The 144,152-nt window shown below is 40.0% G+C and overlaps 5 protein-coding genes, 1 long non-coding RNA gene and 2 pseudogenes across 6 annotated transcripts; 1 reads left to right on the top strand and 7 right to left on the bottom strand.

The window, feature by feature from the left end:
- Positions 1 to 22,485: 22,485 nt before the first annotated feature.
- Positions 22,486 to 49,766, bottom strand: Endod1 (endonuclease domain containing 1). Its single transcript, XM_005338029.4, has 2 exons — positions 49,330 to 49,766; positions 22,486 to 23,723 (listed from the first exon to the last, which is right to left on the bottom strand). The coding sequence occupies exons 1-2, from the start codon at positions 49,627 to 49,629 to the stop codon at positions 22,521 to 22,523; spliced, it is 1,503 nt and encodes a 500-aa protein (XP_005338086.2). The 5' UTR covers positions 49,630 to 49,766; the 3' UTR covers positions 22,486 to 22,520.
- A 1-nt stretch (position 49,767) lies between these two features.
- On the top strand, positions 49,768 to 59,878 carry LOC144377166 (uncharacterized). Its single transcript, XR_013437846.1, has 2 exons — positions 49,768 to 50,099; positions 59,774 to 59,878. It is a non-coding gene; the product is annotated as an uncharacterized LOC144377166 (long non-coding RNA).
- Positions 59,879 to 71,107: 11,229 nt separating this feature from the next.
- On the bottom strand, positions 71,108 to 72,094 carry LOC101964996 (lysine-specific demethylase 4D). The gene has a single exon (XM_005338031.2). It carries the CDS (start codon positions 72,092 to 72,094, stop codon positions 71,186 to 71,188), a length of 909 nt encoding a protein of 302 aa, XP_005338088.2. The 3' UTR covers positions 71,108 to 71,185.
- A 9,037-nt stretch (positions 72,095 to 81,131) lies between these two features.
- LOC101965292 (lysine-specific demethylase 4D) lies at positions 81,132 to 83,137 on the bottom strand. The gene has a single exon (XM_005338032.2). The coding sequence runs from the start codon at positions 83,070 to 83,072 to the stop codon at positions 81,132 to 81,134; it is 1,941 nt and encodes a 646-aa protein (XP_005338089.2). The 5' UTR covers positions 83,073 to 83,137.
- A 15,262-nt stretch (positions 83,138 to 98,399) lies between these two features.
- On the bottom strand, positions 98,400 to 100,340 carry LOC101965589 (lysine-specific demethylase 4D). Its single transcript, XM_005338033.2, has one exon. It carries the CDS (start codon positions 100,338 to 100,340, stop codon positions 98,400 to 98,402), a length of 1,941 nt encoding a protein of 646 aa, XP_005338090.1.
- Positions 100,341 to 114,157: 13,817 nt separating this feature from the next.
- Positions 114,158 to 116,168, bottom strand: LOC144376692 (lysine-specific demethylase 4D-like). The gene has a single exon (XM_078044953.1). The coding sequence runs from the start codon at positions 116,096 to 116,098 to the stop codon at positions 114,158 to 114,160; it is 1,941 nt and encodes a 646-aa protein (XP_077901079.1). The 5' UTR covers positions 116,099 to 116,168.
- A 20,456-nt stretch (positions 116,169 to 136,624) lies between these two features.
- LOC101967611 (lysine-specific demethylase 4D-like) lies at positions 136,625 to 137,554 on the bottom strand (annotated as a pseudogene).
- A 5,400-nt stretch (positions 137,555 to 142,954) lies between these two features.
- The window catches only part of LOC144376691 (lysine-specific demethylase 4D-like), a 1,713-nt pseudogene continuing 515 nt past the window's right edge, over positions 142,955 to 144,152 (bottom strand).

The raw sequence follows: 144,152 nt of genomic DNA, 5'->3' as shown, positions 1-144,152 counted from the left end.
CAGGGGGCGGGGGGTGGGGGTACAGTTGCTGACACTTTCCTGCATTCTTGAATTTTGATAAAACTATTGTTTGGGATTGGTCATCGGGGGTCAAGATGAAGGACTTCTCTCAAACGCCCACGCCCAATCCGGCAGCATGGCCCCCAGAAACAATGTTCTTTTGTCCTCAATTCTGCAGTGGCTGGTCCCGCCCCTCCAGTGCTGGGACTCCTTCCCCCTAGAGGATTCCAAAGATAGCCACAAGCCTGGCTCTTCTTTGAGGTCTCTCTTTCTAACCCCCTGAGGGAGGGGAAGAGAAGAGATGAACTTCTGCACTTTGATTTTGTGCCAGCACTCAAATCCTTCTGATAGCCCTCCCAGAAGGGACAGGCCCTCATTACATTATGTTACATTATGTATCTTGTGCAAGGTCCTGCAATCAGTGATTGACAGAGGGGGTTACAAAACCAGCACTGTCTGAATTGGAGAAGATGATGATAGATAGACAGATAGACAGACATTTTCCACCATTCAAAGTTGACACATTTAGACATTGTCCCCAACCCATCATTGTCCCCAATCCACCCTCCCAACACCACTACCCCTCCAAAAGCTGTAGCTGGCATTTCTTGGCTCCAGTTCTACCATGTGCCACGGTAAATAGCATCTTCCCAGCCAATGTGTCACCCACAACTTGGTTGCTTGGTAGCACTTGGGATCACAGTTGGAGTGTTTTGGGGCCAGATCCCATATACCCTTTTCCTCCATGCTCAGATTGGAAGGGATGTGCTTGTAGAATGGTCCCTTTATTTCAGGGTCTAGCTCACCTGCCTTCTGTCAATGCTCTGGCAAATCTTTCTGCCCTACTGCCAGGACTTGAGAAGGTCCAGACATTCCTATCTGTCCTGCAGAAATTTAGGGGTGCTATGATAATGGTACCAACTTTGAGGAACTATTAACATCTATAAATATCCATATAGGCAAGAGGTGGTCCCAGTGCAAGCATGACTGCTTAGGGCTCAGGGCAGTAGATGCTGGTTCTGAAATAACCAAGAAGTGACTGAATTACTTCTTGAGGGAATATCAGCATGAGGGTGTTGGTAATTTGGGATACTTGGACTCACAGCTTCATGTAACAAAATTCTTCTCCCTCTTCTCTCTTTTTCTGCGCTGCTCCTATTTGTTATGCCTGTGGGCTGCTACTGCTTGTGAAATGGCTCAATACAGGGAAGTTAATGTGAAGGAGGCCTGCATGATATATGGGTACCAACAACCACATACACAAACACATACACACACAAGTAAATAGAAACTAAATTCCCAGTACTGGCTAACTCAGCAATTGAGCAGAATTTGTAATTCCTGTTTGGCTTTGAATGTTCAGGTAAACCAAAAGCAAGGCCAGAGCAGTGTCTATGGGGCTCATAGACCTCAGTAGCCTTGAGGCCTGAGGAGCAAGTGAGAAGTATGTAGGCTACAACCTGGTTTAAATCAGTGTTCTGATACTGTGTGATTTAGGACCATACACTCTTCCTCTCTGACCTTCAGATTCATCTTCCACAAAACAGAAATATGTAAGTTCATGATGTATAAGAAGTGCTCAGTAAATGTTCATCTCAGTGCTGAAATTCTATTAGAAATGAAGGCAGGAATGACTTTTGTGATCATGTTATCTAGAAACCCCTGGAAAGACTGCCTGTCAAAGGTCTTTAGACACCTCATGCAGGATCTGGAAATATTTAGAGAGGAGAATGGGAAGGTAGAATGAGGGCTGAGTGTCCAGGGGCTCATTTCCCTCTGGGTTTCCCACATTCCGGGGCATGGTGTTATAGCAATATTTTAAAAGTTGTCCACTTTCTTGACCAATGTGCCCCCAACTCATCTACTTTCTACCATTTTTCTTCCCTTCCCTGTTTCTTCCCATACCCATGGGATTTCCATAAGTCCTTTTGAATCTCAGTTTCCTGGAAAACTTGCAATCACAGCAATTCATAGAGTTGTAATAAGGATTAGTGAGCCAACACATATTCAACAAATTAGTTCCATTTCCATTCCTTTTTTTTTCATTTTTCCTGCTTCCCCGTTGATTTCTAAATCTGCTATGCTTCCTCCTATTCTCCAGAGGCTGAAGGTAAGGGAGATCAGGCACAGATGTGAAGAATGGGGTCTGGAAAAGGTCTGTCTCCTTTCTTTTATTCCACTTACTTGGGACTCGACCTTTTGAAGGTAACTTCAGTGATTGGTTGTTACTGTCTTAATAGCCAGCAGGCTCCTACCACCTACCTCTATGAGTGAATAGCTCCTGAATTATTTACTTTTGGGAACTCATTGGGTGTCTGGTCACCATTTGGAATCTGAGAGTAAACAAATTCGATACTGTAAGTTGATTCAATTTGGTGCCCATGTTGGAATTCAACGCATTAAAAATGAACCAGCCTGTGCTGAGGACTCCTTGGGCCTGTTGCAAGGAGGCAGTTGTAGCATTTATCTTAGTTATTTATTAGGACTGAAAGACCTGACTTCACCTTTTGAGGATTGTCTGGGAGTTAGGGCTCTGACTATTTTAGTCTCCAGCAGGAAAGACTGTCCTTGGCCAGGGCTATGACTGGCTGCTTTTCATGTCATGGTGCCTCTTTTCTGTAATGCTGTATCCCTTTATAATCAACTTCCAGCAGCCACTTGATGCACTTGTTTATTCAGCAAGCATTTGCTGTGGCACCTGTCATGGGACAACTCTGAAGGGCTGCCCCAGCTTCAGAGCTTCCAAAAGTCTCCTGAGTACTTTGTTTGACTGCATCACAGCTTACTGTCTTAATAGCCAGCAGGCTCCTACAACTTACTGGTGTCTTTTTCTTGTCCACAGATGTTACTTACCCCTAAGCACTCTGTAAACTTCTACTAACTTCTCCTAATGTTAATCTCATTTCAGAGTGATTCCCAGGAATCCCCACCAGCAACATAGAGCTAGGTGTAAAGTGCACAGAATGGACTGAGACAGGCTTGGTTCAAATCCAAGCTCTGTTGCTTAGTGGCTATGTGATTTGATGCAAGTTACTTAATTCTTCTGAGTACCAATTTTCATCTGGGGTAAAAGGTTTTTGTGAGGATTAAACAAGTTTACATATAGTATATAAGTACCTGGACCACTGAAGCAGTGCTGGTTCCTCCTTCAGTAATATTTCTTGAACATGATCAGTGCTACTAAAATTTATATATCTACTTCACAATTTTTACCATAATTTATGGTTTTTACATTCTTGAAAATGTTGCACCTTTGGAAAGGGTGATTCCTTTGCTATCAAAGTTTTAGAATACAATCCTCCTACGTAAAGTATAATAGTTCCAACCATTAAGCAAATTAACCATATAACATAGCTAAGTCATTTTAAATTTTTCTCATCTGTAGAGATATTGATACTTGTGGCAGATGGCATTTTCCATAAATGCCTTTAGAATTCTTCCCATCTCAGCTGCTCTTCAGAAATAAACTTGCTACTTCTCCACCAATAGATGGAGTCCAGTTCTGCCCACCTTGTGTCTGGGTTAGCCCCAGTGACTTGCTTGACCATTGGTATGTGGCAGAAATAATGTTCTGGGTCTTCCAAGGCAAAGTAAGTGACCTTGTCTGGGTCTTTTAGGACATTACTTCCTGTAACCTAGCTACCATGCTCTGAGAATTCTAAGCACTCAGTGATACCATGTGTTAAGTGCTGTGGTTAATAGTGCTGATCGACAGCCAGCATCAATTGCCAGCCAAGCAAGTGAGCCCTCTTGAACATCAAACCCCTTATTGCCTTCAGATGACCTCAGCCAACATCTAACTGTAATACCACAAGACCCTAAATAAATGATCCAGATGAGCACATGGGCTCAAACCAAGACAGACAACAAACTGTTTTGAGCCATTAAGTTATAGGGTGGTTTGTTATATAAACCAAAACACCATCTCCACTGGTCACGGTGGTGCACACCTGTAATCCCAACAGCTCAGATGGCTGAGGCAGGAGGATTGCCAGTTCAGAGCCAGCCTCAGGAAAAAAAAAAAAAAAACTGAGGTGCTAAGCAACTCAGTGAGACCCTGTCTCTAAATAAAATACAAAATAGGGCTGGGGATGTGGCTTGGGGATAAAGTGCTCCTGAGTTTAATTCCCAGTACAAAAAAAAAAAAAAAGAAAAGAAAAAAACCTTGCCATCTCCTACGGTTGTTGTGAAAATTAAATGAGATAATAAATGCAAATTAATTAATAAAGTACTCTGTAAATTATTACTACCCTTGTTGAAAAAAGTAAACTATTTTTATAAGGAGAAAATAAAATACAGGTATAAAAATCCCTCAAATGAAGCATCTTCTAGTCAATATTTAATGGACACCTGCCTCATGTCAGATCTTTATTATAATTATAGAATCTCCAGGTAGGAAAAAATTTTGGAGCTCTTCTAGTTTAATCTTGCACCCAGTGATGACATTCCTTCTTGACTATTTCTTTAATCCCACAACTATTTACCAATATCTGTTCTGTGCCAGGAAGTATGGTAGATAACAATGCCAAGAAGTGGAATACAAAAATGAGTAAGATACAGGCCAGTGCCAAGGCAAACATATGGACAGCTACTGCACAGAGTTATATATGCAACAAGAGAGGAATGCAGAGAAGAGAGACACTTCCCTAGCATGGAATGGAGTGAGTCATTTTACTTTGGGCCAGCTGTGATTATTCAACTTATCTGTGCTCTGAAGACTACTGATTTATTTTCTGTGTATTAACCTGAATTTTGAGTGGCAGTTCTGGGGCTACTTGCTCCATATCCTGAAGTCACCTATTTATTCATCTCTGCACAAGTGCCAACCAGTTTCTGGTGTCCTCAGAGCTCTTCCCAGGACTTGTTAATTCATCATTGTTAATTCATTCACCAAGCCCCTCAGCACCTAGAACAACTCAAACAAAACAAGAAGAAGGAAAAGGACAAGAAAAAGAAAGAAAGAATACCACACACACAAACACAAAAATGCACTCTGATATATATGGGTTCAGAAAAATGCTAGAGATTCCTTTAATTCAACTTTATTTCAAACAACTACATCAAGGAAAATTAACAGCAGAAGCTTGTTTCTCGAGTTTCCCAGCTGACTCTACTTAAGTTTTAATAGGCTGGGGTTTTAAAAGGCTGGTGAAACCAGCTTTTTAAAAAACCCTGAAGAGTTCACTTTGAGTTCATTACAGCCAAGAGTTAACAGCTGCTACAGTTTATGGGCTATCACTGTTTCCCACACAGAGCCTTGTTTTATAGTTTCTTAAAATTATCTTTAAAATTGATTCACAGACCATGAGTTTCACACAAAAATAGGGGTTAGAATTTTAACTTTCAGTGATAATCCTAAACTCTGTGTTACATTTGAGAAAGTTCTTTGCTTCTTTTGAGAAACAGAGGATGTTACCCCAGAGCAGAGGGAGGAGCCATCTGAATGGGCCCTTTATTCTCAGCCTAACTGACCACTAAGGAGTTCCAGCTATCACTCACAAGGTGCTGCCAGCAGTCTAAGTTCACACCAATCAACAGAAGTTTGTTTCATTGTTCTATAGTTTTCCTTTAACTACAAGTCAGATCTCTTTTCCTTTTTAATGCCCTTCTTATTTGAAAATTTTCTCTCTTGTTTTTTTTTTTCAGTTCATGTTTTTCCGGGTACCTGTGATGATAGTTTATATGAAACAGTACAGGTCTTTTTCATTAAGCAATTTGTTATCATTTTCATTGTTACCGTATAGTCATACCATGAAGGAGGAGGGAGAATTTATTTGTTCACTTCTAGAGATAAAGAAGTCCCCTGTAGAAAATCAACAAAGCTTTTCTATGGAAGAAAGTATGGAAAATTAGAAAACAAACAAAGAAACTTGGCGGGGAAAGGACAGAGCTTTTTGTTTGGAAGAGGGAGGAATGTTTCCAGGAACTGCTGTAGAGGTTAAGTGGGGGCCTCTGAAGTTTCAGAACTCCTCACTGGGGAGATGAGAATTGGTATGCACTCTTGGGTAGGTGGGAATCTAAGAGGTTGCAGTGAATTCCAGAAGCTAAGGACCTGTGTGGTCTAAGGAGCACTGGTGGATGGACTTCTGGACCAGGATGTGAACACCAGCTGATGGAGTGTGAACCCCAGGAGCGAAGAGTAGACCTCAAGTAATCCCAGCAGCTTGTAAGGCTGAGACAGGAGGATCGCAGGTTCAAAGTCAGCCTCAGCAAAAGCTAAGCACTAAACAACTCAGTGAGACCCTGTCTCTAAATAAAATACAAAATACAGTTGGGGATGTGGCTCAGGGGTCCAATGCCTGGTACCCCCCACCCCCCCAAAAAAAGTAGACCTCAGAACTTGGTGGTAAATTCCTGGTGTCAGAAATAGACCTGGAGAACTGAAAAAGCAACAGAATTGGCCAGGGGCCTGAGAGTACAGGACCACCTGCCAAGATGAAGGTAAAATTCAGGGCAGTGCTGGCCAAGGGGGGAAACTATTTATGAGTAGGAGTGGAGCTGCTTCACACCAGGAAATCCGGCAGTAGCTCCTACCTCTTAAATGGAACTGGAGGAAAACTGTTCCAGCATGTCCCAAACTCCTCATCAGCCTCTCTGCTCCACACCTTCAAGATGATGATCTTGTAGGACTCTGTGGCCATTAGCGGGTTCTCTTAGCACCTATTCAGGGGTTCAATTCTCTTTTTCTATGCATATACAAAGCAATGGCAGTACCTGGTACCCATAGAAATCTCTAAATGACCTATCTGGAAGAAAAGTAAGCTCTGCACTTTGTCTCCAAATTTCTCTGCTTGGTTATTTTATAACCTAAAAGAGCTGATTTTCATTCACTTCTCCTTCTCTACCTTGACCTTGTTCAGTACTAGCTGGGCTGCAGTTATTTTGGCTTCTATCTGAGCCAAATTTGGTATTGTTTTTATAAACTTGCATTTGTATGAACCCAAGTTATTGTTCATAAACCATAAAAACTTGTTGATGTCAATGGTCTTTGCGGCCAACTGCCAGAGATGCAGTCTGTGCTGCTGGCTGCTCTCTAGGGAGGAAAACAATCCTCTCTCCCAGTGTGGTCTCACATCTACCCTCTTCTTAATGCTGGAAGTACAAGTTCAGGGACTTTTTGCTTTTCTGATAAATGTGGATATTTGATTATTTTTAAAAGTAAAAGAAATATCTTAAGCATAACAAATTCTAGATGTCCTAAGATTACTGAAAAATCAGTGTTTCCTTTATATTGGAATAGCTGAGAAATTCAGGTAGAAATTCCACCTCCAAATTCTTCTAGCATCAAAGACCAACAAGATGCTGCTGGTCTGGGTGAACCCCAAATGTTAGACAAGGCAGATGTGGCAGCTAAATGCCTAACCCTCTATGACCATACCCAAAGTCAACACCCCAGCATTTTCTTCCATTTCTTCTTGCCTGCAAGTCTGCAAAATGCTTTGGCTCAAATACACTAGATCTTTTTACTCCATCCTGGTGATAGGTCAGCCAGATATTGAGTCTGTTGGAAGGAGCTGCCAGGCCACTGCAAGGAGGCCTTACTTCATATCCCTCTTCTCCTTAGGCTTATTCTTCTTAACATATTCAATCACATGATCTCCCTCTCTCTCCCTCTCTAGTTCTCTGAGCATTCCATTCAGGTGTTCAATAGCACAGTAGCCTGGTAGCTTCTGCATCTCTACACTCTGTTGTTCTGACTGGTTCTCGTCCAGCCCCTTTCCCCACTGGACAGACTTCTCTACTTCTCTGCTTTTCTCTTTTGCTCCAAAAAAAAAATCGTATTCCAAGTTCCTTATATGACTAGATTTATATTAAAAATATGGTTTTGACATTTTTTTCTTTTGTCTCACTTAAGCTTCCAAGGTTCTCTCTACCTATTAAGTCTGGGCCCCAGAAGGCTTAAGATCAGCCTTATTTCCAGGAACTTGACCCACTTAGAGAGGGATAAGACTGGAATCAAAAGAGTTGGTCCTCTATTTTCAGAATCAGAGCTCCATGACCAAGGTATTTTCCTCAAAGAGATGGGTCTGAGTCAGAAACCTGCTCTCTGGTGGTAAGTAGAGTCCAAAGTATGAATCCTAGATGAAGAGCTTATCTGAAATTTCCTAAGGCTGGGGAAGAGCCTTTGAAGTCATGCTGAAGGTAGTCTTACCTCCATAATGGGATTTTGCTTACTTATTTTGCATTGGCAAAGACAGTCCAAATTATCTTTGCTTTCCTTTGGGAGTGACTAATGAGGGCATCGGGCGCTCTTCCATTGCTTTAAAGACTTGCTGGAGGCTCTTTCTAGTATCTCACTAGAAAAGTGTTAGATGTTGGAAGCTAAACTGAGAAATCATGACAGGTTCTCTTGGGTCACAAGAAGGTGTCTAAGGAGTTCTTCTAGTTCAAGATGTATCTAGAGAGTTTGAGGAGGTCCAGTGGACCCGGGACGCCGTGATCAGCTTTCTGAGGGAGAGGTGCATCTGTAAAGAGCTGATGTGCTCCCATACTTTGCACTGCTTCTAAACAGTCAGGAGCCCATTGGGATTAACATGTGTCTAGAGGATTGTGATCCACCTTTTGCAAGAAGATGGCTCTGAGGTGTTTTGCTGAGCACTCCTGGGAAACCATGACAGCCTTCCTAGAGAAAGAGGGATCCACAGAGCCCTGGGGAGAATGCCTGTGGAAGGACAGGCCTCCATTCTTTCTTCTATTGGCCTTGATCTGAAAGGAGTCCCACCCATTTTATAACCCATAGGCAAATACCCCATCATCTTCTGCTTCCTCCTTTGCCAGCTTAGTGGTTGAGGCAGTTCACACCAACATCAGCTCACATGGTGGTCCACAACCTTCATCCCCAGGCTGAGCTTCTGTTGCTTTTAGAGATATGTGTTACTGGATCCAAAGTACTCATTAGCACTAGTGACAAGCAATACTTCAGATGCAACATTGCTGAGAGCAGCAGAGTAGCCATCAGAACAGCATGTCAGGCTTCTGTGCTTTAATGGGCAGGGAGGAGAAACCACATCAAAAGTTCCAGTCAGCTTCTCAGGTCCCAGGTCAAAGCTTTGAGGTCAGAGCAGGAGGTCCACTCAGAAAATCACAGCTTTGGGAAATCATTTACTTAGGCCCTTAGGAGATCTCTATAATTTTATTCAAGCCATTTAATTAGTGAGTTTAAGTTTAGCCATGTTCACAGTATTTGCCTACACCCAGCTAACCCTAGGTGTTTGGACATTGTCCAAGTGATTGATTATGCTACTGGTTCGAGATAGAGGGTATTTGTCCGATGAAAGTCAGGGATAAAAGAGATTCCAGGTATAAGGTCTGGTTTTTTTTTTTTTTTTTTTTTTAGTAATTAGAAAAATCCAGATGGATCCTGAGTTTCATTTCATTGATCAATTATGTTTTCACTGTGTGCAAACGCTGTCTCTCTCAGTGAAGATGGACATATTTCTCATTATTTAATGGTTGATCAATTCTGTGCTCTTTTCACAAGACTCAACCTGAGCTAACATGGAAAACTGTTTTCCCTTTGCCTTGTGAAAATAATAATGCCATGTCCTTGCATAATATTATCATTTAGAGATAATACCTACAATATGAGGTATAGCATGAGTAATTCTGAGATTCAATCCTTTTGTAAATGCACTAGAGAGAAATGTGTGTTGGTGATCAGATCACCTTCCTTGTCTTCTTTGTCCAACCCAACAGCTTGGAGCTGGAGCAGTGTACAACTCTTCTCCAAGGGCTATGGGATATGAGCATTCATGACAGTGTCAGAGATCTGCAGCTGGACTTCACATCCCGCATGGACAGCCTGCCAGTGGAGTCAGGAAGGAGGGTGATGGTCACCAATAACTGCTGGCATGACATCAGCTATTTAGGAAGCACTTTTTATGTATCCAGTCATGAACCATGCACTTTTCATATATCCTCTCACTTCTCACCACATAATGAACTAACTAGTCATAAATGCACAATTCTCCGGGGTTGCATTGTTCTGGGAATGTGAGAGTAAGCAAGCTAAAATGCAGGGACAATAAACAAACTGACTCACCAGAGGGACCTGATCACAGGTTCCTCAAGGACGGCTGCCTCATCCAACTCAATTTTCTCTCTGCAGAACAACATATGGGTATGCTCAGCTGACAGGTTCTGGGCAGTTGGTTGAACTGCCTCAAGGCTGAAGTGAGCAAGAGGAGCTTCAGGAAGCAGTTCAGGCTGCCACCTGAGCCAAAGTTCTGGTCCTTCTTACAGGAAGATTAGATTTCTCCTGGGAACAGTCTCAACAAGAAACCGTACAGTTTCCCCAGACTGTTTTTCTGTCAAACTGCCAAGGCTATAAACCCCCCTGAGGCTACCTGGGCAAATCCTCTGTCAGAGGGCATCCAGATGCAGTATTTTCAGGATCTGCACAGTACTTGTGATGAGCATTATTCAATCTTCACTTTCCTGGAAACAACTCTTCACAGTCTTCTGAGATTGAACAACTCAAATGGGTACTGGAATACTCAGAGAAGCCGGGAGTTGAACACCTGTCTGCAACAAGGGGTGTTTCATGCCAGGGGATGCCTCAATGCCTTACTTTGTAAACTCAGTAAAATAGATGTTCACTTCAGTACAATATCTAGAACATAAGTGCTTAATACATTGTAGCCATTGTTGTTATTATCATTATCATTCTGATTGTTATTACCCCAGCAAGTCCAGTTTTCTAGAGACTGTGCAATGAAGGGACTCCTTAGGCCCCTGCAGACCCATGAGGCTCATCTAGTTTCCTACCAACCTAGTCTATGCCTTTCCATTTCCTTTCTACTAAACATTGGCATAATCTAGGTAAATAATAATGCCTTTCTATTTATAAATCATAATCACATCCATTTTTTTATTTGATCCTCACAATAACCTTGCTGCAGTAAGTAGAGATAATCTTGGTATCTCAATTTTATAGCTGGGGAAATGAAAGCAAAGAGAGATTGACTTTTTCAAAGTAGTAAGAGGCAGGGTGAAACTTGGAACAGAATCTTTTATGTCCCTGGGCTGAGTAGAAAGAGTTTTGGCAAAAAAGAGCAGCCTCCAATTGGAGTTCCTGACCACCATGGTCCCAGGTCAGTGACATCGGTCAGGTTTGTCTGGCATCGTAGGAAGAACTGGGCCTGGGAGTATTTCTCCTCTCACTCCAAGGATTGTGGATGGACAGTGTGCTGCCCTAGCTATGAAACCTGAACATCTGAAGTCAGCTTCTCATCGTGCCCAAGGTTATACTGACATCGCCTGAATGGATTAAGTCACGCTGTTTCTACATATGCGAGCCCTTCAACTGATGTCTTTAGATAAATATCATCAACATGCATGAAAGGCGGTTTTGAAATGACAGTGAAGTCTTAAGAAGGCGTCAGGCCTTCGGGAGTAGATGAATAGGTGTCAAGGGTGGAGGTTGCTTCTGTTTTATGAAAGGCCAAAAAGTAGCCCCAGCTTTCAGGCAGCCAGACCTAGCCACTGGACATGAGAGTGATGGATTTGAACATTTTACACACTTTTTCATTAAGACAAGTTGTTGTGGAGCCATTCCTTGCTGCTCTAATCTACAAACTAGGAAGGCTTTCCCAAACCACCCAGCCCAGGGCAACTGTAATGATCTACAAATCATAGAACTAACCCAGTGGATGTTTTTAATACACACTGATGCCAGGTCCCCATCCAGACCAATTAAATCAGAATCTTTGGGGCTGAGAAATCTCGGCATCAGTATTTCTTTATATCTGTATTGAGGTACACCTGTATGCATCAAACTCCATGTATTTAATAATCAATTTGATGAATGATAACAAAAGTATACATCCTACTTTACAACTGTAATCAAGCTACTGAATAAGATTTAAATTTTTAAAAATTTTCTAGGATAGAAATAGTTTCACTTTTTTTTCATAGGTTATTTTTAAAAAAAGATAATGAACATATAAAATACAGTCCTAAAAGTTTCCTTCTGCCCTTTTTAATCCTTTCCTACATCTTCCATCCCTACCACCAGGCAAACATTGATCTGATTTCTGAACTATAAATTAATTTACATTTTCTAGAATTTACGTATGTTTTTCTTTTGTCTAACTTCTTTATTATAGCATAATTGCTTTAAGATTTACCTGTGTAATTGTATGTGTCAATTCCTTTTTATTGCTGAATAGTATTCCATTGTGTGGATGTACCATAGTTTGCCTCCTTTTGCTGGACATTTGAGTTATTTCTATTTGGGAGCTATCACAAACAAAGCTGCTCTAAATATGCAAGTGTTTGTATGGATGCATGCTTTCTTTTCTTTGGAGTAAAAACCTAAAAGCAGAGTGCCAGTTTTTCAAAGGGTTGTGACATTTTACATTTTCACCAACAGTACATGAGAGATCCAGATCCTTGACACTCTTAGATGTATGAGAGAAATCTGTATTTCATAGTGACTTGAATTTGTAATTTCCTAATGACTAATGATACTAGCCATCTTTCCAGGTGTGTTTGTTTGTTTGTTTGTTTTGCTATGTGTATATCTTCTTTGGCAAAGTTTCTATTCAAAAAGCTGGAGATGAAGCCTAAACAGTAATTTAAAAATAAATCTCCCTGGTGGTTCAAATATGTAGCCAGGATTAAATATCACTGTCTTAACAGAAAAGCTGAAGACAAAACTCTCATTTTAATCATGGAAACTGAGAGATTAGGATTACTTGTGGAGCAAGGGCAAGTTCAAGACAATGAAATTACCACTACAATAATTGTGGCCATTAGAGAGTGAGTTATTTATCGCAGATTTAAATATATCTTGTTCATAAGTCAGGGGAAATATCTAGCCGTCTGGTAGGATTTACTGATATAATCACTGAGGTATTTTTCCAACTTGATCAACATTGCTTCATTTAATCATGAGCATTTTTCTACAGTAAATTTTGAAGGAATTGCATTATTTCAACCAAATTTGTGACCGCATTATAACTACAGTGAAATGCAAGGAAAAATTGCCTCAGGGATTCCAGGTACAGTGCTGATCAGACAACCCTGGAGGGCTCTGTTCACAAAGAAGACAGCATGAAACCTGTGCACGATCTGCACAGCCTTGTGCAGGGGGACACGACAGCCTCAGTCTCTAAGATCTGGCTTCTGAGTGTCACCTGGGATGTCAACCTAGGATGGTCAGTTGAATCTCTGAATCTTTGTTTAAAATGTAAAGTGGGACAATTAGTGACACATGTGAAAGGAATGAGATCATGTTGGGAATCAGCAAATCCAAATAGCCATAGGAATAAACTAAATGAGCAAAGTGGGTCAGTTCAGAGGAGTAACAGAGACATGATGGTGACTATGACAAACTGCAGAGTGCTCACTCTGCCCTCTCAGCTCCAGTGCATTATGGCCTTGTAGAAATGCTGGCCCAGAATTGCCAGAACTTGTGTGTGTGTGTGTGTGTGTGTGTGTGTGTGTGTGTGTGTGTGTATAAGATAATCCAGAAACTAAACATTATCTATGGTTCAAATGTGGTCCACTAAAAAATGCAAAGGAGTTTTATAAATCTTAAGGCACCTTACAGATTTAAAGGGCATTATTATATTTCTTAAATAATGCTGTAAGTGAATCTATGAGGGACTATTACAGATGTCTATCTTGCATCCTCTCTTTGTCCTTCTATGACAATGGCTACCACCATCACATGCACCCATAACCATGTCGGGATCAATCATTTTATTTCACCTTCTTGACCACTGCAAAAGGACCATCTAGTAAAAGGACCATCTAGTCTAAGGAAGAATGAAGATGACACTGGGTCAGGGTTGGGGAGAGGGTTCTGTGATCATTTGAGTCCCTGATATCAACAGGGCCTTTGCAAGCATTTGTTAAATGATCCAGTAAATGTCGAACTAGATTAGATGGAGATGGATTTCTATTGCATGCATCCAAAAGAATCTTGATTAATGCATTCTATTACCTTGAAATATAATGGCAGCAGAGTTTTTATGATATCTGATTCCCAGGAAGAAGTTCTGATTTGGGAGATAGAAATGTGGCAGTAGAGAAAGATAGATGGAAAAAGAGAAAGTTAGCCAAGGGTGTACAGAATTCTCTAATGATTTGGACACCATAACACAGTATTTTCTAGATTCAAAAGTTCAAATGTAAACTCTAATGAGCTTTCAAAGGAATGAGACTGCTCTGAGAAACAAATTCAGACTAAACCCATGAGAGATGGAAGGAAATGCTATAATGATATTAATTTAAATTGGAAAATATAACTGATATACAGAAAGGAACACTCTCATTAGCATCTTAAGTACATTACGTTCTTACACTCTGTGGGGAGCTGAAACACAATAAAAATCTACTTTGTTCAATTTTTCTGTAATAAAGCATTGTCAAGGAGGTTTAAAATTTGTGTGTTTAATGTACTCTCTCCATAGGAGCAAATCAACAGAGAAAGCCAGGTCATGGTTAAATGATTGGCTGGAATAGATTTTAAAAGAAGTGTTAGATAAATAGTGATTTAATGTCATTGAGCCAAAATAAATTGATGCATTCCTTTTATAGGAGAGCTGATGAAGCCTTCAGGTTTGAAAATATTCAAAACAAATTGCCCCAAACACCCCACTTCTGAATATTATTTTTCATTGGTGTGGCAAGGTTCTCAGTGATTTTCCTTCCTTTGCTATACTTTAGCTTTTCAACTCCTTTCTAATGGAAATTTTCGATATATCTATATCTAGATATACTCAATTGGATTATGAAGTCATGGTTGGGGAAGCCAGTTCCCAGGAATTCCCACCAGCTCAGGAACCCAGATTGCTCACAGATCATCCCAATTCTGCTTTCAGTGATTCCACACTGGAAGCTTGAAATCAGCCATGGTGGGAGCATTTACACAACAGAAAATGGCAAACATTACAAATTGAGGCTTTTCCCATCTCCCGGAAAGCTGGTTGTTCAATATTTACCAGCGCACTACTGTCTGTGACTCCGGCCTTGCTGTTTCTTTCAGGTGTGTCCATTAGAGGATGATCTTACATTTGACATTTAGAGGGCAATTTGGTGGCCTTATTTCTAAGATATTAGAAGGCCTCACACTTGGTTCCCAGCCCTCCTAATAAAAGGCTTGCCTTAGTAAGGAAGATTCCATGGACAATCATGGGATGCTGATCTAAGAGAGGCACCTCCCATCTTTCAGTGCAGTGTTCCCACCACACCTCTTACCTCTCAGAGCAATTGCTTATGTGTAGGAGTTGTTCCCAGCTAGTGGGAAGGATTTCATAATAAATCATTTACTCTAAGTGGCTAGTATTGACACAATATATTAACTCTCCTCATTCTATTTGTTTTCATAGCCTCCAGGAAGAGTGCCAAGTGGTGAGATTTCTGGCAACACTGCAGGCTGCTGGGGGAGTTATTGGGGAGTAAGGAGTATTACCAGAATTTCTGAAATAGCCTCAGGTTAAATGCTCACATTACCCTGCTAATTAATTCTGTAAGTCAGGAGAGAAGAAATACCCATAATAATAATAATGATGATGGTGATGATATTTCCAAAACTAATCTGTCATTGTCTTTCCCAATAATGTCCCAGGGGATTTCTCTGACTTTTGGTAAGCCTCAGATAGGAGATAAGTGGATAAAGCTCAATCAGAATCTCTGTGGCCCAATGATATGAAAATGTTTATTGAAAAATTCTTTATCTACAATTTTCCAAGGCCCTAGAGATGATCTTGCTTGATCCTCTCTTTTTGTTTTGTAAATATACCAATAGTGTTCCCTGGAAAAGGTGCAGTCATTCACAGAAAGCAAAATCAGGTATCCTGTTTCCCAACAGAACCCTCCCCTTTCCACCAGTCTGTTAATTACTCACTTTGGGGACTTATACTTTTCTGGAATTTTATTTCTGGATGCAGTGAACAGGTTATGCCTGAATAGGCCTAATCAGCAACTATCTTAGGGAAACACACACTTGCTACAACCTTCAGAACATACTCCCAGGAGTTACTGTATGGTATTCTCAGGGGCAGGCCTGCGCTAGCCTGCAGTTTATGGGTTGCTAGGAAGTCTGGTGGCTTCTGCCAGTTCTGAAAGTCACCTGTGACTTTGCATTCTCTGGCACTTGTTTCTTGTGCAGCTCTTATTATTATATGACTCATATGGTGTCTTTCATTTCAATTAAATGAAAGGGACTTGGGTGACTCATGCAGAGCAGCAAATGGGCATGAAGTGTGTGGAGTAGTTTACCACAGAGGGAAATGTTTTGAGTTTTAAGAAAGGAAGACTTAAGATAAGAGGCAGAATTCTCAGGATCTTAAGTTACAGCCTTCCCAAGGCATTAATATTCAACATTTATTGTTAAATCCAATGTTTGGCTAAGCCATTTTATGGTTTTGGGACAAATATTTTTCACTGGTATCTGACCACCTTTTAAAAAATGAACTTTGCATCAATTTTTAAATAAATAGGACCAATCCTGGAGTCTCCTAGAATATTGAACCTTTACATTTACGTGATATTTTATCATGTTTTAATGCAGATTATTTGATCTTTAAAAAACCCTATAGGTTGATATTTTTATTGGCCCTATTTTATAGATAAGTTTATAGAAATGTTGCAAAGGTTTAGAGATTCCCAAAGGTGTCTTAAGTGAACTAAAACTGCAGAATACAAAATATGGGCTCAAGAACAGACAGGCAGACAAAACAAAACCCCCAACTCTATACCATAGCTCTTTATATAAGCATCTTAGTATGGAACACATGTCAAATTTGATTTTGAGCTCTTTTTTTGCCCTACCAAAGATACCAGAAATTCTGGAAGGTTTTGTTGGGGGAATAGCCTCTCCTGATTTACAGGATGGTCTAAATAGTAATGTTCCAAATTGGAAGTGGTATTGATCAACAGAGGACTAGGCAGAACTTCTCTTTGCATTCATAAACTTTTTTTAGAAATCCATTTTTTTAATTGCACCTTGGTCTATCTTAGCAAGTGTGCCTTTTTCCTACACAAAAGAGAATCAAATTCTAGACTCCTACTGTCAAAGTCTGAATGGATATAAGTGCATTAGCCAATACTGCATTCTATGCAATGTTGGAAAAATCAGATAAACCCTGTAGGTAAAAGTACTTTTGCAAACTCTATGTGGATGAGACTGCCATCTTCAGATGACAAGGAAGTCAATATACTTTTGTAAATGAGCAAGGAATGTCCAAAATATGTTTATATTTAGGAAGGGCTCACAGACACATGAGAGAAGTAATGAGAGCTGATTCATGACATCAGACATCTTCTCAACCCCCATCAAATTATTGTATTCTCATAATTCCTCTCACTAAACATGACATGCATTTTCCTATACCTTTAAAACCATGTAAGTTTAACTTTAGGTGGTTGCATAGGTAAAGTCTTATTACTCTTGTAATTTTTTACCCTTGTCCAGAGCTTTCTGAGGGTTTAAGGTGCTCATGAGGTAAGACCATTCATGGATGGGGCTGCCTGAGCCACTTTCCCTAAGGAAAGGGGCTCAGGATTGAAAAAATGATCAAATGATCTTTTTAGGGAGTAGTAACTATATCAAGATACAATAGGCAAGACTAGTCTTGAAAGGTCAAGGCTTAGAAACCCCACTGCATGGTTCTTCTTTATCAAACAAAATAATTTCTTATTAAAAATGACATGTTATTATAAAATTTGCAGAGATCATGTAGTTTTGTATCAAACCCAGGCCTCCAATGTTCCAACATGTTGTTAGCATGTGCTGTGGATGTAGACACTGCGTGTGGAAAGACACAACACTGAGGAAGAGGAAGGGCCTTTTGGAGACTGTACCTGGTGAGTGCATATTGGTGTGGGGAAAGCACGTGATCATGCAAGTATAGGCCTAGGGGTCCCAATATGGGGGTCCAGAAATTCTCTGTTATGAATTTTTCAGGATCAATTAATCTTTGGGGATATAAATCATAATGCCTTAACTTAAAGAGACTAAAAAACAATGACTATTTATGATGAGAGCTACCATCCTTTTTTAGCAGCTAATATATATATATATATATATATATATATATATATATATATATATATATATATATATAGAATGTATAGTTCACTCCCTTGTAAGTAATAGGGTTCTGAGGAAGCCAGAACTTAGAAAAGTGTGGACTCAGTGCAGCAGGGGCCTGAAGGGAAAATGTCTCTCTACTCTGCAGTGCTAGAACCATGTTACACTCTTGTGTTCTGACACTCTTCTTCCCAGACTCCAGGGTCCAACACTCACCTGATCCTCCAAGTCACCCACACTCTGATGAGGCCCTGGCTTCCTTCATTTTCATCCATGACCTTGACTCCCAGACTGTACTTTGACCCTGGCCCTTCCAGCTTTGATCTAGAAAACCCTGGCCTTTATGGCAACTTCCAACCAATTTCACCCAAGCTATGTGGATGTTACTGCCATCAACAGCTAGACTATAACCATTGCCATGTGCTGATCAATTCCATGGACCAGGTGGAGTAATGAAAAGTTTCTATTCATTAACTCCTTTAATTTTCACAACAACCCTCCTGATACATTATTCATAATTAGTCCCATTTTATAGGTAAAGAAGCCAAGGTAAGTAACTATCCTAAGACCACAGTTATTAAGTTGGGAAGCCAGGATTCTAGCCTATGTAGTCTTGACTCTGGGACTTGGGCTCTTAACCATTAGGCAATACTGGCCTCTAGGAGTGACCTTCTGGGAAGTCCACGTCCTAAAAACAGCTCACTATGTACTCCCACTCGATAAGCCAAGGATCAATGACAAGTGGGCATGAGTGCTTTCTTTGTTGAAATTGAAGCTTGAAAATTGGTTTAGAGTGTAAACTGTTAGAGATCAAACAATGATCTAAGGAAAATACCTATAGAAAGAGCCAATGAGAAGCCTGAGAACTCACTTATGAAGGGCAAGCAGGTCATGCATTGCTTACAGTGTGCTGTTGGGAAAAACACACTTAGGTGGTGAACTTAGGCAAATGCTGAACACCACATGGCTCACACACATCTACCTGAAAGGCAGCCAAGAATTACTGCCATCTCCACCCAGAGGGGGCACCCCACTAAAAGCCACAAAGACAACCAGCCCTCTCTTCAGAGACTGCTTGTAATTTCTCACACTGTGGGAGATTTTTAATGGAAATACAATAAATTAGAGTGTTTCTATACTCTTCTATGTGATTCAGACTCAATGAAGCAATAAGCCTTTGGTCTTTATTTGTGAAAGACACCAATAACATTGAAAAGTAGCTCTAAGCCCTGTTTCACTGATTAAAACTTCTATTTCTCATGTATGACTCAATATTTTTTTAAAAATGAACAAAGCTAGATGTGACTAGGAATTGCTTGAGTTAATATGGATCAAAAATATTTGAAAATCAGTAGATAATCCCCAAACCTCATTTCAACCATTTAGATTCTCTTCTTTCAGAACTGCTAATGAGTTACCAATAGTTACTTTATTGAGCATCTGAAAGATGTACAGCATTGTACACAGCTTGAAAATGTCAGGTTACTTCTATCATACTCTCTGAAAAGTTCTCCTTAATTTTCATGGTTTTATAGTTTTCCTCCTGTGCTCTAGAGGGCATGCTGCTAGTAGCTTTAATGTAGCACTTACCAAGATGTTTCACAAATATGGTTTGTAGCATGCATTCTTCCCACCATATTTGAACTCCTTAATGATGTAACCCATGCATTATGAATCTCTACAGTCTTGATAACTAAATACAGGTTTGCTACACAAATGAATGATTGAAGAATGAAGAATGCTTCACTTTCACTCCTTCTCCCAACTCCCTAATCTACAATTTGCTGAAAGTACTGATGCTGAGTGAGAAGCCAACGTTCAAAAAGCACAATGGAAAAGAGGAGTCCAAAGGCATGACTGATCCATAGACCAAAAAAAAAAAAAAAAAAAATCAGGCTCCATAAATGAGTAAGAGTGGTGGACTTCCCCCAGGGCCTAAGAACAGAACAGAGCCACAGCAGAATCTTCAAGTCAGAAGTTCAGTAACCCAAAATCCTACCTCAAAGTTCCCAAAGTTTGGAACAAGCCAGCAGTCTAGTACCTGGTGGAGCTTCAAGACCAACACAACCAGGTCCAGTGAACTAGAGGTACAGTTAACACTATTGGTCCAGAGTAAAGGGCCTTAGCCACCTAACCTCATGAATATTTTTTCATTATTCCTTCTAAGGTCTCAAAAAATGTCATGAAAGTCTAAATAAATAGACAATAAAGAAATGACTGTGGAAAAAAAGAAGACATTTCCAAATGGTTCTCAAGAAGCGGTTTGGATGTTCTATTCTTTGCGTGATGCTAAGTGACTCAAACTGCCATAGATGCTTCTCAGTTTCCAAATTTGGACCTTCCGGTATGCAAATATGTACTATAAGGGAAAACAGGTTACATGAAATGCAGTAAGCACGATGTCCCATATGGATGAAATCATTTTCATTTATTTCATTTATTGAGCATCTGAAAGCATTGCACATGCTAAATTCAGGGCCTAGAGCCTGTTTGGTGGATGAGAAAATCCTGCTTATGGTTTGAGGAAATAGTTGAGTGACAGTACACTTTTCCATATCTGCCATCCTAGGTGTAATGGGGCAACACTGGCTCCTGCTTTGCTCTCAGCTAGTCATAAAACTGAGGACAAGCCTGTTGCCTCCCTGTGCCTCAAGCTCTTCATGAGTTCTGTCTCTCTGGTCACTTCTAAGATTCCCTTTCTTTCATCCAGCAGGATTCTTGACCTGATGTACTAAGGCAAATCTTAACCCTCCTCTTTACCCATAGAAAAGTGTAGGCAAATACTGCTTAGGACTCTTGGATAAATCAAGTGTCATCTGTCCCTAACATGTACCATTCTTGTGCTCACCCTCCTAACCTTGCATCAAAAATTGATCAGCTTGGCAGCCTGCTGGCCCCTGCTTCACTCTGGGTGCAACTCAACTCTTTTTCTACAAAGTGTACCTCTTGCTACACTCTTTCTCATCCAGATCTGTTACCTTTCTAGACTCCTAACTTTTGCATCTAACTTTCTGATGATTCATGGGCTATACCAAGTTCGGTATTTTACCACCGTGGCCCTTTCCTAGTCACAGAAACTCTTTAGAACACTCAGAAAAATCCAGATGACTATACTAGCTGTGGAAGGCAAAGCAAAATCTGATTCTTATTGTTACCATTTTTAGTGCAAGACTTAAAATGAAAAGTGCTTGATCAAAAAATGGGAATGGCTTTCAAATTTCACCTGCATTTCTAGCCTCAAACACACTATAAAAATAATTTCCTGGGGCTGGGGATGTGGCTCAAGCAGTAACGTGCTCGCCTGGCATGCGCGGGGTGCTGGGTTCCATCCTCAGCACCACATAAAAATAAAATAAAGATGTGTGTCTACCGAAAACTGAAAAATAAATATTAAAAAATTTTCTCTCTCTCTTCTCTCTCTCTCTCTTTAAAAAATGTAATTTCCTAAGAGATAAAGATTCTTAAGTATTTACATACATAAAATTTTCCCCAGGATGGCCAGAATATTCTTTTATTTTTGTATTTCAATATGGATATACCATAACAATTATTTAAGGAGAGAAGTCAAACAGTTTTTTTGTATTGATATATTAAAAAGATGTAGTATGTTGCAGAGTATAAATTTTCATATTATTTAACATGTAGACCTTTGAGCTCAGTCTTGTCAGCCAGCGATTTAATGTACATCAAATTAATCCAAGCTTGGCTGAGGATATCCTTGGTTCTGCAGCATCCACTTAAGAGCACACTGTTAGCCTTGTGTTCCCTTTTTTACACCTGAGGGGCTGTATTTACTCCATTCAAGGCTGCATCCAAAATTTGTTATGCCACAATTGGCATAAAATGCTTATCGTTATCTAAAATAAAAATGGAATCTTCAACTTTGGAAGAAAATAAAACTCTAAAGGTTCTTTAGAACCATGGAAAGCTAAGAGACATCACAGGTTTTATATCTCTAAAGAAGCTATTTCCCAAGGTCAGCTGAGTTGGGGAGAAGGACAAACAAAGGCTCAGAAATTGGCTGAGGATATTTAGATCGGTTCTGCCTTAAATCTCAAAGCGTAATGAGAAGAACAAAGTTTCTTCTTCCTTTTCTCAGAAAGCTTTTGGTTAAAAGTTATCCTAATGCTTCTTTTCCCTGTAATTTTTACTTATCATAAATGTACATCGGAATGTTTCAGGTGTTTTACTCTGTATTAGTGAATCACTGAAGTTATTAATGGCTTGGAAGTTTCACATATCTCTAGAGATACACTGCAGATTCCCATACCTAACCCCACCCTGAGCATTTCTCTTGGGTCATCTAAATTGCATCATATTTCTTTGCAAAAATAGTTGAACACCCTCATCAAGAGCCAAAATATAATGACAATTAACAGTGATAGAAACCCATTGTAAAAACAAAATATTCCAGCTTTCTCTATTAAAAAAAAAAGATCAAATTCACTCTGACTAGATACTATTTATTTTTTGAATTCTATAACTCCCCAGAATTGTCAAAAGTAACCTTGTAGCCAATTCGCTTGAAAACACTAAAAACAACCTGAAATAGGCCACCCATAGTGCCAAATGCAGTCTCAAACAGCAGAGCGATAGTGCCACCAATTCCCATGGCAATGTCCTTGCACACGACTGGAAGTGCACCCACAGTGTACACAGGGAAAGTGGCTACATCCACAAGGACTCGGAGAGGGATGCTCAGAACACGGCAAACGGTCTTCAGCAGACAACAAAGGATCCGAAGAATGGCTCTTACGACCTTGACCAGGACCTTGAGCACCTTCCAGGGTATGCTCACCAACTCTTCTCCAATAGCCAAGAAGTATGAGATGATAGCCGAGCCCAGGCTGTAAAGGCAACTTTCTATGCCATCAACCACCTGCTTGGTAACACACCACAGGAAATAGACAGTGTTCTTCAGGATTTCCACCACAAGATAATAAATTAATTGGAAAAACATTATGATTGGGGTAGCAATGAAACCTATGAGTTTTCCCAAAAAGCTACGACTTCCCTCAGGTGTCTCTGGAGGCAGCAGGGCAGACCTCTTGCTCTTGGTGCTGGGGAGGGGACTAGAGCTTTCTTGAGATTGCACCATTCGCTCCTCATCCTGGACTTGATTAACCATTTCGAGGATCTTTTTCATTTTCTCTGTGTCTTGCTCAGTCCCACCACAGTTGTTCTGGAAAAGCTGAGGGTTAAATGGAAGCAGTTTCTCGAGGTCTTTCACCATCACATCTTCGATGATGTCACTGTCCCTGGTATGCTTGACAAAGCCCATGGCCCAGCCTCCTCCAGGGGCAGCACAGCAGGCTGCCAGCCAGACAAACTCAGGGATAGTCACTTTGTCTTTAACTTTGCTGCCTGAGGGCACTGCACCTGTGATGATATACAGGTCCTCCCCGTTGCCACAGTGCGGGACTAAGGCCTGGTCCACCAGGCTGTTGAGATTCATGTACCATCGTTCTTGGAAGGACTGGGTCATGGGAACTGAATTTGTGAGAGTGAATGTGGCCATCTGGAGATCACTGCTGAGGGTGAAGGGGTACAGCTGTCCTCTTTGATAAACAGAATCAAGGTAATCTGTATTCAAGGCTTGCTTGCTTCCCAGATTGTTCACAGAGGTGATGGCCTCGGCCTCATTCATCACTTCCTCAAGGCTGCTGTGGGGGTCATCGATCTGCAAGAAGAAAACAGATGCTGAGATGCATCCCCATCCAGAGCAGAGGGTACACAGTTGGATCATTCCACTAAGACTCTGGGGAAGTCCCTATTACTCTAACATTTCTAAAGCTGAGTTTGGAAAGACTTGGTGCTCAGATATACATACATTGCATTCTAGTATTTCACAATCCTGGAATTTGAAAGCATCCTTCAAAAAGGTTGTTTTCTATTTTACTCCTTGTATGTCTCCCCATCCCTGATCTGCAGCTCCATGCCCTCACACACATAAACACACAAAGCTGTGGCATCTTTTTCCCCCCCCCTAGGAATGAACCCAGAGTCTTATACACATTAGCACATGCTCTACTACTAAGTTACAAGCCAGCCCATGGCATTCTTTTTGAATCTCCTCAACTTTTAGGAATTTCATAGTTCTTTTTTGGAATATTTCCCCATGAGATTCAAAGTAATTTTAAAAACAAAAAAAGAGGAGAATAGATCTCAATAGGCCCATAAAAATCAGAAATGCACTCAAGAATTATGTCAGTGCTGCCTGCAATTTAATGCACAGGTTCCTCACAAATACTTACGATTTTAGGATGTATAAAAACAACTGCTCTAATCAGACCATTTAAACCAAATGGGAGGAAAACATAATTTGTCGTCAGTTATTAGATATCAGACAAAGCTCAAATTCAAATTAGACTGACTGCTGTTTGAGATCAGGATTAACCAAGGACTATATTTTTATTTCCCAAATTAGACTGTAAATTACTTGACACCAGGGGCTCTGTACAGTTTCCATAGAATCCAGCTCAAGGCCTAACACACACAGTATCCAGCTCAAGGCCTATTCTTATTCATGTTCAGGCCTTGAGATGCTCATCATTGCAGTATTTAAAATAGCAGGAACAAATCCACATTTGCAAAAACAAGACAAGTTAAATAAATAATGTTATATTCATCAAACAAATATCTCAAATCCATTAAAAAGCATTTATAATTATGGTAAATTCACAGTGGTAGGAAAATATATGCTATGATGTTGAAAGCAAAATGCAAAATATAAAATTCAATGATCATAATTTTTTTTAAAAAAGCCAAAAATATGCAACAATAATCTTTGGAAGCAGACACAAGAAGCCAACAGTGGTTGTTTGCTTCTTGGGGATGCAAATGATGTTGTTGTTTTTTTTGTTTGTTTCCTCTTGATGTTCTTGTTTCCCTCTCTGTACTTCCCCTACCTACATCAAACCATAAATTATTTATAATATATGTAATTTTAAAAGTAAATCAACAAACAATTAAACTAATTAAAATAATGTAATGCACAGGTTCCTAGGGAATTGACTCCCTAGTACTGGTGTCACTCGCTAAATCCATCATACAACCCCCCAGTGTAATCAAAGCCACAGGAATTGTGTTGTACCTCCCATCTGGGCACAGCACAACCTCACATTTTTCCATCTCTGCAGTGGCAGGTGCAGGCCCTCCCTCTCATGCATGCTCATGTAGGGGTAGGGAGGGCAATGGATGAGTGATTTGTCTTGAAACAGGAATATCTGCTGAAGCCTAATGGAATAACCCACAGGTTGAGCTACTCACTCACTCCACTCTTCCCCCATTCTTAGATGGAGCAAGGATCCTAGACGCTCTCCACTCCCACCACCTCCCCTGTAAGACAGAGATAAGAAACTCATTCATTTTGCAAATCTCCTATCTCTGTCCAACTGAAAGATATACCCCAAGGAAATATTCACTTCATTCCTAAATCATGAGATCAAGATATGGCAGAGTTAAGATCCATGGGGCCTTGGGTATAAGATGGTTACTGGGGCATTCTGTCTGTATTTAGCCTGGTGTAATGTCTTCAGCTGTTCTAGGGGAACTCTGGAGATGGTTTCTGAATTGGCGCCCTGTGACAGAGCAGAGGCAGCATTGCCAAAGTGCCTTCATCACAAGGGCCACCCACTAGTGAAATGGTGCCCACAAGAAAGTTGGCAGAATAGTTGAATAGTTGCTGGGACCACAGCAAAGACAGGGATTCTTGGATGAGGAAAGGAAAAGAAGCAAAGTGAGGGAGGCAAGAGGAGAAAAGGGAAAAATAGAAAAGGGAAGAAAAATGGGTGGGGGGAGGAAGGCTGGCAGGCATGTAGTATCCTGTTCTTAGGCAGAAACTGGGATACTGGGTTGACTCCCAAACTGCAGAACATGATCTCTGGGTTGCTACAGTCAGAGGAGGCTGAGCTGGGTACTTTCTACATTCTCTCAGTTCACTTGGGTTCATGGGGCTACAGATTTCTTCTGCAGTCATGCACCCAGCAACCAGGTTAAGACTCTTGCCCAGGTGCCTGGGAAGGTCAGGGCCCAATTCCACACTGGGCCCTGTGTGCTCCTCTGAGCAGCCCTTCCTATGAATAATTAATGAAACTATATGTACTGGACATGTTGGAGGTAGAAAGCACATCTTCCCTCCCCTTCCCTCTGACTTTTTCAGAACCCCATATCCATGATCACTATATTGTTACAAACCCTAGATTTGACGATAATATCATGTCAAAAGTAGAAACAGAATGCCTGGATAGTCTACCTACATACTAATGTGGGAGGTGTTGGAGACTAATATTCTTTGAATTATACCTTAAATATTTTTAATATAATATACAGAAGGTGTTTTGAACTAACTTTTTAGATGAGGAAACTAAGACACAGAAAAATTAAGTAACTTTTTAGTCATCCAATAATGATCAGCAGGATTAGGATTTGAACTGGGGTTCTGCCTTAAGCATGTGTCTCTAAAGCCATACCATTTCCCATCATCTTCATGGACATAGCTCTACAGTTTCCTCTATCAGAAAGTAGGGAAAAATGGCCACACTGTCTGCAATTCCATCTTCTCTCTAGAAGTAGGCACTGTTCCTGTTAGCACCTCCCTTGACAGTTGCCCTTTCCTTCTTCACACCAGCAAAGGTAACACAGAAGAGCAAGCATCCGGGCACAGTAGACTTTCTGAGGAAAAATCAGAAAATCAGCCCCACCACAATCTCCTCCACTCCCACTCCACAGGGTGAATTAAACAGGAAAGGGACTCTATGTAACCAAGGTGACCCAGATAAATTGTATAGCTTAACGGACTCTGGTTGGTGTTCCTTAAGACCTTCTATTTTCAAGGAACAAAGACTCCTTATAGTTTCTCCCTATAATGATGGGTTCATTAGAAGGATAAAAGGCACAGAAACCCAAGAAAAGTTTAAATAACAGGGTCCACAAAGACCCAGGCATTGTGGTGTACCTCTACTGCTGGAAATAGAAATGGATTCCAGGCAGTGCAAGAGAATTTGGGCAGAAGGTGTGTGGTTGAGACTAATCAGATACTACTGCCTGCCTTTGAGAGACAGTCACACTTGACCTGTCAGCCGTCCTCTTTCCCTCCCACCTGGATTCGCCCCCTATTTCTTCCTGCACAGCTCTTCTCTTCTCCAGGGCTGCTTCTTACACTTGATCGCTGTTCCTTCATAATCCGAGCTTGCACGGGGACCACTGTGCACTCTCTAGCCACTTGACATATCGTTAACCTTCCATTTTAGCCTCTTCTGTTACTTAATTTCCTACTTAAATGCTAAAAAAGACAAGAGTCCGATTTCCTCAGCTCTTCTTTTCATACCAGGCCATGACAAACAGGCTGTCTTTGAGTCCAGTGCCCACCTCTGTCCATCAGCCCTGTGTTGGGTGTTGGGGAAAGAACTCTGGTGGTCTGCATAAGGCTGCTCCTCCATTGGGAACCCCGGCGGTGGCCACACTGTAGACTTGGCTTGTCTGCTCATGGCCCTAGTGCAACACACTGAAGTGGGCAAATTAATGTGTATATCACTACAAAATTAAAACACAAACTAAAAACTAGGGAGATTTCCCAAGGTTTATCTAATCCAGTATTACATCTCTGACAAAAATGACAGCAATGTTTTATAAGAAGATATGCTGATCTTTTATAAGCCTTCTATTCTCTCTTTGGAGAACCTTCTATCCTTTCTGTGTTGTATCCTCTTTTTCCCATTTTAATCTCATTATCTCTCCATAATGCATTCTAGGTGAGTTCCTCAGATCTGGCTTCCAATTCACTGGCTCTCTTTAGCTATGCCTAGTCTTTTTTTGTGTGTGTATGATGTTAGGGATTGAACCCAGGGCCTTGTGTATGCAAGGCAAGCACTCTCCCAACTGAACTATATTCTCCTCCCTATGTTTAGTCTTTTTGACCTGTTTATGTAGATTTTTTCCCATTTCAATAATATTTTTCTTGTCTAGAATTTCTATTTCAAACTATTTCTATCTAATTCTTTTTAACATTTCATTAGTTTAGACACAATTATTTTAAAGTCCCTTACAATATTTTCTATTTATTTGTTGTGGTTTTTTTTTTTTTTTTCAGTTTATTTTGTTGCTTCTAACCAACTGACTAACTTCAAGGTGGTGGGTATTTACAAGTGCTCTGCAGTTTTTGTTGCTGGACTTGACTTCACAAGAGGCCCAGGGTGTTCTGTTGGTGGTGGGTGGGTGGGACAATAAGATTACTTATTGCAGTTGACTCTGAGTTATCTTCCCAGTTCAGGGTTTCCACATGGAGAAGGCAGTGCAAATTTGAACCTACACAAAGGGAAGGTGCTGGCTTTAGGCTTAGGTCTGGAGGGTGCCATGTGTACACTCATGACATGGTGTAGGTAGCTGCCTTCTATAACAACCTGTGAGTCGAGTTTTCCTGCCTGGTTCACCAGTGCTGCAGCACCTTCCCAGCTCCCAGCTCCACCCGTGAACCCAGCTCCAGTTCCATGTCATGCACGTGGTATGTGGCTTTGACTTCTGTCCCCAGGCATATCAGAGACCTAGTTCCTAATATCTTTGTGATTTCCCACGCATAACTTTGGCTCTCTATTTCTTATATTTATGGCATCAAGAAGGAATTGCTTAAGTAGGAATTTAATTTTTTAAAATAATATATTTTATCCAGAATTTCTGTGTGTTTTCAGTGGGAGAAAAAGAATTCCACATCTGTTAGGCCACATGTCTTATCCATTGTCCCAGACTTAAGTGTCTCCTAAAGAATGCCTTTAAATTCACTGTAGATTTATTATCCCCAAATTTATCTACTTTGCTTAAATCTCTCTCTTTCTTTCTGTTTGTAGACTACCTCAGGATAAGTGTTTAGAATAAGCAGAGCAGCACTTCTCAGCACCTTTACTGATAGTGCCAAGAATGTTATAGGCTGAAGTCCTTCACCAAGGGTAGGGTACAGGGACTCCCAGACCTGCCATAAGCCACAATGGCCAGTCTATAAACAATTTGATTCTGTTTTCCTGCTAACTCATCTGCATTATCTACTACTTATAACTCTTTCATCTGTTCATGATGCTTTTCTGTTTTCTTGGAATTTATGTCCATTGATTTTACATTTTGTAACATGGAATCATCCACCAAAATTGGACACTACATTATGAAGCCACTTTTCCACATCACTTATAAAATGATATTAAATCCCAGGACCTTTAAATATCCTACTAACTAATCTCCATTGAGAGAAATGCCCGTTAAAGCTAAACTGCTCTCTGGTTTACAGCCAGTGTTTTAACATACGACAAAACTTTCTTCTGATGCCAAGATGACTGATATTCTAATGTAGCAGGAAATAAGGGTTGGGGCACCAAGATCTGGAAGCAACAATATTAATGGCGCCATGGCCCAGAGGAATAATTCCCAAATTCTGAGTCCCGAGGACAGCAAGGCTTTTACTTTTATAACTAAGCAAGTTTGGGGTACATCAAGGCAAAGGAGTTGGTGCAATTCTATTAGAGGTGCACTCTACATTTGTTACATGGGTATATGCTTGTCAACAAACCTAGGGTCTCTTACTTCATACAGCTTAGAGACTTTTACTGCAGTAAGCCTAAAGGTGTTCTGTCCCTGCTACATTGTTTCCTGCTTCTGCCACTGCAGTTATCTGTTATAGTTACCTGTTAGCAGCTGCTAGCCTCTATAGTTAAATGTCAGTAAGGAGAGCTGCTGTGTTTCAGCATGCAAAACTACAGCTTGTCAGCTCTTCAACTGCTTAAGTTTCCATTCTGTCCTACCACGCTAATGCCTATGTTAAAGAATCATGTGAAAAAAAAATCTAAATAAAATTAGTAAGCCAGCTCCCCATCATTAACATACTCACTACTTTCTACAAAGCAACCGAGTACATGTTGATAAGCTCTTGTTTTCTGAGGGATGCCCGTGTGTGCATGTGACTAAAATACCTCTCTAAGGTATGGAGACTTGATATTTAATGGGAATAGTACTTGACAAAAACAGTCAAGTATATTCTTTGCTACTGTCACTGAAAGGACAGATGTATTTTTTTCTATGCTTTCTACAGTCATAGTTTAATGATCTGGTTATTGCAATTACAGTAAATTACTGACAACTCTGCTCCATAAAGACAAAAATAGACCTATGATGTAAGAAGTAATTTCAGATTACAATTTCTAGATTATACCTGTCCTTTTGCAATCTTAACTCTTTGGCTTCCCAGTGGAACCTCTGGAGGTAGGGGAACATACAAAGCTCTCTCTGTCTGATCCACCTCTCGGTGACCCAGTCCCTCTGGGCTGCTGATGTAATTTGATAGAGTTGCTGTATTTAATGGAAATTTTTTTTCTAATCTCAACATGTTAAGTAGGTTTTAGAAGAATGCGCTGTCCCCATTCCACCAGCCTCATGCTCCATAAATAATCTTATAATAAATTCCTTTTCAAATTTAGTACCAAGAAAAACATTGCTTCTGTAAACAAGCTAGTCTGTTTTCTTATACCAAATAGTAAAAACTATTTAACCCCATGGGGTTTCTTTTTTGTTTCAGAATTAAATGAAGGGAGACATTCAATTTGGGGGATAATATAAATGTAATATTTAACAAATGGGATTGAAATTTGAAAAGGAATACTGGAGGGGAAATAGTCATCAATATTTATTAAGCCTATATTATATGTGCCTAGCACTATAGAAAGAAGCATTGGAATTGGTAATGATAATAAAAGCCAACATTAATGACTTCTATCTGCCAAATACTATGCTAAGAGCTTTACATGTATTGAATTAGAAAGTGACTGAGCTAACTCATTCCCTCATCTAAACATAACATAACAACATCTAAACATAACAACTATGTGTTTTTAGTATCGCCTTTTGATAGGTGAGGAAACTAAGGGTCATCAAGATTAAATAACTTGCCCAAGGTCACACAGTTAGTATGTGGTGGGATCAGAGTGTGAACTAGGGAGAAGGAGCATGGGAGGAATAGAGGAACTCTAAATAGGGGAGAAGAAAGGGGGGGAAGAGAGGGGGCATGAGGTTAGAAATGGTGGTGGAATGTGATGGACATTATTATCCAAAGTACATGTATGAAGACACAAATTGGTGTGAATATACTTTGTATACAACCGGAGATATGAAAAACTGTGCTCTATATGTGCAGTAAGAATTGTAATGCATTCTGCTGTCATATATAAATAAAAAATTAATTTAAAAAAGTAAACCCAATAGCTAATGTTTTATATTCCTACAAATACATCTTCATATCAAGAGTGTCACATTTATTTATGGAAAGAAGATACAGATACAAAGTTAAATAGAAATTCAAGAGAAAAACAACAGCATAATAAAGATTATATCCAACACTAAATAAATGATAGGGGAAAAAAGAATATAATTTCAGTGGAAGGAAGGACATAATGATTATATTATGAGAAGACTTCTTGGGAAGAAAAAAAAACCTGAAGGAAGGAAGACTTGGAGGATGTGCTAGACTTTGATAGATCTACTGAAATCAAAAGGTCAGTAACAGTTTAGTAGGATTTCTACACAAAGGCTTAGAGGCAGGAACAAGCAGCCTGAGAAAATAGGATTCACAGTAGGAAAAGTGCAAGGTTTAATTGGAAACAACTGAACAAAAATTCGGAAAATATTGTTGCATCCCATTTACTCTTCACATAATCCAGAAGGTAGACATTATGACCATGTGCTTTTCACACATGGGAAAAGAGAAACTCAGATAAGTCAGATAAGGGGACAGCAATGAAGTCATCCAAAAAGTACATGGAAAAGCCAAGACTCAAGCCTCACTTGTCTGATTCTAAAGCTTCTAACTGTATGCCTGTAGCAGCACCAGCCAAGGAATAAACTGAGAACCACATGTGGCCACCAAGAGAAGACAAGAAGAGGCAGGATGGAGCTGTGAGGATAGTAACCTGGTGTCATGTCAGAAGTAAAGACAGGAGAACACTTTGACCAGAGCCTGATCAATACTGTGTGCCACCTCCCACAGTGGGGCAACAGAAGGATGGAAATAAAGGCCACGACTTGGATGACTAGGGATCAGTATTGGCAGGGCTCAGCAGGTAGAAGTGAGTGGATTTTGGCAAAAGGAGGCTACAGAGTGGACCTCTTGTTTGGGAAGTCTTGGATAAGGGCAGGAGATCAACAGAAATGTGGCTTGAGAGACAAGGTTTTGCAGGGACAAATGAAAGGGCCATTGGGAGATTGAGGTTACTTGACTCTGTGCACAAAGGAGCATCTTAAAGCTGATTCTTGAGGCTCTAGAATCATTAGAGGGCAATGAACTGGAGGAGCAGGGAGCATGAAGTAGAGTGTTGTCCCCAAAGATTGCTGGGCTGCAAAATCCATACAAACCTCATGAGCCAGAGTCACACAGTGTAGATTTGCCATGGGGAGTTTGTCTCTGAGGAGGGAAAGGAGTTACTTTTTGATAATGATCCTCAGAAGCACAAAGATGGAGATTTGGGGCTTGTCAGCACCAACGCGGCTCACCAGCCTGCTCCACTCCTCTCTTCTTTCCGCCCACTCTTTCTAGCTCCTCTAAGGCTAGAATCACACCACCTTCAGAAGCATATTCTTTGACATACTTCAGAGACATGACAGATAAAAGGGAGCTCCTCTGAGGAGTTAGGAGTCCCAGCCAAGATCTCCAAGATCAGTCAGGTGACTGTACCATGGGGAAACAAAATAAGTGTAGCCCTGGGAATAGGCAGAGGATGACAGAATGTCCCAAACACAAGAAAGTTCTACAGAGGGCTAGGACGACTTGGGGGAAGAGAGGGGAGAGAAACTCTCAATGTGCTACTAAGGTCAGCTTTAAAGAACACACACACACACACACACACACACACACACACACACACGTACAATAGGGGGCTTGACAGTCAAGAGAAAAGAGCTATCAGAGAGTGGGGAAATGAGTGTGCTAGAGTGAGCTCCCGTGGGTTTGCTCCTTGTATTTTTACATACTGAAGCCTCCTCAAGGGTTGGGATCATCTCTTGTATTTTTCTGTCCTCCTAACAAGCTCTGCATGATGTAGGCTCTTGGAAGATGATGATCATAAAGGCAATAATGGAATAAGAGGAGCGGAGAATAAGGACAAGTATATGGGGAACACATTGAAAGGGGCCAGTGTAGGCTGAGTGGACTCTATTCTGAGACCATGGGAGGAGTAAAGGGTAAGTGAAGGGCTGGTATTGGCAAATTCCTCAGGATATGGTGGTCAGCATCTGCCATGGCAGCCAGGGGGCCTGAGCACAGGGAGATTAGGGAAGATTTTGAGCCTCCTGAGGTCACTGTGCCAGGAAATTTAGAGGCAAGAAGGGCTGCTGAGAAGAAAAGAGGCTCTGGGGAAGTCAGCAGAGACTGGTGGGGCAGGGCCAGCTCTGCCCAGGCCAAGGCTTCAGCTTTTGTACTTTTTGTGCCCCTGAAATGATTTGTAGCTCCGAGATAGTGGCAGAGGAAGAACTGGTCTAGGTGCTGTGGTGGGTATGCAATATGGGAACTTTGTCAAAGCAAACAGATTGAGGCTCCAGACCTAGGTGGACAGGGGCCGAGAGTTTCAGGTAATAACTAATAGCACTTCTGATGTGAAGGGACTGAGCAGGTGCAGCTGAAGAGCAAGACGGGTTCAGAGGAAAAGGAAGGGGAGAAGGTTGGGAAGAAGGAGAAGTGCATCAGCAGGAGGAGGGGCCAGGCATAACCCTGTGGGTGGTAGGCAGCTGGCATGAGTGCAGACAGAGCCCAGGAGCACAGGATGCAAGTGAGTGGGCAATGTCAGAAGGATGACTACCAAAGACAAAGGCCATGGTGGTCTGTCACTGCATACGTTTATCCATCTGTCTGTCCCACTGAATTCAAGGACTAGTGTCAGTTTGTTCTGCTCCTACACCTGGCAAGATGGCCCTGCACATTAGGAAGTAACTGGCATTTGTTAAAAGATGATCTCACTGGACTTCCACAACAATCTTCTGATGCACACAGGATTTCCTCCAATTTGCAGACAAGACTCTACTTCTGCCCCATGATCTACCACATGGAAAAGGTGGTCTTGATGAAGGATCATCAAAGCAGTTATTAAATTGGGCAATGAGTCACCATGGAGAGGGTGGAGTTTCCTTCCCCTGGAGAATTTTAAGCTGAGACTAGATAAGCACATGCAGGGGATGAGTCAGACAAGATCCTGTGGTCAGGAGAAGACCAAGTGAGCCCCTATCTAACGAACTCTGTGGGGGACAAAGAGGCTGTTTCCTTTGGGGGTTATTTTATTTTTCAAGAAGATAAACTGTTCATCTCAGATGAACTGAACAATGGATGTTCCAATTTTGTTTCTGTGTGAATTATGGTGTGTGTGGATGCACAGAGATATAAGAGATGCTATCACCTCTGCATCATTGGATAGACCTGAGAACCCCTCCTTCCAAGGAACCCTGAGTAAAGTGGATGATCAGAACATCAGATAATCTTATCAGAGATGGATGGGGGCATAAAGATCCTCTGAGGTCACATGGTATAACAAACTAGGCCTGAGATCTGGGGAAGTCCCAGGAGAACCTTCTCACCATGGAAAATACTCAACCCAGCTAGGGAAAGAGCTGCTTTTAAGAAAAAAAAAAAAAACACAAAAAATCAGCACAGCTGATTAAGACACTGGAGGAGGAATAAACCAGGAGGCCTTGCAGCTCTCAGGAAAGCATATCCTGACCCACCCATTTAAGAAAAAAAAAAAGTCATCTTCTTGGCATCTAAAATATTCTTTATCCTCTTGGGAACAGAAACAGCTTTAGACAAATTATAGACAAATTAGAAGGATACTGATCCCCCCACCACCTTTTTTTTAGGATACAGAAATGCAGAGCTTTTCATTTCCTGACTGGCCCTCTGGCTCTAAGGATTGGCACTAAGGACTTCGGGCTGGTGTCTCCACCTTCCTCCCAGTGAATCACCTTCCTCTGGGCTCCCAGGCCACACACACCTTCCTGCTTTGGGAAGAATGAAGCCTTTTCAGTGCTGGCCTGAGGGGTGCACATCCAGGGGAACCCAGTGGGTGAACTGTGCGGATGTAGACAGAGGAAGGGTATCCACTTCCATCTCAGACTTTTCTTTTTCTTGAAAATTTGAAATATTAAAATAAAAAATTCTTTTTTTTTTTTTAATGCACCAACTCTAATTTGGCAATAAAATTCACCAAGAAATCCCTGAGGGTAGGCCAAAGGGGGACACCAGGGAAAAGAGACTCCCCTCCAGGGGGACTCCTCTGGCTGCTCCTTTCACAGTGAGTTTCCAGTGCAGCCTAGGAAAAGGCCTTACTCCTTTAAGACCTTTCCAGAGGGCAGAACCTTCTCAGGTTACATCATCCTGGTCCTCTTGGGTTTCCTTCCTCATTACTCACAAGAAGCCTGTTTTCCACTCTGGATTCTGCTTTCTTTTCCAGAGCAATTATTCTCAGTATTTACTAGGTGGAACAGAATTTACAAAAGTCAGTTAAATTGAGAAGTCTCCATTTCTAATTTTTTCCACCTTCTGAGTTCAGACAAGACCAAAGGTTCTTATGCCTGGCTGCACATTAAAGCTACCTGGAAGCTTTAAAAATACCGTCAGGCTCACCCAAGCCTCTTAAATCAGAGTAATAAATAATAAAAAGAGCCCCACCAGGATGGTTTTCAAGTTACCCAGGTGGTTCTGATATGATTCCAAATTAGAAGCCACTGGGCTAGGCCTTTGTCAGATTCCCATTTATTGCTCTTTGATGGGATAAGTCGCTCCTTGACAGCCACTACAGAAAATTAGCAAGGTCTCCTTAAATCAATGATAATCAAAATTCAATTTGTATCAGAAGAATGCTGGCCCTTGTTAAACATGCAGATTCTTGTACGTCACAACAGAGATATGTATAGCAGACCTGGGGGTTTAATCTAATATGCATTCTAACCTCTACCCTAGGTGGCACTGATGAGGGGTTGGGGATCCATGAGCCCCACAATGAAAAACAAAAGTTGTAATCATCCTGGGGAGTGCCCTGGCTGAGCAGTATCCACAGACTGCAAGGGCTGTGACAATAATGCCACAGGAAGGAGAAAAATACTGTAGGCCATATGGATCATCCACCTATTAGATTAGCTAATAATTTGATCATATAATTTGTATAAGCTGGGCAAAGCGGCACACTCCTGTAATCTCAGTCACTCGGGAGGCTGAGGCAGGAGGCTCATGAGTTCAAAGCCAGCCTCAGCAACAGCGAGGAGCTAAAGCAACTCAGTGAGAGAGACCCTGTCGCTAAATAAAACACAAAATAGGGATGGGGATGTGGCTCAGTGGTTGAGTGCCCCAAGTTCAATTCCCAGTACCAAAAAAAAAAAAAAAAGTATAAATATGGATTTCCTGCCTTATTCATACATGGACTGAAAAGTCCATCTGTGCTATTTATACTCTTTTGAATTCTAACATCTTTAACAGTATCCTATAGTAATAGTCCCAGTTAATGATAAACTGGTACATTCATGACCCTTCCCCCAAATTCCTTCAACCTCATCTCTCAAACCTTCTTTTATATTCAATCAAAACAGGTCATTCCCAGCTGCCTGTCATGCCACTTCTGTGGGTGGAATGCCAACACTCCTGGTTCCCTCTGTGCAGTGGTTCTGCCACCACTGGCTGGGGGTGCCTTCCACATTTCTTCTCTGCTACCTAAATCCTCCCCTGGGTGTTCAGATGAGCTCCAGGCTCGCGGTTCCACTGCACTGTCTCTTTTGCTTTCAAGATCCAGACTCCTCAGCCTTGCTCTTAGTACTCGGAGGCTGACTTCCAGAACTGTATCATCTGAATTCTCTTAAAGGTAGGAAAAGAGAGAGAGTCTTGCTCATCCCTTCCCTGCCTGGCTGTGTGGTTTCTCTGCTGCCACAGTTCTCACCAAACTCCACCCCTCACAGCTTCCCGCCAGTGCTAGTCCCTAGGCACTTGACCATACCTTGCTGGCTCTTTCAGTTCTCTCTAAATAGTTTCTTCATTCAGTTCCATTTTTTAAACTATTTGAGTTCCATCTGCTTCTCTAGCCAGGATCCTGGCTGACATAAGCTCATTGAAATCTTTTCCATGGTCCCAACTCTCCCAGCCAGAGAAATCACATCGGCAGTGGAGTTTTTCTGACTTGATCTCTGAAGACACATGACCCCTCCTACCCACCTCCATGCCAGTCACAAGCAATGGCCACTCAATTGGTCAGCTACCATCAGCCTGGCTTTTCTCTAAGAAACTCAGAGATGAACAACAGTCAGTGAAGGGTGCACAGACTCCAAAGACAGCTCAGAGTTGGCAGCAAGGCTGACATGTGGGAAAGCAGAGCTGTTTAAAAGAAAAGAGACAGAAGGAGAGTGGGCACAGGACCCGGAACACTCTGTGACCATTTTTTTTTTTTCTAGAAGTTTTCTGGCTCTGCTTCCTTTGAGAACCATCTCTTTTCCCGTGCCTGTAAATTTTACAGGGCTATCTTAAGACAGCCCTGCCCTTCACCTGATTGGCTTGGGTACATGCATGATTCATGTATCAAGAAGCCTGAAATATGGGAGCCCTATTCTTATCAGAACCCAGTAAGCCCCTGAGAGAACTGGGACAAGGGACTACGAGGCAATGGAACCTTCTAGATAACAGGATTAAAACTGGCGAATAAATGAAGAGACAAGTTGTCTTGGTGCCAGAAGTCTGGAAGCAGATCAGCAAGACATCCCAGGGAACAGAGAAGGAATTTCTACCAAAATTTCCAAAAGAGAAGAGTTCAATGGATAACAATAACAGGATCATGCAGAGCAGCTGATTCCACAGAAAAGGCTTAAACCAGTCATTATCAAGGTGACGAGAGAACAGGAGTATGTGAAACTAAGGGCACTTCAGCAATGTCTATGGGTCAGCCCTGGGAGTTTGGCACACGCATCCTGGTTGTGTCTAAGGCACACATGGTGTGGGAAGAGAAGGTTACTTCTTTGTTCATTAAAGTTAACGTTACAATTGAGTGCTTCACACAGTGTAGAGTGATCTCTGCACACACTGCCTCACTGAATCTTCCTCGAGTCTCTCTAGGATAGGGACAATTTACTAGCCCCATGCCACAGATAGTGAATTGGGCTCCCTAGCAATCTGGTTTAGTACAGAACACCAGTTTAGAGATGTAGAGATCTGTCAACTCTACCACTTACTGGCCTTGTGACTTTGGACAGACCAGTGATTCCCTGGGTATCTGAGTTCTCTTTATAAGAGGAAAAGGATAATGCCTCTCTCTGCAATAACACAGAAAGGAGAAAGAGGGCTGCATCGTTTTGAGCCAACTGTAAGTTATATATGACATATTCTTGGAAGAAAAATGTGATGAAGTAGACTTTTCATTCAAAGTCCCCAGGTCTTCTATTTCTAAATTAAAATGCTTAATGAAATAAATTATTTATGTGCAAACCCATCCATTAATAGGGTCCCCACCCTCTCCAAGTCCATGAGTTGACAACTGTTTGAGGAGTTGGCTTATTGTGGTCTCACAGACTTTGATAACTAGAATAAAGAGTATGAAATAGTACATGTGTCTTTAGGTAGGTGGGATGAAAATTTCTGGAATGTTTTATATATACACACACACACTGAAGACTGGCTATCTGTGAGAAGTGGGATCTTTCATATACTTTAAAATGTTCAAAAATATTTTTACCATGAGGATGTTACTTTCATAATCATAAAAATATAAATATCATAAATAACAACCACCACCACTATAATAAAAAGTTTAGTTGAAAATTGTCCACAGTTCAACATCTAAGGTTATAATAGAAACAGGATTACTGTTTAGCTTTCAAATGTCACTTCTACTATTAAGTGCACATTTGCCAAGTGTCCAACAACATTCAATACTTGTTGACTGTTATTTACATTCTAAGCACTATTATGTAGCTAGTTGGCAAATGAAAGCTCATGAGCCAAATCCAACCTACCACCTCTTTTTCATACGTAAAGTTTTTTTCTTATGTTGACTGTGGCTGTTTTTGTGCTAAAACAGCATAGCTGAATAGTTGCAGAAGATTAAATAGCCTGCAAAGCCTAAAATGTTTGCTATTTGGCATTTACAGAAAAAGTTTGCCATGCCCTGTTAGATAAGGAGGATTCAATGATGAGCAATGAGAGTCCTGGCCCTATCTTGATGGAAGTTATGAGTCTATTCAATTGACACGCAATTAGCTACAGAAATAGATACGTAATTGCAACATACAGGCAAAGTGTTAGGTGCTACTGCAGAGTATTAGGGGCAGTTGACCTAGGTGGGAATAGCATGAAAAGCTACAAACAAACAAAACCCAGCAGGTACAAAGGCCCTGTGATGGGAGGGAACATGGACATTTAAAAAAGAAAAAGAGAGAGAGAGAGAGAGAGAGAGAGAGAGAGAGAGAGAGAGAGAGAGAGAGAGAGAGAGAAGCCACAGTGGCCAGAGTGAAAGGCCTGACAAGCTTTTTCTCCAGAAAAAGCTGGAGAGGGAATGGTGGATCATTCTGGGGGCAGACTCTGGGGGCCATGATAAGGAGACGTGTCTTTATCTGGAGAGAAACAGGGCATTCTAAAGGGTTTCCACAGAGGCACGGGAGACGCAAGGAGATGGATGTTAGGATTTCTCTAGCTTCAGAGTGGAGAACAGCCAGAGGACAACCAGGAGCGATAGGCTACATCAGCAGGCGGCTTTGCAGAGACTTGATAAGAGATGAGAGGAGCTTGGATTTGAGAGTAGAGAGAGCAAAGATTACAGAAGTGAATTTGGACCAACTTAGGTGCAGAAAGTAAGGTCATTAACTATCCGAAAGAGTCCACATGTTCAAAGGAGTTCACTGTTATAGTGGGTACCATGGTGCCATATAAACTCTGTTGAACTTCATGAACTCTGTTGTTCTTTTTCCATGCTTTTTGCATTCCAAAACTGTGGCCGTTTCCCTATGTGGTCCTTCTAATCATGCATCCTGGTCCATTCAATCAACAAATTTGATTTGGATCAATTCCTTTTCTTGTTATTAACATTAAGATAATGGCAAGCAGATTTCCAAAAACCAGACTGTCATTTCACAAACACGGGGAAGGCCTATTTGACAAGCTGCGCTGAAGTCTTCAGGATTAAGGACAAAGGTAAGAACTTACAAAGGTGGAGGACTTAGGTTACTGCAGTCATAAAAGAAGAAAGAATGTTGGCACTTTCACGGGGGCAGGGGGTGGGAGGATTTCTGAGTTGGAGCAAAGTCCCTCTACTGTTGTCCCAAAGTAGAACTCACTGCATCACTGGGTCATAAAGTTTCACAGTGGTTTTACTTCCCTGAGGAGCCTGTCTGGTGGCATCAAAGGGCTCCTGAACAGACTGAGGCTCAAGGGTGGATGAGTCCTGTGCCTCTGCTGAAGAGGGACAGCTCGGGAGGGTGTGGTTGGTCTGCACCCACCTCCCATGGCAGAGGGCATTCAGTCAGGAGCTGGGCTCTCCTCAGTCCTGTACCCCATGGCCAACCTAATAGCCTCTCCACACCCTTGTGGATACAACACGGCATCCCCACCCTTTCATCTCTGCCATTCTCTCTGAAACTAGAGAACAATACCTGTTGCTCACAGAGCATAGCTAACATAGTTTTTAAATGATCTATTCCCCCTTCCTGAATCTGATGCCTTATGCCTTAAGGGAAATGTCTGCATAGGAGAAATCATAGGAAGTGCCCAAGGTGGATAGAAGAGAACAAGATTGCACAAGCAGGCAGCAGGCCTCTTAGTCCAATGCAATATTTATTGAATCTGCAACCCTGCAGGCACAAAGGATGGGGTCTGTGAACCACTGTTGTTCTGTGGCATGTGGCTGAGGCACTGGGAACCTGCCCTGGCAGTAAATAAACAGATGAACTTTCAAAATAACTTTTCATTTAAGAGTTAAATAGGAATTAACCCAATGCATTAATAGGTTTGGTAACAGAGGCAACTCAGGGTATGCTGTTATCAGACAGCTCCTGTTCAAACCCCAACCCCTTCTTAGTTGTGTGAACATGGAATAATAACTTAACCTCTCTATGCCTCACTTGCCTCCTCTGTCTAGGGAGGATAGCCATACCCTCTATTTCCTATGGTTGATATGAGCATTACATGAAATTACACGTAGGAAAAAAAATCCTAGAAAAATTTCTGCTACACAGTGAGCTCAAGTCTCTTACCTGAAACCCCAGTTAATACCTGAGGGTGTCTCACATTTAGCCTGTCTGAAACTATACTCTCCTTCCACTTAAAGCTCTATTGAGGAATGACTGATATATAAAAACTGTACATATTTAATCTGTACAATTTGATGCTTTTTGGACATATGCAAACACCCTGATACCATCATCACCATCAAGTGACAGACACCTCCCGAGGTTTCCTTGTGTCTATCCTCCATTTCCTCTTTTGTGTGCATTCAGTACATTTAACATGAGAACTACCCTCTTGACAAATTCTGAAGTGTATAACACAAGCACAGTCAACCAGAGGCACGTGCTGTACTATAGATACCTAGAACTTATTTGTCCATTGTCACAGTGAGTGACAGTTCCCCATTTCCTCACCTTCCAACCTCTGGTAACCACTATTTTGTTCTTACTTCTATGATCAAAGGAGTTTTATGATCCTCCTTTATAAAGCCTCATCTTATTCACAGAAATTCCATTCTTTTGGCTATGTGAGCCCAACCCCTTGAGTCATCTGTGACACCTCCCTTTACCTCCCCTCAAAGATCCTTGGTTCTTTCAAAAGACATCCAGAACTACAGAGTCACCATCCTGCCAAACAGATTGCTACACCTTGGTCAAGCCACCACTGTCTCTTGCCAGATTACTGAATCCCCTAACTGGTCTCTCCACTTCTGTCCTCAACCCCATAAGTCTGTTCTTAATACCATAGCCAAAATGATTCTATTACAATCTAAGTTAGATCAGGTCAAAACCCTATGCTCAGAACCTTGCACAATGGCTTCCTGTTTCACAGAGGAGCAATCAAATTTCTTACAAATTGTCCTAGGAGGACCTGAATGATCCGCCATCCCTCTTCCCACCTTTCTGACCTCATTTCCTGCCACTCTTCTCTTTTATCATTCTCTAGCCACATTGACCTCTTAGTTCTTCCTCAAACACAAGGATCACACAGACTTCAGGGCCTTTGCCCTTACTTAGTCTTCCTTCTACCTGAATGTTCTTATCCCAGATATCTGCATGATTGGCTTTGTCACTTCTTTCAGATCCGTATCACAAAGTTGCCTCCTCAAAGATATCTTCCCAGGAAACATTTTTAAACTTCACCTTTGCCCTGATAGCTTGTATCCGCTTTCCTTACTTTATTTTTCTGTTTAGCATTTAAAACTATTCAACATGCTAGGTATGTTTTTTACTTGTTTATTTGTCATCTGTATCCTCTATGAATTACTAAACCTCATGATAATAGGTAATTTTTTGTCTGGTTCACTGATCTATTCCCATTGCTAAGTATAGTGCCTGACACACAGCAGAGGCTCAATAAACATCTGTTGTCTAAATGAGATAAACAACAGAGAACCCAGGGCTTTGTTAAGGCTGCTGATTGTCCCTGCTAACTGAAGGTCAATCAAACCTCAAGACAAGGACCTGCATGCAGTCTTCTGTTTGTTCTGCAAAATGAAAGGTACTCACGTTTTCAGTTTTGATTAAAAATATAAAATGCTCTCAGCTTGACTTGACTTATTTTGATTGAGTCACACTTCTTTCAGGCACTGGGTCAACAAAAACATGACTGGAATACTAAACAGTACTTCTGTTCTTGTTCAGCCTATGAATCAGTTTCTCTCTTTTATTTCTATAGCCACAGAGATACCAGCAGGCAATGCAATATTGCTATGATAGATGTAAAGTTTTGTGGAATATAAGGGCAAGTAACCACTCAAAGGATATGAAATGCATGGTGGAGAAGGAAAATAAAAAAACAGTATTCTTGGACAGAAATTCTAGGAACAAGACCAGACTACCAAAAATAAGAGCTACTGGCAAGTGGAAAGATTTGTGTGTGTGTGGTTTTTTTTTTTCATATTTTTACTTTTAGAGTTTAAAGTTGAGAGAGAGAGAGAGAGAGAGAGAGAGAGAGAGAGAGAGAGAGAGAGAGAAATTAGAAACCCAAAGAATAAAATCTACAGGCAACTAAGATAACTGCAATCTGAAGCTGGGATTTTCAGAATAGTATATAGGGATGAAGTCATAAATCATCCCAAGAACTGGATTAATTCAGGAAAATAAAAATAAAAGAACAAATCCAGTTCGTCAGTTTGGATTCAGGCATTTTAACTGCAAAGAAGCATGATGAAGAAGAAAGAGCTAAAACCTTTGCAATGGGTCAAAGCTCCAGTCTGGGCTCTGCCATCCAACAGCTGGGTGACCTTGGATACTCGACTGAACCTCCAAGAACTTCAGATTCCTAAACTACAGAGCATGGATCATGATACCTAAAGTCATTATGTAGATAAGTCAGGTTGTGTAAGACGTTTGCATATAGTAAAGGATCAATAAATGATATTTCCTTTCCTGGATTGTCAAAATTTGTTTGAACCCAAAGAATAGAGAATTATCAACACTGATCTTTTTTCCGAACAAAATGTCCCTAAAACATTCTGCCAATAGGAGGCAAAAACCTTAACTTGCTCCTGAGCATGATCTGTGAAACAAATGGGAGCGCCAAATTCAAAGACAACAAAGGACAAAAAAAAAAAAAAAAAAAAGGACAAAGCCAAGAAAGGAGGAAAAAAAGCAACGAAGGGCAGCAGGAGGGACTGTTCTCTGCATCACAGAACAAGGGGTGAGTGAGTGACTTTGAACCATCCTCTAGAGCCAGGTGCTTCCCAGTCTTACCCAGACTCAGCATAATAGACCAGAACGCCACTACTCACTGTTTCATGACAACACGCTCTTCATCGCTTGAGACAAAGGGGGCGAAGATATCTCTGGTAACTGGTTGTTGCTGTTTTTTCTTTTATATATATATATATATATTTTTTTTTTTTTTTTTTAGTTGTTGATAGACAACTATGTGTGGTGCTGAGAATCAAACCCAGTGCCTCACACATGCCAGGCAAGTGCACTATCGCTGAGTCACTGCCACAGCCCTGTTTGTTTGTTTGTTAATCACCTAATTCTGTCTACCTATCTGTTCATTCAAACTTTTGCTTAATCAAATCTCTCACCATGCATTTTCTGAGCACTTACAGGAATGAGGGACATAGGTCAAGCATCTGAGATGATACACAGATAAATGTTTTGCATTTTAGGAGCATTTTGTAGAATTGCAGCAGTCACCTATCTACTCCAACATTCTGTGTGCATGTCTATTTATCTGTCTGTATATGCCTACCATCTGTCAGAGTAAGATCTTTGAAAAGTATTCAGACTAATATTTATCAAGACCTCACTATATTCCAACTACTATGCTTACATGTGTTATTCTTGTTGAGTTGTCACAACCACTCTATAAGGTAAACATTGTTATTATCTTTAATAAACCAACTAGAAAAACAGGTATGAAAGAATTTAAGGTCACATATAGCCTGTAATGGCACAGCAGCAGTCTGAATCAAGTGTCTGAATAGGAAGTAAGAATCAGTATTGTCCTATTCACTGCTTCCTTACACAGAAATTTAAGTTGTGATGTCTTCTATGTATCTGTCCTCTGATGTAATGAAGAGATCTGAGGTTTAGAATTCATTAAAAAGTGTTTCTAAGTGTTTCAGGGTGTGTAAGCAAGAAACCATTGGTGGAAATTAGAGATCAGGGACTTAATCAAGATTCTAACTTGTGAAAACTTTATATGCATTTACTGAGACTTGAAATATGACCTTATTATGCTCTCTAGGAAAATGCTTTTTCAGTTGATCAAAATATCCTCTTCACTCTAGAAACACTGCAACTTGAATAATGTTTATGCTTTCAAATATGTGTTCCCATTTGACCTTTGATTTCTGAGAAACAGAAATGGAGTTGAGATTAGGATTCTCATTTAAAAGATGATAATTAAAGTCCTAACACCACCAATGCAGTGGATCCATTGTGAAATCGGAGAATACCCATGATGTATAAAAAGAGCAGAGGCCTAAGAGCAATTAGCCATGCATTCAAATCCAAGCTGCATGACCTTAGATACCACAACTAGCTTTCTGCACCAATTTCCTATCTACCTCACACATCTACCTTGCAGTATTTTGGTAAGACTGAATAAATGCACACTGTTATTACTGAATATAAGGCCAATTCCTTCTAGCATTCATATTTAGAAAATGATAAGGCCTTATATTTTGTTTTCTGGCCATGAATGTACTTAAGAAAGGCATCATGGAAAGGAGCTGAGCTGAATGGTTTAAAGTCCCATGCATTAATCAGATCCCAAGTCTCAGGTTCCTGGAGACCAGAATGAAAACCTTTCAGCCCATCTCCATCATGCCAGATGGGAATACATCTCCTATCTCTTTCACATCTTATCTATATTTTCAAATTAAAGGTGAAATTCCACATAAAACCACAACAGGCGCCTGTGGTTTTTATTTATTTATTTATTTATTTTGGTTTCTCTTTAAATTTCTGTTCCTCAGGTCTCTTTTTAAACTTCTACAGCGTGAGCAGACATGGGATCCTGTATCCAATGCCAAAGGACTGGTATGCAGAGAAGAGATCCAAATCATTTGGGATCACTCCAAAGGTCAGAGCAAGGACTGATGGGGTGGCCTTTGAGGATTGTTCCAGCTCTGCATATGGAACATGTCTGTAACAGGGGTGGCTGGCCAGTCACAGGGACAAGTTTCTGAAACAGGAAGCTCCTTGCTGAGAAAAGACAAGCAGAACATCTTACCACTGCTGCCTGATAGATTATCCTAACTACTTTATTCTAAACAAATTCTTTTATTTAACACTTATTAAGTGCTTTCTATGTGCTAGGCACTAGGAATACAATAAGCAATAAAATGCAGTTCTTAGCCTTCGCGGCTCCAGCTGCCAGGACAGATAGATAAGCAGGTAATTAATTATAAAATGCTATAAGTTCAAAATTGGAGAAATTATAAGAGAAGTGAAGAGTTGGGCCTGACTCAGGAGATGGATCCACAACAGGTGAGGAAATCTTTCTGGATGAGGAGACCCAATAGCAGAGTCATAAAGATTGGAGCAGGGAGAGGAAGTAAAGGCAGGATGGAGGAAGTATACAAAGAGCATTCAGGGCAAAGGGAATCAGCAGCAGCAAAGAAACAGACTGGCAACAGCATGGCTTAGGAGAGGAGCTCCAGGCATCTTGCTATAAATGTGAAGGTGAGGTGTGGTAAGAAACAGGGCTGGAGCCAGAGTCAGAAGCCAGGCTATGCAGGGCCTTGTAAAGGCGTTCTGCAGTTTGAACTTTGTCCTGATGATGTCAGGCAGCCAATACCTTAAAGGTTTTGAGCACGAGTAATAATTTTCTGTGATCTTTGATTTAGAAGCTTTTTTTTCAAAGGAGAACTGTAGGCCGGGCTTGAAAGCTGCTGAGGATCCCAGTGTTGGTGCAGCCCTGCCTGGCTCATCAGCACTGGGCTCCTTTGCCTGCCTCTTCCTCCCCTGTCTGCTGGGCCTCTTCGTAATGCTGACCTCAGAAGAAGATGATTTGGGAACAAGGCAACTTGGCACTATAAATTGCTTGGAAGCAGCTAGAAGTACATACTGAGCCCTGAGCTGCTCTCTGCAGTGGGGACCTTGGCTGACAGGCAGGTCTCAGGTTTGCTGCAATGCGCTCTGTAGTCCTCCTGAACCTCCTTATCGCCATCCTTCCCTCTCTTCTTTGCTCCCTCTCTGCCCGAATGACCTCAGGGTGGAGGATGGCACAGGGAGCCTATTTATCTTGCAGGAAAAAGCATCCTGCAGTTCTCAGCTCCCAGGCCATTCTGATCTCCCCAGCAGGGTGGGTACTCTGGTCTCCAGTACTTTTCAGAACCACTGTACATCTCATCTCTCAACTGCCATCTGGAACTATTTCCCCTCCTTCAGCATCCTCTTTCATCTTTCCAATCCCAATCCTCATTTCCACACCCAAGGTCTCTACTACCTCTGTGACAGTCCTCTCCACTTCTTCTCTGCCATATCATGTCCCTTATGACTCCTTCAAATACTTTATAAACTGCTCTGCCTCCCTAAGCCTTCCTTGATAATTCCTTCCTACCTGGCCCCTCCCTTCCATGATTTCCCTGTATTCTGAGCACCTGAGTGCAGTGTAATAACCTACTCACTTCTATGGTTTACCTGTTCCAACCACTCCCAATAAGCCCTGAATCTGCCTATGTTGCTCATGTTTCCTCAGTTTTAAAATGCATTCCTCCTCATCTCCCTTCTGAACTTTACCTTATCCTTCCAGGAATAGCACAAATGTCATCCTGACTCCAAGGCTTTGCACCCTATCACTTTAAAGACAGATTAAATCTAGTAGGACTTTGTTTACCTTTATTAAATTATGGCTTTTTGCTTATGTCACAGTAACATCTAATGCTTATGTATTAGACACCTCCCTGAGAACTTTATCATTTAATCCTCATAACTACTGCTAATAACTAGTGTTATTATCTCCAAGTTAACTTGCCCCAGTTTATAGCCACTCGAGGGAGGAAATAGGATTTGATCCCACACTGTGTGTCTAATCAGATGCTACATCACCTCTCTGTGCAGAAAAACCCACCTACAAACTAGGAAGCCCTTGAGTTCTGGAGTCATACATTGAATATATCTAGAGTTTCTCTGGTATACTAAATGTCTGGCATACAGCAAGTGCCTACTAAATGATTTTGAATTTAACTGATATTTGTTCAGCATGCATTCCCATGACTTCTTACTGTGTACATTGCATCTGCAAGAGATCCTCAAGAAGAAAGGATCAGGCCATCTATTTTCTTTCTAGGCCCACAATCACGGTACATAATAAGGAGCTGGAGGTCACATAGTATTCGAGCTCTAAGTGCATATGTGGGGGACACTAATTTTAAACTAAAATGTCTTAAGAATGTACACAGTCTTTTTCACATACCTGATTTCATAGGTCCTCAGATAAAATTGGTGAAAGGACATGGAGAAGGTAAGGAAACCAGATTGCAGATTGCTTGAGACCTGGCCAATATCTCAGCTCTAGAAACGTCTGAATGAGATTTCAACCCGAAGGCTCTGAATGAGGAATCTGAAAGCCAGTTGGCTGTTCAGCTGGTACTAGGCAGCTATGGCCATCAGGAACTGAGGGCTATGTGACAACTCTCCCCCTGGCAGCTCTGATGGGGTGAGAGGTCAAAGCCCAACAGGACTGAATGTTCTGGAGAGGAAGCCAACCGACAGAGGTGAACCAGGATGTGTTAGGCACAGGCCAGCAGGTACTGAGGGCCTCTAAGGGCCTCTTGGCATGTTTGGTCACTATCACCAGACAGAACCACATGAAAGGTTACATGATTCCCAAGTGGTCTGATAATATAGATGTAAAGAGTCAGGAAAAACTGGTTTCTCCTTCCCAGCATTAGAGATAATCAATGTTTCGCTACCATTTGTAACTATTCCATGGCATTTCTAAAAACTCATGCCTTTATTTTATTGTTCTAATTCAATACAACTTCAGATCTAATGTACTCACTGTTGCGTGTAGAGGGAAGCATTTCTACAGTAGGATGGGCTTTGGAGAAGCTTTCCTTAGAAGAAAAGGTAGTGACAGTCTAACCACAAGACCTGCCAGATCTTACCAGCTGGTAGGTTATCAGAAACTCTTCACCGGCCTGAGCATCTATCTTCTCTTCTGTAAAATGGGTATGAAAATGCTCACCCAACCCCAAATGAATTCTGAAGCAATGACATGAACTCAGGCCTGTGAGTGGCCCTCCTAAGCTTCCCGCGGATCTGCACGGTCTCCTAGGTCTTGGTCTCACACTCCACGCTACTCAGGAAACGAAGGAGACACTGCAGATGTCTGTAGCGGACATGTAAGGAGAACCACCTCCCCAGGGGACCTCCCTCCCCTGCGGCTCTAATGAAGGCTCGAAGATCGTCAGCTTTTATTGTAGCTTCGTCATGGGTGAGGCTAGCTGTAACTACGTGAGCGCAATGGGGTGGATCCGAAACCGGGGTCCAAGATATCAAAGGCGTGAAGGACTGCCTTTCCTGGCACTGCCCCTGGCAGTACGACAAAGGCCCCCCTTGGAGGCTGGCCCAGGCGCCCCGCCCGGCTCGGGAACCACCTCGCTTACCTGCGGCTCCACCAGCCAGCGCTGCTCCGCGCTGCCAGGCGCGGGACGCGCGGAACGGAATGCTGAGAACACTGGGATGCGATCGCGGGTGTTGTATAGGGTGGCAAAACGCTCGGAGCCCTGGAAGCGCTGACAGATCTTCACGTGGGAATCGGCAGCCAGCCCGGCAGGAGGGGTCTCGGCAAAGAAAAATTTGTCGCATTCGCCAAAACCAGCTTCTTCCTCGCCCACAAGCCGGCCTTCCAGCAGCCCCGCCAGGGCCAGGAGGCTGCCCAGCGCGAACCAGCGCGCGGTGCCCATGGCGGCCTCTGAGAGCGCGGCGGGGCGGCCGCGGAGCGGGCTCTGCGGGCTGGGCTGGGAGCGCGCGACGCAGCCGAGCAGAGCTGGGAGGGGAAGTCCAAACCCCGGCGCTGCGCACAGCAGAGACGGACAGGGCGGCTCCAGCGGTGGGGGCGGGCGGTACAAAGGCCCCGCCCCTTTTCTGCCTCCTCCTTTGCGTCCCAGAAGATGGCTGCAGAGGCTCCGTGGAAGCACCCCAACCTAGAGAGGCTGGTCACCTGCCGCCACTGCCTGGGTCCAGCATACCAGGGGTATGCGCACGGCGAAGAGTGGAAGGTCTGAACGGGCTGGCCTAGTCCGAGGGGCTGGAACGGGCTGGTCGCCTAGGCGTGATGCTTAGAAGAAGCCTCTGATTAAACGCGGCCCACGGGCCCCCAGGGATGCAGAAGGGCGGCGTGAGATGCTCTTGGAGCTCTGGCTCTCTGGATCGGGTGAGCAGATTCCTCCTGAAACCAGATGAAGATCGGTCTCCCCTTCCTCACTAACACCCAAGTTAAGGAATCCTGTTAAAGGAAGTTAGTTGCTAATCTAGGCTGACAGTACAGCCCAGCAGTGGTTTACTTAGTGCAAGCGCGAGAAACCAAACCAACGCTAAGAAAGAGCAGCCAGCATCCTTGACTGACAGGTTAGTCATTACTCCTCTGAATACCTAGGTGCCCTGGGGAGTTAGGCACTGGGTTACTACAATGCTAAACAAGAGCAGGGTCCCTGCAGCCTTGTAGACCCCAGCCTAATGGAAAAGATTGTCGCTAACCAACCAAAGAAGCGCGCTATTAAATAAATAATAATAATTTGAAAACGAACAGGAACTGTGGGAATCTGACCCTTATAAGGGTTCAAGATATAGTCTGGGAAAGTTTGCCTGAAAAAGTGGCACCTGAGTTGAGACCTGAAGGTTGCTGTGTACTAGAGAAGAGGAAAACAGCACATAAGGGGTCTTCCTGAAGAAGGAAGCATGATTTGTTGGAGGAACTTAAGGAAGATTGTTGTGGATAGAGCAAAGAACTGGGCAGAGATTAGAGGAAATGGAGCTAGGAGACAGAGATCATATCACTCAGTAGGCTTGGGCCCTCACGTTTTATTAAATAGTTCTTATGCTTATTGTTATGGTTTGGATCTGAAACACTCCCTGAAAAGCTTGGGGAAAGTGTTGGAAGCAGGGTCTCCAACACTGTTTCAGAAGTGGGGCTTTTAGGCAATGATTAGGGCTCTGACTTCATCAGCAGATTAATACATTTGCTAGATTAATTGATTGATAGCTGAATGGTCTACTGGGTAGTAATTATAGACAAATGGGACATGGCCATATCTGTCCTGGACCCTTTCTCTCTCTTTATCTCCCTCCCTCCCCTCCTCCCTCACTCCCTCCCCCTCTCCCCCTTCCCTTTTCCCCTGCCTGAGCAGAGCAGCTCTCTTCTGCCATGCCCTTCCACCAAAATGTTCTGCCTCACTCAGGCCCAGAGCAATGGAGTTCAAGGACCATGGACTGAACCTTGGAAACCATGAACCAAAATAATCTTTTTCTCCTCTGAATTGTTCTTCTCAGGTACTTTGGTCACTGTGGGGAAAAGCTGAGTAAAACACTCATCATTGCCACTGCATTCTTATATCTCTCCTCTACTTTATATATATATATATATATATATATATATATATATATATATATATATATATATTTTAAGTGCTGGTGATGACTCATGAAATTATTTCTATGATCCACTCATGGTTCATGATGTGTAGTTTGGAAAGAATATTATAAATCATGTGGAGGGTTTTGATCTTTTCAATGATGGTTATACAATCACATTTGCTTTCTAAGACTAGTAGATTAGAGTGATCCAGAATGAATGAAAAAACAATTGCAATAATCCAGATGAGAGATGGTAACTTGGACTAGGGTGCTGATGATAAAGATAGAGCCAGAGATAGTGCCAGCTTCCTCTACTGACATCTTATTATCTAATCTTACTGCTTGGGAAGCTGAGGACCAGAGTGTGTTGACACTTGCCTGGTGAGATAAATGTTGAGTCCTGAATAAATTTAGAGTAGGTCTCTGATTCCCAAGTATGGCCTTTCCTTTAAGTCTAATCTGGAGGTTGAGAACATTCTTTGAAATTTAACAAATTTGTTACAAATTCCAGGGCCTGGAAATGTTGATTAGATTTAGTCCCTGAAATGAAACCTAAATTTGTATATCAATTTAAGAAAAAAGACACATTTACTGTGTTGTCACAGAAAAGGCTAAAGTTAGTGCCTCTTTGATTTGGGGTGATGACCCTGGGTATCTGGTAGTAGTATCTCGGTCGAGTCATCTCATCCTTGTAGGCCTCAGTCAGATTCCTCTCATGGAAGTGATGCCTCTCCTGCAATGCTTGAAGGCTTATAGGTTTTACAGTATCAATCCTACAGAACTGTATAAAACAATTCAATAACTAGGAGTCAATTGCTGTCTTCTCTATGCTCTTTAACTGTGAGTCTATTGTGGTACTTATCATGTTAAGACAATAATGATTCCTATGTGTGTCTTTTCCACTAGATGTATACTCATGAGGGAAAGGCAGTGTCTCCTTAATATCTGGATCATAGAAGCTGCCACAAAGTCCCAAATAATAGAGGTCAAATACACGATTATATTGTACTTCAACTAACAGATACATTATAACACTATAATTGTTGGCCCATATGACTGAAGTATCTGTGGGACTTTAATTCACTATTTCTCAAAAATTTCTTGATTCCTGCCTCTTTATAATAAGCATAAGAATCTCTGTCCCTACCTGCCACCTTCTATGGCAGATTTGAGTTTCTCCAGTCCCCATCAGTGGCTGAACACATACACACAGAACATGTGCCCATCCCACTAATGAGTTTGCCTAGTTTATCTTCTAGTTTACAGTACAAGACAAAGAGATTCTTTTTGTGTAATTGCCTCCCAAGGATAAAATTATATTAAAATTTTTAACTTACTTTTGCAAATTACAAATATCTTAACCCCCAATATCTGGAACAAACTATGCAGGCGGACACCTTGATCTAATTAAAATATCTCCTGGCTGCTCATTCCAGGGGACCTTGTTCTTAGCAGCATCTTCATGTGTGATACACCTAATGACCATCATAAAGTCACTGCTATCTGTTGGGTCACCTAGAGTCCCTTTTCTTTTCTGATGATTCTTCCCACAAAGGAGGAAGTTTCAAACAGATCCTCTTAGGTCTCTACACTCACACCCAATCAATCCTTTGTTAATAGCCTTCAACAAAGGCCTAAAGAGGAAAAGTCATGGCTGCTGTGGAATAAAATGAGTTGGGTGTGTACTTCTGCGGTTTGGTTGGTTCTAAACACTTCTTGCCTCCTGCCCCAACATGATACCACATTGATGAAACCGTCCTCATCTCTCCTGCCTGGGTTTTATCCCATGATGCCTTCTACTCCATCCTCCAGCTGAGGTGACTTTCTAACATAAATCTGCCATATTATGCTTACACCTGCAGTCACTCTCCTTAGACTTGGGATGAGGTTAGTCCTCTCTGGCTGACCTCAAGACCACTGAGATCTGCCCCTCCTTCTGTTGGGCCTCATCTCTTCCCACCTTGTCCCAAACCCTAAGCAGCATTCAACTTCCTGCAGTTCCACAAACATGCAGTACTCTCTTGCTTTTGAGCCTTTGCATCATAAACTACTCCCCTTGGCCTTTCCTGACAAGCCTACCCTCACATCACACCCCTCCTGCCCTATGTTCCATTAAGAGCCCCTTCTAATTGTACCTATCTAGCCCAGTATTTTCCCTGTATCATAATGATTACCTTCTCCTTTGGCATAAATACTATGCCTCTATCAAAGCATGCTGCAGCAGAAAAAGAGAGAAAAGAATCCTTCCTCTATGAAACTTTATTTCTTCATTGCTCTAGTTGATTCATTCATTTTCAAAATGTTTTTTTAAATGTCTACCAAGAGCCAGCAACTGTGCTCAGTGTTGGGTCTTCAAGGGCAGCAAAGCTTAACCTGGCTCCTGTTCTCATGGCACTCATGCCAGCACATCTCAGTTCACAGAAGTTCAGTGATCCTCTGCAAGCTGCTCTGCCGTGGACCAGAGAAGTGCAATAGCAATGCAGGGGGACCTTCTCACAGCTGGCAAAGATTATATAACATTGACTTAATAATGCTCCATTCCACAGCAAGATTGATACACATCTTGGTCTCACAGAACTCGAGGTGTGGCAGAAAAGATAGACAAGCAATTGCAATACAGTGTGAGAAATGCTTTGATAAGGGAACACCAGGAAATAAAGCAATCCTGTTATGCTGCAGAGAAGGATCACCCTAGGCTAATCTGGGGAGGATCAGATCAGGAAAGACAATGGGAATCGTGGGAAATGATAATTGTGAGACATGTTGGAACATAGCTTGTAAACTAGAATAATAATTTCTAGGCCCCTGGGGCCATGTCTTTGACTCTTCTCTCAGTGGAGTCTCTGGCACTCATAAGGAATTCACAAACAATGAGGAAGTTAGCCCAATTTGGCTGAGGAGGAGAGGTGAGGAAGCTGAGTAGTAGTGCTTATTTGGATTAAAATTCCTGATATATTTTCCTAATAATGACCAAATCTAAGACCTGCGTGGTTCACCCCACAGGTGAAAGGCAGAATGTGGTTTACTGAGCCAAGAAGGTTCTCAATGTATGAGCAAGAGGAGGTTGTATCATGCTTTCCTGAAATTGACAGCAGAGCTGTCTTCATTCTAGCAAAATTAGACCTTAGATGATGTTTAAAAGTAACATACTAGTTGTTGTTTTATGAGTACAGAGATTCAGATTTGTAAGATGAAAAAGTTCTTGAGATACGTTTCACAATAATGTAAATGTATTTAACACTTAAAAATAATAAAGATGGTGAATTTATGTTAAGTGCTTTTTACCACACTTAGAATGGATGAAAAAAAAGAAAAATATTAGACAATTTCAGATCTCATGGAAGATGCACACATGAACACATACACACACATCAACCCCCACCACATAAGCCTTCAGTGAAAGACTGGCCTACAGACAACTGAGCCCATCTCTGATGGACAATTAACATTTTAAAAGGTAAATAATATTAAATTTGTTGCAGTTTGGAAACGGCTATAAATTTGCTAAGACAAACTCTCAGGAGGACTTCCTTTCACTGGCATCACCCATGTGCTTGTTCATTTTTCCCCAAAGTACAAAATGAGGTGGAGGTTCTGATGCAGCAAGATGACCCAAATTGCCACCTTCTCCAGATGTGGCTGGACTGCCTGGCTGGACTGACCTGCCTAATCCCTGTTAATATTATGCAGTATTTTTGAAGAAAGCAGTCTGCTCAGTAGGTGAAAGAGGCCCAGCCTCTGCCCCATCTTTAAAGCAGAAGATTTCCCCTCTCAGTGCTGATGGGGATAGAGGAGAAAACTGTTCATTCAACAAATATTGAGTGAACTCTTTTGGACCAGGCTTGGTGCTAATTATTATGGACACAGAGTGAATAAAACATGGTTTTAGGCCCCTTGGAATCCACAATATAAGCTTTCTACCAGGTCATTTCTGTTTTCAACACAGAACTATAAACATTTATTTCAGAAACCTATCAGCCTAAGTATCTATTTCATTCTAATTATGAGTTTAAAACAATTGCTGTTTTATTTTTATCTCTAAAATAAAAAGGAAAACATTCAGTCCTATCTCTAAATCTGTATGTGTCTATCTTATTCTGCACATGATAACATGAGAGAAATGCAAGGGAACTGTAAAAGCATAGACGAATGGGGGAAAAAAAAAGCGTATTTCTGGGTATTAGAAGGTATTGGTTTAAGTATGACCTCTGCCACTTACAAGCTTTTTAAGCTCTCCAGAGAGATAACCAGTGTGAAGCACCTGACTTACAGCAAAACTCAATAAATGCTAGTTCTTTCTTCCCCCTCTATAAGTAGATCACTAGACTTTTACTTAAGGTTGGGGGGAGGCGACAATGAAAAACTGGAACTTTGTAAGCCAAGTATTTTAGGGTTCTGGTTTTTATTTCCATAAAGGTTACACTCAGTTTGCAAAATGGCTGGCTGAGGGATTTAATCTGATGATTCAATTGCAAATCAAGAGAGAATTTTTATGGCATAGGATCTTTCTAATACAACCCCTTGAGACCAAAAGATTTTTGATCCATTGACTTTAGCCAAGTTTCAGGCAGTTTTCCAATGTGTTAGTGCTGGGATTGCCAAGGGCAGAAGGTACTCATTAAGAACCATATCTGCAGCATGTGGCTATGAGCAGAAAGCATCAGAGACAGACATTCTCTACTAAGGCAAGCAACCTTAACTTCTACAAGGGTTCAGGCAACTAAAATCTGAGGAAAAATAAAACACATTGGCAGAACTTAAGAAACAAATTACCTCTCAAACATAAGAGCATTCTGATAATAAGGGAAGAGGAAAGAAAGTCCCAGGTGTTGATAATGTACCCGAAAGGTTCATAGTTTGTAACTTCCCTCCTCTGATTTTTCCAAGAAGGCTATAGTGAGAAAAATGGAAAAGAACAGAAAGAACCCTGACATTGGCCTTGTCTGCCGAAGTATCCACTGATCCCCTAGGCTTGCTATGTGGTTTCCCTGGTCCTAACTTTGGCAACCAGTGGTGACTAGATGGCCTGGGTATTGTTGCTTATGTCCACATGAAGATGTCATCACTTGGTTCTGTGTACCCCTCATCCCTCCCCACAAGAGCTCTGCCTACATTTCCATGAGAGCTATACTATGTATTTAATTCTTGGGTCTCACGACCCAAACATGTAGCATGAACCAGACAGAGTCCCTTACAGCAAGTTCTCGATTTCTGCTATTAAAGTCACTGGAACTGAGGATGTAGCCTCGAGGTAGAGTGCTTGCTTTGCATGCATGAGGCCCTCGGTTCAATCCCTAACACCACAAAAAAAAAAAAAAAAAAAAGTAAGTCACTGGGCATTTGAGGCCTTTGTCTTTGGATTATTACTCTGTTCTGCATGTACCCTGGACCCAACAATGAGGGCATCTGTTCCAAATCTAATATTAGCAACACACACAAGTCACGTCATCTTGTATAAAGAGAATATTGAAGGAGAAACATTTAGTCACTTGCAGAGTCATGGCAGCATTAAACAAGGAGCTCTGTCAAATGCTGGGGCTGTTATGCAGGGGAGGGGAAGCTATAGGAGAGGGAGAAGATTGAATAATATAAACCTTCCTTTCTTTCCTTCTATTTTGCTATCCCAGGAAATTGTAACATATCTGCCTAACTCCTATAATGTCTGGCATCAGGTGAGGCAGAGAAGTCCACTGTGACCCTAGGGCACACAGAGGACTTAGATGGTATAGAGGAAACAGCCATATTTGGGCCTGTGTATATGGAAGATTTGCCTTTGGCCAAGAGTATATCAAAATAACAAATCCAGAGAAAGTCACTGGAATTAAAAACCTTTGGTTACATGACTCAGAAGACATGATACTCAGGTATCTTACCTTTTCTACCAATACCAAAGGTAAAGCAAGATCACTAAGCTTAGTCGCCATAACTCAAGAAACTTTTCCAACCCAAATGGGCAGTTTAGAATACCAGGCATGCCTCAGAGGTCCATAGTGTGCTCTGACCTCAGGAAATGTTTTATTTGGCCAGCAAAGCTGTTATGTTTTTTTTTTTAATTGACTGACAACATTGAAAAACATGAAGGGTCTTCATAAAATTCCAGATTTCCGGCTTCTCTTTAAAATGTAGAATGACCCTGCCTCCCACCCATGTCCCCAAGAGTCCTTAGCTTTATGACCTGGCATGAACAACTGTCTAGACAGCAGCATTCACTCAGATAACTTCCCTGAGCCTACTGGGAACATGAATTTTCTACCAGGGGTCAAGGGCTTGACATAAGAGGTCAGGGAGAGATCTCCCATCAGGTTTTCTCCAACAGCTTCTGGGTACCATGAACATGAACCATGGGTAGGAGAGGAAGAAGCAAGGAGAAGGACATCATTTCCAGGGAAACACAAATTTCCTTCACAGAAAAGACAAGTCCCTTCAGCACAGTAAATTCAGAGAGAGACACAAAGCCAACCAACACAGCCTGGATGCTGAGAACTGCAACAAAGAGAAACAGAAATGCTGGACAAAAAGCCTTGTCACGTATCCTGTTGGCTGGCAAGAAGACTGGGGAATGTTGGGGGTGGGTCAGGAAGAATGTGTCCTCCTTGTGTTCCTTCCTATTTCTACTTTCTTTGGGCCTTAAAAGAAGCAAAACAAACCAGAACTCTCACTGGCAGTTGCTGAAATAAATAAACTCCCATGCACCCCTAACTCCTCCCAGCCAAATGCTCTCTATGGGTGGCTCTCAGCCTTGACTGCACATTAGTGTCACCCAGGGACCTTTTAAGCTTTTGTGCTCCAGCCAATTAAGATGGAATTTCTGGGGCAGGGCAGGGTTGAGGAGCCCAGGCATTGTCTCCAAGCCAAGGCTGAGAACCAATGTTAGAAGTGCTTCTCAAATTTAAACTTACTCATGACTCACCTGGGGATCTAGTCTAAAAGGCAGATTCTGAGCCTTTTCATTCCAACAAGTTTTTGAAGTTGATGCCAGACAGAGGGATTCCAGCCCATGATTTGAATGACAAGGAGCCAGAGCCCTCTGCTTTGTCAATGTCTTTTCAAATTCTCCAGTAGGAAAGAAGGTAGGTCTGTTACCACCAAGTCTGAAAGTAAGAATGATAGTAATAATAACATTGATACTCAAACAGTAAAAATAAAAACTAATAATAATAATAAACCATCAATAATAGATAGACTTTGTTGTTTCTTTCCTGCCACACACTGTATTAAAGAACACTTTTTTAAAAAATGTTCAACAAGAAGATGCAAAATAACAGTTTGTCCTTGTTACTGAGGAAAAAAAATAAACCTTCTACTTTCACTTGCTCTTTGTTGACTTAAAAAATCACTAATTATGGAGATCATACATTACTAGTCTCCCACTAGCTTTGCTGTAGATAACACCTCTGCCATGTGGGTTATGATGATAGTGGTTGCCTAGGTTACTCTTCAGGGACCTGAAGGCCACTTTTACTGAAAAAACTGACTCTTCATTTAGACCTACAGATGTCTGATGGATGACTGGAATGGGATGAAAACACTTATCATCTCTGTTCTCATTTTGTGTCTGTCCACTTTGTTGCCTTAACCTTTGGGTCAGATGCCACTCGGCTCTGTATGTAGAGATGTTGATCATTTGAAGAAATGTTTTGTCCAAAACTATAGCATCTCTGTCTATCCAAAATTAGACATAAATATTTCTTATCTTTATTAGCCTGTCTCTATTCCTCATTATTTTTAGTGTGACTCTGGAAAGACCCTCAAAACCTTATGTGTTGAAGGCTTACTCCCCAATGCTGCTGTGTTCAGAAGTGGGGTTTTTGGGAAGTGATTGCATCAGGAGGGCTCTGACATCATCAGGGGATTAACCCATTGATGGGTTTGTAAATGATTGATTATTGGGAGATGATGGGAACTGTAGGAGGTAAGGCCTCGTTGGAAAAAGTATGTCACTGGGGGTGTTCCCTGGAAGGATACCTCTTGTGCCCAGCCGCCTCTTCTCTCTCTTTGCTTCCCAGCTGCCATGAGGTGACCATCTCTGCTTCACTACACCTCCCTGTCAAGAAGATCTTGGATCATGGTGGCAGTCCATGGCACACCCCCCCGATAGTGGTGGGGCCATGGACTGCCACTATGATCCAAGATAAATCTCCTCTTTCCCATCAAGTTCCAATTTTTAATTCTGTGAAATTGATACAGGTGCATTAAAATCATACTTTACAGCTGGAATCTAAAATTGGAAATCATGATCTAAAGCGTATATTATTGCCTTAATATTACATTAATGATTAAAATATTAATATTATTTTAATTATGTTGTTATTATATAATTATATTACACAATTATATAATATACTTAAATTGTTATAGGTGTTTTACATCTGAGACAATGGGGCACAATCAGTCGAGTTGGTTTTCTCAGGTATTTAGCCAAAATGATGGAAACTGACTAACCTCTCTTACATCTGTAATCTATTCCTTTCCTAGATCTACGTAACCTGTCAACCTTCTGGAATTGAAAAGCTGAAATGTGAACACCTCTTCCCACTTCTGCATTCTTTGGTCGTAAATAAAACCTTCCTTTCTCCCCAACTCTTGTATCTTGCACATTGGTTTTTCCATGGGATGAACTTCTAAACTCATGTTCAGATTATTGAGAATCTTTGGTAACATTCTTACCTTGAGCTGGTTATTGCTCAAAGTGCTTTACTTATATTAGCTTATTTAATCTTCATAACCACCCTTGTTGTGGACACTGCTATTTTAGTTCATTTCCACTTTTGGTAAAAGGAAGCTGAAACACACAGAGATGAAGCAGCTTGCCAAGACCACACATTTATAAGAACAGAACTGGGGTTTAAATAGAGAATATGTGCCAGTAACCACTCTGCTATAGTCTCTCCAGGAAGCTGGAGCCTCAGAGTTGTGAGTCAGTTGCCTGATAAGTGGTAGACCTGGGGTTCAGAATCTCCATTGGCCTTACTATATCGATGGAGCTCTTGGGAGAGAAAATGAGTGAGGTACAGAAAGTGTTAACCAGGCCCATTGTGGACACTCACAATGTAGTGACTGTGTTTCTTGATCCCTTTACCCTCCTTGTTTTTACCTGTCTCCAAGGGTATCTGGTATGAACTTTAGACAAATAGTTTGGAGAATGTCTTGATCAGCTCAGGCCTCAATCACAACTTACCATACACTGAATAACTTACACAGCATTCATTTTCCACAGTTCTGGAGGCTGGAAAGTTGGGATCAAGGTACCATCATGGTCAAGGTCTTAATAAAGGAAACTTAAGGACAAGTCATTCTCTTCCTGTAGCCTCAGGTAGCATAGAGATAAATTACTCTCCTGTCTCTTCTTTTAAGAGCATTAATGCCTTCATGACCTCCCCAAAGCCCCACCTGAAAATGTCATGACACTGGGAATGAGGGCTTCAACACAAGAATTTTGGTAGGAAAGGTTCAGTCCATGGAAGAGAAATGAGTAGAGACAAGAGAGAATGGAACACAGGAAATGGAATTTAAATGATGCCACTCACTAAAAGGAGCCCAGGAATGTCCACAGCACAGATGGAAGATTTGATAGTAAGTAGTACCCTATCCATTTCCTAGAGTAAATCATTCAATGCATCCAATCAAGGCCAACCCCCAGGTCCCTGGTGGCTTATCCTATGCCTGACATTACTCCTAAGAAAAGTGGGTCTATTTTCAGTCACGATTGGGAAAAAAGGGGACTGAGAGGGCTACCAAGAGCTCAGAAACAGATTGACAAAGGTCCAAGGGCCTGTGTGTCTTTGGCCTTAGGTTGAGGCTGACTGCTCCTGACAGAAGACACATTTCTGGTGAAACTGCCTAATTGCTTGTCTGTGACTCCATCCAAGGAGACTCTGAGCTCCATACTTAGCCTCTAGGGTACTGCCTGGCTTAACAGTAACTGTTGGGTGAATGAATGAAAGGCTGGTGTTGCAATGTGAGAAATGGTTTATTCTCTGGCTCTACAATTTATTTTAACCTCTTGCTTAGAACTGTATATCTTATTTCAAAAGATAGTTAATGTGGAAGCAATAATTTATTTGTCATAAGTGTTTCTTACAAAGCTGGCCCTTTTTTCCTTTGTGTTGATGATTTCAAGTCATTCATTCAATCAACAATACTCATTAAGCCCTCACTGTACAGAAAAAAGTAAGAAAAACAATAACCAGTTGTATTAATTAGATTTAATAAATGAGATCAACTGTAGATAAAATAAAGTACTAGAATGCCAGAGGGCCATATACAAGTCCCGTCAAGTTGCTGTCCTCCCAAGAGAAGCAAGATAAGGTTGCTTCGTTCCTAAGGAGTAAGTTTCAGATGGGAAACTTACTCATCCAATCCTTGACAATCACCAGGAATGCTCACTGAGATGATTTCCAATTTCTAATTCTAATACTTTCCCAAATTTTATCCTTATATGGAGCCTCAGTTTCCCTGTGTGTAGTTTTACCCTCCAAATCCATAGCCAGTTCTATTCTCGCACCTGATCGCTCTGTAGCTGTTTTTCCAGGCAATTTTTTTAACATTCTCTTTTTTTTGTTTTATGATTTAGCTTTTACATTTAGTCTGTGATCCACTTTTTACATAATGAATCAGCTTTATTGAGATATACTTCATATACCATAAATGTTACTCTTTTAAAATATAGAATTCAATTGTTTTAGTATGTTCACAAAGTATATGATCTAATTTTAGAACATTTTTATCATCCTAAAAGTAAACCCCTGAGGCTAGGATGTAGCTCATTGGTAGATCTCCTGTCTGGCATGACCAAGTCCCTTTTTCCAGGCAATTCTTGCCACCGGCTCCCTGGGGGATAAGTGTCTCCTTCCTTCCTTCACACTAGCTTCATAGCCCTCTATGGTCTTCAGATATGAAACTCGGTGAATTTCTGACATGTCAACTACATGTCCTTGATTTGGGGTTGCTCATAGGCAGCCTATGTGACTGCAAACATAGTGAAATCCTCTGTGTCTAGTAGAGTGCAGTCTAATGCAATGCCAGTATGAACTACCTACTGTGAATCCTGATACAGCAGGAAAACAACAACAACAACAACAACAACAACAGTTCTTAGCCAGGCACAATGGCACAGGCCTATAATCCCAGCAACTCAGGAGGCTGAGGTAGGAAGATCGCAATTCTGAGGTAAGATTCAGCAACTTAGCAAAACTCTATCTCAAAATTTAAAATAAAATAAAATAAAAAGGGCTAGGAGCTCAGTAGTAGATCATCTCTGGGTCAATCCTCAGTAATCTCTCCTCCAAACAGTGCTGCTATAGTAGGATTTATAACTGTCAAGAAAGACCGTCATTTCCAGGGTTAGTTGTATATTACATGTACTTTCAAAGACTCTGTGGCTCCCAAGTTCTTCCACTCCAGCTTACCTAAAACACCAACTACTCCAACCACTCAGTAATGTTCTGGAGAAGTTTGCCCAGAGCAAGATGTTTCTTCCTGTCTGGCCCTATCCAGACCTCTGCCTTGACTCCCAATCCCTCACCCTTCATGCCAGCCTCTTTGCTAATCTGCAAGCACATTGTTCCTACTTCAAGGCGTTTGTACCTGTCCTTCTTCCCATAAACATGCTCCACTTCCACATCCACATGGTTCACTTGAAGACCACATCCCAAAGATGTCATCCCTGACCACCCAACCAAATATGGCAGCCCCTGTCACTCTCTAACCTTTTACTGTGCTTTATTTTTTTCTCTTGACCTTTTTGATTACGTGGCATATTATTTTATGTCAATCTTCATGATGAGAATGTAGGCTCAAGAGAGTTTAAACTGTTGTCCTCGATTCCAAGAACAGTCCTTGGTACACAACAGGTTCTCAGTAAACATTCATTGAATGAATGAATGAATGAATGAATGAATATAAAGTATTTAGATAGACACAATGTGGGTATTTTAAGAACAGGCTGTGAGGAGTGGGAGAGGAGAAAAAAGCATTTATGAGTGCAGGAAAAGACACTCTGAGATCCACAGGTCTGGATACAGTTCTTTTGGGGGTGGAAGATACTAAGTATTTAGGATATTGGGATACTGGCATCCAGTATCCCAATATCCTAAATAGAGCCGAGGTAAGGAAATGTAGGAAGCCAGCACGCAAATCTTTTGGGAGGGTGGTACCTTCAGTAATGGCCCTCTTCCCCTATGTGCCCATCCTTTGTCCTGCCAGAAATGGCTTATCTCCATAATATCCAACCCTTGCTGAGTGTTTTAGTCAGCCTTTTTGTTGCTGTGACCAAAATAACTGAAAACAATTAGAGAAGCAGAAGTTTATTTTAGGGCTTGCAGTTTCAGAGGTCTCAGTCCATAGACAGTGGCTCCATTCTTCAGAGCTTGAGGAGAGGCAGAACATCATGGCAGAAGAGGATGGCAGAGGGAAGCAGCTGGGAACATGGCACCAGGAAGGAGACAGAGAGAGAGAGAGAGAGAGAGAGAGAGAGAGAGAGAGAGAGAGAGAGAGAGAGAGAGAGAGGGAGATTTGCTCAACAAGGACAAACTATAAACCCCAACATGGATCCACCTCCTCTAGCCATATCCTACCTGCCTGAAGTTACCACCAAGTTAATCCCCATCAGGGGATTAATGCACTGATTAGGTTAAAGCACTCCCAGCCCAATCATTTCACCTCTAAAACTTTCTTGTACTTTCTTACACATGAGCTTTTGGGGTACATTACACAACTAAACCACAACACTGAGGATTGGTGAAAGCATTCTCAAGGTATCATCCTGTTGGTCACTGCAGGCCACCGAAACAGGTCTCTGTGGCAATGAAGAGATAAGAGAGCATTGGGTATTTTATTCTGAGAAGCCAGTGAGCAGAGTGAGGACCCCAAGGCCACCAGAGTGAGGGGTTTTTCCTCACTGGGGTTCTGTTCAACTCAGATCTGTTTCCTTCCTGCTTCTCTCTGTAGTCAATTCCTAGTCACTCTTTGTGTGTTTCTATTTAAAGCAATGATAGGTAACACAAACATTGAAAGAAAAAAAATCTTTAAATACATGGCTACGACCCAATAAAATAAATATCATGGTGAAGTTATTTCTAAACATCTGGAAATGACTGTTTAAATATTAAAAAATAATTTAGCATAGGCTAATTTTTATGAAAAATTCAATGTAGTCAGGTAGTCACACATAATCTATAACTGACAAATTTTAAGAAATATCAGAGAACTCTTTAAAGTACAAAACCTCTACAAGTATGCTTTCAAGTACAGTTTCTAATGTACCTCTTATAAATTCGAGTTTATAAGTAACACTGATAATAGTCAATGATTAGTTAGCACAAGTACTATTCCCACTGGTCTGAACCTGTGTGCCAACTCCAGCACAGGTGTCATGTGGCTACGAGCTTCTTTTGCCTAAATAACGAAATGGAGACCCAGAGGACAGAGCTGATTTTTTTTTTTTTTAAAGATCATTCAAAAAAGCCAGTGTAGGAGTTCTGAAGAAAGGTCAAGTCTCTTGGCTCCTGACTATTTATGAAATCCTGACCTTGCCCTGGTAGCACTGCAACAAGGCCAAACATGACAAGGATTGGAATTTACAAATAAGCATGTGTGACCTTTTGTACAAATATGTGTTGGATCATGAGAAAACAGAACAGTAAGTGATGGATGGAAAATAATTTGGTTCTTTCCTACAAAACTAAACATATTCTTACCATATAATCCAGCAATTGAGTTTCTTGGTATTTAACCAAATAAATTGAAACCATTTATCCACCCCAAAACCTGCATATAGATGTCTTAGCATTTTTATTCATAATTGCCCAAACTTGAAAGTAACAAAAACATCCTTCAATATGTGAATGTTTAATCTGTGGTATGTCCATAAAAGGAATATTATTCAGTAATAAAAAGAAATAAGCTATCAAGCCACAAGACATGAAGGAGACTTCATTGCATATTATTAAGTAAAAGAAGCCAATCTGAAGCCAGGTGTGATGGCGTATGCTTGAAATCCTAGTGACTCGGGAGACTGAGGCAGGATTGCAAATTCAAAGCCAGCCTCAGGAACTTAGCCAGGCTCTAAACAACTTGGCAAGACCCTGTCTCAAATAAAAAGGGCTGGAGATGTAGTCAGTAATAAAGGGCCCCTGGGTTCAGTCCCCAGTAATGAAAAAAAAAAAAAAGGAGAAGGAGGAGGACGAGGAAGAAGAAGAACAACAAGTAGTAGAAGCAGCTAATCTGAGAAGGCTACATACATACTGTGGGATTCCATCTATATGATACCCTGGAAAAAGAAAAAGTTGTCATAAGATCCAGGATTGCCAGAGGCTAAGGAGGGATGAATAGGTGGAACACAGAGGATATTTAGGCAGTAGAGCTATTTTTCTAATATAATAAGAGCGGGTATATATATATCTATATACAGTTTTATAAATCTATAAAATATGCACCACAATTGATTCCTAAAATAAACCATGGCCTTGGGGCAATAACTATGTATAAATGTAGAGTCATTGGGTGTAACAAACATGCCACTGTGGTGGTGGATGTTGATAATGGGAGATTCTGTGCACGTGTTGAGGGACGGGGTATGTGATAACTCTACTTTCCAAAACATAATCTGTCAAAAAAATTCATGAGTCAGCCTGTGTGGGTGGGGAGGAGGGCAATAGTAGAACCGAGTCCCAGAATGAAAGCATTTGAAAGTTTGCCTTTGGTTTCGTGTATAGGAACACAGAAGCCATTTTTTATTTTTCAGATTCATTGAGTGCCTGTCACATGCCTGTCACATTTACACCACACTGCATCTTTTCACACACATAAAATTTACATTATAATTTGGGATCTAAGAAAATCAATGGTTTTTTTGTGAAAGTCACATTACTAGAAAGTAGCACAGCTCACATTCAACCTGACTCCACCCAGCTTTCCTCCCTAACTGCTGGAAAGGTGACAACAGTGACGGAGGGAAAGTTCTGCTCCACTAAACACATCACGCTGCAGGCTCAACTGTGCGCTCGTGATTCATACCTGACCTGAGAATGGGCTATTTGTGGAAAGGAAGGTATCACACCACATCGACGGTTCATCATTTATTTACGTCACCATTTAAAGAAAAATAAGAGGCTGTGGAGAAGGTGGTGGGGAAGGAATGGACTGAGAACCATTATTGCCACACGGAGATATTGCCCTCCTGGAATTTCTCATACCAATGATACAAGGTCACTGGTAATGGACAAGCAGTCAAACTTTCCTGGGAGTCACCACCTCTTTGGCGAGGAGGAAGGAAACCCTCTGCAGCTCTGAAGGCATGCCAGGGAAGGTTGCCTGACAGCCAGGTGACGATGCAGGGAGTGACCGAGGCCCTGGGGGAATCTGGCTCTGTACATCACAGCCACCACGTCTATCCAGAGCAGGCCTCTCAACACCATTTACTGATGGGAGGTTGCAGTGAGAATATGCCAAAATACAGAGTGACAGAGACAAAGCAGTGGAGAACTCAGGGTAGAAAGCTACACGATTTCAGGACTAGGGCTTAATCATGCTTCCATTTATGGCAGCAGTATGAAGTCTTTTCAGAGTGCCCTTCACTATGGTTATTTAAATCTTTTTAACGGGTTAATCTCAAATGCTATAAAAGGTTCATGTAACTCTGGTTACCACAGAGTTTTCTCCACTCCTTGATTACCACTGACAGAACTAATTGTCCTCCTAGATCAACAGCAAGTCTCAGGTCCCTAAATGATGTCCATCAATTGTCCTGAAGTCCATCTTACAGCAGAAGCCCCAGCAGGAGGCAGGCAGCACTATCTCCATGCAACCCCTATGATGGGCACCTCTGCAGACATCCAAAGCCTCACCTCAATGCTCTGCCTCTTCTGTAAAGCAAAGGCGGCACTCTCTGAACATCCTCTCCAGCACTCAATGAGGAACAGCACAGGGACTTTGTTATAGCAGAGTTACCAGGCCCCTCAGACCCAGGCAGGTTTCCCCAACTCTCATTTCTTCTCTGTCGTCTACCCAAGGAACTCAGTCAATGTTTTTCCTCTCGGTACCTACACTCATCCCATTCTGCTATCTTCATCCTGGTTGGAGAAGGACATAAACCTTACCCCCAATTTGTCAATCCAAACAGAACAATTTTAATTCCTCGTTGTTGCAAGAGAAGGCATTGCCAATTCTCTCTCTCTCTCTCTCTCTCTCTCTCTCACACACACACACACACACACACACACTTTATAAAACCCTTATTCTCCTTGACCTAACTTCTGACTCCCTCCTTAGGGGGAATGACAAATTGTCTTTTGACCTGCTCCTCTATTTTTATTCTCCTAAGGGTACTTACCTAAACTCTTCCTTATTCTGTCCCAGACTTTTCCAAAGGCCATGCAAAACCCATATTCCCTGGTGGTCTCTAAAATGACAAATAAGATAAAGGGGTAATTGAGCCCTTAGTATGTGGTAGGCACTGTTAAAAATGATTTACATGGATTAGCTAATATTGTCCTTATGTAGCCCCTGATGTGAGTGTATTGTTTGTATTTTAGAGATAAGAACACTGAGACTCAGAGATATTGAATGGATTTGCTCAATTTCCAATAACCATATAAGCTTTGATAAAGCTAGGATTTTTAACTTGGTCTGATGGCAAATCTAATTCTTTTCAGGCCCAAAATGCTCTATTCTTAGAGATCACTGCACAGTCTACACATGAATCTGCATAATATTTTTCTTTATTCTAATACACAAGGAACACTGATCTAGAAAGATGATAAAATACATTACATATAACATAAGTATTATTCTTTATGGATTTGAGCTACTACCTAGTCACATGGAATCTTCACCAACTTACCAAAACACAGGTATTTATTTATTTTATTGGTTACATCCTTCTCATAGGACCAGGAAAAACAACGTAGTAAATATTCTTGGTGATTTGATAGTATACATGTGTAACTCAGTGGAGTTCTTTTAAATCTAGTGGAATGGCCTGCATTTGGGTATCTCCTTCAAAGTGAAGGATGTATGGATGAGCCCTGAGACTTCAAAATACTAAGAAAGAGATACAGAACTTTAGGTGTCTTTTAGAAATTTGGAGGCAACATATACAATATACCTGGTGAACAAAAAGCTGTTTCACATTGGGCCCAGAACAATAAAAACTTCCCACCAGATCAGGATTGTAACAAAAGCAGCTTTGACACATGTCCCTTAAAATTCTGCTGATTCAGTTGTGTTCACAGCACCTGTGGGTGCTCTGTGGCAATGATCCTTTACTGAACACTGGAATCATCTGAGTCCCTTGTGCATTGGAACTTAAAATATATACATTGTTGATGCCTAGGTTCCCTTTCTAGAGATTATATTACTTGGTTTAGAACCATCAACTTATGGATTCCAGTGGTTGCCAAATTCATGTGAGAACAAAACCATCCAGAGAACTAGTTAAATTGGAGTGCTGAGTCCTACCCTAGCTCCTCATTCAGTAGGTCTGGAAGGTGCGACCCCAGACAGGCTTTTTTAACAAGTTCCAGATGATACTGAGACTCTGGGAAAGGGAACCACATTTCAAGAATCACTGATGAAGGCTGTCAAATTTTCATAGGAGAATCGCAATGAAATCTTTTACATTTTTTTTAATTGGGTGTGTGTGGGGGGGTGCCAAGGATTGAACTCACGGGCACTTGACCACTAAGCCACATCCCCAGCCCTATTTTGTATTTCATTTAGAGACAGGTTCTCACTGAGTTGCTTAGTGCCTTGCTTTTGCTGAGGTTGGCTTTGAACTCATGGCCTCTGGCATTATAGGCATGCACCGCACCACTGCACTGGAGTCTTCTATATTATTTGCTACTCAAATAATGATCTATGATCAGCAGTATTGATAATACCTGGGGTTTTTTTGAACACATAGAACCTCAGATCCCAGCTCAAATTTCATAATTGAAATCTGCAGTGTGATACATCCCCACGTGATTGAAATGCATATTTAAGTTTGAGAACCACTAGTCTGGGGATCTGAAGCAAATCTATGCTGTATTCAGCAAACAATAATTCTCCATTTGAGGAAATGACAACTCTCCATTGGAAGTTCTTGACTAGGTACTATGCCCAACAGGTCCAAAATTGCTCCCAGATTTCAAAGTTTCTATTATATAAGGAGCTACTGATTTTCATGCTGTATTTTTGTCATATGTGCAAGCAGTTTGTCTAACATTTTCCTTCCACATCAAACTTTAGCTATGACTGTATCTGATCTTCCCCCTCAAATTGGCCCCACCTCCAGCATTTCTCCACCCAGTTATCTAGAAATGAACTGCCCCTTCCTTTCTCACCTGTTGCACAGGAAAAGCTACCACAATGTCATGGCCATAACTGATTTTCCCTTTCTTAGGCCTACCATGTGTGAGCCTTTGGATTTGATGAAGATTTATTTTTTGTAAAAATATTTTTAAGTTTTTTCATGACTAGAAAAAAATGCCATTATTGTAAAACTTAGATTCTGAACACCCCTTTCCACAGATGATGTGGTACTGTTGATAAGCACAAAACGCCTAAGTCCCAGGGTCTGCTCTGGATATAGATAAAGTTGAGAGCTACATATATGAAAACACTATCCTAAAAAACATTAATTACAATAACAACAAAACATGGGCTACAGTCTGTCACGAACCACCACCAATTCTAACTTGAGATATTCCAGTAAGATTATAAAGTATCATTCAAGAACTAAATACTGGATTCAGGTGTTTCTGCACCAAGGAAATGAAATATTTATTTATTGATCATTCAGTCAAGAAATACTAGTGGAGAGAGATATGAATGAAAGAACAATTTTATTCAATCAGCCTCAATACAATTCCATTGTTGCCAGATTATTCATGGCTCCAAATTGTTATTTTCTTATTGTTATTGCCTCACTTTGTTATGTCATTATTACTAGGGACAGGCCTAGGCCAAAATTATCACTTGGTTGGGAACTTCTATGGTTCTGAGGATTGAGGGAAGAAGCACAGCCACATTTGGCAGCATATCCAATAGCCACAGTCAGAAGTTTCAGGCCATTGATTGATGGCAAATAATTCAGAATTCATAGATGCAAGTCCATCTAGCTTTAACCCCAGTATATCAGAAAGGGGTACCACAGACACTGGAAACTTCATTTGGGGACAGTATTCTATAGGCATAAATGATCCATTGCTACAACCTTAATTAGGTTCAGGGTGGGGGTGCGGTTCCCACCAGCACTGCTTGGAAAATCTCTAAGGTTAGAATATTGGGAACAGTTAGTCAGACACTGCCAGGGAGATTTCCCATGCTGTTGTCCAGGGACAGCAATTACTTGCAAGGGTGCATCAGATTATCAGCATCCAGAAGTCCCCAAGATTTTAAAATGGAGGCACAGGAGCAGCCAGAAGCCCTTCCATAATGCTGCCATCAGGGCTCAGAAGTGCAGGCATGGGCAATAAGCCACCCTCCTCAGACAGGGGTTGAGCTGAGGAGCCCAGAACTATGCTCTTTGTGCCCACCAATAGGAACCTCTTGGGTGAAGTCTAGAGTCAGCTTCGGAGTTTAAAGTTTTCCAAAGTCACCCACCGCTCACACATTGCCAGGTAATGGGAGAAGGACTGGGCCATGCAGACTCAAGAATGACCATGGGGGACAGAGGTGGGGGGTTCTTGGGAACTCTGGGAGCAGCATCTCTGGGCTGGGCAGCAAGCACTTCTGTAGGCCACAAAGACAGGCTTCTGTACCTGGTACTTCTGGACGCGTGGGCAGAGGAGGGAGTGGGGGCAAGGACAAGCCCCAAGCCCTAGGCTACAGCCATCCCCCCGCATCCGTCTCCATACAGACCCAGGAGAGGGTCAAGTGGATCAAGTCTCTGATGAACCCAGGTGATCAGTTCTGTTTGACACACAAAATGAGTTCCGTGTTGTCCATTACTGCCCTGTCTTGTCCACATTTCCACAGCTCATAGTGCTCGGGTTGCAGGATGCGCACAAAGGGGTCCATGGAGAAGCTGACCCTGGCTTCCCGACAGCTGCACTGAGACGCCACTTTGCCATAATCAATCCACCTCGGAGTGGCGAAATTGATGGCCTCCGCACAGTTGAAGCCATGGTTGAAGCCAGCATGGTAGCCATAGGGAAATGTCACCATGAACTCACCAGCCTCCTGAGTCACGCGATTGAAGGGAATGCCATTCTCATGGAGGACTGTGGGCGAGATGAGGGCCACTTTGTGCCTCAGGAAGGCCTCACAACCCTGGGAACTGGCTGGGAAAAGCTCCCTGGCCAGGCACTCCAGGCGCTGCCCGTGTTTAGTGGGCACCGCGTACCACGTTTTGGGCTCCCCAAAGTGCAAGTAGTTGATGCTGTAAAGGTCCATGTCCTCTGTGTGCCACGCAAAAGTGGCCTTCCACATGCCAAAGTTCAGGTAGGGCGTGTTGACACCCTCAATGACAACTCCACATTCCTGTTCCAAAAGGTCCAGAATGGTTCCCAGGTGTCCCAGGTTCCACTCTTTAGTGTTCTCATCAAATAAGGAGCCACTGATGTCAGCACCATAAATTGGTGAGTCATAGAGGCAGCTCTTCCAGTACTTTCTCTCCAGATCTTCAAAATTCAGGTGAAGGGGAGTTCTGTACTCTTCACTGTCTGCCAGGAGGTGATACTCTCCCACCATCATGGCTTTTTTTTTTTTTTTTTTTTTGTGGTATTGAGTGAACATCTGCCTTCCCAAAGACCACCTGGATCCAGGTGGGTATATTCCAGCACACAGAGAAAGTTTCCTGTTGGCAGCTGCCATCCACAGAAAGCCCAGGTTAGGAACACCCTGGCTTTACACCTGAGTTCTGCTCTAATATAATCAGCACCCACTTAATGTAATCACAGAGCTAGGTTCCTAATTTGACATCTCATTTAATCCATACCTATCCACTCTCCCCCTTTTTAATCCAGTCCAATCAAATCAAGAGGTTGAAAATCAAGGATCAGAAAAGGCAAACAAAGATTACAAAAAAAAGCAGTTGGGATAAAAATATCAATACAAAATAGATTTATAAGATCAAAGAGAGACATGTGATTGCTATTGGGAAAAAAAAACCTCACTAGGAACACATTGCAGCAAATAACTTCATGCTCCTAACCACACAGAGCTGAGATACAGAAACACAAGACTGAGCATTATAAGGTAAAACCAACACATCATGCAAAGGGCTTTTTGAAAAGACCAATATAACATAGAGGAAAAGACTTAACTTTGATCATCTAAACTGCAACAACCACAAAGCGAATGGAAAATGCTTTTCAATGCATAGATACCATTTACAAAAACTTACCCAAAGTACAAAATAAATATTAATTAAATTCCACAGAATTAATATATTGGACATAATCTTGACCACAATAAAGTAAAATTTAAAGTCAACAATAAAAACACAGAGCAAAACCATATTTATTTGAAAATTAGTATCTAGGTTTCTAAAACCTATTGATTTTTAGGTTCAATACAAACAGCTAGCAAAAACAAAGTAAAACCATACAAAACAGGACATTGCCAAAGAAAATGAGATATTGGTGCTGGAGCTGTAGTTCAGTGCCAAAGCACTTGCCTTGAGGTACTAGGTTCAACACTTAGTACCACATAAAAATGAAACAAATAAAATAAAGATATTCTATCCATCTATAAGTATTAAAAATGTTTAAAAAGAGAAAATGAGATATAAAAATGGCAGAATGACAAACAAAAGGAAAAGTTTATTAAAACCAGAAATAATTAATAAATCTGAAATGTGATTATTTTAAATAAAAATAAAATAAAGTACTAGTAACTTTAATCAAAAAAGTTTCCAGCCAGCTATGGTGGTGTGTGCCCATAATTTAACCTACCGGGGAGGCTGAGACAAGAAAATCACAAGTTCGAGGTCAGACTCAAGGTCAGCCTGGGCAACTTGGCAAAACCCTGTCACAAAATGAAAAATAAATAAATGAAAAGAGCTGATGTATAGTTCAGTGGTAGAGCACTTGCTTACATGTATGAGGATCTAGGTTTGTTTTTTTTTTTAATTTCCTTTGTAGTTGTACACAGACAGAATGCCTTTATTTGTTTATTTTATGTGGTGCTAAAGATCAAACCAGTGCTTCACACATGCTAAGTAAGTTTTCTGCCACTGAGCTACAGTCCCAGCCTGAGGCTCTAGGTTTGATCCCTAGTACCCGCTCCTTAAATAAAAGGAAAACATTAAAAAAAAAAAGTTACAAAAAAGTGGCTGGAAATACATGGAATGGACCTCCATTGTCTTATAATGCTGAAAATAAGGATGTGCTAAATACAAACAAAAACATTGGGTCTGTTAAAGGGGCGTATAAAATCATTCCTAATGGTCAACTCTCAAAGAAACTGAGCAAGCAATGAAATAAAAATAGTATTGTAGTATAATCCAAAGTATAAAACAAGTTCACACTGATTTGAATAATGGTTGAATAAATTTAAAAATTGGAGAGAAAATACAATTTTTTCCTGTAGAAGAATTGTAATAAATTATATAAACAAAAATTTGGCCCAGTTTTTAAAATGTTATAGAACTTTACATACAAAGAATCATAGTTATATATATATATTTTTTTTTTTAAAGAAAGAGTGAGAGAGAGTGAGAAAGAGGGAGAGAGAGAGAGAACTTTAATATTTATTTTTCAGTATTTGGCGGACACAGCATCTTTGTCTGTATGTGGTGCTGAGGATCGAACCTGGGCCGCACTCATGCCAGGCGAGCGCGCTACCACTTGAGCCACATCCCCAGCCCTCGTAGTTATATATTTAAATATGCTTTATGTATACTTTTTTGACACTGATATTGCTCCATGTAGCTGTACTTTATTCCAGTTTCTTTCTATAAGGAATTCAATTGTATGACTATTTCTGCTATTGATGAGCATTTGAATTCTTTCAACTTTTCGCCTCTTACAATTACCTTGATCATTTTTGGACTTCGTACACTGTGTACAGGTGTTCATGTGGACTCATATTAATGAATGGATCTCTTGGTCATAGAACATTAATGCAAACTATCATTCAAACTGCTTTTCAACAGTTTTTTTACCAAATTACCCACCCACTAGCTCTGTGTGAGGGTGCTCATTGCTCTACACCTCTGCAAATAATAGGTAAATATCAGGAATCTGGGTTCCCTTTTTTGGTACAGTTATCTCTTAATATCTGGGGTGTAGGAAACTGTTTCCAGGAACTCTCTGAAGATATGGACATCCATGAATGCCCAAGTCCTTATATAAAATGGTGTTGTATTTGCATGTAACTTACATGTGTCTTCTGATATACTTTAAATCATATCTAGATTATTTATAGTACCTAATACAATGTAAATGCAGTGGAGGCAGTTGTTATAGGGAGTGTCAAGAGTACATGTTCAGTACAGATTTCATTTTTTAAAATAATTTTATTCCATGATTGCTTGGATCCGTAGATGCAGTGGAACCCATGAATACAGAGAGACAACTGTAATAGCTCTTTATGTACTTGATAATATAGCTTTTTATTGGATATGAGTATTACAATATCTATTCACACTCCTTGGTTTGTCTTTACTCTCTTGTTCATGCCTTTTGGTGACCGGAAGTACCTCAACAGTCATAATCAAAATATTACTAAAAATAGCTAAAATAGCTGGTGTGGTGGTTGCACACCTGTAATCCCAGCAGCTGGGGAGGCTGAGGCTGGAAGATTGCAAGATTGAGGCCAGCCTTGATGGAACTCAGTGGTAGAGCATCCCTCAGTTCAATCCTCCCTAGTATCAAATCACACCCACTAGCTCTGTATGAGGGTACTCATTGCTCTTCACCTCTGCAAATCCTAGGTAAAAATCCTAGTGTTCAGCTGTCAGGCAAAGGCATAGTGGTATCCCATTAAGGTCTGTTTTCCTGAGAACTAATGAGAGTACATAAAAAAAAGAACATATGTGTTATTTGGTGACTTTCAAATGCCAGACACTGTTTAATTTACTCTTCAAAAAATCATTGACTTAATCCTCACAATAACTTACAAGGAAAATCTTATGAACTCTATTTTCAGGTGAGGAAATAGAGTCATGGAGACATTAAGTGACATGATATTCAAATAAGATATCAGATATTCAAAAAAGAATCTCAAAGTTGATTTCTCTTAAAAAAAAAGTGACTTTTTCTTGCTGGGGATGTGGCTTAATTGGTAGCGTGCTCGCCTGGCATGTGCGGGGCTCTGGGTTCGATCCTTCAGCACCACATAAAAATTTAAGAAAAAAATGAAGATGTTGTGTCCACCGAAAACTAAAAAATAAATATTAAAAAAATCCTCTCTCTCTCTTTTAAAAAAAGTGACTTTTCACTTATCAAACTGTGACATTTGATTTTAAGTGAACAAATACATGTATAAACAAAATAGACAGGCCTGGGTCTTAGTCCGTTTTGTGTTGCTGATACCAATGCCTTGTCCCTAGTGCAAATTTAATAAGGAAGATACAGGTTTATGAAAAAGGAAAAAGGTTTATTGCTTTGCTAGCAAAGGGAAGGCAGAGGGGACTCCTGTCCCAGAGACTGTGATTCTGCCCATACGGGGTCCAAGAAGGTTCTTCAAGAAGCTACTCAAGCTCTACATTCTAGGAGTGCCCTGAGAGGGGATCCCAGGTTTGCCCTGATGGGTACTGAAATTTATTTGCTAATTTTGAAGATAGTCACTTTCTAGATCTTCTGGTTTCCTCTCCTTCCTGTCATGAGCCAATGCTCAAAGACAGATAATTTGGCCTGGCATGGGAAAGGATAATCTAGTTTTCTGCTCCCAGGTAAGGGAGGGTGAGAGGGAGAAGAGGAAAAGAAAAACATGTGCATTTCAAAATAAGCCTCCCTGGCAGAGCAGCAAGGGCTATATTCAAAGCATGAAATGGACCACTGTTACAATGGTACAGTAAAATTCCTGAGGCTTGATAATTTTTGAAGAAGTGTGTTCAGCTCACAGTTCTAAAGGTTCAAGACTATGGGGCTTGGCCTGGCCTGCAATCCCAGTGGCTTGGCAGGCTGAATCAGGAGGATCACAAGTTCAAATCCAGTATCAGTAATTTAGCAAGGCCCTAAGCAATTTAGCAAGACCTTGTCTCTAAACAAAATATGAAAAAGAGCTGGGTATGTGCTTAGTGGTTAAGCACAACCTGGGCTCAATCCCTGGTACCAGAGAAAGAGAGACCATGAAGGAGAAAATGAATTAGTGTTCTAAAATGAAGTCAGGCACAGTGCCACAAGCCTGTAATCCAGCTTCTCAGGAGACTGAAGGCAGGAGGATCATGATTTCTAGCCAGGACTGGACAACTTAGTGAGTTCCTGTCTCAAAAATAAAAATTAAATGGTCTGGGAGGTATATCTCAGTGGCAAAGAATCCCTGGGTTCCAACCTTAGTACTGCAAAAAATAATAATAGCATTAAAAAATGACAACAGATTGATTTTTAAAAAATAGTCAACTCAAAAAAGTAAGCAAAGTCCTAGAACAGACTATCCAAAACAGAAGAAATCCAAAGGGCCAAAATATATGTGGAGATGTTTAAGATCACTAATAACTGGAGAAATACATGAGACAGTAGTTTTTACTGACTTAGGAAAAATTAATAGGTGTGATGATACAGAGTACTAATGGAGATAGAAAATGAAAATCAATCTAGCTGTACCCAGAAAAGTTGAAAATAAACATAAATACAACTCATCAACCTTATTTCTGAGTATGAAGACATTCAGTGAAGTACTATATGAGGTAGCTAAGTTGTGCAAGTAGCTGGGCATGGTGGCGCACACTTGTAACCCTGGTGGTTTGGAAGGCCCCAAGCAGAAGGATTACAAGTTCAGAGTACCCTCAGTAACTTAGTGAGACCCTAAGCAACTTAGAGAGACCCTCTCTCAAAAGAAAAAATACAAAGAGCTAAAGATATGGCTCCATGATTCCGGGCCACTGGTTTCAATCCATAGAACAACAAAAAAATGATGTGAAAGTAATCCATTTGTCCAACAGCAGAGGAAGGGATAGAATAAAAATTGCCCATTGAATCTTGAAGTTGCCAGGATCTATGTGTGTGTAGCAGTAGGCTTAGATTTTGTACATTGATTGTTCTAAAAAGATGACACAGTGGGGAAGAAGTTGGTGAAACATAAATGACATACTACATTTGTGTGCAGACTTATGGTTACAACTGTGAAGATATGCAGAACTCATTATTTCTTAGAAGCGAAGAAAAGCCTAAAAGTAGAGAGAACAATGAGAGTTCTACACTTATCTGTATATAAGGTTTTCTTAATCAATGTCTCTTGATTTTACAAAATAGAATATAAGAAAAACTTATTGAACATGGACAAACATGTAGTGTTGTAGTCAGCTTTTTCTCTGCTGTGACTAAATGATCTGAACAGAACAATTCTAGAAAAGGAAGATTTTATTTGAGGGCTCATGGTTTCAGAGGTCTGAATCCATAGAAGGCGGGCTCCATTCCTCAAGGCTCAAGGTAAGGCTGAACATCATAGTGGAATAGTGTGGCAGAGGGAAGCAGCTCACATCATGGTGATCCAGAAGCAGAGAGAGACACCACTCTCCAGATTCAGATGTATATTGCAAAGCCACTGCATTCTCCTACAAGCACACCCCACCTGCTCTGGATACAGTCAGAACCTTGGTGACCTGTGAAAGCACAAGTGGGGAGCCCTACACTGTCCAGCCCACACCTTGCAATGGGATCTCACATGCTTGAGTGTGTGAAGCTTGGGAAGAGCTTCTTGGCACTGTACAGCCTCCTGTCCACCACACCCAGAAAAACCACATGGGATCTAGAGAGACTACCAGTAAGAGTAAGACATGGAGCATAGCTATATCCAGGCTGTACTAATGAAGGGAAGAAGAAATGTGTTCCTCCAAAGCCTCAGACCCTCACAATGAGGACATATGGAAAGAAACTAGAATTATAAACCTGTCACCTATGATAAAACAGAAGGGACCCAAGAGTTCCCTGAAATGTTTATAGATTTTCACGTGTGTAGAGTTGTTAAAAGGAAAGATCTGTAGCTTTCAGCAGACTCTCAATGCCCATGGGGAATGCCAGAGTTAATTTTAAATCTAAAATAATAACCTTAGTTATAATTTTTTAAATTAAAAAATAATTATATAAAAAGTTATATACTGTAGTTATTTAGTAAGAAATATGGTCAATACGTGCATGATTTTAATAAAGAATAGGGAACTAAACCTAAAGGGTAATAAAAATGGCTTTAAATAAGGACTTTAAAAGATTTTTGTACATGAGTGCTCATGCAGCACTATTCACAACAGCCAAAAGGTGGAAAAAAAATAAATTCCATCAATGGATGAATAGATCACAAAATGTTGGGTACATATGGACTGGGACAGAGTCTAGTGTTGAAGAAGAAGAAAGTTCTGATACATGTTACAATGTGAATGAGCACATTATACTAAATGAAACAAACCAGATACAAAACAACACATACTGTATCATTCCACTTGTTGTAGGTGCCATTAGTTAAATTAATACAGAAATGAAGTAGAATAATGGATTCTGGCAGCTGGAGCAGAGTGTAATATGAAGTACTGCCTAATGGGTATAGTACCACTTTGTGGTGAGGAATGGTTCTGCAGATGGATAGTGGTTGTGACGGTTTATAATTAGAATGTCTTTTATAGTCACTAAAATTATTAATATAATAAATTATATGTTACATATACTTAACCACAACAAAAATATTTGAAATTTAATGAAAGAAAATGTTGCATGGATGTTCATAACTGCTTTACTTTCATTGAAAATTGTGTTTAAAGAGTTCTTTAGTATTATGAAGAACCTTCTAGACAGTGGACATGACCAAAGCATGATATATTCATGTCAGGAGAGGTCACAGTAAAACTCATTAATTTGCATAATTCATATATGTTAATAATTACAATTTGTTTTTTTTTAAAGTGCCCTTTTTCTAGGCCAGGTCTGTAGCCCAATGGTAAAATGCTTGCCTTGCATGCGTGAGGCACTGGGTTCCATCCTCAGCACCACATAAAAATAAATAAAGATATTTTGTGTCAATCTACAACTAGAAAAAAAGTACACACACACACACACACACACACACACACACACCCTTCCTCTACATAACTTTGGTCTCATTTTGTCTGATACTAAGATCCATGACTCCAGTGAGGTTTGTTTGTTTGCATTTTCCTTGGTACAGTTTTGCCAATTATATTTTTTTTCTATCTACTTGAAACACTGTTTAGATATATCTCTTTCATACAATTTTGAAATGAAGAATATATTTTAAGGGTTTCCCCCTCTTTGTTTTGTGGGTACACATCAGAAATAAAAAATTTACTATATACAATAATGTTACAAAACCTGCCTGGGGCAAGAACTACCAGACTCAATTGGTCAAAAGTTTTGGTTTCTTCAGGAGCAGTGGTTGGTGGTAGCCTGGGAAGCAGAGCATGTTACACTTGTTGGGCTCTGAGGTGCTACTGGGCCTCACATTGGCAGTGGCAAGTTCCAGGGGAAGGCTGATTAAGACAGACACCCTGATGGAATTTGGGGATGAAGTAAAGAAGCTCGCTCAGATTCTCTGCATCATCCAATGTTGACCCATGATTGTGGAGGTAGAAGCATATACCATAGAGGAGGAAACAAGGTCATAAGAAACAAGAGGTAGGCATGGCATCTCGACCATGGTAGGGGCCAAGGGCACAGCCAATGTTCAGGAGTGGTCTGAGAGTCCCTGAGAGATGCTACAACTTCCTGTGGCAGCTTATAGGGTGGGGAGATCCACTTCCTAGGCCACAGTGAGCCCTAGTTGTTATAGAGGGAGAAAGCATCAGGCATCCTCAGAAATGTCAATTCTTGAAAGTAACAGGGAACAGGTACTAGAGACAGGCCCGTGCCAGGATTGCTGTATGGCTGAGAACTTCTGTGGTTCCTTCCAAGTTTCCTGAATGGATTTGCCAGGACTTCATTGCTATAATGAATATCCAAGACAGACTACTAGGCAAACATAGAAATTTCTTTTGACTCATGATTTTGGAGAATGAAAGTCCAAACAGGATGATGCAGTCACCTATAAGGGTGTCTACTGGTTGCATCATATGGTAGGGAGAGCGTGTATATATCTCTGTGTATATATGGTCTCTTTCCCTCTCCTTATAATGTCACTAGGATTCTGAGATAACAGCTGGACCCTAAGGACCTTATCTAAACTAATCACAAATTCTAAAGGTCCCAGAAGTAAACACAGATTAACTCTCAATACTCTTAAAACCATTAACATAAGACTCCTTGTTTTAATCAGGTTTTTCATCACTGTGAACAAAAGACCAAGCAAGAACAACTTAGGAAACATTTATTTGGCTCAGGGTTTCATAGGTTCCATGGCTGGTCAGCTCCATAGCTCTGGGCCTCAGTGGAAGAGTGTGGCAGAGAAAAGCAGCTCAGAAGAAGGTAACCAGGAAGCAGAGAGAGAAAAATCAATACTCATCAAAAGGCCCCCAGTGATCTACTTTTCTCTAGCCACACCTTATGTGCCCACAGTTTTGACCCAGTTAATCCATATCACTAGATTAATTCAATGATTAGGCCATACCTATTGTGATCTAATCATTTCTCTTATGAAAATTATTGCATATTTTAACACTTGAGCTTTTATTGGACACATCATAGGTAAATAATAACACTCATACAGGAATAATTCTTCTGAATGAGTTCAGGGGAACAATTTATATTTAAACCAAAACACTAGGACAGGGGTCAAAAACAAAGTCACATTTACAATATACTCAGTAGCCAAGATTAAGAGCATCCATTGGTGGCCAAGGCGTCTCCAAAGTCAAAGGATCAAATCCCTCTAGTGGCAAGGAGAATGTGGAGACCTCCGCTGGATCCAGAATCTTAGAGGAATAAGAGTGATCCAAGCCTACAACCTCAGCAGGTGTCATGCAGTCCCCAGTAGCATCATTATTAACTCTTACAGGTGGAATGAAATCAGGAGGAGTCAGTGGGACAATTTCAGGGAGATTCAGCGTGATGTTATCCAGAGATTGCAAGCATGGGCCAGGGTGCATTGGTTCGTCAGGATCCAGTGGGGGACCCAAGGGTTGAAGATCAGGGGCACAGCAACATCCAGAAGCCTTGGCAGGAAAATAGGGCCCAGCTCTCACAGATACAGAATCCTTCATCAAAGCTCTATCCTCAAGCAAGGGCTGATGCTCAGAACCTGAAGCTGTGTTCCCTGTGGCCACCATTAGGAGTCTTTTGGTCTGTGTCAAGACAGTAGGCTCAAGAGCCTCTAATTCCCAAGAACAAAGAGGATTGACAGTTTTGGTCCTTGACCGGATCCTTCTAGACTTGGAGAAGCAACCTTTAACTGTAGTCCTGGGCTGCATATAACCATTTGGGGATGACATACTATAGGACGTAGGATATATTGGGGTGCAGTCACAGCTTCTACAGCCTGTGGCTACAGGACATTTGAGGCATCTTTTGCCCTGGCTCTGGAGGTGTCTCAGGCTAGGCGCCAGTCTCCCAGGAACCTGTTTCTGTTTTGCTGATGCGGTGGGCTTGGTGTGGTCCAGAGCTGCTGAGTCTTGCCAGACTGGGAACTGTCTCAGGCTGGGGGAAGCTTTCCTATGTGAAAGGACGTCCCTCCAGGTGGTCATTGCCTGTCTACCAGGCGCTGTAGGCTCAGTGTGGTCCACTACGGTCCTGTGTTGCCTGCATTTCCACAGCTCATAGCGCTCGGGTTGCAGGATGCGCACAAAGGGGTCCATGGGGAAGCTGACCCTGAACTTCCCACAGCTGCACTGAGACGCCACTTTGCCATAATCAATCCACCTCGGAGTGGCAAAATTGATGGCCTCCGCACAGTTGAAGCCATGGTTGAAGCCAGCATGGTAGCCATAGGGAAATGTCACCATGAACTCACCAGCCTCCTGAGTCATGCGATTGAAGGGGATGCCATTCTCATGGAGGACTGTGGGCGAGATGAGGGCCACCTTGTGCCTCAGGAAGGCCTCACAACCCTGGGAACTGCCCGGGAAAAGCTCCCTGGCCAGGCGCTCCAGGCGCTGCCCATGTTCAGGGGGCACTGCATACCACGTTTTCGGTTTCCCAAAGTGCAAGTAGTTGATGCTGTAAAGGTCCATGTCCTCTGTGTGCCACGCAAAAGTGGTCTTCCACATGCCAAAGTACAGGTAGGGCCTGTTGACACCCTCAATGACAACTCCACATTCCTGTTCCAACAGGTCCAGAATGGTTCCCAGGTGTCCCAGGTTCCACTCTTTAGTGTTTTCATCAAATAAGGAGCCACTGATGTCAGCACCATAAATTGGTGAGTCATAGAGGCGGCTCTTCCAGTATTTTCTCTCTAGATCTTCAAAATTCAGGTGAAGGGGAGTTCGGTACTTTTCACTGTTTGCCAGGAGGTGATACTCTCCCACAGTCATGGCTTTCTTCTTTTTGTGGTATTGAGTGAACATACCTGCCTTCCCAGAGACCACCTGCTGCAGGGGAGTAGCTATTAAGATGTCACTGACATCATCATAGGACTGCCTGGCTCTCCATTCCTTGGGTGGAATTACCTTGGCCAGGCCAGCTCTGTGTGCCCCTTGGGATTCCATGTAGGCAATATAATTGTTGAAATCTGAGAATTCTTCCATGGTTGGGTGGAATGTCATAATGGTGGAACAACTTGTCTGGGTACCAGAGTGAGCAGACTTCATGGTGCAATATTTTCAGCAACAGATTCTACAACTTTAGATGTATTATAGATTCCTGAGAATGTTTGGGAATTATTTCTTCTCCTTGTCTTCTTCCTCCTTATTTTCTGTGCTTCCTTCTTTACTCTCTCCTTCCTTTCTTCTTTTAAGTATGTTTGTTTACCTATGAGGCAGTAACCCAGTCTTGAGCCTCCAATTTAATGATATATCTTTTCCAGCTTTGCTGATTCACCAAAGGTACTCTATTCTGATCTGCGGATATTTTACTCAAATAAAATATAGTATTTTCCAGTGGAGTAGGTACCACACTCCAAGAACTGGCTCAGCCTGCAGCTCAGCAAGTTTCCCTTTGTTGGGTCTGTAAGGAATGATAATTATCAAATTATACTTATATTGTGAGCAGGTACAAATATGCAACAAATGCAACCATTATAGCATACCATTGTGGCCCACTCCTATAATCCCAGCAACTTGGGAGGCTGAGTAGAAGGATCACAATTTCGAGGCCAGCCTTAGCAACTTAGGAAGATGCCTGAACAACTTCGAGAGACCAGTTTCAAAATAAAAAATGAAAAGAGCTTGGAAATGTAGCTCAGTGATAAAGCACCCCTGGGTTCAATTTCTAGCACCTACTCGAAATTAAATCCAACAATCATGTGGAATTATAATGTAGCTATAAAAATATTGGGGGAAAAAGCTAATCCCCAAACCCTACACTCATAGCATTTTGTAAGTATATTCTCTTACTTTCTTTTCTATAACCTTTTTTAGAATGATTTGGGTTTATGAGGCCATGAGCATAACCTTGATGCCAAAACCAGAACAAGCCCCACTGGAAATCCCATAGGCTCCTTTATCTAATGGCAAATTTACAAAAATATTAAAAAAGAAATAAATGAAATCTTTAATGTAGCTGGGTATTAAAAGAATAATACACCACAAAGGTTTTGTTGTTTTATTTGTTTGGATATTTTAAAATTAACCTTTTAAACTTTGGATACTTAAGGCTTTAGAGGGAAACCCCAATTTTTCATTATATAGCTTTGTACAAAACTTAAGTTATGTAAGATTTAAATGAAAATATACTATCAAGAAAAAATAAATAAAAAGAAGATTAAAAATACTTCATGGTTTTCAGGATGATTTAAAAATCCAGTAGTGTAATGGAAAGCAGTATGGAGATTCCTCAGAAAACGTGGAATGGAACCACCATTTGACCCAGCTATCCCACTCCTTGTTCTATACCCACAGGACTTAAAATCAGCATACTATAGTGATGCAGGCACATCAATGTTTATAGCAGCTCAATTCACAATAGCTAAGCTGTGGTAGCAACCTAGATGACCTTCAATAGATGAATGGATAAAGAAACTTGGTATATATACACACACTGCAATATTACTCAGCATTAAGAGGATAAAATTATGGCATTTTCAGGTACATGGATGGAGCTGGAGAGTATCATGCTAACTGAAATAAGCCAAACCAACAACACAAAGGCCAGAGGTTCTCTGTGATAAGCAGATGCTGATCCATAATTAGGAGTAGGGGTAGGGAAGAATGAAGAAAGTTTACATTGGGCAGAGGGGAGTGCAGAGAGAGGAGGGGGTGTGGGGTGGGAAAAGTGGTGGAATGGACATTATTATTCTATAAACATGTATGATTACACTACCCGAGTGACTCTACATCATGTTTAGCCAGAGGAAGAAATTGTGCTCCATTTGTATACAATATGTCAAAATGCATACTACTGTCATGTATAACTAATTAGAACAAATTTAAAAGTAAAAAATAAAAAGAAATAGTACATATTAAGAAAAAAATCCAGTAGTGAAACTGTTTACACAAATAGTTGAAAAAAGGATATTATTTCATGAGAAATATAATTAAAATAACAATCTCTAATAATTATTTGAATATACATTATGTATGTTTTAACTCTTAATTTTTAAAAAGAGGTAGAAATTCCCTTCATGAAGAATACTTTGTAGCAGATTTCAAACAGAAATTAATCAGAAGAGACAAAGAAGGTCCTTATATCTTAGACAGGGAACAGCCAATAAAAATATAAAGCAATAGTAAATATTCATGTCCCAGATGTCAACCCACCCAATTACATGGAAAAAAAGATACCCCATGATATTAAATACCACATAGACCCCAACATCATAATAGGGAGTGCTTTCAGTATATCTTTATCACCAATAAACAGGACATCAAAAACATAAAATCAATTAGGATATTTCCAACCTAAATAATATTATAAACTTAATTAACCTAATGGAAATCTATAGAATATTCCACCACAAAACAGCTAAATTTACCTTCTTCTCAGCTGTACATGGCACTTTTTCCAAAACAGTTCATATTCTAGGCCACAAAGTAAACTTTAACAAATACAAAAAAAAATCAATATAACCCCACCACCACGTATCCTATTAGATCATGATGGAATAAAGCTAGATATCAAGAGCAAGAAAAATAATAAAAACTTCATAATCAAATTGATATTGCACAAAACTCTTTTAAATGAAGAAGGGATAGAATTTAAAATGCGGATAGAAATCAAGAAATTCTCAGCAACACATGAAAATAAATAAATAAAATAAAAGTCCATCTACAACAAAAAATATTTTTTAAAAATGCATGAGAACAGAGATATAAAACATGAAAATCGCTAAAACAGTATGAAAGCAGTTCTAAGAGGAAAATTTGTAGCATTGAGTGCCTACATTAAAAAATTAGAGGGCTAGGGATGTAGCTCATTGGTAGAGTGCCTGCCTGGCATGCATGAGGCCCTGGGTTTGATCCCTAGTGCCACAAAAAGAAAAAAAAATAAGAGATCTTACAAATAAATAACCTTATATTCCAGCTCAAGGTCTTAGAAAAAGAAGAACAAACTAACCTCAAACCAGTAGAAGACAGGATAACTAAGATCAGAGTCAAAATCAATTAAATTGAGTATAAGAAAACTGCAGAGGATCAACACAACTAAGAGTTGGTTATGTGAAAAGATTAGTAAGATGAACAAACCCTTAGCCAAATTAAGCAAAAGAAAGGGTGAGAAGGTGCAAATCAACAAGAACAGAGATGGAAAAGGAGATATTACCACAAACTCTTCTGAAATCCATGTTCTGATTACCAGAACCTATTTTGAAAATTTTTACTCCAATGAACTGGGAAGTCTGGAACACATTGACAAGTTCCATATGCCCAAATTGAATCAGGAAGATGAAGAAAACCAAAACAGACCAATATTAAGCAATAAAATTGAAACAGCACTTAGAAGACTACAAAAAAGAAAAGAAAAGAAAAAAGAAAGAAAAGGGTTGGGGTTATGGCTCAGTGGTAGAGTACTTGCCTAGCATGTGTGAGACACTGAGTTTGATTCTCAGCACTGCATATAAATAAATGAATAAAATGAAGTTTCATCGAATTTTTTAATTAAAAAAGAAAGAAAAGCCTAGGATATGATATCTTCTCATCTGAGTCCTAGCAGACTCTTTATCAGACTTTCTCAAATTATTATATGAATATGAAAGGGAGAGAACACTCAAAAATACATTTTATGAAGCCAGTATAACCTTGATACCAAAACCAGAGAAATATGCATCAAGGAAAGAAAACTACAGATCAATATCCTTGATGAACATAGAGGCAAAAATCCTTACTAAAATATTAGCAAGCTGCATTCAAAAACACATCAAAAAATAATACTCCACGATCAAGTGGGTTTCTTCCCAAGGATGCAAGTTTGGTTCACCATATGCAAATCAATAAATGTAATTCACCTCTTAGACATAATTCAGGACAAAAATCAATAGACCCAGAAAAGGCCTTTGATGAAATTCAACACCCATCCATGTTAAAAACTTTGGAGAAGCTTGGGATCCAAGGAACTTACACTCAACATCATAGAGGCCATATTAAAAAATATGTTTTATTTAAAAATGGACCTTTATTTATTTTTTATTTATTTATACACAGTGCTGAAAATCAAATCCAGTGCCTCATACATGCTAGGCAAGCCCTCGACTACTGCCACAACCCCAGCCCAAAGACCATTTATGACAAACCCAAAGCCAACATCATACTAAATGGAAGAAAAACTGAAAGAATTTCCTCTAAAATCAGGAAAGATACAAGGCTGTCCACTCTCACCACTCTTACTCAATACAGCCCTTGAAACATTAATCAGAGCAATCAGGCAAGAAAAGGAAATCAAAGGGAGACAAACAGGAAAAGAAGAAATCAAACAATCTCTGTTTGCTGACCACATGATCTTATATCTACAAGACCCAAAATAACTCAACTAGAAGACTCCTATAGCTTATAAATAAATTTAGCAAAGTAGCAGGATACAAACTCAGCACCCACAAATCAATAGGTTTCCTATACTACAACAGTAATTCATCTGAGGAAGAAATCAAGAAAACTATTTCATTCACAATAGCCTCCCTCACCCCCCAAAAAAGAAAACTTAAGGACATAAAAGAGCACTACAATGAAAATCATAGAACCCTGAAGAAAGGAACTAAAGAAGACCTTAGAAGATAGAAAGACATCCCATGGATAGGCAGAATTAAATTGTCCAAATGTCCATACTACCAAAAGCAATATACACATTCTGTGAAATCCCCATCAAAATAATAATGACATTCTTCACAGAATTAGAAAACAACAATTCTTAAATTCATTTGGAAGAATAAGAGACCCAGAACAGCCAAAGCAATACTAAGCAAGAAAAGTGAAGAAGGAGGCACCACAATGCCTGATTTGGAATTTTATGACAGAGATGTAGTGATAAAAACAGCATGGTATTGGTGTGAAAATAGACAGGAAGACCAATGACACAGAATAAAAGACACAGAGACAAATCTATACACTTCGGGCTGTCTGATATTTGACAAAGGTGCTAAAAATGTATTTTGAAAGATGGCCTTTTTAACAAATGGTGCTGGGAAAACTAGAAATGTAGAAAAATTAAACTAGAACCCTCTCTCTCACCTTAACAAAACTCAAATCAAAATGGATCAGACTTAGAAATTAGTCCATAAACCTTAGAAGAAGAAAACATAGGGTCAACACTTCATTTTGTATCTGCTGGCACTGATTTCCTTAACAACATTCCAAAGCACAAGAAATAAGACCAAGAATCTAAGTGGGATGCCATCACACTAAAAGTTTTCTGCATGGCAAAGGAAATGATGAAAAGCATGAAGAGAGAACCTACAGAATGGGAGAAAATCTTGGCTATCTATTCCTTTGATGGTGTATTAATATGTAGAATATACAAAGAACTCAAAAAACTTAACACCAAAAAATAATTCAATCAATAAACGGGCAAAAAAAAAAACTAAATAGAAACTTCTCAAAAGAAGAAACACAAATGGCCAACAAATGTATGGGGAAAAAAATGTTCAACATCTCTAGCACTTAGGGAAATGCAAAACAAACCTACACTAAGATTTCATCTTACTCCAGGCAAAATGACAATCATCAAGAACATGAACAATAATAAATGCTGGCAAGGTTGTGGGGGAAAAGGAACACTTATACATGGTTGATGGGACTGCATACTAGGACAACCATTCTGTAAATCAGAAAGGAGATTCATCAAATAATTAGGGATGAACCACCATATGACTCCCACTCCTTTGTATTTTCCCAAAAGATCTAAAATCAGCATAATATAGTGACATAGCCACATCAATGTTTATAGCAGTACAATTCACAATAGCTAAAAATGGAATCAACCAAAATGACTGTCAATAGATTAATGAATTAAGAAATTGTGGTGTATACATGCAAGGGAGTTCTACTCAGCCATGAAAAAAGAATGGAATTATGGCATTTCCAGAAAATGAATGGAAATGGAGAATATCATGCTAAGTGAAATAGGCCAGACTCAGAAACTTCAAGGTTAAATGTTTTATCTCATTTGTGAAGGCTAGAGTAAAATAAAAGAAAGGGGGAGGGAAGGATAACATAAAGAACCAATCAAATAGAAATTAATAGAGGAGCAAAAGGGAGTCTAGTGTATTAGAAGAACAATAGGAGAGGGGAAGGGGGATGGGAGGGCAAAGTCGGGGAGAAGAGGGAGGTCATGTACTGACATAGATTTCCATGCATCTTGGAGATTGTCTGGATGAACCCAATAACTATGTATAAATATAAAGCTCTATTTTTTTAAAGTATTTTTTTAAAGCAGTAAGCAGGTAAACAGTCACAAAACATGTACTTACTTATACAGGTCCAATAATCATTATTTTTAGTAGCATTTTGATAAAGTTCAATCACTGCTTAGAATTAAGAAAAAAAGTTATTAGAAACACTGGGCTCAGCAAAGTTTCTAGATTCAAGGTCAGCATATAGAAATCTATAGCATTCTGCACACCAGTTAATGATCAATTACAAAATGGAATAACAAAAACTCTTCACTTCTCTTTTTTTTTATTTGATGCTGGATAATAAAGCCAGGTTCTTATATGTTCCAAACACATGCTCTACCACTGAACCTCACCCCTGTCCTGATTTCAACTTTTTTAACAAGAGAAACTCAAGGTTCCAATGAAGAAATATAGACTGTACTGTAGGTGCATACAATCTCAGATATTCCAAAGGCTGAGACAGGAGGATTGCAAGTTCAAAACCAGTTCAGCAACTTAGCAAGGCCCTAGCAACTTAGAGAGACCCTGTCTCAAAATAAAAATTTTAAAAGGATTGGGGATGTGGCTCAGTGGTTAAGTGTCTCTGGGTTCAATCTCTGGTACCCTAAATAAAAAGAACAGAAATGACATGCACTTAATATTTTCTCACTGTATGAATTAAGAAGATGATTTTTTAAAACTAGGAAGTACTTTCTAAAGTAAAATTCATGAAAGGCAGCAGAATACAACAGACATGAGTATATCAATATGTAAATCAATGGAAGTGTAACTGATGTGATTCTGCAAGCTGTATACGGGGTAAAATGGGAGTTCATAACCCACTTGAATCAAAATGTGAAATATGATATATTAAGAACTGTGTAATGTTTTGAACACCCAACAATTAAAAAAATAAAAAAATAAAAAATAAAGTAAACTTCATCATTTTAATATTTTATTACTCAAGGAAATGTGAAACACAAGAGTGTTTACTTTCTGCTACTTCCAAATGATGCTATCTCTAGCTCAGAAAGAAGAGAAATAAAGCAACTTACCTTCCACCAACAAAATCTGAATTTCCTACAGACATACTCCAAGACCCAAAAGAACATTTCCTCTTTGTAGCTACACTTTAAACAAAACCCAAGTACCAAGGATCCTGGAGTTCCACCTGAGCAATGTTTTAATCTTATTAGCTTCCAACTAATATAATCACAGAGTTAGGCTCTGGTTTGACATCCCACTTAATATATACTCACCCCCTTTAAAAAATATCCTTAATCAAACTTAAAGCTAGGAGTTTTAAACATCAGATGATGGAAAAATATAATTCAGACAAATATTAAGCAAAAGAAACCTGGAGTAGCAATATAAATAGCAAATGTATTTATAAGATCAAAGAAAGAGCCAGGTGAGGTGGCACACACCTATAATCCTAGTGGCTGAGGGAAGTTTGAAACAGGAGGACCTCGAGTTCAAAGCCAGCCTCAGCAACAGTGAGGCACTAAGCAACTCAGTGAGACCTTGCATCTAAATAAAATATGAAACAAATCTGGGGATGTGGCTCACTGGCTCAGTGCCCCTGGGCTCATTCTCTGGTACCCCCACCCCCGCCACCAAAAAAAAAAGGATCAAAGAAGAAATTTAAAAAAATAAAAATAAAAAAGAACTAGAAATACATACAGTGATGAAATTTATGCAACTAACACAGTGCTGAGGCACAGAAAACAGACTGAAAGTCATAAATTAAAGGAAAAAATCATCAGTGATGCTGGGAATTTTTTGTTTTGCTTTGGATTTTTTGTTTTTTCTAACACATTCCTCTGAATCCTATACAGAGTAGACAATAAAATTAATTGTGCTATAAAAATGTTTAAAGAACAAACCTAACAACTTCAAACATAGCCAACTACAAATACACGACAATTGGAAAATACTTTTTAATAAACATAAAACAATTATAAGTACATACCAACTACAGGCCTACAAAATAAATATCAATTAAAATTTCATGCAATCAATATATTAGGCATCCTCAAAAACAATGAAATAAAACTGAAATCAACAATAAAAGTAATGAACCCAACCATATTTATTTGAAAATTAGTATCTGTATTTTTAAATATTCACTCATCTTTATGTACACTCAGTCAATAATATAAAATTACACAAAGGAAAATTAAAGTTAAAAGTAATGATAGAATGATAAATAAACAAAAGGGAAAACAAACCGATACAAAAGTTGAGATGGTTAATAAAACTGAAATCAGACACCTTTAAAGAAAATAAATTAACTATCTAGAACTGAGCAGAAAATATATCCAATGAAAGAGGAGCATCCTGTATTGCTGGAAAATAAAGATATGCTAAATACAAACAAAAGCATTGAAGGGAGAATCCGAAGAGAAACAGAAACCATTGGAAATGGCTCTCAAAGACCAGAGTTCAAATGAGTTGACCAAATTAAAACAATTTTTTGGGGGGGTTAGTAATGGGAATTGAACCCGGAGGCACATAATCAATGAGCCACATCTGGAGCCCTTATTACTTTTTATTTTGAGACAGGGTCTCCCTAAATTGTTTAGGGTCTTATGAAGTGACTGATGCTGGCTTTGAACTCACTATCCTCCATCCCCAGCCCAAACTGAGGGAAATCTACTATATGAATAAACAAAGTTTTTAATTATCAAGAACTCACCAATTTTGGTTCTTTAATTGTAACCAATGTCCCACACAAATGCAACATGTTAATATTAAGGGGAGTTTCTGGGCATGGTGGCACACATCTATAATCCCATTGACTCCCTCAGCCTCCTGAGTTGCTGGGATTACAGGTGGGTACCACCACTTCAAGCTAAAATAGTATACAATTCCAGCCAAGGTACAAAATAAATCTCTCTAACTTCATATAGATATACATAAATGATAGAATAACTTGAGAAAAAAGGGAGAGAAGAGACAAATTTCTCCTGCAAAAGAATTCAAATAAATTCCACAGAAGCTCTGCCCTGAAGAAGAGAGCATTGTCCCTGTACTTACTCTTGTCCTTGAACAGTGACTTCCTTCCAGAGGTGCATATGGCTAGCAGGGGAAGGGGTGGGGAGTGCATGATAGTAACTCCACAGTGGAGAAACCTGACAACCACTATTTTGGCCAGGTCAGTGTGGAGTCTTGAGTCATGATGATAATGTGTACCCTGGAAATGATAAGATGTGATAAAAAGGGAAGAAACACAGCTACCCCATCGGATCATAGGAAAGACTGATCAGAGTTCACTCGAGGTATCCTACAGTGTGTCAGACCAGCTCTCCCCCAAATCCTCAAGTTTCTGTATAAATGTTTCCTTAAGACCAGGGAGAGCCTGAGAAAGTGTCAGGGCCAAGAGAGAGGTAAGGAGAGGTGAAAACTAGATTCATGTGGTGCTTTCATCAGGATGCTGCAATAGAAAACAGACCCTAGGCTCAAGAATAGGGAGATATGTTAGGCAAGGATTCTACACTGAGCCACATCCCCAGCCCAAACTGAGGGAAATCTACTATATGAATGAACAAAGATTTTTAATTATCAAGAACTCACTGATATGGGTTCTTTATTTGTAACAAATATACCACAGGAATACAAGATATTAATATTAAGGGGAGTTGCTGGGCAGAGTAGTTTACACTTTTGATCCCACCTGTAACTCCCAGAGTTAAGACAGGAGGTTCCAAATTCCTGCAAGTCAGGGTTGGCTTGTGAAAAGCTGTTAAACATCATGCTAAAGCTGAAATACCAACCCTCACTCTAAACTCTCCCTATTCAGAGCATCTCATAAATAAATCATTTGGTCTTATGACTTTCTGATTTTAGTATTCCCTCCAAGAAGGAGTTTTTTTTTAAATAGAGAGAGAGAGAGAAAGAGAGAGAGACAGACAGAGAGAGAGAGAGAGAGAGAGAGAATTTTTTAATATTTATTTTTTCCGAGGACATAACGTTTTTATTTGTATGTGGTGCTGAGGATCGAACCTAGCGCTGCAGTGCATTCCAGGCAATGCGCTACCGCTTGAGCCACATCCCCAGCCCCCCAAGAAGGAGTTTTAACATTATTGTATACTATTAATGACAGTCTGCCATGTCCTGCCCACAGTACCAATTTTATAAAAAACAAAATATCTTTAACAGCCAGGCATGATGGCACACGCCTATAATCCCAGCAGTTTAGGAAGCTGAGGCAGGATGATTGCAAGTTTAAAGCCCTAAGCAACTTAGCAAGACCTGTCTCTAAATGAAAAAAAGCGGGGGGGGGGGGGGTGGCTGGGGAGGTAGCTTAGAGGGTAAATGACACTGGATTCAATTCCTGGTACCAAAAAAAAAAAAATTAAATATCTTTAATAAAATTAGATACAGTTAAAAAGGAAATTCAAAGAATTAATATTTAAAAATTCTTTTTTAAATCAGGGCATAAAATGAACCATAAACAATAAAAAACCTAACACCTAATATAGATGACAACAAAAAAGAAAAAAATGATTTCTTTGAAAAGACTACGAAATAAATCACAGTGATAAAATAGGAGATACTGCCATAAATTTATCAGAGGTCCTTGGTTTTAAAAGTATTGTTGAATCTTACCAACAACATGGTGGTAACATTTCCTCAAAAGTAAAATATCCAAGAAGGCCCACCGGAGAAACAGAGGGACCTACCTTCCCCAGCAAATTCTAGATCCAGGTGGAGACACTCCAGCACACAGAGAAGGCTTCCTCTGCACACCTACTGTCCACAGGAAGCCCAGACCCTGAGGACCTGGTTTTATACCTGAGATTTGCTCTAATACTATCAACACCCACGGGAGGTTATTTCAGAGCTGAGTTCTAGAATCACCACCCCACCTAATCCAATGCCATCCACCCTCCTCTTTTCTTAATTCAATCAAATAAAATCCAGTGAAGAGATTGAACATTAAGGATGGGAAAAGACAAACAGTCTAGAATTAAGCAAAGGAACCTGACATATCAAACTGTAGTAGCACTCACCTCTTAGCACAGCCCCTTAGGCAGGAGGCTGAAGCAGGATTGCAAGTTTGAGGCCAGCTTTGGCTATGTAGGAAAACCCAGTCTCCAAATAAAAAAGAAAAAGCTTGGGAATAAAGCTCAGTGGTAAGACTTTCCTGGGTCAAATCACCAGTACAAAAAAAAAAAAAAAAAAAGAAAAAAAAGAAAGAAAGAAAGAAAAAAGAAAAGAAACAGGAAGAAAGAAAGGGGCAGAAACAAACCAACCTAGCATAGCAATATTAATGTCAGATAGATCAGTGGGATCAAAGAGAGATTTTCATAGCTATTGGAAAGAAAAGCTCTGAAGGAGCAAACTGCAGTGGTGAACTTTGGCAGCTAACCAGCCAGCAGCGAAACCTAGAGAACCAAGTCTGAGAGCCACAAGGTAAATCTGACCAATCTTCTACCAGGCTTGGAATAGTGCTTTATTTTGACACCCTCAGAAGCTGACAGAGTAGAAAAGGAAAGAAACAATGTCATCAAGTATGAACAACTAAACAAGTTTCATCACATCATCTGCAACAAACACAAAAAGCAATGAATAAAAAATACTTTCTAATATATATAAAATGTTTGCAAAACTTAACCATGCAGAACTACAAAAAACATCTATAAAAATTTCAGACAATATTGAGCAGTTGATCATAATTAAATAACATTAAAACTATAAAACTACATATTTACTTAAAATTTAATATCCACATTTCTTAAAAAAATTATTCATCTTTGTTAAACTGAGTGAAAAGAAATGAAAAACAAACCAAGCAAAAGTCAATGAAGTATAAAAATACTGATAAAATGATAAAGGGGAAAAATATATGAAATTGAGATGATTAATAAAACTGCAATCTGATATTTTTTAAAGAAAAATAAAATGAAGAAGCGACAACACTGATGAACCAGAAGTTTCTAGGTCTGGGCAAGGAAATACATGAGACTGAAGCTTTTTGCATTGCCTGAAAATGAGAAGGTGCCAAATGCAAACAAAAACATGGGCAGGTATATCAAAGGGAAGCAGAAACCATTAATGAAAATGGCCCCACTGATCACAGTTGGATTGACCAGGAGCAAAAGGAAGAGAGTGTACAATTATAATCCATGGTACAAAATCAGTGTCTCTAAGGTGGTACAGAGATACATAAATGATAGAATACATTGAAAAAAGGGGAGAAGAGACAAATTTCTCCTGCAGAAGAATTCAAATAAATTCCACAGAGGCTCAGCCCTGAAGAGGGGAGCATTGTCCCTGTCCTTACTCTTGTCATTGAACAGTGCCTATGGCTATCAAGGGAGGGGGTGGGGAGGGCATACTAGTTAACTCCACAGTGGAGAAACCTGAAAATGACTGTTCTGGCCAGGTCAACGTTGAGTCCTGAGTCATGTTGATAGAGTGTACCGTTGATGTGATGTGATGTGAAGTAATGTGATGTAAAGTGATGAACAGAGCAGAAAACACAACTACCCCAGCTGATCATGGGAAAGACATCAGAGTCCAATTGAGGGACATCCTATAGTATGCCAGACCAGATTCCCTCAAAAGCCTCATGTTTCCTCAAGACCAGGCAGAGCCTGAGAAACTCAAAGCCAAAAGAGAACTAAGGAGAGGTGCAAACTAGATGTAATGTGGTGCTTCAGTCAGGATGCTGCAACAGAAAACAGACGCTAGGCTCAAGAATAGGGAAATATGTTAGGCAAGGACTCTCCAGTTTGAACCAAGGGAAATCTGATATATGAATGAAAAAAGGCTTTTAATTATCAAGAATTCATTGATTTTGATTATTAATTTGCAACAAATGCAACGAATGCAAGATGTTAATGTTGAGGGGAGTTGCCTGGCAGGGTGGCACACACTTATAACCCCATCAATTCCAGAGGCTGACAGAAGCATTGCAAGTTCGAGGCCAGCCTCAGTAATTTAGTGAGACCTTGTCTCCAAAGAAAAGATAAAAGTGGGCTGGGATGTAGCTCAGTAATACAGCGTCCCTGGGTTATATACCCAGTACCAATAAACAAACAAACAAATAAGGAAGTTGTAGGTATATGGAAGGGGTGTTGCATGGCAGTCTCTGTTCTATGCTTAATATTTATGTAAATCTGAAACACTTAAAAATTCAATATTTTTCCAAAACAATATTAGGAAGGAAGTTTAGAAATACAATCAGGGTATTTAAAAGTCTACAAAACAATAAAATACAACATAAATCAAATGATTGTGTCAATGATTATTTGCTTCTTACATGCTTTAGAACAGAAACCACTTGATGTTTTTTAAAATTGTGCAATGTAACATATTTATTGGACATTTACAAAATATATATGTACCATTAACAAATAACACAGTGAACAAAAGTGGGGCCCCATCCGCGTCAAGAAGCAAAACTTGCCCTGCACATGACTGTTCTCTTCTTCCACAGATCAGAGCCCCATCTCTCTCCTAGACTCACCCCTGGTCTAATTTTAAGAGCTTAATTTTCCTTAGCAGTACAAAGTTAAAATTTTGAGTATTTTATAGCATTGCACAGTTTTATATAAAACATAATTATATATTGTAACTTTATATACCTTGATATTGCTTTATGTGGCTATACTTGGTATTGCTTTCCTACCATAAGGTGTTCAGCAAACTAAGTATTTCTGCTCTTGATGGGCATTTGGATTCTTCCCACTTTTGACCCCTTCCAAACAACACTGCTCTGAACAATCTCAGACATGTTCAATATATAGACATTTCAGTCAACAAGTGACCATATTGAGGATTTTTGCATAAGTGTTCATCAGGTATGTTGGTCTGAAATTTTCTTTTCTTGATGTGTCTCTGCCTGGTTTTGGTCTCAGGATGATACCAGCTTCATAGAATGAGTTTGAAAGGGTTCCTTCCTTTTCTAGTTCATAGAATAATTTGAGGAGTATTGATATTAATTCTTCCTCGTAAATCTTGTAGAACTCAGCTGTGAATTTGTCTGGTCCTGGGCTTTTCTTGTTTGGTAGGTTTTTGATGGCATATTCTATTTCCTTGATTGAAATTGATTTGTATACATTGTGTATGGCTTCTTGACTAGTTTGGGTTGATCATATGCCTCTAAAAATTTGTCGTTGTCTTCTAGGTTTTCTATTTTACTGAAATAGAAATTTTCAAAATACTTTCTAATTTTCTTTCGTATTTCAATAATGTCTGTTGAGGTACTTCCTTTTTCATCATGAATTTTAGTAATTTGAGTTTTCTCCCTCCTTTTTGTTAGGGTGGCTAAGTGTTTATCAATTTTATTTTATTTTTTCAGAAAACCAGCTTTGTTTTGCCAATTTTTTGATTTTTTTTGTTTCAAATTCATTGATTTCTGCCCTGATTTTAATTATTTCCTTTCTTCAACTACATTTGATGTTGGGTTGTCTTCTTTTTCTAGGGTTTTGGGATGTAATGATGGAGACCTGGTCTGTTGAGAGGGGTTCAAAAATCCCTATCATCTACTGACCTCAGAGCCTTCCTAATATTATGGAGCAAGGAATAACTAGGATTCTATGATGACAGCTGGATCCTAAGGACCTAATCTAAACTAATCATATTCTAAAGGTCCCACCCTTAAACACTATACACAGATTAACTCTCCATACTCTTAAAACCATTAACATAAGATTCATTTTTTTAATCAGGTTTTTCATCACTGTGAACAAAAGACCCAGCAAGAACAACTTAGGGAACATTTATGTGGCTCAGGGTTTCATACGTTCCATGGCTGGTCAGCTCCATAGCTCTGGGCCTCAGTGAGGCAGAACATTGCAGTGGAAGAGTGTGGGAGAGAAAAGCAGCTCAGAACAAAATAACCAGGAAGCAGAGAGAGAAAATCAATACTCATCAAAAGGCCCCCAGTGATCTGCTTTTCTCTAGCCACACCTTATGTGCCCACAGTTTTGACCCAGTTAATCCATATCACTAGATTAATTCAATGATGAAGTCATACCTATTGTGATTTAATCATTTCTCTTATGAAAATTATTGCATTTTTTAACACTTGAGCTTTTATTGGACACATTATAGGTAAACAATAACACTCATACAGGACTAATTCTTCTGAATGAGTTCAGGGGTACAATTAATATTTGAACCAAAACACTAGGACAAGGGGTCAAAGACAGTCACATTTGCAATATACTCAGTAGCCAAGATTAACAGCATCCATTGGTGGCCAAGGCTTCTCCAAACTCAAAGGTTCAAATCCCTCTAGTGGCAAGAAGATCCTGGAGGCATCCACTGGATCCAGAAACATAGAGGAATAAAAGTGGTCGGAGCCTACAACATCAGCAGGTGTCATGCAGTCCCCAGTAGCATCCTTGGCAACTCTTACAGGTGGAATGAAGTCAGGAGGAGTCAGTGGGACAATTTCAGGGAGATTCAGCGTGATGTTATCCAGAGATTGCAAGCATGGGCCAGGGTGCATTGGTTCCTCAGGATCCAGTGGGGGACCCAAGGGTTGAAGATCAGGGGCACAGCAACATCCAGAAGCCTTGGCAGGAAAATAGGGCCCAGATCTCACAGATACAGAATCCTTCATCAAAGCCCTATCCTCAGGCAAGGGCTGATGCTCAGAACCTGAAGCTTTGTTCCCTGTGGCCACCATTAGGAGTCCTTTGGTCTGTGTCAAGACAGTAGGCTCAGGAGCCTCCAATTCCCAAGAACAAAGAGGATTGACAGTTCTGGTCCTTGACCGGATCCTTCTAGACTTTGAGAAGCAACCTTTAACTGTAGCCCTGGGCTGCATATAACCATTTGGGGATGACTTGCTACAGGTCGCAGGACATATTGGGGTGCAGCCACGGCTCCCACAGCCTGTGGCTACAGGACATTTGAGGCATCTTTTTTGCTGCCTGCGGAGGTGTCTCAGGCTAGGCGCCAGTCTCCCAGGAACCTGTTTCTGTTTTGCTGATGAGGTGGGCTTGGTGTGGTCCAGAGCTGCTGGGTCTTGCCAGAGTGGGAACTGTCTCAGGCTGGGGGAAGCTTTCCTACGTGAAAGGACGTCCCTCCAGGTGGTCATCGCCTGTCTACCAGGCGCTGTAGGCTCAGTGTGGTCCACTACCGCCCTGTCCTGTCCGCATTTCCACAGCTCATAGCGCTCGGGTTGCAGGATGCGCACAAAGGGGTCCATGGAGAAGCTAACCCTGAACTTCCCACAGCTGCACTGAGACGCCACTTTGCCATAATCAATCCACCTCGGAGTGGCGAAATTGATGGCCTCCGCACAGTTGAAGCCATGGTTGAAGCCAGCATGGTAGCCATAGGGAAATGTCACCATGAACTCACCAGCCTCCTGAGTCATGCGGTTGAAGGGGATGCCATTCTCATGGAGGACTGTAGGCGAGATGAGGGCCACTTTGTGCCTCAGGAAGGCCTCACAGCCCTGGGAACTGCCCGGGAAAAGCTCCCTGGCCAGGCGCTCCAGGCGCTGCCCATGTTCAGGGGGCACCGCGTACCACGTTTTGGGCTCCCCAAAGTGCAAGTAGTTGATGCTGTAAAGGTCCATGTCCTCCGTGTGCCACGCAAAAGTGGTCTTCCACATGCCAAAGTACAGGTAGGGCGTGTTGACACCCTCAATGACAACTCTGCATTCCTGCTCCAACAGGTCCAGAATGGTTCCCAGGTGTCCCAGGTTCCACTCTTTAGTGTTTTCATCAAATAAGGAGCCACTGATGTCAGCACCATAAATTGGTGAGTCATAGAGGCGGCTCTTCCAGTACTTTCTCTCCAGATCTTCAAAATTCAGGTGAAGGGGAGTTCTATACTTTTTGCTGTCTGCCAGGAGGTGATACTCTCCCACAGTCATGGCTTTCTTCTTTTTGTGGTATTGAGTGAACATACCTGCCTTCCCAAAGACCACCTGCTGCAGGGGAGTGGGTATTAACATGTCACTGACATCATCATAGGACTGCCTGGCTCTCCATTCCTTGGGTGGAATTACCTTGGCCAGGCCAGCTCTGTGTGCCCCTTGGGATTCCATGTAGGCTATATAATTGTTGAAATCTGAGAATTCTTCCATGGTTGGGTGGAATGTCATAATGGTGGAACTTCTTGTCTGGGTACCAGAGTGAACAGACTTCATGGTACAATATTTTCGGCAACAAATTCTAAAACCTTAGATGAATTATAGATTCCTGAGAATGTTTGGGAATTATATCTTCTCCTTGTGTTCTTCCTCCTTATTTTCTGTCCTTCCTTCTTTACTTCTTCCTTCCTTTCTTCTTTTAAGTATGTTTGTTTATCTCTGAGGCAGTAACCCAGTCTTGAGCCTCCAATTCAATGACATATCTTTTCCAGGTTTGCTGATTCATCAAAGGTACTCTATTCTGATCAGCGGATATTTTATCCAAATAAAATTGAGTATTTTCCAGTGGAGCAGGTACCACAATCCAAGAACTGGCTCAGCCTGCAGCTCAGTGAGTTTCCCTTTGTTGGATCTGTAAGGAATGACAATGATCAAATTATACTTATATTGTGTGCAGATACAATTATGTAACAAATGCAACCATTAGAGCATAGCATTGTGGCCCATTCCTGTAATCCCAGCAACTAGCGAGGCTTAGGTAGAACGATCACAATTTCGAGGCCAGCCTTAGCAACTTAGGAAGATGCCTAAGCAACTTAGTGAGACCATATTTCAAAATAAAAAATGAAAAGGGCTTGGGAATGTAGCTCAGTGATAAAGCACCCCTGGGTTCAATCTCTAGTACCCCCTCCAAAATAAATCAAACAATCATGTAGAAGTATAATGTAACAATGAAATTATTGAGAAAAAAGCGAATCCTCAAACACTAACCTCATAGCATTTTGTAAGTAGATTCTCTTACTTTCTTTTCTGTAATCTTTTTAAGAATGATTTGGGTTTATGAGGCCATGAGCATAACCTTGATGCCAAAACCAGAACAAGCCCCACTGAAATCCCATAGGCTCCTTTATCTAATGGCAAATTTACAAAAATATTAAAAAAGAAATAAATGAAATCTGTAATGCAGCTGGGTACTAAAAGAATAATACACCACAAAGGTTTTGTTGTTTTATTTGTTTGGATATTTTAAAATTAACCTTTTAAACTTTGGATACTTAAGACTTTAGAGGGAAACCCCAATTTTTCACTATATAGCTTTGTACAAAACTTGAGTTATGTATGATTTAAATGAAAATATACAATCAAGGAAAAATAAATAAATAGAAGATGAATCGTACTTCATGGTTTTCAGGATGATTTAAAAATCCAGCAGTGTAATGGAAAGCAGTATGGAGATGCCTCAGAAAACGTGGAAAGGAACCACCATTTGACCCAGCTATCCCACTCCTTGGTCTATACCCACAGGACTTAAAATCAGCATACTATAGTGATGCAGTCACATCAATGTTTATAGCAGTTCAATTCACAATAGCTAAGCTGTGGAAGCAACCTAGATGACCTTCAATAGATGGATGGATAAATAAAATTGGAATATATCACAATGCAATATTACTCAGCAATAAAGAGGAAAAAATTTTGGCATTTGCAAGTACATGGATGGAGCTGGAGAGTATCATGCTAAGTGAAATAAGCCAAACCGAAAAACCAAAGGCCAGAGGTTCTCTGTGATAAGCAGATGCTGATCCATAATTATGAGTAGGGGTAAGGAAGAATGAAGGAAGTTTAAATTGGGCAGAAGGGAGTTCAGGAAGAGGAGGGGTGTGGGGGTGGGAAAAGTGGTGGAATGGACATTATTATCCTATATACATGTATGATTACACTACTCGAATGACGACTCTACTCCAAGTTCAGCCAGAGGAAGAAGTTTTGTTCCATTTGTATACAATGTGTCAAAATGCATACTACTGTCATGTATAGCTAATTAGAACAAATTTAACATTAAAAATAAAAAGAAATAGTACATATTAAGAAAAAAATCCCGTAGTATACCTGCTTACACAAATAGTTGAAAAAAGGATGTTATTTCATGAGAAATATAATTAAAATTACTTAATCTCTAATAATTACTTGATATACATTATGTATGTTTTAATTCTTAATTTTTAAAAAGAGGTAGAAATTCCCTTCATGAAGAATACTTTGTAGCAGATTTCAAACAGAAATTAATCAGAAGAGACAAAGAAGGTCCCTATATCTTAGACAAGGGAACAACCCAATAAAAATATAAAATAATAGTAAATATTCATGTCCCAGATGTCAACCCACCCAATTATATGGACAAAAGATACCCCATGATATTAAATCCCACATAGACCCCACATCATAATAGTGAGTGCTTTCAGTATACCTTTATCACCAATAAACAGGACATCAAAAACATAAAATCAATTAAGATATCTCCAACCTAAATAACATTATAAATCTAATGAACATAATGGACATCTATAGAATATTCCACCACAAAACAGCTATAATTTAACTTCTTCTCAGCTGTACATGGCACTTTTTTCAAAATAGCCCATATTCTAGGCCACAAAGTAAATCTTAGCAAATACAAAAAAATCTATATAACCCTACGTATCCTATTAGATCATGATGGAATAAAGATAGAAATCAAGAGCAAGAAAAATAATAAAACTGCATAAACACATGGAGATTACACAAAACTTTCAAAGGAAGAAGAGATAGAAGAAAAAATGAGGATAGAAATCAAGAAAGTCTCAGCAACACATAAACATAAAAAAATAAAAGTCCATCCACAACAAAAAAAAATTTATAAAAAATACACGAGAACAGAGATATAAAAGATTAAAATCTCTAAGACAATATGAAAGTAGTTCAAGAGGAAAATTTGCAGCATGGAGTGCCTACATTAAAAAATTAGAGAGGGCTAGGGATATAGCTCATTGGTAGAGTGCCTGCCTGGCATGCATGAGGCCCTGGGTTTGATCCCTAGTGCCACAAAAAGAAAAAAAAAATAAGAGATCTTCCAAATAAATAACCTTATATTCCAGATCAAGGTCTTAGAAAAAGAAGAACAAACTAACCTAAAAACCAGTAGAAGACAGGATAACTAAGATCAGAGTCAAAATCAATGAAAATGAGTATAAAAAAAATGCAGAGGATCAACACAACAAAGAATTGGTGCTGTGAAAAGATTAGTAAGATGAACAAACCCTTAGCCAAATTAAGTAAAAGAAAGGGTGAGAAGGTGCAAATCAACAAGATCAGAGATGGAAAAGGAGATATTACCACAAACTCTTCTGAAATCCATGTTCTGATTACCAGAACCTATATTGAAAAATTTTACTCCAATGAACTGGGAAGTCTGGAACACATTGACAAGTTCCATATGCTGCCCAAATTGAATCAGAAAGATGAAGAAAACCAAAACAGACCAATATTAAGCAATAAAATTGAAACAGCACATAGAAGACTTAAAAAAAAAGAAAAAAGAAAGAAAAGGGGCTAGGGTTGTGGTTCAGTGGCAGAGCGCTTGCCTAGCATGTGTGAGGCACTGGGTTCTATTCTCAGAACTGCATATAAATAAATGAATAAAATGAAGTTTCATCAACATTTTTTAAAAATTAATAAAGAAAGAAAAGCCTAGGATATGATAGATTCTCATTTGAGTTCTAGCAGACTCTTTATCAGACTTTCTCAAATTATTACATGAATATGAAAGGGAGAGAACAATCACAAATTCATTTTATGAAGCCAGTATAATCCTGATACCAAAACCAGAGAAATATCCTTCAAGGAAAGAAAACTATAGACCAATATCCTTGATGAACAATGAGGCAAAAATTCTTACTAAAATATTAGCAAGCTGCATTCAAAAACACATCAAAAAGATAATATACCAAGATCAAGTGGGTTTCATGCCAAGGATGCAAGTTTCCTTCACCGTATTCAAATCAATAAATATAATTCACCTCTTAAACATAATTCAGGACAAAATCACATGATCATCTCAATAGACCCAGAAAAGGCCTTTGATGAAATTCAACACACATTCATATTAAAAACATTGGAGAATCTTGGGATTCGAGGAATGTACACTCAAGATCATGAAGGCCATTTAAAAAAAATGTTTTAGTTATAAGTGGACCTTTATTTATTTTTTATTTATTTATACACAGTGCTAAGAATCAAATCCAGTGTCTCACACATGCTAGGAAAGCACTCTACTACTGCCACAACCACAGCCCAAAGACCATTTATGACAAACCCAAACCCAACATCATACTAAATGGAAGAAAAACTGAAAGAATTTCCTCTAAAATCAGGAAAGATACAAGGCTGTCCACTCTCACCACTCTTACTCAATACAGCCCTTGAAACATTAATCAGAGCAATCAGGCAAGAAAAGGAAATCAAAGGGAGACAAACAGGAAAAGAAGAAATCAAACAATCTCTGTTTGCTGACCACATGATCTTATATCTACAACCCCCAAAATAACTCAACTAGAAGACTCCTATAGCTTATAAATAAATTTAGCAAAGTAGCAGGATACAAACTCAAGACCCACAAAACAATAGGTTTCCTATACTACAACAGTAATCCATAAAAAAGAAGAAAATCAAGAAAACCATTTCATTCACAATAGTCTCCTCCTCCAAAAAAAAAGAAAAGAAAAGAAACAGAAAACTTGAAAATTAAACTAACTTAAGAACATAAAAGAGTACTACTATGAAAATCATAGACATTGAAGAAAGAAACTAAAGAAGACCTTAGAAGATGGAAAGACATCCCATGGATAGGCAGAATCAAATTGTCCAAATGTCCATACTACCAAAAGCAATATACACATTCTGTGCAATCCCCATCAAAATACTAATGACATTCTTCACAGAATTAGAAAACAACAATTCTTAAATTCATTTGGAAGAATAAGAGACCCAGAACAGCCAAAGCAATACTAAGCAAGAAAAGTGAAGAAGGAGGCACCACAATGCCTGATTTGGAATTTTACGACAGAGATGTAGTAACAAAAACAGCATGGTATTGGTGTGAAAATAGACAGGAAGACCAATGACACAGAATAAAAGACACAGAGACAATTCCATACACTTCGGGCTGTCTGATATTTGACAAAGGTGCAAAAAATATTTTTTGAAAGACGGCCTTTTTAACAAATGGTGCTGGGAAAACTAGAAATGTAGAAAAATTAAACTAGAACCCTCTCTCTCACCTTTAAAAAACTCAAATCAAAATGGATCAGACTTAGAAATTAGTCCATAAACTTTACAAGAAGAAAACATAGGGTAAATACTTCATTTTGTATCTGTTGGCGCTAACTTCCTTAACAAGATTCCAAAGCACAAGAAATAAAACCAAGAATCTAAGTGGGATACCATCACACTAAAAGTTTTCTGCATAGCAAAGGAAATGATGAAGAGCATGAAGAGAGAACCTACAGAATGGGAGAAAATCTTGGCTATCTATTCCTTTGAAGGGGTATGAATATGCAGAATATACAAAGAACTCAAAAAACTTAATGCCAAAAAATAACTCAATCAATAAATGGGCAAAAAATAAATAAATAAATAGAAACTTCTCATAAGAAGAAACACAAATGGCCAACAAATGTATGGGGAAAAAAATATTCAACGTCTCTAGTACTTAGGGAAATGCAAAACAAACCTACACTAAGATTTCATCTTACTCCAGGCAAAATGACAATCATCAAGAACAAAGAACAATAATAAATGCTGGCAAGGTTGTGGGGGAAAAGGAACTCTTATACATGGTTGGTGGGACTCCATACTAGGACAACCACTCAGGAAAGCAGAAAGGAGATTCCTCAAATAACTAGGGATGAAACCACCATATGACTCAGCAGTCTCACTCCTTGGTATTTTCCCCAAAGAGCTAAAATCAGCATAATACAGTGACATAGCCATATCAATGTTTATAGCAGTACAATTCAGAAATTAATAGAGGAGCAAAAGCAAGTCTAGCAAATAAGAAGAAGAATGTGAGGGGGAGGGAGGAAGGGAGGGCAAAGTGGAGGAGAAGAGGGAGGTTACAAACTGACATAGATTTTCATGCATCTAGGAGTTTGTCTAGATGAACCCAATTACTATGTACAAATATAAAGCTCTATTTTTTTAAAAAAGAGTATTTTTGTAAAGCAGTAAGCAGGCAAACAATAACAAAACATGTACTTACTTATACAAGCCCAACAATCATTATTTTTAGTAGCATTCTAATTAAAATTCAATCACTGCTTAGGATTAAAGAAAAAAATTTATGAGAAACACCGGGCTCCGCAATTTTCTAGATTCAAGGTCAGCATATAGAAATCTATACCATTCTGCACACCAGTTAATAATCAATTACAAAATGGAATAACAAAAACACTTCAATTCTCTACTTTTTTCATTTAATGCTGGATAATGAGCAAGGTCCTTAATGTTCCAAACACATGCTCTACCACTGAATTCCACCCCTGTCCTGATTTCAAGTTTTTTTTACACAAGAAACTCAAGGTTCCAATGAAGAAATATAGACTGTAAGTGCATGCAATCCCAGATATTCCAAAGACTGAGACAGGAGGATTGCAAGTTCAAAACCAGTTCATCAACTTAGCAAGGCCCTAGCAACTTAGAGAGACCCTGTCTCAAAATAAAAATTTTAAAAGGACTGGGGATGTGGCTCACTGGATGAGTGCCATCAGATTCAATTTCTGGTACCATCCACCAAAAAAAAAAAAAAAAAAAAAAAAGAGGATCAAAGAAGAACTTTAAAAAATAAAAATAAAAAAGAAATAGGAATATACACAATGATGAAATTTATGCACCTAACACAGTCCTGAGACACAGAAAACAGACAGAAAGTCAAAAATTAAAGGTAAAAATCATCAGCGATGCTGGGAATTTTTAGTATTGGTTTGGTTTTTTTGTTTTGTTTTGTTTTAACACATTCCTTAGAATACTATACGGAGTAGACAATAAAATGAATTGTGCTATAAAAATATTTAAACAACAAACCTAACAACTTCCAACATAGCCAACTACAAATGCATGACAATTGGAAAATCCTTTTTAATAAACACAAAACAATTATAAGTACATACCAATTACAAGCCTACAAAATAAATATCAATTAAAATTTCATTAATCCATATATTACACATCCTCAAGAACAATGAAATAAAACTGAAATCAACAATAAAAGCAATGAATCCAATCATATTTATTGAAAATCAGTATCTGTATTTTTAAATATTCACTCACTTTATGTACACTCAATTAAACGAACCAAACAATATAAAATTACACAAAGGAAAATGGAAGTTAAATTAATGATAGAATGATACATAAGCAAAAGGGAAAACAAACCAATGCAAAAGTTGAGATGGTTAATAAAAAAGAAATAAGACACCTTTAAAGAAAATAAAAGAACTATCTAGAACTGAGCAGAAAATATATCCAATGAAAGAGGAGCATCCTGAATTGCTGGAAAATAAGAATATGCTAAATACAAACAAAAGCATTGAAGGGAGAATCCAAAGAGAAACAGAAACCATTGGAAATGGCTCTCAAAGACCAGAGTTCAAATGAGTTGACCAAATTAAAACAATTTTGGGGGGCGGGGTAGTAATGGGAATTGAACCCAGAGGCACATCATCAATGAGCCACATCTGGAGCCCTTATTACTTATTTTGAGACAAGGTCTCCCTAAGTTGCTTAGGGTCTTATGAAGTGGCTCACTTTGAACTCACTATCCTCCTTCCCCAGCCCAAACTGAGGAAAATCAAATCTACTATATGAATGAACAAAGGTGTTTAATTAACAAGAACTCACCAATTTTGGTTCTTTAATTGTAACCAATGTCCCACACAAATGCAACATGTTAATATTAAGGGGAGTTGCTGGGCATGGTGGCACACATCTGTACTCCATTGACTCCCTCAGCCTCCTGAGTTGCTGGGATTACAGGTGGGTACCACCACTTCAAGCTAAAATAGTATACAATTCCAGCCAAGGTACAAAATAAATATCTCTAACTTCATATAGATATACATAAATGATAGAATAACTTGAGAAAAAAGGGAGAGAAGAGACAAATTTCCCCTGCAAAAGAATTCAAATAAATTCCACAGAAGCTCTGCCCTGAAGAAGAGAGCATTGTCCCTGTCCTTACTCTTGTCTTGTCCAGAGGTGCATATGGCTAGCAGGGGAAGGGGTGGGGAGTGCATGATAGTAACTCCCCAGTGGAGAAACCTGACAACCACTATTTTGGCCAGGTCAGTGTGGAGTCCTGAGTTATGTTGATAATGTGTACCCTGGAAATGATAAGATGTGATAAAAAGGGCAGAAACACAGCTACCCCATCAGATCATAGGAAAGACATCAGAGTCCAATCGAGGGGTATCCTATAGTGTGTCAGACCAGCTCTCCCCCAAAACCTCAAGTTTCTGTGCAAATGTTTCCTTAAGACCAGGGAGAGCCTGAGAAAGTGTCAGGGCCAAGAGAGAGCTAAGGAGAGGTGAAAACTAGATTCATGTGGTGCTTTCATCAGGATGCTGCAATAGAAAACAGACTCTAGGCTCAAGAATAGGGAGATATGTTAGGCAAGGATTCTATACTGAGCTACATCCCCAGCCCAAACTGAGGGAAATCTACTATATGAATAACAAAGATTTTTAATTATCAAGAACTCAGTGATTTGGGTTCTTTTGTTGTAACAAATATACCACACGAATACAAGATATTAATATTAAGGGGAGTTGCTGGGCAGGGTAGTTTACACTTGTGATCCCACCTGTAACTCCAAGAGTTAAGACAGGAGGTTCGAAAGTCCAGCCTCAGAAATCTAGTCAGGCCCTAAGCTCACTGTCATGGCTTTCTTCATTTGGTGGTATTAAGTGAACATACCTGCCTTCCCAGAGACCACCTGCTGCAGGGGAGTGACTATTAGATGTCACTGACATCATCATAGGACTGCCTGGCTCTCCATTCCTTATGTGGAATTACCTTGGCCAGGCCAGCTCTGTGTGCCTCGTGGGATTCCATGTAATTTCCACTAAATCTAGAAGTAGATCTTGAAATGATTTATCATGCCTAGAGCACAACACTTGCCTAATATCCTTGTGACTTTTAGTACTCAGAGGCATCTGTTTTCGACAGCAGTTACAACAAAAGTTCATGAATTGGAAGCAGAGATTATCATCTGGCATTCTCTAATTCCTCACATCCCTGAACAACCTTGCAATGAAGGATTATAATGTCAGCAGGGGGCACAGACCTTCACCTTCTCAATCAAGACCTAGAGTGGTGTTCTAGTTTCTTGCCCTAGAAACAGACTTCAAGAGCTCAGCACTGGTCGTATTTTTTAGAAGTGCCCTTGGGGTACATATGGGTAGGGGAAAGGGAGGGGACTGAGGCAGGGTTGAGCAGCAGAAAAAGTTGAGCTCTGGTTCAGGACCAAAGACAGTCTTAGCCAATCCTTCAAGGAACTCTGAGCTGAACTGGCCCTTCAGAGTTGTCCCAGGTGGAGCAGTGTGGCCAAACTTTCATGCCTCAGCATGGACCATCATTGGATATGGGCTTCCCTGAGAACAGCCATGGCCTTGGGTGAGGCATCTCTCCACAGCTGTAGGAATGGCAGCTGAAACTGTGTCCATGCACACCAGGGGCAATAAAACTTCATCTGAAGGAATAAAAGCCTCCATCTCTCAGTCCTTATCAGATATAAGTCCATGTAAGATCTTCTATAGGCCCAGAAGCCCCCTAGGGCTGCTCCCTGCCAAGTAAATACAGTGAGCTTCCATCTTGTGATCCCACCATCTCAATATTGACTTATTCTCCTCAGTCAGGCATTTCACTCCCATCCTCCTCTGTTCCCAGATTTCCCGAGTTCAGTCTCTCAGCCTGGTTTTACATCTCTTGTAACATTAGGAAAGACAGAATTGCCACCTAGATGAGATAGGATTAAGATATGGGTTTTGTTGCCTTTACTCAGGATCTCAAACATGTATCAACTTTTTATTACTCTTGTCTTCAATTCTAGAGCCTTACTGAAATTCTGTGGGGAGGAGTAAGGATGGCTGTTACTGAGGAGAGGGGGCTTGCTTCTCTGAAATATTTCTTTCTCTATCCAAACTAGCACTTTCAACTTCAAAAATACATTTTGCATTTGTCCACTGTGTGCAATTTCAACACTACCAATAAAGTCTAAGTTAGCATTACTCTCAATGTATTATCTAGATGGTCTAGCTGCTACTCCAGCCCCCACATTTTTCACAAGACTAAGCTGATTATTGAAATTTGGAAATCATATCATGTCAACTGCTGTTTTCACTTCTAATGCCTTCTCCTTTCAAGTTGTGAAAGAATCAAACACTTACCATGAAATACAAGGCCCACATACTCTGGCCCTGCCTCTTCTTCCTTTCTATGCCCCAGACACAAATGAGCTTCCTTTCTATTCCTAAGAAAACACAATCACCCTGCTCTGCATTATGCCTGTTGCACATATTGATTCCTGAAAGTGGAAAATCCTGCTCTGGACCTTAAGGGACTCAAAAATGTCTTCTGCTCTGTGAAGCATTCCGTGACCAAGTGTACCATTTGGGACACTTGCATCCTAGGGAGCATATCCCCAGTGAGAAAAAAGCAATGACATTTCTGTTTTCTCCAGAACAATCCTCTGCATTTGTGCCATACAATTCCCTCTAGGTCACAAAGGCAACACTTACTGCTCCATTAATCCTAGAAACACAAGCTTAGCATGAAAATTATGAGGAATACCCTTTAACGAACTGACTGATCCCTGTGCATGTTTCTGTGATATTCCTGACTGCATTTTCCTACAAGCACACCCCACCTGCTCTGGTTACATTCAGAACCTTGGCGACCTCTGAGAGCACAAGTGGAATGCACTACACTTTCCAGCAATGGAATCCCACATGCGTGAGGGTGTGAAGCTTGGGAAGAGCTTCCTGGCAATGTATAGCCTCCTCTCCACCACACCCAAAAAAGCCACATGGAATCTAGAGAGACTACCAATAAGAATAAGACATGGAGCATACCTATACCCAGGCTGTACTAATGAAGGGAAGAGTAAATGTGTTCCTCCAAAGCCTCAGACCCTCACAATGAGGAAATATGGAAAGAAACTAGAATTATAAACCTGTCACCTAGGATAAAACAGAAGGGACTCACGAGTTCCCTGAAATGTTTATAGATTTTCACGTGTGTAGAGTTGTTAAAGGGGAAGTTCTGTAGCTTTCAACAGACTCTCAATGCCCATCAGGAATGCCAAAGTTCATTTTAAATCTAAAATATTAACCATATGTATAATTTTTTAAATTAAGAATTAATTATATAAAAAGTAATATACTGTAGTTATTTAGTAAGAAATATGGTCAATACATGCATGATTTTAATAAAGAATATAGAACTGAATCTAAAAGATGATAAAAATGGCTTTGAAAAAGGACTTGGAAAGATTTTTGAACATCAGTGCTCATGCAGCACTATTCACGAAAATCAAAAGATGGAAAAAAAACCCCAAATATCCATCAATGGATGAATAGATACACAATATTTTGTGTACATTCAGACTGGGACAGTGTCTAGTGTTGAAGAAGAAGAAAATTCTGATACATGTTACAACATGGATGAGCACATTATACTAAGTGAAACAAACCAGATACAAAACAACACATACTGTATCATTCCAGTTGTTGCAGGTGCCATAATAGTCAAATTAATACATGGATTCTGGCAGTTGGAGCAATGTGTAATAAGAAGTATTGCCTAATGGGTAGAGTACCATTTTGTGGTGAGGAAAGTTTCTGCAGATGGATAGTGGTTGTGATGATTGTATAATTAGAATATTTTTTATAGTCACTAAAATGGTTATAAATTATATGTTACATATACTTAACTACAACAAAAATATTTTGATATTTAATGAAAGAAAGAGTTTCATGGAAGTTCATAACTGCTTTACTTTCATTGTAATGTGTGTTTAAAGAGTTCTTTAGTATTATGAAGAACCTTCTAGACAGTAGACATGATCAAAGCATGATATATTCATTTCAGGAGAGATCACAGTAAAACTCATTAATTTGCACAATTCATATATGTTAATGATTACAATTTGTTTTTTCAAAAATGCCCTTTTTCTAGGGCCAAGGCTGTAACCCATTGGTAAAGTGCTTGCCTCACATGTGTGAGGCACTGGGTTGGATCCTCAGCACCAAATAAAAATAAATAGATATATTTTGTGTCCATCTACAACTAGAAAAAAAAGTACACACACTTCCTCTATATAGCTTCCATCTCATTCTGTTTGTTTGATACTAAGATTCATGACTCCAGTGAGGTTTCTTTGTTTGCATTTTCCTTGGTACAGTTTTGGCAATTATATTTTTTTCTATCTACTTGAAACCCTGTTTAGATATATCTCTTTCATACAATTTTGATATGAAGAATATATTTTAAGGATTCCCCTCTTTATTTTGAGGGTACACATTAGAAATAAAAAATTTATTAATCAGCAATAATGTTACAAAACCTGCCTAGGGTAGAACTACCAGACTCAATTGGTCAAAAGGTTTAGTTTTTTCAGGAGCAGTGGTTGGTGGTAGCCTGGGAAGCAGAGCATGTTACACTTGTTGGGCTCTGAGGTGCTACTGGGTCTCACATTGGCAGTGGCAAGATCCAGGGGAAGGATGATTAAGACAGACACCCTGATGGAATTTGGGGATGAAGTAAAGAAGCTCGCTCAGATTCTCTGCATCATCCATGTTGACCCATGATTGTGGAGGTAGAAGCATATACCATAGAGGAGGAAACAAGGCCATAAGAAACAAGAGGTAGGCATGGCATCTAGACCATGGTAGGGGCCACAGGCACAGCCATGTTCAGGAGTGGTCTGAGAGTCCCTGAGAGATGCTACAACATCCTGTGGCAGCTTATAGGGTGGGGAGATCCACTTCCTAGGCCACAGTGAGCCCTAGTTGTTATAGAGGGAGAAAGCATCAGGCATCCTCAGAAATGTCAATTCTTGAAAGTAACAGGGAACAGGTACTAGAGACAGGCCCGTGCCAGGATTGCTGTATGGCTGAGAACTTCTATGGTTCCTTCCAAGTTTCCTGAGTGGATTTGCCAGTATTTCATTACTATAATGAAATATGTGAGGCAGACTACTTGGCAAACATAGAAATTTACTTTGACTCATGATTTTGGAGAATGAAAGTCCAAACAGGATGATGCAGTCACCTATAAGGGTGTCTACTGGTTGCATCATATGGTAGGGAGAGCATGTATATGTCTCTGTGTATATATGGTCTCTTTCCCTCTCCTTATGATGTCAAGAGGATTCTGTGATGACAGCTGGATCCTAATCTAAACTAATCATATTCTAATGGTCCCACCCTTAAACACTATACACAGATTAACTCTCCATACTCTTAAAACTATTAACATAAGACCCCTTGTTTTAATCGGGTTTTTCATCACTGTGAACAAAAGACCCAGCAAGAACAACTTAGGGAACATTTATTTGGGTCAGGGTTTCATAGTTTCCATGACTGGTCAGCTCCATAGCTCTGGGCCTCAGTGAGGCAGAACATTGCAGTGGAAGAGTGTGGCAGAGAAAAGCAGCTCAGAACACAGTAGCCAGGAAGCAGAGAGAGAAAAATCAATACTCATCAAAAGGCCCCCAGTGATCTACTTTTCTCTAGCCACACCTTATGTGCACACAGTTTTGACCCAGTTAATCCATATCACTGGATGAATTCAATGATGAAGTCATACCTATTGTGATTTAATCATTTCTCTTATGAAAATTATTGCATTTTTTAACACTTGAGCTTTTATTGGATACATCATAGGTAAACAATAACACTCATACAGGACTAATTCTTCTGAATGAGTTCAGGGGGACAATTTATATTTGAACCAAAACACTAGGACAAGGGGTCAAAGACACAGTCACATTTACAATATACTCAGTAGCCAAGATTAAGAGCATCCATTGGTGGCCAAGGCTTCTCCAAAGTCAAAGGTTCAAATCCCTCTAGTGGCAAGAAGATCCTGGAGGCATCCACTGGATCCAGAAACATAGAGGAATAAAAGTGGTCGGAGCCTACAACCTCAGCAGGTGTCATGCAGTTCCCAGTAGCATCCTTATTAACACTTACAGGTGGAATGATGTCAGGAACAGTCAGTGGGACAATTTCAGGGAGATTTAGCGTGATGTTATCCAGAGATTGCAAGCATGGGCCAGGGTGCATTGGTTCGTCAGGATCCAGTGGGGGACCCAAGGGTTGAAGATCAGGGGCACAGCAACATCCAGAAGCCTTGGCAGGAAAATAGGGCCCAGCTCTCACAGATACAGAATCATTCATCAAAGCTCTATCCTCAAGCAAGGGCTGATGCTCAGAACCTGAAGCTGTGTTCCCTGTGGCCACCATTAGGAGTCCTTTGGTCTGTGTCAAGACAGTAGGCTCAGGAGCCTCCAATTCCCAAGAACAAAGAGGACTGACAGTTTTGGTCCTTGACCGGATCCTTCCAGACTTGGAGAAGCAACCTTTAACTGTAGTCCTAGGCTGCATATAACCATTTGGGGATGACATGCTACAGGTCGCAGGACATATTGGGGTGCAGCCACGGCTCCCACAGCCTGTGGCTACAGAACATTTGAGGCATCTTTTTTGCTGCCTGCGGAGGTGTTTCAGGCTAGGCGCCAGTCTCCCAGGAACCTGTTCCTGTTTTGCTGATGCAGTGGGCTTGGTATGGTCCAGAGCTGCTGGGTCTTGCCAGAGTGGGAACTGTCTCAGGCTGGGGGAAGCTTTCCTACATGAAAGGACGTCCCTCCAGGTGGTCATCGCCTGTCTACCAGGCGCTGTAGGCTCAGTGTGGTCCACTACCGCCCTGTCTTGTCCGCATTTCCACAGCTCATAGCGCTCGGGTTGCAGGATGCGCACAAAGGGGTCCATGGAGAAGCTGACCCTGGCCTCCCCACAGCTGCACTGAGATGCCATTTTGCCATAATCAATCCACCTCGGAGTGGCGAAATTGATGGCCTCCGCACAGTTGAAGCCATGGTTGAAGCCAGCATGGTAGCCATAGGGAAATGTCACCATGAACTCACCAGCCTCCTGAGTCATGCGGTTGAAGGGAATGCCATTCTCATGGAGGACTGTGGGCGAGATGAGGGCCACCTTGTGCCTCAGGAAGGCCTCACAACCCTGGGAACTGCCCGGGAAAAGCTCCCTGGCCAGGCGCTCCAGGCGCTGCCCATGTTCAGGGGGCACTGCGTACCACGTTTTGGGCTCCCCAAAGTGCAAGTAGTTGATGCTGTAAAGGTCCATGTCCTCCGTGTGCCAAGCAAAAGTGGTCTTCCACATGCCAAAATACAGGTAGGGCCTGTTGACACCCTCAATGACAACTCCACATTCCTGTTCCAACAGGTCCATAATGGTTCCCAGGTGTCCCAGGTTCCACTCTTTAGTGTTTTCATCAAATAAGGAGCCACTGATGTCAGCACCATAAATTGGTGAGTCATAGAGGCGGCTCTTCCAGTATTTTCTCTCCAGATCTTCAAAATTCAGGTGAAGGGGAGTTCTATACTTTTTGCTGTCTGCCAGGAGGTGATACTCTCTCACTGTCATGGCTTTCTTCTTTTTGTGGTATTGAGTGAACATACCTGCCTTCCCAAAGACCACCTGCTGCAGGGGAGTGGGTATTAACATGTCACTGACATCATCATAGGACTGCCTGGCTCTCCATTCCTTGGGTGGAATTACTTTGGCCAGGCCAGCTCTGTGTGCCCCTTGGGATTCCATGTAGGCTATATAATTGTTGAAATCTGAGAATTCTTCCATGGTTGGGTGGAATGTCATAATGGTGGAACTTCTTGTCTGGGTACCAGAGTGAACAGACTTCATGGTGCAATATTTTCAGCAACAGATTCTAAAACCTTAGATGTATTATAGATTCCTGAGAATGTTTGGGAATTATTTCTTCTCCTTGTCTTCTTCCTCCTTATTTTCTGTCCTTGCTTCTTTACTTCTTCCTTCCTTTATTCTTTTAAGTATGTTTGTTAATCTCTGATGCAGTAACCCAGTCTTGAGCCTCCAATTCAATGACATAACTTCACCAAAGGTACTCTATTCTGATCAGCGGATATTTTATCCAAATAAAATTGAGTATTTTCCAGTGGAGCAGGTACCACAATCCAAGAACTGGCTCAGCCTGCAGCTCAGGGAGTTCCCTTTGTTGGATCTGTAAGGAATGACAATGATCAAATTATACTTATATTGTGTGCAGATACAATTATGTAACAAATGCAACCATTAGAGCATAGCATTGTGGCCCATTCCTGTAATCCCAGAAACTCGGGAGGCTTAGGTAGAAGGATCACAATTTCGAGACCAGCCTCAGCAACTTAGGAAGATGCCTGAGCAACTTAGTGAGACCCTGTCTCAAAATAAAATATCAAAAGGGCTTGGGAATGGAATTCAGTGATAAAGCCCCTCTGGGTTCAATCTCTAGTACCCCCTCCAAAATAAATCCAACAATCATGTAGAAGTATAATGTAACAATGAAATTATTTGGAAAAAAGCGAATCCTCCAATGCTAAACTCATAGCATTTTGTAAGTAGATTCTCTTACTTTCCTTTCTGTAACCTTTTTTAGAATGATTTGGGTTTATGAGGACATGAACATAACCTTGATGCCAAAACCAGAACAAGCCCCACTGAAATCTCATAGGCTCGTTTATCTAATGGCAAATTTACAAAAATATTAAAAAAGAAATAAATGAAATCTGTAATGCAGCTGGGTATTAAAAGAATAATACACCACAAAGGTTTTGTTGTTTTATTTGTTTGATTATTTTAAAATTAACCTTTTAAACTTTGGATACTTAAGACTTTAGAGGGAAACCCCAATTTTTCACTATATAGCTTTGTACAAAACTTGAGTTATGTAAGATTTAAATGAAAATATACAATCAAGGAAAAATAAATAAATAGAAGATGAATCGTACTTCATGGTTTTCAGGATGATTTAAAAATCCAGCAGTGTAATGGAAAGCAGTATGGAGATGCCTCAGAAAACGTGGAAAGGAACCACCATTTGACCCAGCTATCCCACTCCTTGGTCTATACCCACTGGTTGATGTAGTCACATCAAAGTTTATAGCAGCTCAATTCACAATACCTAAGCTGTGGAAGCAACCTAGATGAACTTCAATAGATGAATGGATAAAGAAAATTGGAATCTATCACAATGCAATATTACTCAGCAATAAAGAGGATAAAATTATGGCATTTGTAGGTACATGGATGGAGCTGGAGAGTATCATGCTAAGTGAAATAAGCCAAACTAACAACACAAAGGCCAGAGGTTCTCTGTGATAAGCAGATGCTGATCCATAATTACGAGTAGGGGTAAGGAAGAATGAAGGAAGTTTAAATTAGGCAGAAGGGAGTTCAGGAAGAAAAGGGGTGTGGGGGTGGGAAAAGTGGTGGAATGGACATTATTATCCTATATACATGTATGATTACACTACTCGAATGACTCTACTCCAAGTTCAGCCAGAGGAAGCAGTTTTGTTCCATTTGTATACAATGTGTCAAAATGCATACTACTGTCATGTATAGCTAATTAGAACAAATTTAACAGTAAAAATAAAAAGAAATAGTACATATTTAAAAAAAACTTGTAGTATACCTGTTTACACAAATAGTTGAAAAAAGGATGTTATTTCATGAGAAATATAATTAAAATAACTTAATCTCTAATAATTGCTTGATATAATTATGTAAGTTTTAATTCTTAATTTTTAAAAAGAGGTAGAAATTCCCTTCATGAAGAACACTTTGTAGCAGATTTCAAACAGAAATTAATCAGAAGAGACAAAGAAAGTCCCTATATCTTAGACAAGGGAACAACCCAATAAAAATATAAAACAATAGTAAATATTCATGTCCCAGATGTCAACCCACCCAATTATATGGACAAAAGATATCCCATGATATTAAATCCCACATAGACCCCACATCATAATAGTGAGTGCTTTCAGTATACCTTTATCACCAATAAACAGGACATCAAAAACATAAAATCAATTAAGATATCTCCAACCTAAATAACATTATAAATCTAATGAACATAATGGACATCTATAGAATATTCCACCACAAAACAGCTATAATTTAACTTCTTCTCAGCTGTACATGGAACTTTTTTCAAAACAGCTCATATTCTAGTCCACAAAGTAAATCTTAGCAAATACAAAAAAATCTATATAACCCCACATATCCTATTAGATCATGATGGAATAAAGCTAGAAATGAAGAGCAAGAAAAATAATAAAAACTGCATAAACACAGGGAGATTACACAAAACTTTCAAAGGAAGAAGAGATAGAAGAAAAATGAGGATAGAAATCAAGAAAGTCTCAACAACACATAAAAATAAATAAATAAAATCTACAACAAAAATATTTTATAAAAAATACACAAGAACAGAGATATAAAATATTAAAATCTCTAAGACACGATGAAAGCAGTTCAAGAGGAAAATTTGTAGCATGGAGTGCCTACATTAAAAAATTAGAGAGGGCTACAGATATAGCTCATTGGTAGAGTGCCTGCCTGGCATGCATGAGGCCCTGGGTTTGATCCCTAGTGCCACAAAAAGAAAAAAAAATAAGAGATCTTCCAAATAAATAACCTTATATTCCAGATCAAGGTCTTAGAAAAAGAAGACAAACTAACCTCAAAACCAATAGAAGACAGGATAACTAAGATCAGAGTCAAAATCAATGAAATTGAGTATAAAAAAATGCAGAGGATCAACACAACAAAGAGTTGGTTCTGTGAAAAGATGAGTAAGATGAACAAACCCTTAGCCAAATTAAGTAAAAGAAAGGGTGAGAAGGTGCAAATCAACAAGATCAGAGATGGAAAAGGAGATATTACCACAAACTCTTCTGAAATCCATGTTCTGATTACCAGAACCTATTTTGAAAATTTTTACTCCAATGAACTGGGAAATCTGGAACACATTGACAAATTCCATATGCCACCCAAATTGAATCAGGAAAATGAAGAAAACCAAAACTTACCAATATTAAGCAATAAAATTGAAACAACACTTAGAAGACTACAAAAAAAAAGAAAATAAAAAAGAAAGAAAAGGAGCTGGGGTTGTGGCTCAGTGGTAGAGTACTTGCCTAGCATGTGTGAGGCACTGAGTTTGATTCTCAGCACTGCATATAAATAACTGAATAAAATGAAGTTTCATCAACTTTTTTAATTTAAAAAGAAAGAAAGAAAAGCCTAGGATATGATAGAGTCTCATCTGAGTTCTAGGAGACTCTTTATCAGTCTTTCTCAAATTATTACATGAATATGAAAGGGAGAGAACAATCACAAATTCATTTTATGAAGCCAGTATAACTTTGATACCAAAACCAGAGAAATATGCATCAAGGAAAGAAAAGTACAGACCAATATCCTTGATGAACATAGAGGCAAAAATCCTTACTAAAATATTAGCAAGCTGCATTCAAAAACACATCAAAAAGATAATACACCAAGATCAAGTGGGTTTCATCCCAAGGATGCAAGTTTTGTTCACCATATGCAAATCAATAAATATAATTCACTTCTTAAACATAATTCAGGACAAAAATCACATGATCATTTCAATAGACCCAGAAAAGGCCTTTGATGAAATTCAACAAACATTCATATTAAAAACATTGGAGAATCTTGAGATCCAAGGAATGTACACTCAACGTCATAAAGGCCATTTTTTAAAAAAATATGTTTTAGTTATAAGTGGACCTTTATTTATTTTTTATTTATTTATACACAGTGCTGAGAATCAAATCCAGTGCCTAATACATGCTAGGCAAGCGCTCTACTACTGCCACAACCCCAGCCCAAAGATCTTTATGACAAACCCAAAGCCAACATCATACTAAATGGAAGAAAACCTGAAAGAATTTCCTCTAAAATCAGGAAAGATACAAGGCTGTCCACTCTCACCACTCTTACTCAATACAGCCCTTGAAACATTAATCAGAGCAATCAGGCAAGAAAAAGAAATCAAAGGGAGACAAACAGGAAAAGAAGAAATCAAACAATCTCTGTTTGCTGACCACATGATCTTATATCTACAACACCCAAAATAACTCAACTAGTAGACTCCTATAGCTTATGAATAAATTTAGCAAAGTAGCAGGATACAAACTCAAGACCCACAAAACAATAGGTTTCCTATACTACAACAGTAATCCATAAAAAAGAAGAAAATCATTTCATTCACAATAGTCTCCTCCTCCAAAAAAAAAAAAAAAAAGAAAAGAAACAGAAAACTTGGAAATTAAACTAACTTAAGAACATAAAAGAGTACTACTATGAAAATCATAGACACTGAAGAAAGAAACTAAAGAAGACCTTAGAAGATGGAAAGACATCCCATGGATAGGCAGAATTAAATTGTCCAAATGTCCATACTATCAAAAGCAATATACACATTCTGTGCAATCCCCATCAAAATACTAATGACATTCTTCACAGAATTAGAAAACAACAATTCTTAAATTCATTTGGAAGAATAAGAGACCCAGAACAGCCAAAGCAATACTAAGCAAGAAAAGTGAAGAAGGAGGCACCACAATGCCTGATTTGGAATTTTATGACAGAGATGTAGTAACAAAAACAGCATGGTATTGGTGTGAAAATAGACAGGAAGACCAATGACACAGAATAAAAGACACAGAGACAAATCTATACACTTCGAGCTGTCTGACATTTGACAAAGGTGCTGAAAATATTTTTTGAAAGACAGCCTTTTTAACAAATGGTGCTGGGAAAACTAGAAATGTAGAAAAATTAAACTAGAACCCTCTCTCTCACCTTAACAAAACTCAAATCAAAATGGATCAGACTTAGAAATTAGTCCATAAACCTTAGAAAAGAAAACATAGGGTCAACACTTCATTTTGTATTTGCTGGCACTGACTTCCTTAACAAAATTCCAAAGCACAAGAAATAAGACCAAGAATCTAAGTGGGATGCCATCACACTAAAAGTCTTCTGCATAGCAAAGGAAATAATGAAAAGCATGAAGAGAGAACCTACAGAATGGGAGAAAATCTTGGCTATCTATTCCTTTGAAGGGATATGAATATGCAGAATATACAAAGAACTCAAAAAACTTAACGCAAAAAATAACTCAATCAATAAATGGGCCAAAAATAAATAAATAAATAGAAACTTCTCAAAAGAAGAAACACAAATGGCCAACAAATGTATGGGGAAAAAAATGTTCAACATCTCTAGTACTTAGGGAAATGCAAAACAAACCTACACTAAGATTTCATCTTACTCCAGGCAAAATGACAATCATCAAGAACATGAACAATAATAAATGCTGGCAAGGTTGTGGGGGAAAAGGAACTCTTATACATGGTTGGTAGGACTGCATAGTAGGACAACCACTCAGGAAAGCAGAAAGGAGATTCCTCAAATAACTAGGGATGAAACCACCATATGACTCAGCAGTCTCACTCCTTGGTATTTTCCCAAAAGAGCTAAAATCAGCATAATACAGTGACATAGCCATATCAATGTTTATAGCAGTACAATTCAGAAATTAATAGAGGAGAAAATAAGAAGAAGAATGTGAGGGGGAGGGAGGAAGGGAGGGCAAAGGGGAGGAGAAGAGGGAGGTTATATACTGACATAGATTTCCATGCATCTAGGAGTTTGTCTAGATGAACCCAATTAATACGTACAAATATAAAGCTCTATTTTTTTAAAAAAAGAGTATTTTTGTAAAGCAGTAAGCAGGCAGGCAGTCACAAAACATGTACTTACTTATACAGGCCCAACAATCATTATTTTTAGTAGCATTCTAATTAAAATTCAATCACTGCTTAGGATTAAGAAAAAAAGTTATTAGAAACACTTCACTTAGCAAATTTTGTAGATTCAAGGTCAGCATATAGAAATCTATACCATTCTGCACACCAGTTAATAATCAATTACAAAATGGAATAACAAAAACACTTCAATTCTCTATTTTTTTCATTTAATGCTGGATAATGAGTAAGGTCCTTAATGTTCCAAACACATGCTCTACCACTGAATTCCACCCCTGTCCTGATTTCAAGTTTTTTAACAAGAGAAACTCAAGGTTCCAATGAGGAAATATAGACTGTAAGTGCATGCAATCCCAGATATTCCAAAGACTGAGACAGGAGGATTGCAAGTTCAAAACCAGTTCATCAACTTAGCAAGGCCCTAGCAACTTAGAGAGACCCTGTCTCAAAATAAAAATTTTAAAAGGACTGGGGATGTGGCTCACTGGATGAGTGCCATCTGATTCAATTATGGTACCACCCACCAAAAAAACAAAAAAAAGAGGATCAAAGAAGAACTTTAAAAAATAAAAATAAAAAAGAAATAGGAATATACACAATGATGAAATTTATGCACCTAACACAGTCCTGAGACACAGAAAACAGACAGAAAGTCAAAAATTAAAAGTAAAAATCATCAGCGATGCTGGGAATTTTTAGTATTGGTTTGGGTTTTTTGTTTTGTTTTGTTTTGTTTTAACACATTCCTTAGAATACTATAGAGTAGACAATAAAATGAATTGTGCTATAAAAATATTTAAACAACAAACCTAACAACTTCCAACATAGCCAACTACAAATACATGACAATTGGAAAATCCTTTTCAATAAACACAAAACAATTATAAGTACATACCAATTACAAGCCTACAAAATAAATATCAATTAAAATTTCATGCAATCTATATATTATGCATCCTCAAAAACAATGAAATAAAACTGAAATCAACAATAAAAGCAATGAACCCAATCATATTTATTGAAAATCAGTATCTGTATGTTTAAATATTCACTCACTTTATGTACATTCAATTAAACGAACCAAACAATATAAAATTACACAAAGGAAAATGGAAGTTAATGATAGAATGATACATAAGCAAAAGGGAAAACAAACCAATGCAAAAGTTGAGATGATTAATAAAACTGAAATCAGACACCTTTAAAGAAAATAAATTAACTATCTAGAACTGAGCAGAAAATATATCCAATGAAAGAGGAGCATCCTGTATTGCTGGAAAATAAGAATATGCTAAATACAAACAAAAGCATTGAAGGGAGAATCCAAAGAGAAACAGAAACCATTGGAAATGGCTCTCAAAGACCAGAGTTCAAATGAGTTGACCAAATTAAAACAATTTTGGGGGGCGGGGTAGTAATGGGAATTGAACCCAGAGGCACATCATCAATGAGCCACATCTGGAGCCCTTATTACTTATTTTGAGACAAGGTCTCCCTAAGTTGCTTAGGGTCTTATGAAGTGGCTCACTTTGAACTCACTATCCTCCTTCCCCAGCCCAAACTGAAGAAAATCAAATCTACTATATGAATGAACAAAGGTGTTTAATTGACAAGAACACACCAATTTTGGTTCTTTAATTGTAACCAATGTCCCACACAAATGCAACATGTTAATATTAAGGGGAGTTGCTGGGCATGGTGGCACACATCTATAATCCCATTGACTCCCTCAGCCTCCTGAGTTGCTGGGATTACAGGTGGGTACCACCACTTCAAGCTAAAATAATATACAATTCCAGCCAAGGTACAAAATAAATCTCTCTAACTTCATATAGATATACATAAATGATAGAATAACTTGAGAAAAAAGGGAGAGAAGAGACAAATTTCTCCTGCAAAAGAATTCAAATAAATTCCACAGAAGCTCTGCCCTGAAGAAGAGAGCATTGTCCCTGTCCTTACTCTTGTCTTGTCCAGAGGTGCATATGGCTAGCAGGGGAAGGGGTGGGGAGTGCATGATAGTAACTCCCCAGTGGAGAAACCTGACAACCACTATTTTGGCCAGGTCAGTGTGGAGTCCTGAGTTATGTTGATAATGTGTACCCTGGAAATGATAAGATGTGATAAAAAGGGCAGAAACACAGCTACCCCATCGGATCATAGGAAAGACATCAGAGTCCAATCGAGGGGTATCCTATAGTGTGTCAGACCAGCTCTCCCCCAAAACCTCAAGTTTCTGTGCAAATGTTTCCTTAAGACCAGGGAGAGCCTGAGAAAGTGTCAGGGCCAAGAGAGAGCTAAGGAGAGGTGAAAACTAGATTCATGTGGTGCTTTCATCGGGATGCTGCAATAGAAAACAGACTCTAGGCTCAAGAATAGGGAGATATGTTAGGCAAGGATTCTGTACTGAGCTACATCCCCAGCCCAAACTGAGGGAAATCTACTATATGAATAACAAAGATTTTTAATTATCAAGAACTCACTGATTTGGGTTCTTTAGTTGTAACAAATATACCACAGGAATACAAGATGTTAATATTAAGGGGAGTTGCTGGGCAGGGTAGTTTACACTTATGATCCCACCTGTAACTCCGGGAGATAAAACAGGAGGTTTGCAAGTCCAGCCTCAGAAACTTAGTCAGGCCCTAAGTAACTTAGATAAAACCTGTCAAAAATAAAAAATAAAAAGGGCACCACTGGATCAATCCTCAGTACAAAAAAAAGTGGTGGGGATAAGGATCCCTGCTCTTCTGAAGCCAGAGCCCAAACCTAAACAGTCCCTGCAAAAAAAAGGAAAGTACTAAAGGGGAAAGTTGAACTCACCTGGGTGCGAATAACCCTGTAAAAATGGAGATGCCAAAAACACAGGGAGTTGAAGGTTCTGGAGATGCCAAGGGACTGTGCACTGTTGATAACTGGGTGCTCCTGGCCACTGCACAGTCTGAAATACTACTTTTATCAAGTTCATAAAAATGCAGACTCTGTTTTACTTTTTAAAAACGCTAAGTTGTTTTCACATGAGGCACTTCATTTCCGCTTTGGGGGAAAGGAGCAGGTCATTAGTAGAATGTCTCCAAAGCTGCATTGCTGTGGAGAAACACCTTTCCCTGCTAGCTTTGAGACTTCCTCTTGGCTCCCAGAAGGAGGGATTCCCTGACCTTGGCCCACACAGCCACTTGGCACAAACACCTTGTGGTGAGTGGGGGAAAACTCAAATTCATCTTTATGTTCCCTCCCTCTCTGCCATCTTCATAGACTTAACTCCCTAAATCTAGAGACTTACTAGGACCTGACCCCCACCATCCTTTCTACCCATGTCAGCCAATCTGGACTTTCCAGTGACATTTTTGACATAGTGCTCTCAAAAGGACAGCAATTCCTTCTCTAGACTGGGCCTCTTCTCTAACTGGGCCATTTTCTTTCCATTTCCTACAAGTCAGGGTTGGCTTCTGAAAAGCTGTTAAACATTATGCTAAAGCTGAAATACCAACCCTCACTCTAAACTCTCCCTATTCAGAGCATCTCATAAATAAATCATTGGGTCTTATGACATTCTGATTTTAGTATCCTCTCCAAGAAGGAGTTTTACCATTGTTGTATACTATTAATGATGGTCTGCCATGTCCTGCCATTAGTACCAATTTGTTTATAAAAAATATATATATTTAACAGCCAGGCATGATGGCACACATCTACAATCCCAAAAGTTTAGGAAGCAGAGGCAGGATGATTGCAAGTTTAAAGCCGGTCTCACCAACTTGGCGTGACCCTAAGCAACTTAACAAGACCTGTCCCTAAATGGAAAAGAAAAGAAAAAAAAAAGTCGGGTTGGGGAGGTAGCTTAGAGGGTAAATGACACTGGATTCAATCCCAGGTACCAAAAAAAATTAAATATCTTTAATAAAATTAGATACAGTTAAAAAGAAATTCAAAGAACTAATATTAAAAAATTCTTTTTTAAATCAGGGCATAAAATGAACCATAAACAATAAAAAACCTAACACCTAATATAGATGACAACAAAAAAGAAAAAAATGATTTCTTTGAAAAGACTACGAAATAAATCACAGTGATAAAATAGGAGACACTGCCATAAATTCATCAGTGGTCCTTGGTTTTAAAAGTATTATTGAATCTTACCAACAACATGGTAGTAACATTTCCTCAAAAGTAAAATATCCAAGAAGGCCCACCAGAGAAACAGAGGGACCTACCTTCCCCAGCAAATTCTAGATCCAGGTGGAGACACTCCAGCACACAGAGAAGGCTTCCTCTTCACACCTACTGTCCACAGGAAGCCCAGACCCTGAGGACCCTGTTTTATACCTGAGCTCAGCTTCAATCTAATCAACACCCACCGGATGTAATCACAGGGCTGGGTTCTAGGATCACCACCCCACGTAATCCAATGGCATCCACCCTCCTCTTTTCTTAATTCAATCAAATCAAATCTAAGAAAGAGATTGAACATCGAGGATGGGAAAAGACAAACAGGCTAAAATTAAGCAAAGGAACCTGACATATCAAACTGTAGTAGCACTCGCCTCTTAGCCCAGCACCTTAAGCAAGAAGCTGAGGCCAGATTGCAAGTTTGAGGCCAGCTTTGTCTATGTAGGAATACCCTGTCTCCGAATAAAAAAGAAAAAGCTTGGGAATAAAGCTCAGTGGTAAGACTTTCCTGAGTCAAATCACCATTCCAAAAAAAAAAAGAAAGAAAGAAAGAAAGAGAGAGAGAGACAGAGAGACAGAGAGACAGAGAGAGACAGAGAGAGAGAAAGGGGCAGAAACAAAACAAACCTGGCATAGCAATACTAATGTAAGATAAACCCGTAGGATCAAAGAGATTTTCATAGCTATTGGAATGAAAAACTCCGAAGAAGCATACTGCAGTGGTGAACTTTGGCTGCTAACCAGCCAGCAGCCAAACCTAGAGAACCAAGTCTGAGAGCCACAAGGTAAATCTGACCAATCTTCTACCAGGCTTGGAATAGTGCTTTATTTTGACACCACTCCCTCAGAAGCTGACAGAGTAGAAAGCAAAGAAACAATGTTATCAAGTATGAACAACTAAACAAGTTTCATCACATCACCTGCAACAAACACAAAACCATGAAGGAAAAATACTTTTTAATGTACATAAAATGTTTGGGCTGGGGATGTGGCTCAAGCAGTAAGGCGCTCGCCTGGCATGCACAGGGTTCCATCCTCAGCACCACATAAAAATAAAGATGTTGTGTCCACCGAAAACTGAAAAATAAATATTAAAAAATTTTCTCTCTGCTTTTCTCTTCTCTTCTCTTCTCTTTATAAAAAAATAAAAAATACATAAAATGTTTGCAAAACTTAACCATGCAGAACTACAAAAAACATCTATAAAAATTTCAGACAATATTGAACAGTTGATCACAATTAAATAACATTGAAACTATAAAAGTGCATATTTACTTAAAATTTAATATCCACATTTCTTTAAAAAATCTATTCATCTTTGTTAAACTGTGTGAAAACAAATGAAAACCAAACCAAGCAAAAGTCAATGAAGTATAAAAATACTGGTAAAATGATAAAGGGGAAAAATATATGAAATTGAGATGATTAATAAAACTGCAATCTGATATTTTTTAAAGAAAAATAAAATGAAAAAGTGACAACACTGATGAACAAGAAGTTTCTAGGTCTGGGCAAGGAAATACATGAGACTGAAGCTTTTTGCATTGCCTGAAAATGAGAAGGTGCCAAATACAAACAAAAACATGGGCAGGAATATCAAAGGGAAGCAGAAACCATTAATGAAAATGGCCCCACTGATCACAGCTGGAGTGACCTGGAGCAAAATGAAGAGAGTGTACAATTATAATCCATGGTACAAAATCAGTGTCTCTAAGGTGGTACAGATACACATAAATGATAGAATACATTGAAAAAAGGGGAGAAGAGACAAATTTCTCCTGCAGAAGAATTCAAATAAATTCCACAGAGGCTCAGCCCTGAAGAGGGGAGCATTGTCCCTGTCCTTACTCTTGTCTTTGAACAGTGACTTACTTCCAGAGGTGCCTATGGCTATCAAGGGACAGGGTGCGGAGGGCATACTAGTAACTCCACAGTGGAGAAACCTGAAAATGACTGTTCTGGCCAGGTCAACGTTAAGTGCTGAGTCATGTTGATAGGGTGTACCCTTGATGTGATGGGATGTGATGGGAAGGGATGAACAGAGCAGAAAACACAACCACCCCAGGTGAGTCCAATTGAGAGACATCCTATCGTTTGCAAGACCAAATTCCCTCAAAATCCTCAAGTTTCCTCAAGACCAGCCAGAGCCTGAGAAACTCAGAGCCAAAAGAGAACTAAGGAGAGGTGCAAACTAGATGTAATGTGGTGCTTTAGTCGGGATGCTGCAACAGAAAACAGATGCTAGGCTCAAGAATAGGGAAATATGTTAGGCAAGGACTCTCCAGTCTGAACCAAAGGAAATCTGATATATGAATGAACAAAGGCTTTTAATTATCAAGAATTCATTGTTTTTTGGTTATTTATTCAAAACAAATGTACCACACGAATGCAAGATGTTCATATTAAGGGGAGTTGCCAGGCGGGGGTGGCACACACCTATAGTCCCATCAATTCCAGAGATTGACAGAAGCATTACAAGTTCGAGGCCAGCCTCAGTAATTTAGTGAGACCTTGTCTCCAAAGAAAAGATAAAAGTGGGCTGGCATGTAGCTCAGTAATACAGCATCCCTGGGTTAGATCCCCAGTACCAATAAACAAACAAACAAATAAGGAAGCTGTAGGGTTATGGAAGGGGTGTTGTATGGCAGTCTCTGTTCTATGCTTAAATTTTACGTAAATCTGAAACACTCAAAAATGCAATATTTTTCCAAAACAATATTAGGAAGGAAGTTTAGAAATACAATCAGGGTTCTTAAAAGTCTACAAAATAATAAAATGCAACATAAATCAAATGATTCTGTTAATGATTATATGTCTCTTACATGCTTTAGAACAGAAACCACTTGATATTTTTTAAAATTGTGCAATGTAACATATTTATTGGATATTTACAAAATACATGCATATGTACCATTAACAAATAACACACTGAACAAAAGTCGGACCCCATTCCAGGTCTAGAAGCAAAACTTGCCCTGCACCTGACTGTTCTTTTCTTCCACAGATCACAGCCCCATCTCTCTCCTAGACTCACCCTGCAAGGACTTAATTTGTCTTACAAGTACAAAATTAAAATTTTGACCATTTTATAGCATTGCACAGTTTTATATAAAACATAATTATATATAGTAATATATTTTATGTATCTTCATATTGCTTTATGTGGCTATACTTGGTTCTGCTTTCCTACCATAAGGTATTCAGCAGACTAAGTATTTCTGCTCTTGATGGGCATTTGGATTATTCTCACTTTTGACCCCTTCCAAACAACACTGCTCTGAACAATCTCAGACATGTTCAATATATAGACATTTCAGTCAACAAGTCACCATATTGAGGATTTTTGCATAAGTGTTCATCAGGTATGTTGGTCTGAAATTTTCTTTCCCTGACGTGTCTCTGCCTGGTTTCGGTCTCAGGATGATACCAGCTTCATACAATGAGTTTGAAAGGGTTCCTTCCTTTTCTAGTTCATGGAATAATTTGAGGAGTATTGATATTAATTCTTCTTCATAAATCTTGTAGAACTCAGTTGTGAATCTGTCTAGTCCTGGGCTTTTCTTGTTTGGTATGTTTTTGATGGCTTTTTCTATTTCCTTGATTGAAATTGATCTGTATAAATTGTGTATGTCCTCTTGACTCAGTTTGGGATGATCATATGCCTCTAAATATTTTTTGGTGTCTTTGAGGTTTTCTATTTTATGAGAGTACAAATTTTCAAAATAGTTTCTAATTGTCTTTCACATTTCAATGTCTGTTGAGGTATTTCCTTTTTCATCATGAATTTTAGTAATTTGAGTTTTCTCTCTCTTTTTGTTAGGGAAGCTAAGGGATTATCAATTTTATTTATTTATTTTTTCAAAGAACCAGATTTGTTTTAACAATTTTTTGAATTTTTTTTTGTTGTTGTTTGTTTCAAATTCATTGATTTCTGCCCTGATTTTAATTATTTCCTTTCTTCCACTATGTTTGTTGTTGCTTTGTTCTTCTTTTTCTAGGGTTTGGGACGTAATGATAGAGCCCTCCCCTTGAGATGGAGTTGAAAAATCCCTATCATCTACTGACCTCAGAGCCTTCCTAATATTATGGAGCAACAAATTACTTGTGTGTTTATTTTGAAGTTGGTGGAAAAAAACCCATTGTGCTGCCAGTTGTATAAAAATGTAGCATATACAATTACATACTGTACATAATATTTGAAAATAAAAATAAATGACTATGCTCCAGGTTTATGTATTTTCTATACTGTATTATTTATTGTTGCTTTAGAGTGTCCTTCTACTTACAAAAAGTTACTGTGAACACTGTGCTGGCGAAGCCTTTTATCTCACATTTACCACATTTATTGATTGCAATATTCTCTCATATTTGATCTAATCTCATATTTTTCTGTCCGTCATGACCCCTGAGCATACAAAAAGTACTGCTAGTATTACCAGGAAAAGGCCATATCAAGAGATGGACCTGGAAATGAAATTAGAAGTGATTGAGGACTACCAAGACTTTGAACTCATGATCCTCCTACTGTGACTTGAATGATTTTGGGGGAGGATGGATACTGGGGATTTAACTCAGGGGCATTCAAACTCTGAGCCACATCTCCTGCCTATAATTGTATTTTATTTAGAGGCAGGGTCTCATTGAGTTGCTTAGCACCTCGCTTTTGCTGAGGCTGGCTTGGAACTCTCAATCCTCCTGTCTCAGCCTCCTGAGCCACTGGGATTATAGGCGAGCACCACAACTCCTGGCTTTGAATGATTTTTTCTCCCTGCTCTCCAACTTAGTTCCCTCTTTCAATTCACCCATTTAAAAATATTGATCTTAAAAATCCTTTTCCCTTTTAGTTTGAATACAATAGTACCCCGAAATATTTTACCTAATAGAGAATCCCCAAATGTTCAGCCCTGTTTAATGCTTTTCTTTTATTTATTTTTTAATAATAATTTATCAGTCACTTAAATATAGTTTATTTGATTTTATAGTTTAAAAATCAAGGTTCATAATATTTAATAACATTAAATAAATATTTAATAACAAAGCTACAGAGCTGAGGAGTAGATAAGTATATTTTTTTTGGTTGGAAATATTTAAATTTTTTAAATTATTTTTTTATGTATATATGACAGCAGAATGTATTCCAATTCTTATTACACAGAGCACAATTTTTCATGTCTATGGTTGTATACAAAGTATATTCATACCAATTCGTGTCTTCATACATGTACTTTGGATAACTATGTCTATCACATTCCACCATCATTTCTAACCCCGTCCTTCCTCCTTTTCCCTCCTATCCCTCTGCCCTATTAGAGTCCCTCTACTCCTCCCATGCTCCCTCTCCCTATCCCACTATGAATCAGCCTCTTTATATCAGAGAAAACATTCATCATTTGGTTTGGGGGGATTGGCTAACTTAATTTAACATTATCTTCTCTAACTTCATCCATTTACCTGCAAATGCCATGATTTTATACTCTTTTATTACTGAGTAATATTCCATTATGTATATATGCCACATTTTTATTCCATTCATCTGTTGAAGGGCATCTAGGTTGTTCCACAGTTTAGCTATTGTGAATTGTGCTACTATAAACATTGATGTGGCTGTGTCCCTGGAGTATGCTGTTTTAAGTCCTCTGGGTATCATCTGTTGCAGAAAGGCTCTTCACCTTCGAACTTACTGAAGAAGGCAGAGAAGTAAAGTGTAGGTGATACAGAAGACCTGCTAGCTTGAAGAATCAGAGAAAAAAGATAGGAATGACTAGCCTCCCCCTTGGGTTTTCCAGGCAACCAGTCATCTCAACTGCAAAGGAGCAAAGTAACATTGGTCTCTTCCCTTGCATCACTTATTGTTCTAATTTTTGCATGGGTTAATACCTCTAATTTTTATAAATAAATTATTAGCATCAATGTCTCACATGTTTTACATTGGGGAAAATACTGGTGTTGGGGTTAAGAGAACTAAGTAGACAATTAGAGAAACCATTATTATTTTAAGGACTATCCATTGCTTGTTTCTTGGTGTATATTTAAAATGAGAGGAGACCAAGTGTTGATTGTTTTCAAATGCCTTTCAACAATGATAAAAATGATCACATACTTCTTACTCTTGGATCCATTTATAGGATTCTTACATTTAATTTATTTATAGTATTCCAGATTGAAGCCAGGGCTTCATGCATGCTAGGCAAGCACTCTACCATTCAGCTATATGCTCAGCTCTTAAATTTTCTTATTCAAACTGTTAAAAGAAGCAACCCTCATGCTAATGAAATTTTTATTTTATTGATCAATTAAAAACAAAACAAAGCAAAAATGAGGGTTTGGGACATAACTCAGTGGTAGAGTACTTGCCTAGCATGTGTGAGGCCCTGGCTTCCATCACCAGTACCACAAAACAATGAAATAAAAAATTAAACCAAAAATGATTCACAAATCTAACAGGCCTCAGAAATAAAACAAGTTTAGAGAACATCAATTAACAATGTGATCTGACAGCATATACACAAACATAAAAGTGAGGTATAGAGACAAATTAATTAGTTAGTGGTTAATTGGTTAACTATTTGCAGATTTTCCTACAATTAGCAACTGTTCAGCTACTGTGATGTAACTCCACATTAGTTTGGTCTGTTGGGCTTCGTGTGAATTCCAGTTCATACCAACAGTCTACACGTTTTATCTAACAGAACTATTATTGCCTACAGGCAATGAACTCCATTAGTCATTATATAATTATTCTTTTAATGGGATTAATATCTCTTAACTAATATTTAACTTGATATTTTTGCATCAATCTTCATAAATAAGTTTTATTTATAATTTTATTATTATGCAAGATTGTCATGATTTTTTACCAATATTGTGTTGACTTTACAACTTGAAGTTTCTTCTTTTTAAATGCCCAAAATGATTTGGAAAGAGGTATTACATAATTACTTTGTAATATTATTTCCTCTGGGGAATTTTTAAATAGTAGATCTTTTGACATCTATCTGTATTTCTTTTTTTTCTTTCTTTCTTTCAATGGGGAAATCTCACTATGTTTCCCTGGTTGGCCTTGAACTCACATTCTCCTGCTTCCTGCCTCCTGCCTCAGGCTCCTGCATTGCTGGGCTTAACAGGCATGGGCTACCACACCTGGTTTTTGTATATTTCTTTCTTTCTTTTTTTTTTTTTTTGGTGTGTGTGTGCCAGGGATTTAATGTGTGGCCACTTAATCAGGGTCTCAAAATTACTCAGGGCTTTGCTAATTTGTTGAGGCTAGGTATGAATTTGCAATCCTGCCTCTGCAGGGATTATAGGCTGGGATTATAGGCATGCACCAGCTTTTCTATATTTCTGACATAGAAATTTATGGTTTAGATTTTCTAATTAAATTAGTTTTAGTAAGTTAATTTTCTAGAAAAGTGTACATATTATTCAAGCTTTCTGTTGATTTATTATGATTTTAATTATTATTATTTTAATTTTATTTTCTAGAGGTCCATGGTGATTGAATGCAGAGCCTTGTGCGTGCAAGGCAAGCACCCTACCAACTGAGCTATATCCCCAGCCTCGATTTTAGTTATTCTTAATCATTAATTCCTGTGTGTTTTCTCTATCAATTCCTTCATGCTACTCATTATTTGTTCCTAACTTTTTGAATCAGAACCTTGATCCATTTAATTTCATCCTATCAATTTGACTGAAAAAAATATCCAACACTGCAAATCCTCTTCAACGCGGTCTTCACTGAATCTCATATATTTCTGCACATATGTGTACTAATTTTGAAATCTAAAAACTCTCCAGTAATACATGTTGTGTCCTAGGCATTGATCTTAACACTTTATGGATATTAACTCATAGAACTATTGGACCAGACACATGAGGTAGATGTTATTTCTTTTTTAAGTTGAGGAATCTGTCATCAACAAGTAATTTTCAAGGCCACACATGCTGTTAAGAGATGGAACTAAGTTTCAAACTCAGGCTGTCTGACCCAGAGTTCATACTGTTATTCTGATTTCTGACAACTTGGCTTTTTCTGGCTTTTGTTTCTCTCTAATTCAATAGAGAATTTTTAACTTTGAGAAAAGTCCTTCCAGATTCTCTGGTTTTTAAATGTATTCCTAGTCTTATTGCACTGTATTTTAGAATGTTCACATTTTTTTTACTTTGGTTTAAAAGTGTATTTATGTTTTCTTACCACCCTAATTTATTGTCAAATTTGATCCTCTGGCACTTGAAAAAAGCAAGCATCTTTATCACCAGGTACATAAATTCCACCTTATTGTTAATGTGAATTATTTATATCTTTATGTTTGTCCATTTGTTTTTTTGTTTGGACTGAGATGAATTAGATTCTACTTTTAATGTTTGTTTCAACTTGTATTTTATCTAGTATAATTTATCCAAGCTGCATGAATGTTCATGATTGCTTTATTTTCAGTGTGAACTTTAGCCTTTAGTATAATTAAAAGCTCTTCTATGTATTTTTGGTCTCAATTACAGTTTTTCTAATATTAAAGTGTGTGGCTCTATTTTTGTTTGCATTATCTTTGATAGCACCTCCCATTCTTTTGTGTTCAGCCTTTTTATTTTAGCTCTATCTCCTTAATCTAATTCTGAGTTCGAAAACACATTTTAAGAGCAGGGTGTGGTGGTAACCGTCTGTAACTCCAGCTACTGGGGAGGCTGAGGCAGGGAAATTGCAAGTTTGAGGTCAGCCTTAGCAACTTAGCAAGACCCAGTCTTATTAGAAAAGGGGTGGGAATGTGGTTGAATGCTTCCCTACAATATGTGAGGCCCTAACTTTGAAACACAGTACAAAAAAAAAAAAAATCATACACACCACACATGTGTGTACACAGATTTATATTATATATACACACATTTATATTTTTTAATTCAACTATCTTTGCAGGTACAAGAAGAAATACCAAATTTATTTATTAAACAAAGAAGAAATAACAAATTCATTTATTAAATATCACAAAAGTACAAAACACCTAGTGTCAGAACACTCAGGCCTACTCCAAAAAGTCGGAAGTTCTAGTTTCTGCATGAACAATGGTTGGTGGTGGCCTGGGAGGTAAAGCATGTCAGTGTTTAAAGAACTTCGATAAGCCCTGGGCTTCACTGAGGCTATAGCAATGTCTGATGGAAGCTAAAGTCAGTGGCTTAGAGGCCCACATTCAACTTGGGATGAAGTGAGGCTCAGTCATCCTATATTGGCTCAAATGATTGTGGGGGCCAGAGGGGAACACCACAGGGGAGATATCCTGAGGGTGACATAAGAAGCAAGAGGTGGTCATGATATCCAGGCCACGGTAGGGTCCAAAGGCACAGCCATGTTGAGGAGTGGGCTAAGAGTCCTTGAGAAATACCACAACCTCCTGTGGCAGCTTATGGGGAGGGAAGGTCCACTTCTGTGGCACAGTGAACCCTGGTTGCCATAGCGGGAGAAAGCACAAACATCTCACTGGTCTCCACTCTGGGGTCTCCACAGGTGAAAGACTCAGGCCTGAATTGTTGCTTGATGAGGATATTCTGTGGTTCCAAGTGTTAGGAGTCAGAGGCACAGCATTTGGCAATATATTAAGTAGCCATGGATTCAGAGGTTGAGAGCAACCATTAATAAAGTGATTTTAGGCCTCAAAGGTGCAGCATCATCTAGCTTCAGCTGGGAGGAATCCCACCCAGAGACATAAGGGATTTTGGCAACCTTAGTTGAGTCTAAATTCCTAGAGGAAGAGTGGTTCAACACTACAACTTCTGCAAGGTTCATAGGGGTCATTTAGTACCCAACAGTGGCCCTGAAGAGCCTTCTAAAAGGCATAATAACATTGGAAGCAGTCAGCAGGACAATTTCAGGGAGACAACTTAGTACTGTTTTCCAGAGAGAACAAGCATGGGCTGGGGTGCATCAGGAACCAGGAGGGGCCCCAAGGGTTGAAGATCAGGGGCACAGCAGAATCCAGGAACCATGGCAGAAAAATGAGACCAGGTCTTACAGATTGTGTAAATGCCATCCAAAGGCAGGCACTGAGGCTCTGTGTTGCAAGCTGTTCTCTTGGTGCAGATCAAAAGGTGACTCTTGGTTGGAGTCTGGAAAGTTGTCTCACAAATTGAGTCCCACTTTGCAAAGACCACAACCACGATTATCACATCTACCAGTTGATAGAGTTACGATGGATGGATAGTATTTCTTGACAGAGTCACAACAGGCAACACGTGAAATTAATGACTCTACCAGGCTTTGCATCAGCTCTGTAGCCTTAGGAGGGGCATCTGGACCCTGGGCTTATGAGTACACTTAAGAGCTGCCAGCCAGCACAGTTCTCCAGAAACAATAAGCATCTAGGTATCTCTCAAGAGCATCCAGTCCTCTCTGTGGTCAGCAGCTCTGGCTTAGTCACTTCTTGGACTCAGTGTGGTCCTCTACTGCCCTGTCTTGACCGAATTTCCACAGCTCATAGCGCTCAGGTTGTAGGATGCGCACAAAGGGGTCCATGGAGAAGCTGACCTCTCCAGAGCTGCATTGAGACACTGCTTTGCCATAATCAATCCATCACAGAGTGGCGAAATTGATGGCCTCTGCACAGTTGAAGCCATGGTTGAAGCCAGCATGGTAGCCATAGGCAACTGTCACCATGAACTCTCCAGCCTCCTGAGTCATGCGGTTGAAGGGAATGCCATTCTCATGGAGGACTGTGGGCGAGATGAGGGCCACCTTGTGCCTCAGGAAAGCCTCACAGCCCTGGGAACTTCCCGGGAAAAGCTCCCTGGCCAGGCGCTCCAGGCGTTGCCCGTGTTCAGGGGGCACGGCGTACCCTGTTTTGGGCTCCCCAAAGTGCAAGTAGTTGATGCTGTAAAGGTCCATGTCCTCCGTGTGCCACGCAAAAGTGGCCTTCCACATGCCAAAGTACCGATAGGGCGTGTTGACACCCTCAATGACAACTCCACATTCCTGCTCCAGCAGGTACTAAATGGTTCCCAGGTGTCCCAGGTTCCACTCTTTAGTGTTCTCATCAAATAAGGAGCCACTGATGTCAGCACCATAAATTGGTGAGTGAGTCATAGAGACAGTTCTTCCAGTAGTTTCTCTCCAGGTGTGGGGGAGTTCTATACTTTTCACTGTTTGCCAGAAGGTGATACTCTCTCACTGTCATGGCTTTCTTCATTTGGTGGTATTAAGTGAACATACCTGCCTTCCCAGAGACCACCTGCTGCAGGGGAGTGACTATTAGATGTCACTGACATCATCATAGGACTGCCTGGCTCTCCATTCCTTATGTGGAATTACCTTGGCCAGGCCAGCTCTGTGTGCCTCGTGGGATTCCATGTAATTTCCACTAAATCTAGAAGTAGATCTTGAAATGATTTATCATGCCTAGAGCACAACACTTGCCTCATATGCTTGTGCCTTTTACTACTCAGAGGCATTTGTTTTCTCCAGGAGTTAAACAAAAGTTCATGAATTGGAAGCAGAGATTATCATCTGGCATTTTCTAATTCCTCACATCCCTGAACAACCTTGCAATGAAGGATTATAATGTCAGCAGGGGCCACAGATCTTCACCTTCTCAATCAAGACCTAGAGTGTTGTTCTAGTTTCTTGCCCTAGAAACAGACTTCAAGAGCTCAGCACTGGTATTTTTTAGAAGTGCCCTTGGGGTACATATGGGTAGGGGAAAGGGAGGGGACTGAGGCAGGGTTGAGCAAAGAAAAAGTTGAGCCCAGGTTCCATCTCAAAGACAGTCATAGCCAATCCTTCAAGGAACTCTGAGCTGAACTGGCCCTTCAGAGTTGTCCCAGGAGGAGCATTGTGGCCAAACTTTCATGCTTCAGCATGAAGCACTCATTGGATATGGGCTTCCCTGAGAAGAGCCATGGCCTTGGGTGAGGCATCTCTCCACAGCTGTAGGAACTGGGAGCTGAAACCTGTGTCCGTGCACACCAGGGGCAATAAAACTTCATCTGAAGGAATAAAAGCCTCCACCTCTCAGTTCTTATCAATATAAGTCCATGTGAGATCTGCTGTGAACCAGCAGCTCCCTAGGGCTGCTCTCTGCCAAGAAATACAGTGAGCTTCCATCTTGTGATCCTAGCATCTCAATATTGACTTACTCTCCCTTTCAGTTGGACATTTCCCTCCCATCCTCCTCTGTTCCTGGAGTTCCTGAGTTCAGTCTCTCAGCCTTGTTTTCCATCTCTTGTAACATTAGGAAAGACAGAATTGCCACCTGGATGAGATAGGATTAAGATATGGGGGTTTGCTGCCTTTACTCAGGACCTCAAACATATATCAACTTCTTATTACTTATGTCTTCATCTTTACCTGGTGTTTCCAATTCTAGAGCCTTACTGAAATTCTGTGGGTAGAAGTAAGGATGGCTCTTACTGAGGAGAGGGGGCTTGCTTCTCTGAAATATTTCTTTCTCTATCCAAACTAGCATTTTCAACTTCAAAAATACATTCTGCATTTGTCCACTGTGTGCATTTTCAACACTACCAATAAAGTCTAAGTTAGCATTACTCTCAATGTATTATCTAGATGGTCTAGCTGCTACTCCAGCCCCCACATTTTTCACACGACTAAGCTGATTATTGAAATTTGGAAATCATATCATGTCAACTGCTATTTTTACTTCTAATGCCTTCTCCTTTCAAGTTGCGAAAGAATCAAACACTTACCATGAGACACAAGGCCCACATACTCTGGCCCTGCCTCGTCTTCCTTTCTATGCCCCAGACACAAATGAGCTTCCTTTCTATTCCTAAGAAAACATAATCACTCTGCTCTGCATTAGGCCTATTGCACATGCGGATTCCTGAAAGTGGAAAATCCTGCTCTGGATCTTAAGGGACTCAAAAATGTCTTCTGCTCTGTGAAGCATTCCGTGACTAAGTGTCCCATTTGGGACACTTGCATCCTAGGGATTATATCCTCAGTGAGAAAAAAGCAATAACATTTCTGTTGTCTCCAGAACTCTCCTCTGCATTTCCGCCATACAATTCCCTCTAGGTCACAAAGGCAACACTTACTGCTCCATCCTAGAAACACAAGCTTAGCATGAAAATTATGAGGAAAACCCTTTAACCAAGCACAGACTGATCCCTGTGCATGATTCTGGGACATTCCTGACTGCATTCTCCTACAAGCACACCCCACCTGCTCTGGTTACATTCAGAACCTTGGCGACCTCTGAGAGCACAAGTGGGGAGCCCTACACAGTCCATCCCACAAAATGCAATGGGATCCCACTTGCAATGGGATTCACATTTGTGTGTGAAGCTTGAGAAGAGCTTCCTGGCACTGTACAGCCTCCTGTCCCCTACACCCAGAAAAGCCACATGGAGTCTAGAGAGACTACCAGTAAGAATAAGACATGGAGCATACCTATATCCAGGCTGTACTAATGAAGGGAAGAGTAAATGTGTTCCTCCAAAGCCTCAGACCCTCACAATGAGGAAATATGGAAAGAAACTAGAATTATAAACCTGTCACCTAGGATAAAACAGAAGGGACTCACGAGTTCCCTGAAATGTTTATAGATTTTCACGTGTGTAGAGTTGTTAAAAGGGAAGATCTGTAGCTTTCAGCAGACTCTCAATGCCCATGGGGAATGCCAGAGTTAATTTTAAGTCTAAAATAATAAGCTTAGCTATAAATTTTTAAATTAAGAAATAATTATATAAAAAGTTTATACTGTAGTTATTTAGCAAGAAATATGGTCAATACATGCATGATTTTAATAAAGAATTTAGAACTGAACCTAAAAGGTGATAAAAATGGCTTTAAAAAAGAACTTTAAAAGAATTTTGTACATCAGTGCTCATGCAGCACTGTTCACAATAGTTAAAAGGTGGGAAAAAAAACAAATATCCATCAATGGATGAATATATACATAAAATGTTGGGTATATACAGACTGGGACAGTGTCTAGTGTTGAAGAAGAAAATTTTGATACATGTTGCAATGTGAATGCGCACATTATACTAAGTGAAACAAACCAGACACAAAACAACACATACTGTATTATTCCACTTGTTGTAGGTGCCATAATAGTCAAATTAATACAGAAATGAAGTAGAATGATGGATTCTGGCAGCTGGAGCAGTGTGTAATAAGAACTATTGCCTAATGGGTAGAGTACCACTTTGTGGTGAGGAAAGGCTCTGCAGATGGATAGTGGTTGTGTAGATAATATAATTAGAATGTCTTTTATAGTCACTAAAATGGTTATAAATTATATGTTACATATATTTAACCACAAGAAAAATATTTTGATATTTAATGAAAGAAAATTTTTCATGGATGTTCATAACTGCTTTACTTTCATTGCAAAGCATGTTTAAAGAGTTCTTTAGTATTATGAAGAAACTTCTAGACAGTGGATATGATCAAAGCATGATATATTCATGTCAGGAGAGGTCACAGTAAAACTCATTAATTTGCACAATTCATATATGTTAATAATTACAATTTGTTTTTTTTTAAAGTGCTCTTTTTCTAGGGCCCAGGCTGTAGACAATGGTAAAGTGGTTGCCTCGCATGTGTGAGGCACTGGGTTCGATCCTCAGCACCACATAAAAATAAATAAAGATATTTTGTGCCCATCTACAACTAGAAAAAAAGTACACACACACACACACACACACACACACACACATATCCTTCCTCTATATAGCTTTGGCCTCATTTTGTTTGTCTGATACTAAGATCCATGACTTCAGTGAGGTTTCTTTGTTTGCATTTTCCTTGGTACAGGAAAACCTGTTTAGATATATCTCTTTCATACAATTTGATATGAAGAATATATTTTAAGGGTTTCCCCCTCTTTGTTTTGTGGGTACACATTAGAAATAACAAATTTACTTCACAGCAATAATGTTACAAAACCTGCCTAGGGTAGAACTACCAGACTCAATTGGTCAAAAAGTTTAGTTTCTTCAGGAGCAGTGGTTGGTGGTAGCCTGGGAAGCAGAGCATGTTACACTTGTCGGGCTCTGAGGTGCTACTGGTCCTCACTTTGGCAGTGGCAAGATCCAGGGGAAGGCTGATTAAGGACAGACACCCTGATGGAATTTGGGGATGAAGTAAAGAAGCTCAGTCAGGTTCTCTGCATCATCCAATGTTGACCCATGATTGTGGAGGTAGAAGCATATACCATAGAGGAGGAAACAAGGTCATAAGAAACAAGAGGTAGGCATGGCATCTAGACCATGGTAGGGGCCACAGGAACAGCCATGTTCAGGAGTGGTCTGAGAGTCCCTGAGAGATGCTACAACATCCTGTGGCAGCTTATAGGGTGGGGAGATCCACTTCCTAGGCCACAGTGAGCCCTAGTTGTTATAGAGGGAGAAAGCATCAGGCATCCTCAGAAATGTCAATTCTTGAAAGTAACAGGGAACAGGTACTAGAGATAGGCACATGCCAGGATTGCTGTATGGCTGAGAACTTCTATGGTTCCTTCCAAGTTTCCTGAGTGGATTTGGCAGCACTTTGTTGCTATAATGAAATATGTGAGGCAGACTACTTGGCAAACATAGAAATTTCTTTTGACTCATGATTTTGGAGAATGAAACTCCAAACAGGATGATGCAGTCACCTATAAGGGTGTCTACTGGTTGCATCATATGGTAGGGAGAGCATGTACATATCTCTCTGATATATGGTCTCTTTCCCTGTCCTTATAATATCACTAGGATTCTATCATGACAGCTTGACCCTAAGGATGCAATCTAAACTAAACACATTCTAAAGGTCACACCTTTAAACACTATACATAGATTAACTCTCCATTCTCTTAAAACTATTAACATAAGACCCCTTGTTTTAATCAGGTTTTTCATCACTGTGAACAAAAGACCCAGCAAGAACAACTTAAGGAACATTTATTTGGCTCAGGGTTTCATAGGTTCTATGGATCATCAGCTCCACAGCTCTGGGCCTCAGTGAGGCAGAACATTGCAGTGGAAGAGTGTGGCAGAGAAAAGCAGCTCAGAACAAGGTAACCAGGAAGCAGAGAGAGAAAATCAATACTCATCAAAAGCAAAACATAAACCCCAAAGTCCCCCAGTGATCTACTGTTTTCCAGACACATCTTACATGCCAACAGTTTTGACCCAGTTAATCCATATGACTAGATTAATTCAATGATGAAGTCATATCTATTGTGATCTAATCATTTCTCTTATGAAAATTATTGCATTTTTTAACACTTGAGCTTTTATTAGACACATACAGGTAAACAATAACACTCATACAGGACTAATTCTTCTGAATGAGTTCAGGGGGACAATTTATATTTGAACCAAAACACTAGGATTAGGGGTCAAAGACACTGTCACATTTACAAAATACTCAGTAGCCAAGATTAAGAGCATCCATTGGTGGCCAAGGCTTCTCCAAACTCAAAGGTTCAAATCCCTCTACTGGCAAGAAGATCCTGGAGACCTCCACTGGATCCAGAATCTTGGAGGAATAAGAGAGGTCCAAGCCTAAAACCTCAGCAGGTATCATGCAGTCCCCAGTAGCATCCTTGGCAACACTTACAGGTGGAATGATGTCAGGAGCAGTGAGTGGGACAATTTCAGGGAGATACAGCGTGATGCTATCCAGAGATTGCAAGCATGGGCCAGGGTGCATTGGTTCATCAGGATCCAGTGGGGGACCCAAGGGTTGAAGATCAGGGGCACAGCAACATCCAGAAGCCTTGGCAGGAAAATGGGGCCCAGCTCACACAGATACAGAATCATTCATCAAAGCTCTATCCTCAGGCAAGGGCTGATGCTCAGAACCTGAAGCTGTGTTCCCTGTGGCCACCATTAGGAGTCCTTTGGTCTGTGTCAAGACAGTAGGCTCAGGAGCCTCCAATTCCCAAGAACAAAGAGGACTGACAGTTTTGGTCCTTGACCGGATCCTTCCAGACTTTGAGAAGCAACCTTTAACTGTAGTCCTGGGCTGCATATAACCATTTGGGGATGACTTGCTACAGGTCGCAGGACATATTGGGGTGCAGCCACGGCTCCCACAGCCTGTGGCTATAGAACATTTGAGGCATCTTTTTTGCTGCCTGCGGAGGTGTCTCAGGCTAGCCGCCAGTCTCCCAGGAACCTGTTTCTGTTTTGCTGATGCGGTGGGCTTGGTGTGGTCCAGAGCTGCTGGGTCTTGCCAGAGTGGGAACTGTCTCAGGCTGGGGGAAGCTTTCCTACGTGAAAGGACGTCCCTCCAGGTGGTCATCGCCTGTCTACCAGGCGCTGTAGGCTCAGTGTGGTCCACTACGGCCCTGTCTTGCCTGGATTTCCACAGCTCATAACGCTCGGGTTGCAGGATGCGAACAAAGGGGTCCATGGAGAAGCTGACCCTGAACTTCCCACAGCTGCACTGTGACGCCACTTTGCCATAATCAATCCACCTCTAAGTGGCGAAATTGATGGCCTTCGCACAGTTGAAGCCATGATTGAAGCCAGCATGGTAGCCATAGGGAAATGTCACCATGAACTCACCAGCCTCCTGAGTCACACGATTGAAGAGAATGCCATTCTCATGGAGGACTGTGGGCGAGATGAGGGCCACTTTGTGCCTCAGGAAGGCCTCACAGCACTGGGAACTGCCCGGGAAAAGCTCCCTAGCCAGGCACTCCAGGCGCTGCCTATGTTCAGGGGGCACTGAGTACCACGTTTTTGGTTCCCCAAAGTGCAAGTAGTTGATGCTGTAAAGGTCCATGTCCTCCGTGTGCCATGCAAAAGTGGTCTTCCACATGCCAAAATACAGGTAGGGCCTGTTGACACCCTCAATGACAACTCCACATTCCTGTTCCAACAGGTCCAGAATGGTTCCCAGGTGTCCCAGGTTCTACTCTTTAGTGTTCTCATCAAATAAGGAGCAACTGATGTCAGCACCATAAATTGGTGAGTCATAGAGGCGGCTCTTC

Source organism: Ictidomys tridecemlineatus, chromosome 4 (genome assembly GCF_052094955.1).
Source record: "Ictidomys tridecemlineatus isolate mIctTri1 chromosome 4, mIctTri1.hap1, whole genome shotgun sequence".
Taxonomy (NCBI): Eukaryota; Metazoa; Chordata; class Mammalia; order Rodentia; family Sciuridae; genus Ictidomys; species Ictidomys tridecemlineatus.
This window is presented reverse-complemented; position numbering and strand designations above follow the sequence as displayed.

What these genes read in the sequence shown, in the direction of transcription:
- Endod1 (XM_005338029.4), bottom strand. Translation starts at nt 49,629, where the DNA reads ATGGGCACCGCGCGCTGGTTCGCGCTGGGCAGCCTCCTGGCCCTGGCG. An exon ending in GCTGGCTGGTGGAGCCGCAG is followed by an intron (nt 23,724 to 49,329) that starts GTAAGCGAGGTG and finishes TTCTTCTTGCAG; the next exon opens with ATCGATGACCCCCACAGCAG.
- LOC101964996 (XM_005338031.2), bottom strand. Translation starts at nt 72,094, where the DNA reads ATGGCAGCTGCCAACAGGAAACTTTCTCTGTGTGCTGGAATATACCCA.
- LOC101965292 (XM_005338032.2), bottom strand. Translation starts at nt 83,072, where the DNA reads ATGAAGTCTGCTCACTCTGGTACCCAGACAAGTTGTTCCACCATTATG.
- LOC101965589 (XM_005338033.2), bottom strand. Translation starts at nt 100,340, where the DNA reads ATGAAGTCTGTTCACTCTGGTACCCAGACAAGAAGTTCCACCATTATG.
- LOC144376692 (XM_078044953.1), bottom strand. Translation starts at nt 116,098, where the DNA reads ATGAAGTCTGTTCACTCTGGTACCCAGACAAGAAGTTCCACCATTATG.